Here is a 121896-nt window from a genome sequence, read left to right as displayed (position 1 = left end):
TCTCTCTCTCTCTGTTTCTCCTTCTCGCTCTCTCTCTGTTTCTCTTTCCCTCTCACTCTGTCTCTCCCTCCCTCTTTCTTTTTCTCTCTCTCTTTGTCTCTCTCTTTCTCCCTCTCTCACCCCCTCACCCTCTCTCTTTGTCTCTTTCTCCCTCTCTCACCCCCCTCACCCTCTCTCTCTCTCTGTCCATCGCTGGATTTATCCCTTCATCCCTGATCTCTCTTCATCCGCTCCAATCCTCATCTGTTCCTCACAGGAGAGAGAGTGTGTGAGAGAGAGATATAGAGAGAGAGACAGAGAGAGCAAGAGGGTGGAATATCCATTCTGTGTGTGACAGGAAAACTGAATTTAAAAAACTGAAAGTCTAGTAACAGAAGAGGGGTAAACATATGACAACCAAACGGAGGGACCCTGAAAAGTGAGAACAGGTTAAGAAACCCACTGGTGAACTTCCTGATTTGGTGAGTGGGCAGACATATTTTCTTTTACACCTCAATTGTTGTTTTTGTTTGTTTATAGTCTTTGATTGGATATGTGAATAGATGTGTAAGTGAAACACCCTGGTCACAGTAGTGCTGTATGGAGCTCTTGGTTGAAACAGATTTGTACATTTTTGTCATTTAGCAGACACTCTTATCCAGAGCGACTTACAGGAGCAATTTGGGTTAAGTGCCTTGCTCAAGGGCACATCGGCATATTATTTTAACCAATTTGGCTCGGGGATTAAAACCTGTGACCTTTTGGTTACTGGACCAATGCTCTTAACCTTTTACTGCAGTGGGCTAAATCCGGGTCACCCAGAGTGATTCTTGGTAGCCTTAAACAAATCTACTTTGAAACAAAAGCATACATCTCACACACACAAGGTTTTTAAAAAAATAAGACACCTGCACCATGTCAGATATAGAGTTGAAATGTATTACATTTAGAGTTTGCATCCCAATATTACGTCACAGAAGACTGAAACGTAGCAGCACTGTTTGACGTAGAAACACAGGATTGTCATCCGTTTTTTTTTTTACAACATAATCTTTATTAATGATGAAATGATGAAAAATATGAATAACATTCCACCCAGGAGGCCAAAGAGGGCGCTTTTGGTAATTGACTGTAGGAAAGGGCTACCCGCTAGGCTACCAGCTGCCTGCTGCCGCCAGATTAGTTTGTGGGAGTGTAGAAGTACTTTTAGTTCTGGATTGAGTGTGTCCTGATTTTCTCATATAATCAGAGTGAGTGGGGTCTGTGGGATAAGTATCCATTTCATTTGATAGCACTATGACGAGGGTGCCGTTTAATGGCGACAAAGAACAAACAGTTCATCAATACTGTAAAATCGATGAATTTTCTCTCTACAACATGGAAGTGAATTTAATTTAAGAAGTATGGAAGCATGGTCAATTCCTTTGAGATTACATGGAAAAAGAACATTAACTTGGATTGGATATATTTATTGAATGTTTTACATTTTTATCATAACAAGGATTTGCATATGATGTATATATTATAAGGCATGTAATATTACTATTGCACTACTAATGCCCTACTTTGCTTACAGATAATCTTAAAGGAAAACATTCATTGTATCTTCTAAGTGGATTTTTCCCATTGACAGACCGTTTACACATGCAGCTTAATTCTCATATTTTTTCCACTAATTGGTCTTGACCAATCACATCAGACCTTTTCACCTCAAATCTTTTTCAGGGCTGATGTGATTGGGCAAAATATCAATTAGTGGGAAAACAAAATCCGAATTGGGCTAACGCAGTCCATTTGAATGATCACATCATTTGTTTAAGTGTTTTTAAAAAAACACTCTCTGATACATCCATTTTGGAATACATTTGATTCTCTGCCAGTGGTATCACTAGTGTTGTGGGTGTCTAGCTGGCATAGGTGCTGAAATGTGGTACTTTGTGTTAGACCCTTTCATAGCACGGAAACACCGTTCAAGGCGTTGTCGTTCAAATCAAAACTGAAGTGTTTTGCTACAAATTGGAAACAGTTCTTCAGTCCCATTCTCAGAAAAGCCTGTTTTAGTGCTAAATTCTCACTAAGGGATGGCCACCGGTCACCGTTTTTCAATCTGCCTAATAGTATGTGACACAATACTAATGGCGTGTCAATAGTGAAAAGGTGAAACCTTTACAGCGAGAAAACAAGATCGACTTACACATCCCTACAGTCACTAGCTCTAGTTCATTCCCCATTTCATACAGAAATCACCTCTCTCACCCTATCCTAGATTTTAACCACCCCATTCTCTCCCTTCTCCCTCCCTCTTATCCACCACCACCAGTTTGCCCCTCCCTCTCTCATCTCTCTATCACGCCCCTCTCTCTCTCTCCACCTCTTATCCAGATGCAAAGAGCAGTCAGTAATCGGATGAGAGCAGATTTGATTCAAAAGGCTTCCTTTAAAATCTCAGCCACTAGGATTTAAACTCACTCTCTCCTGCGTCGCCTCTACACACAGCCCCACCCCCATTCTCTCTCTCTCTTTCTCCCACCCCCCCCCTCTCTCTGTGTTAATGCACTCCACTCTGCTACAACCTCTAGCAGGCATTTAATCACATGCAACAATGGCAGGCCAGGGTCTCAGGGACAGGATGGCAAAAGGGCAATAGCACAGTTGAAACACTTTTTTAAAAACGGTCCCGTTTTATTGGGTTAGTACTATTTATAAATGTAATTTTCTCAGGGAACCAAATCTATGGCCTAAATCAGATGAAGGCTAGATAAGGTGACCATTGTGGATACTACTCCCTTTAGGTGAGGGAGCAGGACACCTATGAGCGCAGCTAACCTCAGATGGATGCAATCGCCTTAGGGTTAATTGTTTTAGGCATTTCTATATTTAGATGTACGATTTACAGTGTTTTCATACATGCATGTACCCTACAGTCCTAGACAGATAGGAACAGCAAGGAACAACAGAAAGGGAATATCTTTCTCTCTCTCTGACTCACTGCCTCTCCTCTCTCCCTCTACCTTTCTCCTCAAACAAATGAGAGGCAAATTAATTTGGTAATGAGATTTGACAGAGACACTTTAGACAAATAGAGAGAGCGAGAGATTGAAGCAAAGAAACAGAAAGACATCAAAGCCAGGGATATAAGGCTATTCTTCTCCTGGTAGTTTTCAAGGTAAGATCGAGTACGATCCGAATAATTCAATCTGTCACAAATATTACAAAAACGTGTTATTAGATGTGTGGATGTTAGGTGAAATGTTATGTTATGTGATTATCATGTTTAGAGAGTTTTAAAGTAAGGGTTATCTTCTGATTTGATAGAGAATAGTCTGATACCATTGCCAGTTTAAAAGTTCCTTATTTGGTAATGTGACAGAGATACTTGAGAAAGTTGATTCCGACTTTTTGTCTTTACTGTATAGTGGGCCTAAACTTAGAATATTTTGGTCTGTGAGAAAACTACTCAGTCCTCATTGATTCAGTCGACATGATTAACTGCATCATTAGAGCGTTGTGAAGTGATATCAATGGAATCACAAAAACACAAGTGCTTTCCGGGCTGACGTAAGATTGGAAAGCTTTCAAAGTATATGGCACTAAAGTGTATTGAGATAGAAAAGGGGTGAGTAAATACGGTGTTCGCTTAGCTAGTATAAGCATGAGGAGAGATGTCAAACAAGAAAAGTGTCAGCATTAAGATGACACACCATACAGGTTTGAGTTTACAATCAGGGTGGGAAAGTGTGTTCATGTATATGCCGTATGTGTCATATTAACTAGTTCATGTAGTTGCACGCTTGTATGTGTGTGTGTGTGTGTGTGTGTGTGTGTGCATATGCATATCTGTGCAAGTGAGCTTGTTTGACTATGGGTGTGGGTTTGTGAGTTTATGGGTATTAGTGTGAGTGTATGGGTATTAGTGTGTGTGTGTGTGTGTGTGTGTGTGTGTGTGTGTGTGTGTGTGTGTGTGTGTGTGTGTGTGTGTGTGTGTGTGTATGTGTGTCTGTGTTTGTGAGGGTTTGCAAAGCAGTTGAGGGAGGTTTGAATTGCAAAACAGTAGCTAAACAACAAAGAAAGGGTAGACCTTGATCTAAAAAGCTGGTAACATGCATATATATATATATCATGTGTTGCTGTGTACAGGTACAAGACATTGACATTACAGTGAGAAGAATGGATAATTAACTGATCAAATACCATTTTCCATTTTTTTCCCCTCTCTTCCCCAGGATTACGTCTGCTCACCTGATTTCACTTCCTGTCTCCATCGGTGACAACGCCTACCAACCGTTGCCATGGGCGAAATGGAGGAGCTGAGAAAGGAGGCGGACAACCTCAAAGATCAGATCACTGTCAGTTATCAACCAATAATTAAGATCACATTATTGGTCAATTGCACACAGCATCCAACCAAATTTTGACTTCCGCTTTTAAGTCAACCCCTCCCAAAGACACACATATACAGTACATATACAGGTTTTGGAGAGTTCCGGGCGCTGCCACACTGGGCGCACGGGGAGCTGTTGTTGTGTGGGGGCTATGCTCCTTTCCCAAGAGCACCACGGCAGGCAATGGCATTTAGGATTTGATACCAGCAACCCTCTATTTGCCAGCTCACTTCCCGCCCATTTTCTTCCCGTCAGACCCAGGATTCGAACTGGCAGCCCTCCGGATGCTGAGTCTCCTTTCTAACCGCTAGGCAATAATCAATCACTTGTGTGAATAGAATGCCTCTGTGTTCCTTGGATCTCATATGCTAGTACTTTATTAAACTATTTGCATTTTGCTGAACATTTTACCAAGATCATCAACCATAAACTGAACAAGAATCATCATCCTATAGACCACCAAAGGCCACGTATAGACCACAAAAACCCTAATTAGAACTGGGCAAAAGAGATTTTACCTCAGGGCAGTGAAGTTACTCATAATATGTCTAGGTAATAGGAATGTGAAACTTTGTTTTTGTGCTTTAATTTCACCTTTTGTTGTTTTTCTAATTTCTACATGTTTTTAAAAAACATTTCTTAAGGACTCTTGGAAAACTTTCCCTTGGGCTAAAAGAGATTATAATACAATAATATAACATCCTAACTGTTCTGATTCTCCTTACGGTCCAGAGAGGAATCACTGTCCTTCTCCATATAGGTGTTCATAACACCACAGTCATATCTATGACAACCGCTATGACCATACATCCCCACCCCTGACCGCTCTGTTCGTCCAAAGGCAGGAGGAGAAGGTGTAAACAGCAGTTTTGTAAAATGCAATACGTTTTCTTCTGAGACCAGGTTGCAGCAGCAGCAGCACACCTTGAAAATTACAATCGTTATGACAGTGGTTTTAGCCATATTTAAGTGGACCATAGTTATTATAACCATAACTTAACCATACACAACCATCACTCTACAGGAGGCCCGAAAGGTAGTGCAGGACACCACCCTGCAGGAGGCGGTTGCTGGGACGACGCTGGTGGGGCGTGTCCAGCTGAAGACCAGGAAGACGCTGAGGGGTCACCTGGCCAAGATCTATGCCATGCACTGGGGCACTGACACCAAGTAAACACACATATACCCACACAAACAGGCACACAAACGTACACACAGGCATGCATACACACAAACTGGACCACTAGCTCAAAGTGGACAATGACCCTTCAAAGACTTCTAGCCTGCACTCTTTTCCTGAGGATTTCTTGTCGAGTCGTTCAAGTATTCATTTAAGTATTCATTCAATCGTTCAATAATTTATGTTAGCTCTATCATTAGCCATTATAGCAATATATATATTAATCTGCTCATCCGTTCATTCAAACATATTGCTGTGACAAATACTGCCATAGTTTAAAACAGGCGTCACGTGGTGCTCTGCGTTTATTGGTTAATTGGATTGGTGTGGCAATCCCATCCCTTGTTTTAATTGGATGAATTAGTGGAGCCAGGAAACACTAACTGACTGTCTGGCAACACTTTAAACCAACATTACCCCTGAATCAATTAATTATTGCTGATACTATAACTTGAATGTGCACTAACCAACATTTTACCCTTCATGTTGTTTTCTCTCCTTCTTACCTCTCCCTATATTCTCATTTCATCTTATCTCTTCTCTTTTCTCAGTTGTAGCAAGTTAGTAAGCTTATTAGCTTCTCCTGGGTTTACAATACTTGGGGTGTCCTACATTTAGTGGGTCTAAAAGACAGCTTTTACTAACTTAACCAGTGCTGGGCTTAGAGGTTTTGTTACAATGCCTCTCTCGGTCTTAACACAATACAATACAACTTTATTGTCCCTCAAAGGGGAACTTATTTGGCAACTGTGAACACTGAACAGACAAAATATTCACACACACTCCTCCATAGTGGCTAGACATAACTACATAGTACACTATATCATCATTCTCATCACCAGCATCATCATTTGTGCCGGGAAACACCTGGCAATAGGAAAAAGTGCAGTAGCATTAGTCAGTTACCATGTCATGGCTTTTTAGATCAGTCATAGTGAAGACGTGTTGCCATTGAGACAGAATAGTCTCTGTATCTATTATCGATCTGTCTGTCTATTTACCTTGAGCTGCTGGATCTTTTACTGTACGCTGTCTCTCTCTCCCGCTGTCTGTTTCTGTCTGTCTCTACTCCTGCCTTGTTCTCTCTACCAGGTTGTGTGTCAGTGCCTCTCAAGATGGAAAGCTGATAGTGTGGGACACCCTGACCACAAACAAGGTATGGCGGACTGCGGCTGGGTTTACAGTCTGGGGAGTTTCGGTCATGGGACATTGTTTTTGCTTGAATATGGCATGTAATGACAATATACTGTAATATCAACCATATCCTGTAATATCAACCATATACCGTAATATCAAGTGCTCACATTGACATATGTGCGTTCACACACACACACTGGTCCACGTGAGGAATCACTGTGCTTCTCCGCTCAGGTGAACGCCATCCCTCTGAAGTCCTCGTGGGTGATGACGTGTGCCTACGCGCCCTCAGGGAACATGGTGGCGTGTGGCGGTCTCGACAACATGTGCTCCATCTACAACCTCAAGGGCAAGGACGGCAACGTCAAGGTCATGCGTGAGCTGGCCGCACACACAGGTACCGCACTCATTAAGGCAGCATTACTGGCAACACGTTTAACGATGAGTCATTTCGATCAAACTCGACCTAAGAACATACGAGGTAGTATTTATATAGTCTATCCAATACAGCAATCTCTCATGCTTGTGTTTATCTGATGGTGTTCTCTCTTATTGCCCAGGTTACCTGTCCTGCTGTCGTTTCCTTAACGACAGTGAGATCATCACCAGCTCTGGCGACTGCACCTGGTAAGATCATAGAGATGGGAGTCTCTATGAGTCTTGTGTGCAATAAGGGGTTACAATGACTGACCAGAGATCAGTCCAATCTGTTAATGTTACCATATCATTCTAATTCTATGGCTTATACTGCACCCTTCATTTGATCTGCATAGTCTTATCTATTACTTAAACATTGTCCTAAACATTGGGGCGGCAGGTAGCCTAGTGGTTAGAGCGTTGGGCCAGTAACCAAAAGGTTGCTAGATTGAATCCTCGAGCTGACAAGGTAACATCTGAACAAGGCAGTTAACCCACTGTTCCTAGGCCGTCATTGTAAATAAGAATTTGTTCTTAACTGACTTGCCTGGTTAAATTATATTTTTAACCCTCTCTTCTTTGGCCATGTCCCTGCCGTCTTCTTTGCCCACCTCTATACCTATCCTCTCCTCCTATTCCGTCCAAACGTTATAGTATTCTATGGGACATTGAGACAGGGACAGAGAAGACCATCTTCGCGGGCCACTTGGGTGACTGCATGTCCCTGGCCGTGTCCCCCGACTTCAAGATGTTCATCTCGGGGGCGTGTGACTTCACGGCCAAACTGTGGGACATCAGGGAAGCCACCTGCAGACAGACGTTCAGTGGCCACGAGAGTGACATCAACGCCATCGGGGTGAGAAACCCCAGCATTTGTGTTTATTGATAGTTTAGTATTCTGATAGTCAGATGCATTGCACCCAGCAGTTCACGTGGAGAAAGACTTCCAAGTTGACAAATTTAAGGAATATAATTTTAACTTAAAAAATGAATTTGATGCAACCGTTTGCTCAAAGAGTTGATTTGTTTAATGAGGTGAACAAAAGCCTACACCCGCCCTGTAGCTCTCCAGACCACCAGAGAGACCACTACTTTGACCACGTCCTCTCCACTCTGTCCAGTTCTTCCCCAATGGTAATGCGGTTATAACGGGCTCAGACGATGCCACCTGTAAGCTGTATGACCTGCGGGCAGATCAGGAGCTCATCACCTACCAGGACTCGGGCATCATGTGTGGGGTGACCTCCCTCGCCGCGTCCCTCTCCGGCCGACTTCTCCTGGCCGGATACGATGATTTCAACGTCAACATCTGGGACATGCTTAAAGCCGAGAGAGTGGGTGAGTACGCAGGGGGAGAGAGAGAGGGTGACTGGAGGCAGAAAGAGAGGGAGACAGTGTGGGTAAGTAGAGGGGATGGTGAGAAGAGAAAGGAGAATGCGAGTGGGATGAAGGGAGAAAGAGGGAGAGAATGTGGATGCAATGTAGGCAAACAATATTTGCATCCATTCTATACTGATGTAATTGTCTTCATGGCTCAGGAGTGCTGGCTGGTCATGACAACAGGGTGAGCTGCATCGGAGTATCCTCGGACGGAATGGCATGCTGCACAGGATCCTGGGACAGCTTCCTGAAGATATGGAACTGAGCCAGTCCTCTAGAGAACAGAGAACGAAAGACTAAGAGGAGATAGAGGAAGGGTATCATGAAAAACTGGTAGATTGAAGAGGGGGGACTAGGAAGTCGTGGGTTAAAGGTTATTTTTTATTGTGCCAAGTCTTATTTCGATTTGAGAGGATTATGATGAGAAAGTCTCGTCCTACTTCTAACTCAAGTTTAGAGTTTGGCGGGTGGGGGACTTTCGTAGAAAAACATCAATGAATGACTGATTTGTCAAGGTTAAAAACTGAATTCTAGCATTATAGAAAATGCAGGAAAATATTAATGTCAAAAGAGCAGTTGCCAAAATGGAAACCGTAGAGACTTGGATGAAGGTTTTTTTTTTTTATTTTTTTTTAATAACCACTGATAGACTGTAGGTTTACAATAACTAGGTTGTTACATACTTTTATATTCGAGGAGAGTTTAAATGTTTTGTCAGAGGATGAATGTGTAAGCATTAAAGTTTGTGTCGAACAGATGTTTGGGTGTTGGTTAGAATTCCCTTGTTAGTTCCGTTTTTTTCCCCTTATATTTTTACGGTCACATTTGAATGCAGATTTCTACATTAGTGTGTGTCTGAAAGTTGATGCATGTACGTGTTTATTAGGATATGTTTACCATGAGTTGGGGTCTAACCTTTTGGCCTACTTCCCAATGGCTGGACAGATGGGATGATAGATCTTATGGTGGACTGACAAAAAAAAAAAAGGCAGCTGTACAAAAACCACAACATTTCACATTTGTCAGAGGACTGGAGGAAACTTGCCTGGTTGTGTATATCTAAGTGACGGTAACGGCTACACATGTGGTTTGTTTTACCACCTGTTGTGCAAGAGAAACATAACAGCGACTCTGTACAGCACAATATCTCAATGTGAAGTGGCTACGTCTTTCCAATGGCATCACACACAAGTGACAAGTTGGATAGCCTTTCTATACCATCAGAGCAGACTGTGCATATAGTAAATCATTCACTTAAATTTGTCAAGCCCTTTTCTTAAGGTGCTAAGTAAAGACATACCTTTCGACTAATAAACATGTACCTCCCCTTATAGGTGTATTTCAGTTAACACAAAAATAGATTTAAAGCAAATTTATTTACATAAAAGGACAGGATAGCAAATACAATGATACAGACACTTGAAATAAAGACAAATCATATCGATGGCACTTCCAAAAACAATGTACACATAATTTGTTAGCAGTTTGAAAAAGTCAGTTAAAAAGAGTCTGTACACTTTAAAAAGGCTCGTTATTAGACAGCTAGAAAAATGGCAAGATTCTATACACTGGCTAGTTAGTGTTTGTGAATGTTCCTCTGCAACATCCATCTATCGATTCTCCTTGTCCATGGCCACAGTCAGGACTCTCCGGTCCATCTGACCCAGCCTCTGTCTGTCTGGGGTGGACACCTTCAGCTTCATCTGATGGGCAGGGAAGGAAGAGAGAGACAGAACCTTTCAGTTAGACCAGAGGTTTAAAAACAGTTGATTGTTCATTTTCCCCTGACCCACCAAATAGAGCAATCCTGTTCCTTAGGCTTTAGTGTGCAGACATGAAAGAATGAGATGGCAAGAGTGAGATAGATGCAAGCACATATGCAGATAGTTCCCTGAGGGAAAAGTGTGTGTACATTAGGGCTGGCACAATTACCGTATAACAGACAGTTATGGATAACAGTCATGAAAATAAAATACATTTCTCTTCAAAAAACATTTGTATTATTTTGAAACGAATAGCTGACTGAAGACGGGACTGCCAGGCAGTTGAGTCAGTTTCCGAAGTAACATGGGCTCTTTACAACGTGATGAAACTGTTTCTCCTTGCTGAAACAAGCAAGGTCTTGTAGCACAGAGAATGGGCTTGCAACCTCTGACCCCGGCAATTTGACTGTTGAACCAATTGTTAAATACACAACGGCTGCCTGGTATTGTGATGCAATAATTTCCATAGCAATGTAGAATGATCATTCTAATTATGTTAACAGATGTCACCATTTAGTTGAATGTATTTTTTTTGTTATGTCAGTTGATTCAACAAATCACAGCACATATTGGTGGGTACACTCGCAATGGGGTTCCCACTAGTTGGGCCAGTGGCAAAGTCAAAATGGTTTAAAAAAAAACAACATTTTGCTATTTGGTCTTAAGGCCAGGAACCACAGGATTTTTGCTTCTATCTTTCAAATTATCTGATTGTGATATTTTGCAACTTCCATAAAATGTACAAAAATCTAAGTATACAAATAAAGTATCATTTTATCCCAACGCCGTCAACTACACCTACCATAAACATCGTTCTTGACAGCATGTTTCATGTAGAACTTCAACCACTATTTTTTTATTTATTCAAAAGCGTGTTGTTTTCTGGAGCACATTTGTTAGCTATTCCATACTATATCCTTTGTAGACGTAATTCTGAAAGATTAGTCATTTCCTGACATGCGATTGGTTACTGGCATCTAAAAAAGGCCCTTTCCAGCTACCGGATTGAAAATGTGCTGAGACATTTGAACTAAACAAAATCTCCTGCAAAGAATCAATGTAAAACGAGACAAAAATGAGAATCGGAAGATGATAACTACAGTATGTGAATAAAAATAGCCAATCTCAGTTAGCCAATGTTAGCCAATCTCAGTTAGCCAATGTTAGCCAATCTCAGTTAGCCAATGTTAGCCAATCTCAGTTAGCCAATGTTAGCCAATCTCAGTTAGCCAATCTCAGTTAGCCAATCTCAGTTAGCCAATCTCAGTTAGCCAATCTCAGTTAGCCAATCTCAGTTAGCCAATGTTAGCCAATCTCAGTTAGCCAATGTTAGCCAATCTCAGTTAGCCAATGTTAGCCAATCTCAGTTAGCCAATGTTAGCCAATCTCAGTTAGCCAATGTTAGCCAATCTCAGTTAGCCAATGCGAGAAAAGCAGTGAATGAAAGAAAATAATTCTGAGCCGCCGATCGAGGCAGTACAGGTAGAGGAGGTATCCCACAGCAGTGCGTTGAGATGAAGACAACTACTGTAGCAGCAGTCAACCAGACAGCCAACAGTGGCTTTTATTTCACGTCTCAAATAAACCAACGTGTACATTATTTGATTTGCCACAAGTGCCTAAACACTGGACTGAAAATCCAGACTTCAGTCATTATAAAATGTGATCTTGATGCATTTAGGAGTGTTTACGCTTCCTGAACAAATTGTGGCTTGACGGCACTTTGGTGACACTGGAGCAATCAGAGGAGTTGTGAGAGCTGATGCCGCTTCAATGTGTGCCAAGAGTAGGCACAGGGCCCATGACACAGTCAAGCGTCAGAAATAACTCAGAGGACCTTACATGTGGCAGGCATAGCTGATAAATTATCTGCACAGAAGTGATCTATGAATAAGAGTTTAATTAATGTGACAAATGGTCATATTTATGGAAAGCACATTTTAACTGCATTAGCATATCTTTATCAGCCATTTTCTTAAAATGACATGTTCCTGGTGCGCCAATTAATTTCTCTGTCTTAGACTTCTACAGAGGCTTTTTAATGTGTAACTATATACACAATAATATATTGTATTTATGTTTTCTTTCAGCTGGTAAAGTTTGTCTGATGAGTAAAGAAAGAAAATAATCCCTATTAACTGTGCAACTGTGTTGCCTAGCCTTAAGGTAAGCAGTGTGGGTAAGGTTTGGTTTCAAATAAAAGACCATTTTGAAAACCGCTTGCCCAGATAGTGACGATCTCACAACGGCCGCATCCAACCATTGTTGACTTGAATGGGGACTCCCACAATGGCCCTATTCAAATGATTATAACGATGACCAATAACCATCATCTGAAATTCCATGACTGTCACAGCCCTAGTGTACACCAGATATATACCTGTGTTGCTTGCTCCCGGGGGGAGTTGGTCTCCTTGAGCATCTGCAGAGGGGATCGGCCTTCAGCCACGAGTGCCTTGTCTGCCACACGGGAGAGGTGAGAGAGTTAAAAATAAAAAGGGGGTGGGGGGGTAACTGCTAAAAATGATCAACAAAGACACCCACGTACCTCTCTGCTTCTGTTTGACCGACTGCCCCTTGTTCTCATTGGCTGAATTCTTGTTTTCAACCTGGACGGAGAGTGGTGAAGAGGACGAGCCCCCCTTGCCTCCTCTACCTCTGGCCCTCACCCCTGTGGCCCCGAAGCCCTTCCCTAGCCACTGGGGCTTGAACACCACTTGACTGGGACTCTTTGTGTCGAAGGTGGGGCAGCGGATCCCAGTGGCCTGGGGCTGCTGCTGGCTCACTCTGGGGCCAGTGGTTGTGGATGGTACAACAGGCGACACTGTTACAGGCATCATTGGCTCCTGCACTGGTGTTGGGACCTCCACTTTAAGCATCTCTGTAGCAACCGTGACTTCAGTTAACTCTGTAACGGTGGGGATGGATGGTTCAGCCCTGGGAGTCAGAGGTTGTGCAGGGTCAGAGGTGACTGAGGGAAGGGCATACACGCGGTCAGGTTCCTCCTTGTGAAGGTCAGCAGCAGCATTTTCAGGGAGAGGAGATGCAGGGCTGTCGTAGTGCACCTCGGCGAAGGTCGGCGATGGGCCGACACCATCGTGGCAGGTGATCAAGCTCATACTCAGGCGCTTGTGTAGTGAAGACTCCTTGGCCTCTTCGGCTTCCTCCAGAGTCAAATCGGCTTCGACGTCTATCTGGGCTCCCCCCACGAGAACGAAGGGACTCTGGATGAGAAGCATATGACTAGCCACGCTCTGGGGAGAGGGCTGGATCATGTCACCTGAGACCTGTGATGGCTGAGGGGAGAGAAGGGGCTCGCTGGAGCCTAACTCTCCCTCTACCACTGCCTCTTCCTCCACATTGAAGTTGGGAAACCTGAAGGGCACAGGGGCAACTCTTTCTACAGAGTCACCGTGGAGGAACATGCTGAGGCGGTGGGCGAAGGAGCCAACTGTCACTGGAGAAGAAAAAAAATAAGTTTAAAATAACAACTTTGACAAAAATTCAATGCTACATCTAGTTTCAGGCAGGGGTAGCCTCTGCAGAGTCCAACAACATTCCGGTTTTCAAGGGAAATGGAAAGACTACCACTTTAGAGACATTAACAAGGCAGCATGCCTTACCCGCCCCTGGACCTAAAGGCATGCACATGCTTCTAATCCAAAACAGTTTTGACATATATTACGCCTCGAATGTTGTAAGTTTAGGTCTCCGGCAAGGGTTTTCAGCTGTTTGTACACACAAAAATTCCTGAGGCGAGCTGAAGTCCACACCCCTTCGTCAGCGATACGTCAACAGTAAGGATTCTTCAATTAAATTAAGTGTTTGTCATTCAAGAGAACTTGTTTTCATGCACATTTTTTACTTGAGAAATACTGCAAACATAATATTTAAAATTGTGTGACAAAGATCCTCTGCAAAAACTTAAAAATGTATTACAATTGAGTTCATAGATTCATTCTGACTATTGAGGAATTTATACTAGCTACGGTTTCCCAAAAGGGACAAACAGTACTTTCGCAGGCTAGTCATTCAAGCTAAGATTTATTTTTAAAGGGAGTGTATATATGCGAGGCACAGATGTTCACAGCCTTCCAGTGCTTGACTGGATAGCTTTGCCACTTGGTTAAGATACTTACCGCTCATGGAGTCCTTCATTGGGGTGCGGGTGACACCGACTGAGGGTAACCGAGGGTCGCTGGCTAGAATGGAGCATTCACTCTCCACAACTGGGACACAGGAGACAGTTCCACCCACCTGAAAGATGAATACATTATTGTTGTATGTTTGCATGCACAAAGCTGTCAAGGCAAAGGGTGGCTACTTTGAAGAATCTCAAATATATTGTTGGGGTTACTACATGATTCCATGCGTTTTTTCACAGTTGTCTTCACTATTATTCTACAATGTAGAATATAGTAAAAAATTAAGAATAATCCTGGAATGAGTAGGTTTGTCCAAACGTTTGACTGGGACAGACATTACATACACACATAGTACCAGATTAATCACATTTTACCATCTGGCAGTCCGATTTACGAATCTGGGTTTGGCGGATGCCAGGAGAACGCTACCGGCCCCAATGCAGAGTGCCAACTAGAGTTTGGTGAAGGACAAAAATGGTCCGAGGCTGTTTTCATGGTTCGGGCTAGGCCCCTTAGTTCCAACGAAGGGAAATCTTAACGCTACAGCATACAATGACATTCTAGACAATTCTGTGCTTCCAACTTTGTGGCAACAGTTTGAGAAAGGTCCATTCCTGTTAAACCCAGACCAGAAACGGGTTCCGGCACCATCTTTCGATTAGAGATCGGATCCGGAGGTACCTGCGCCGTCGCCCTCTGTTCAGTCTTCCACTCCAGTGGCTTCTACCTCGGTCTCAGATCAACGCTACCACCCTCAGACAGTGAGTCTGCCTGAGACCAGCCCATTCATCATCTACGATGGATACTACAGCTGGCTCGGGTCCATCGTGCCCCACTGCCGTTCGGTACCCGAGGGGGTTTAAGAAACCACTCGAGGAAAAAGAACAGCAAAACCTCCATAGCCATTGCACCAGCTGTCGTCACCGGCAGATCGATTGTAAGAAACATCTTGGTTCCCGCAGCAAAAACCTTGTACTGGTGCTCCAGGATAGCACAAGACATTTACAAGTCTGCTTCCTACCGATGCCGGGAGCTGAAGCTATCGTAATCCATGTGTGGGGTGAAACTACATCAGGAAGGCTAACTCGGAAATCCAGAAAATTGATTTTTTTATTTAAATAAACTTATTTCAGCACTGTAAGATAAAAATATATGCAGAGGTAGTCTGCCTGTTGGCAATGTCAGCAACCAATGCATGCTGGAGGAGCACATCTCCAAATGGAAATTTCAGCAACATGTGGTCTACTGCAGAAGAAAAAATATTTCTGACATCTGCATAGGTCTTCAGATCCAACTTGCCTTGGCCCCCCCAAGTTTAGTCTACAGTAGAGGAACGCTTGTCACCTGACAAGTATTGGCTTTTTAGACACGGTTCCTAAGCAACACTAAAAGCAAAATCATTTTGAAAACATAAAAACAAAAAGATCACGTCGACCCAGACTGGAAACTGGCTACACAAAGCTTAAGTAGGCTACCGCAAAGGGAATCTGAACGCTGTTCGTCGCTAGAAGAGCCCGGTGTTTCAGCCTACGTAAAAGGGACCCATTGTATTTCTTTGCAGCACATAAATAATTTTACATTTTCAAAATATTTTTTTATATTTTTTAAATCTAGCACAAAGGCATTTTAGAAGAATTGCCTATATAGCCAATACTGAACACGCAATTCATTCTTCATCGCGCAGACTTCTAAACTCCCGACTCCATTTAAATGCCAAGATATTTATATTTATTATACTTTTGTAATGTTTTTTGTACTTTCGTAATAATTAACAGTCTCAGGTTGGATGATCCTCGTAATGTGACGTAGAAAAATCACACAATAGCGACCCAATTATTTTTCATATTGGCATTTAATTTCTTTCACTAGCAAATGAGTGAACTGCTGGCACTTTATAGCCCTCTAACATTAGATTGAAACAATTAGGGTTTACCTTTCCACAACACAGAGTCGAAGGGATTTGTCTGTGCGTTTACGTACAGCTGACAGACGGTAAACTCAGCATCACAAACAGGAGGGGCAGACACGGGGTAGCTACATCGAATAATGATGTATTAATCTCCATGTCTGTTGACAAACTCCATACATATCTGTGCTGAAGGTCAATAAAACAGGATGTTAGATTTGCTCAGTGAACTTAGATTACAATATATAGAAAAAGAAACCCTACTCATTTCTGTGTACTTTAAAGTCAGATCTCGTACATGGACAGAGAATTGCGTAGTTGGTACGCAACAAGCGTACATGTTGGCAGGTCTGATTACCCCAGGGGTGTTGGCAGACAATGTAAGTAACTTAAAATGTCCCCGTAATTGCCCTGAATACCTCTTGATCGCAGTAATCATGTGCCTATGAACCACAGTTATACTGTTAGCACTGAGGTGGAATCCCATAGAAGGAAGTCCACTGTGTGCAGCTCCAATATAAATAACATGAGCAAGTCTACCTTCTGATAAGCTCCCCAGTAAATTATTAAAAACAACCAAGCATCCCATAAGTGCTAATAATAACAAATTAACATATTAAGCACAAGAAACAAGGTTCATGAAGTCAATAACTTGCCAACAGAGGAAGAGGACATCAATATTCTGACTATTTCTGAAAAACTCACTTGGATAATACAGCAGTAGCAATACATGGTTATGACATCTACCCAAAAAGACAAATGCCAATGGGGGCGATGTTGCGGCCTATATTCAGAACCACATTCCTGTAAAGCTTAGAGGATCTTCGGTTAAATACTGTTGAAGTAATATAGCCTCAGGTTCCTCTGCCTCACCTAAAGTCCATACTTGTGGGAAGCTGCTGTAGCCCAAGTGCTAAAAGTCAGTATCTGGATAACATGTGCAAAATGCATGATTGGATGGTTGAGGGACGAGGCAAAAGAAATGGAAAATAAGTCCCTGCTGTACAACCGATTGGCAAATGTACTACAAATTGAGAAATCATGTGACTAAAAAAAGAATATACTATGAAACAAAAATAGTATAAAGTGTTGGAGCACCAACATGAAATTTTGGGCAAAAAGGCACACATTGAATCAGGTGGCTTATTCATCAAAACCCACTGAAATTGACAACTCCATTAATGATTTTTTCATTGGCAAGATAAGCAAAGTTAGGCATGTCATGCCAGCAACAAACACTCACTACACATCTGACTAAATTACGAAAGACAAGCACTGTACTAAAGTGAGTGGGGAAGTGAAAATTGTCTATCAACAATGGCAAGCCACCAAGGTCTGACAACTTCAATGGAAAATTACTGAGGTTAATAGCTGATGATATAGCCATCCATTTTTTCTATATCTTCAATTTAAATCCTACTAGAAAGTGATTGCCCTCAGGCCTGGAGGGAAGAAAAAGTAATTCCCCTACCCAAGAATTGTAACCCCCTTTACTGGCTCAAATAGCTGAACAATCAGCTTGTTACCAACCCAGATTGGTAACAAGGACGTGTTATGGCTTTACACCCCCTGCTATATATTGTAGATAGAGTTACTTGTCTAACAGAACACTGAGTGTGTTGTTTAATTGAAGCCTCCCCAACATAATCAGGAATTCCCCAGGGCAGCTGTCTTGTCCCCCTTCACTAACGACATGCCACTGGCTTCAGACAATGCACCCATGTATGCAGAGGACTCAACACTATACACTTCAGCTACTGAAATGACTAACACTTAGTTTCAGAATGGAATAAGTTCTAAATACTTATCACAATTGGCTCAGAACAGGGCAGCATGGCCATCCCTTAAAAGTACATGGGGAGCTAACATTGATAAAATACATGTCAATCTTTCATTGTACAAAGTGGAGGACAGATTGACTTTATCACCACCTGTTTTTGTAAGAAGTGTTGACAAGCTGAATGCACCGAGCGGTCTGTTTAAACTACTAGCCCGGATACCCAAAGGTACAGACACACATACAAGCACGCACTCTACACACACGTACATTGCAATATTGTTGTATAGTGGCATTACACCATTTGTATTGTGGATATGTTGTGGTGTAATAATGTTATATGACGTACTGTTTTGTGTGTAATGTAAGTGCCTTAATGTGTTTGAAATCTAGGAAAAGTAGATGCTGCCTTGGCAGCAGCTAACAGGGATCCCTAACAAATACAAATGCCCACATGCACAAAGCAAGGTCCATAGAGAAGTGGTTTGTTGAGACCGGTGTGGAAGAACTTGACTGGCCTTCAGAGTCTTGAGCTCAACCCCATTGAAACCCTTTGGGATTAATTGGAATGCCAACTGTGAGCCAGGCTTAAATCGCCTAAGATCAGTGCCAGACCTCACTAGCTCTTGTGGCTGAATGGAAGAAAGTACCGCAGCAATATTCCAACAGCTAGTGAAAAGCCTTCCCAGAAGAGTGGAGGCTGTTAAAGCAGCACCAACACTATATTAATGCCCATGATTTTGGAATGAGAAAGTATCGTCACACTACATTGCCAAAAGTATCTCTGCCCTATCGTCTCTAGTAATCTTAGTGTTAAATCTAATAATGTTGGCACAGATGGGGGGGAAGAAAAAGTGTATTTGATGTACAATCAATTCAGGAAGTGAATCAGAATTCACTTTTATATAGAGCCCCACAGTGGTGGTGTCATAATACCCATAAAACCTAGGGGTAAAAATAAAAATTGGTTCCAATCGCTTTTCCACCTATATTTTCCTCCCCAATAGAGGATTTTAGAAGCTTACCCGAGTGACATTTTGAAAACAATGTAACTCTCGCATAAGGAAGTTTATCAATAGTCAGCTCTATTTACTCAGATTTTAAAATGCTAATTAGGATCAAAGTGGACATCATGCAAAACTACAAATCCCTACAAGCTGATACCTTTGCTAACAGGTATTGTAAATATAAAACTTGCACAACACACTTCACAGAATTGTCCCTTTAAAGAAATGTTGCCAATTTGTTCATTTGCTATTACATAACTAAATTAGTTAATCCAGAAATGATTTCCTTTGCCTAGATTCAGCACTTTTTTAAAACTAGGCGAGTCAGTTAAGACCAAACTCTTATTTTCAATGACGGCCTAGGAACCGTGAGGGGCAGAATGACAGATTTGTACCTTGTCAGCTCGGGGATTCGAACTTGCAACCTTGATTTACTAGCCCAACGCTCTAACCACTAGGCTATCCTGCAGCTACCCTATTACAGATAATCCAGGCATTTGCATTTCTTTATGGTAGTCAAATTAGTTTTTTGCAGGGGGGTAAAACCTTAAAGATGGTAAAACCTTTGGAACTATTTCCCTGGTTTTATGGGTATTACTGTGGGGCTATATTCATAAAGTACATTTACCCAGAATTAGACTTGGTGAAATGGTGCTGGCAGTTTATAGACAAAATATACAGCCAGAACAGACAGGAATTTACAGACACAGTAAACAGAACAATTACAAATGTTGGTAGTATTCTAATTGAATTCAAATGCATGATTTAAAAGTGAGTAAATAAACCATTTTCAAATGCTGGCCCTCGTCAGTTAACGTTACCTGAATGGGTGTGCGGTCAATGGCTACAGATGGAGACCGTGGGTCGACAAGCTGAGAGAGACGGTCGTGTTTGATCCGATGGCTGGGGTCATGTTTGGGCGTTGAGGCCACAGCAACCTTGCTCTCGCTGGATCCCATGAAGATAGATGGCTAATGTCCGGAGACAGAAGTTAGACAAAAGTTTACATTAAATAAATAAAGTTAAAGCGAGTGTTGTGCCATTCATTGTCTTCTATCTAGCTAACCATCTTAGCTAAAAACGCGTTCTTATTTTTTCAAGCCAGATATTAAAAAAAAAAATACAAATTTAGTCCATTTACAATTATTGTGGATAGGTTGGTAAAAAGTTAGATTGGGTCGGCAAACTTGCTCAATCTAACAAGTCACCTTAGCTAAACTAAAGCCTTCGGGTGGCTAAACTCAGTTAACAATGTTATATTAAAACTAGCTGCAAAACATGGTTCTTGCTCTTCGATTATTTATATGTGATTCACATGAATCTGCTAGGTAATAAAGTAGCTTTCAGCAAACAATGACTTACTTACCTTGCACGTTTCGCTAGAAGTGAGTGAGTGTCCTTCCACTTTTTCGCAGCAAAACATGAGGATTTAAATTGCGAAAATAATGTATTTAGCTATTTTCAAACCAGCCAATCAGTGAAGTTGGTACCTCCGCCTTCCCAACTGATTGCAACTACGATGTCTAAATTGGGCGTGGTTTGCTACTGAAAACAAATTTAAAACCTACAAACTCTGGCCTTGCATTACCGATTTGAACTTGAGCCTCTTGAATGTTGTGCAATGCAACATTATTTGAAAGCCTCATTCTTATCTCGTGAATGGAAATACGTCTGTGAAGGAGCATGTTTGGTTGTGCTATGCCCATGGAAAGAGCCCAGAGCAAAATACTGTTTATGTGCAAAACCTATAGATAAGTAAAGTTCAATGATGTATATAAACCCATAATGTTCTATACAAAGTAGTCCTTGCAGCAGATACTAGTAACTGAATTTACCATTTGCTGTTTTGTGTTGTGAAAGAAGCCATATCCTGGGTATTTTTGTTCTATTTGGGTCTACTCTACAGCAACTGGCCAAGAAAAATATTAATTTGGGAAATACTGTCAATAACCACGTTTCCACCCACAGTTTTTATGTGAGTAGAGTCATACCGAATACAAAATAGCAAGACAGCTGTGATGGAAACAGGAGTTTCGATACAATTATAAATGCATTTCCTGCTGACGGAATTTCATAGTTTGACATGATATGGTGGGATCTTGAAATGGTGGTGGAAACGCCTTTATGCGCAAATATTGATATAATAACCATAATATCGAGCCACACGATGATATGTTGTGTGGTCCTCCCACTATGACGAAGGAAAGCATGCAGTTTATTAGGCTACAGATGAAAAGGTATGATGAATATCACTGGGTGTTGAAACTGCACGGTGATCTTGATACTCCTTTCCAATAAATGTCGAGGGTCTTATTCTGGTGACATGAGCGATGCTTGACTGCGTTTGACAAACACAAATGCTCTCGCTGTTATCCATACTAATCTCATTATGTAGCCTATATTGCCTACTCGCACTGGATCTTCAAACTGTTGTCTGGAGTCCACATGCCAAGAGTAGGCACATTTGCTGCTTTTCCCAGAACTCCACATTGCTGACACAGAGGCTGCGTTTCAAACTCTCGGGCTCCGATTCAAACTCACAAAAGACACCCTCCTCCACTTACCCTCGCCTATACCCTTGGGGGAATCCCCGCGGCCATCTATGGTCCATAAGCAAGGGAAGTTGACAACGTAAACCCCACAACCCTTTTTGATCGAGTTTGCCAGTGTACAATTATGCTCACTTCGGGGCTGAAAGGCCCCATTATTTAATTCGCGATGATTGTACATCCGCTAAGAAAAGTACGGCCAAACTTAAAACCACCATTAATATGGTATTATTTAGAGTATTGCAATCTAAAACCTCAAGACCTCCTTGTTCTTGGGTATTACAGAGAATATCTTTCCGTGGATAGTGAGGCTCGTTCCTCCAAATAAAATGATAAAGAATCAAGTCAAGTGATAACGAGACATAAACCGATCTGGATAACCCTTCAGCTTTGGATAATAAAACATGACCATATAATTAAATAGCTCTCAGTAATCAGAGGTTCAATTTCTTCTTTGTTTTCTCTCTTTCAATTTCTTCTTTGTTTTCTAGGACTGTGTTTTACAGGAAGTATTTGGAATCCCAATTAAAGATAAGGTCATTTATCTTGGAATTGTTATATGCAAGGATGAAAAACAAAGGAGTGAATTAAACTCTAACCCCATTATTGAGAAAACAAAGAAGGCCATCTATCTAGATTATCATGTAATACTGTATTAAAATCTCCACCCCATATTATTTTGGCCAATGGAAATTTAGACATAATTTTCCTTATTTTCCTATCGATGTCTCTAAATAAAAGTTACTTGACTTGTTATTGGTAGCTTAAGTATTTACAACAATGAAATGAATGTGGTTGACATCCACCAATAGCCTAATCCACCTCCCTGTATTATCTGCTTCATGACTCAGTATATAACCCTTAAAATGTACTTTTAAAATAACTGCTAACCGATTGGAACCAAATGAAAGCCAAATATCATTCCCCCATTGACACTTCCAAAATGCAGTATCTGTGGAACAGGCATGAGTTTCTTAAATTAAATAAAAGTCTGCACTCTTACCCTTACAATACAAAAATATAGATTTCCTTTTCAAAATATTATGGATTCCCCTGGCATTAATAGAAAAAATAGAAATTGACATTTACTATCACAGTGACTATAAGAATCATTTTAAACTTGTATATGTTCACATGAACCGGGTTCTCACAAAATGAAACATTCTTACTAGGTGCAAATAAAACAGTCCTTTGCACCACGCAGGTGGCAGGCCTAAAGTATATTTTTATACAATTGCAAATAACATTGCACCATATAGATTGGTAAAACGAATCGCCATCAAGCTAATATTAAGTATCAGTGTGAATATACCTGCCATAAATAAAGAAGCTCACACAAATAATGCTCTTCTTTTCCCCAAGAAATACATGTTTTATCAGTTGCAAAGGGGAGCACCCCAAGGTTCAAACCTAGGCCCCACACTCTTCTCAATTTACATCAACAACATAGCTCACAGGCTGACTACACCGCTCACGTCTTGTGCGCGAGTGTTGCAAAATAAATGTAGAGATCTATATTATTCAATTATTGCACCCACACTGCTCGCTCGCGCGCGCGCGCGCCAACGAGTGTCTACGTTGCCAAGGGCTAAAATAGAAGTCAGCTCTATTTGTAACGCAGTTCGCGCTGCAAGTCTTGCCTCTTTATAGAAGCAGGTACCCACGTGCCATCTCCTCAATGGTTATACCCACGTGGGTGATTGAAAGATGAACGCAGACAGTGGCGGTAATGCACATAATTTATGAAAGTTGCCAATCGCAATATAAAGTCAAGAGAAGAAAAAGCCTGGAAGGAGGAGAGATGACTAGAAACGATTTGGTTGACCGTTTTATGTGTGGATTAATTGTCAGACTAGAGGACCTTGTGCATAAAATAACAACTCAATGTTTATATCCCAGGACAAATTAGCTAACAACAGCAAGCTAGCTAAATAGGACAAATTAGCTAGCAAGTGCAAGCTAGCTAGCTAAATTGCCATAAATGTTGAATGCTTTTCGACCTGTCCCCTCCAGGAGACTGTCAAATATGATGACACCACCACCCCAACAGGTGTTGCTGGGCAGCTTCCATGTGGTGTTCGTATTCTTCTCACTTTGCTTGGTGAGGTAGATTGCTGATATAACTTGATGACCCTTCACATACCTTACCATTTCATTGGCTCTCTTGTAGGGTGTATCCATTGTTTTCCATTGTTTTCAGTGAGAAGCAGATTCAATGCATGAGCAACACAGCCAATGGGTGTGCTGTGAGGGTAGATCTCCTCCACTTTAGACCAAGCAGCCTTCATGTTCGCAGCATTGTCTGTCACCAGTGCAAATACATTCTGTGGTCCGAGGTCATTGATGACTGCCTTCAGCTCATCTGCAATGTAGAGACCGGTGTGTCTCTTGTCCCTTGTGTCTGTGCTTTTGTAGAATACTGGTTGAAGGGTAGAGATGATGAAGTTAATTATTCCTTGCCTACGAACATTCAATCACCCATCAGAGATGATTGCAATACAGTCTGCTTTCTCTATGATTTGCTTGACCTTCACTTGAACTCTGTTGAACTTTGCATCCATCCAGCAAATGAGTAGATAAAGCATGTCTAGTTGGAGGGGTGTATGCTGGGCAAATAACATACAGAAATCTCTTCCAATACACATTGCCTGTGAGCATCAGAGGTGAACCAGTTGCATACACAGCTTGAGCAAGATATTCATCAGCATTTCTCTGACTGCGTTCCTCCACAGTCAAAAAAACCTCTAATTCCAGGAGGACTATGAGCTGTTGCCTTTGATAAGGTGTCCAATTCATCCTTTTCACCTTGAATAGAAGTAGAGGGATTTTGTCAGAGGTTGCTTGGGGTTTGTCAGAGGTTTCTGAGAGAACTTTATGCACTTGGCCAGATGCATAGTTGTTGCGTTCTTCACATATGATTTGGCACGGTATTTGCAAATGTGCACAGCTTTTCCTTCTACATTAGCTGCAGTGAAATGTCTCCACACGTGGCATTTTCCTGTAAAGATTAGAAAAATGAATGAAAAACAACCCAAATACAATTCCATGTACAGATAAATAGTTAAGCAGTTAGTTAAAACATTTATCTTACAAAGGAGTTGTTTAAAAATGAAAAAATGTATGGAAACAGGTGAATTAACTCTCCTCAGTTAGCAGGCTCAAGCAAGCTAAAACCCACATGGTAGCCAAAACTAACTAGCAGAAATTGTTAACAAGTTAGAAATGATTTAAACACACTTTGCTGAATGCTACTATTTACTAGTTAACAAAAAAGTATATATGTCATATAAAATGTATTCACCCCCCCAGTATTGTAATCAAAACTTACCAGAAAGCATGTAGTCCTTGGCTCAGACAGTGTAGAAGTGTGGGCTCAATAGCATCTCATTAGTGTGCGAGATCTTGAGAATCAGCTGTACATGTGATGGAAGAATGCACTGTACATGCAGAGGGTTGCAATTCCCATTGAATTGGGGATAGTTTAACCAAAATATGCCACAAGACATTTACATTTACATTTAAGTCATTTAGCAGACGCTCTTATCCAGAGCGACTTACAAATTGGTGCGTTCACCTTATGACATCCAAGACCTAGAATTGCCTTATGTGTATCCCACAAAAAAGGTTCAGTTATAAGCTAACTTTTTTGATGAATTTAAGCAAAATTCCTGGGCTTAATGTCCCCCATGGAAAATTTCCAGGAAAGTTCATGACCCTTTGCAACCTTAGTTCTAATTGTTTTTTTGGAGGGCCCACCAAGATTTACATGCTAAAATCATCACTGGGGATGCTCAAGGGCTAATGTGAACTCTGATAAAGGTTCTATAGTGTACTATACTTTAGGCCAATGACACACTAGAATTACCCAATGTGTCAAGTGAAAATGTGCAATGGCATAATATACCAAACATTAAGAACACCCCCTCCCCCCTTTTCTCTCAGAACAGCCTCAATTCCTTGGGGCATGGACTATACAAGGTGGCGAAAGCGTTCCACAGGAATGCTGGCCCATGTTGACTCCAATACTTCCCACAGTTGTGTGAAGTTGGCTGGATGTCATTTGGGGGGTGGACCATACTTCATACACACAGGAAACTGTTGAGCATGAAAAATACAGAAGTTTTGCAGTTCTTGACACAAACCGGTGCGCCTGGCTCCCCGTTATATACCATACCCAGTTCAAAGGTACTTAAATCTTTTGTCTTGCCCATTCACCTACTGAATGGCACACATACAAATTCCATGTCTCAAAATCCTTCTTTAACCAGTCTCTTCCACTTCATCTACACTGATTGGAAGTGGATTTAACAAGTGACATCAATAAGAGATCAGAGCATTCGTCTGGAATCACCTGGTCAGTCTATGTCATGGAATGAGCAGGTGTTTCTAATGTTCAGTACACTCAGTGTAGTACATGTAAAGACCTTAAATAGTATGTTTGGGCATATGCTGGATTTATTCCTGATCGATACGATGTGTAAAATGTCCATATTTTATTGTCCTGTTTTATCTCCTATATCCCTGGTGTATCTCTCTTACCTCCACAGCAGCATTAGCTTGCTGGAAATCTGAACCTACCCACAATTCCGCAAACCCCACTGAGATCTGACCAGGAAGGAAGGAAGAGGTAGCAATGACAGACGTGGACACCAAGTTGTCCATAACACAAAGTGGGACTAACAGATGTTGAGGTTGTGACTGTAAAGGAGGAGCAGAAAAAGGTGGGGAATAGGGATGAAAGAGGAAGACAAGAAATGCATGGGAAGAAGCAAAACACAGAACTACACCCATTCTCCCACTCCCTTTCTCCCCTACAAACTACACAGCTCTGGCGCAGGTCGTCTTTCCTACTTTTCTAAAAGGATTTGCTTTAATCTAAATGCAAGTTGAATCAGCGAAAACTATTTGCTTATGCATACTGTATATTCCTGGGGTTTGTACAAAGAAACAACATAAAAACATAAAGGGATTGGTGAGAGTTTTAATTTGGTACAAATGAATTGCGGTTGTTAATGGAAGGTGAAAGGCAAGTGTTCACGTTAGGGTCAAAGGGGGAAAAGTAGATGTCACAGTTAAAGGGAAACCATGAAAACTCCTATGACTACATACTCAAGGGTAAACACCAGGTCTGAGGTCTAATTCAAGAAGTGACTTGGAATTCAACTCATGATAATAAAAACAAAACACAAAAAACCCAGATTATATTTCCTCCCCTACCTAAATTGAAAAATGATTTGCCCCAACTGTTAAAAACATACTGTATGACTTCACTTGACAAGGGGAACTGGAAGTCTGATTCAAGAGAACAGCTATGATGATTTTCATTGGCAGATAGAAATCGTAGGCATACATTTGAACTTTTGTTTGATAATTGCCAATATTGGGCAATGCAACATACACTACATGACCAAAAGTATGTGGACACCTGCTCGTTGAACATGTCATTCCAAAATCATGGGCATTAATATGGAGTTGGCCCCCCTTTGCTGCTATAACAACCTCCACTCTTCTAGGAAGGCTTTCCACTAGATGTTGGAACATTGCTGCAGGGACTCCATTCGGCCACAAGAGCATTAGTGAAGTTGGGCACTGATGTTAGGCGATTAAGCCTGGCTGGCAGTCGGCATTCCAATTAGCCCAAAGGTGTTCGATGGGGTTGAGGTCAGGGCTCTGTGCAGGCCAGCTAAGTTATTCCACACTGATCTCAACAAACCATTACTGTATGGACCTCACTTTTTCCACAAGGGCATTGTCATGCTGAAACAGGAAAGGGCTTTCCCCAAACTGTTGCCACAAAGTTGGAAGCACATTGTATGCTGTAGCGTTAAGATTTCCTTTCACTAAGGGGCCTAGCCCAAAACCATGAAAAACAGCCTCAGACCATTGTTCCTTCGACACCAAACTTTACATTGGGCACTTTGCATTGAGGCAAGTAGCTTTTTCCTTGGCATCCATCAAACCCAGATTCGTCCAACTGACTGCCAGATGGTGAAGCATGATTCATCACTCCAGAGAACGCGTTTCCATTGCTCCAGAGTCCAATGGCGGGGAGTTTTACGCCACTCCAGCCGACGCTTGGCCTTGCACATAGTGATCTTAGGCTTGTGTGTGGCTGCTCAGCCATGGAAACCCATTTCATGAAGCTCCCGACGAAGTTATTTTGCTGACGTTGCTTCCAGAGGCAGTTTGGAACACGGTAGTGTGTTGCAACCAAGGAGAGAAGATTTTTACACAATAGGTGCGCTTCAGCGGTCCAGTTCTGAGCTTGTGTGGCCTACCACCTCCTGGCTGAGACATTGTTGCTCCTAGACATTTCCACTTCACAATAACAGCACTTACAGTTGACCGGGGCAGGTCTAGCAGGGCAGAAACTTGACAAACTGACTTGTTGGAAAGGTGGCATCCTATGACAGTGCCAAATTGAATGTCACTGAGCTCTTCAGTAAGGCTATTCTACTACCAATATTTGTATATGGAGATTGCATGGCTGTGTGCGCAAGTTTTTCACCCATCAGCAACGAGTGTGGCTTAAATAGCCAAATCCACTCATTTGAAAGGGTGTCCACATACTTTTGTATATGCAGTGTATTTGAAAGCCAAATACTTACCTTGTGAATACATATGTGAATGTACATGCACCGCCCAAACCCCCTTGTACTTACAAGTACTTGTCCACTTGTTGTATGCTACTTAACTATTCATAGAAAGAGCTGGATACGTGCAAAACAAAGTAGTCCCTGTAGGAGATACTCTTGGCTGAATTAACAAACTACATTGACCATTTGCTTTTTCGGGCTGTAAAAGCAGCCTAATCCTGGGTCATTTTTGGTCTGCAACTGGCCAAGGAAAATACAAATATGGGAAATTACTGCCCTTTCAAACATGAAAAGTAGACCTAATCAATGAGTCAGAGCTTTATTGCTGAATATCACATGAATAATCATTACAGTATGGTTAACTATTTTGAAAACAGTACAATAATTATAGTACAGACAATATGGCAAAAAAGCATTATTTTACAATTAAGCTAATTATTTTACAAGGGCATTTGTTTGAAGAAATAAGGGTTGAGGGAGGGAAGAAGTCCAAAGACACCTCTTTCAGTATACCATCCCCTTTACACTGATGTCATCCTCTGTCCAAAGCTGAGTCATTCATTATTGCACACTGTAGCAACAGAAAATGAAAACAAGCGCTTCTTGTCGGACAAATTCAGGTAGGTCCCTCCCCGTTCGCTTCCATTGGGTTCCTACTAGTGAATACGACTCTGGTGTGTACAACTCATGTCAGCAGTCTTTCATTTCTCTCAAGTACTTCATTGATTGATATGTCATTGATTGGACTGAGTAGGAGTATAATTCATTCTCCGATCTCTATAAAATATGGGGGTAGGGGGGGAACTAAAGACACTGTGGCCCTCAAGGACTGGCGTTCAGCACCCCTGCTCCAAAGCCAGATATCTATCTATTACTGTAATGATCTCTTTTTTAACCTTCAGCAATTGATTTCGGAACCAGTAAGCCAGCTTTACAACGTTTGAACTTCTTATTTTCAAGGGGGAATAAAACACGAAAAACAAAGGTCCTCCAAATAAACATGATCCTATCTTCTCTATACATTACAGGAACATTCATCTCAACTTGATATTTTGCTCGACCTTGTCCGTTTTATTCCCTCTGGAAAACCTAAGGTGCAAACTTTTCACTAGTATCCAATGGATCATAGGGCTGAATGAAACTAAGGGAGTCAAGTGGCTCCTCAGTTTCAACAGGCATGACGATGCCTCTGATTATGAGGGACACGACAAGAACATCCCTGCGCCAGTTGCTGAGGACAGAGGGGAACAAACCAGACATCTGTGAACTAGTCTGGGTGCCAGTCTGTTTCTGCTTTGTGCCAAACATGATAATGAAAAAAGTAGGAACCAACTGGCAACCAGGTGATGTCAGAGTGATCAGGGGAGGAAATAGTATGTATTCAATACACCTGGTGTACCCTGTGCATTCCCTTGGTTACTGAAAGACACATCAAATGTCCTTCTCACCTCTCCTCCCCTTCGTCCTACTCTCCCCTTGTCACAGTTCATCATCCCTCTCTTCCTGAAAGGATTGGATAGGTATCAGGGTTGGAGTCCGTTCCATTTCAATTCAGGAAGTAAACTGACCCCAACCCTGGTAGTTATAAGATGGCAGAAATGCTACGAAAGGAGCTACTTCCATGTTGTTTATACATATCCAATCATTTCAGGTTTATATGAAGTGCCTATAGGGTTAATGGGTTGTTTGTGGACAGGACATCTCTCTCTCTTCCTTTTCTCTCTCTACCTCTCCCAGACACCTTCCTCCCCTAAGTGTGCGCACACACACACTATCAACTCTCCTCCTGCCCCTCTCCCTCCCACACCTTCATTCCCCCCCCGCCTGACAGAAGTAGGAGAGCAGCGTGTCGAGGTCTCGCCGGTCGGCCGCCACATCTAGCGAGCTCTCTCCCATCATGTTTAAGGCCATGCGCAGGGTGGACCAGATGTTATCGGACATCATGGTGGCTGCGGTGCTCCCAGGGCCCCGGCTGGCACTGACCTTCTCGCCCTCCCCCGACGCCTGGCGCTGCAGGGACAGGGCTTCCAGGAAGTGCTCCACGGCCTCTCTGTAAACCAGGAAGAGAATAGGGGTCAAATTGAAATTGTTATTCTGGTGCATTCAATAGATTTTTAATAAGGCAAAAATAATTATATTGTGAACAAAGTCAATACATTATATAAAGTCAATTTCTACTCCTGGTATGACCTGAATCTACAACTTAACTTCGACGAACTTAAGAAAGTACAGTGTTTTAAGTGGTTTTGATCAAATATTTTTAAAAGAAAGTGTGATTTTTTAAAAACAAAACGGTGGCCACAAAATGGCCACAAAAGGCTCTCCATCTCACCTGTGGGCTCCTAGGTTGACACAGCTGATTCCCAGGTTGTACCGACTGCGGATGAAGCCTGGCTGCAGTTCAAGCGCCCTCCTATAGGCGGCAACAGCCTCCTCTGAGCGGCTTCCATTGGCCAGCGTGGCGCCCAGTTTATTCCACAGCAGATAGTCCTGAGAGAGAGGGAGACAGAGAGGTCATGAGCTCCTGAATTAGTGTTGGATACATTTGAAGTTTTTCCACATAGACTTATACAGAAAACTACCCTCTGCATTACCTAAACACCAAATTGAAAAATTCTAACTTACAACCTTGATTTTGGACAAAGTGACTTACTGCCAAGAATTATCCAGCAAACTTTCTAGCAAACCAACAATCAGCATAAGAAGCTCCAGAGAAACCTGAAAATACCACCCAACCTGCAACTGAGTGAGTAGATGTTCAGTCTGAAGCTACTTCTAAAGCCAAGAAGTAAAATACATTATAGCAATCTCTAGATATCTTACTATACAGACTCAGGACAGACGTCCCGGCTGCAACGGCATTTGCACACTGTGGTGTGAAATGAAAGGTGTGAAAGCCAACAATGACAGCAGACCATCACAGCTCCCCCCACCCCTGTGCAGAGGCCATCATAAAACAGTACCCCCCGGAAATTAAACATGAAACAGAAACAGTACAAACAGAAGCTCCTTAAGGACAATCCAGAGACACTATTTGCTGACTTACAAACCAGGGATCATACACCTCTTTTTCCTCACATTGCATGGCACAGTTACCCTTCTGTTAAGAAAGAGGGTACGAGCAAAGGGTGGAAACTAAGAATAATGGACAATGAAGACCCTGACACTGAAAAAGGTTATGTCAACCTGTACAGATCTGGAACAGTATTGGTGCACTATTGTTGCAGGGCAGCCTCAAACTGTTTTCAGCAGGACTTCTACAAGATCAAAGAGAGAGCACAGCATAAGAAGCTCATCCTTGGACCACGTCCCCACCCCATAGACGAGCAGCCCCAAGAGGAGTGTCCCATCCCCTAGACCTGAGAAAACCCAGGTCCCACACTGCTCCTGCATTGATCCGAGGGAGAAATGGACCAAGCTGGAGATAAAGCTGGCACAGCTCAAGGAGCTGTCCAGAACACTCGAGACAGCAAAGACCCAAACAACAGGCCAGCACAACAATACCCCCTCAACAAGACCCAGAAGGCTGAAGGAGGAGAGAGAGACAGCTGTCTGGATGAGGGAGAAGAGTCCACCTCAGACCCCCAGCACAGAAGGTAAAGACAAGAGTGAGAAAGAGAGAGAACATCCGTTAATTGAAACAAAAGGTGAGCCGAGTAAAGTTGTTCAAGAGGGGGCAGTTAGTGCCTGTGAAAAGGGAAGGGCAACACAGAAGCACAAGGAGGTAACTGCTAGCTACATGTGACTAGGGATGGGTAGTTTCAGAGAGAAAAAAAGTTTGAATAGGGAAAGAAAGTTAAAAAGGGGAGGGGGGGGGGTTAGACATACCGTTTGAAGAGGAGGAAAGTAATAGACCCTTTTGGAATACCTAAAAATGCATTTCCCGGTCTCCTTCCTTTAAGTATATGACAGTCTATGATTAAAACAATGAGGTATGGTCCACAGATCTAATTGAGTCTGAACAACCCTTTAACTGGAACAGAATATGATACAGAATAATATACTGTATATATATTTGAACTTTTGTTACTTTCTTTGCTTTCAGGCCCACAGGGAAAGGGTGGTACGGAGGGGTCTCTTGCAATCTTAGGGAGGGCTGGCGGGGATTTATCAGGAATGTAAGGGGTGACACGGGATGGATAGGTGGGAGGGGGACTGATAGGCAACTTCGGTTGCTGGATGGGAAGGGGTTAGAAACATGGTTTCTGGGTGGGGAGGGAGGATGTGGGAGGGTGGATGGGGACTGGGTTGTGTTATCTATGTATGCATTTCTTTTATCGTTTTTGTACCTGTGACCCACCGTCTCAAAATAAATAAAAAAAGGTTGATCACAATACTTTTTACAATGAGATGGACCCAATTGCTTTCAAGTAACCATTTAGCATACAGATCAGAAATTACTTCAAGGAAGCAAGCAAGGAAGGATGCATGTATTCGAACACATTTTTAAATTTATCAACTTTATGCTGTTTAAATCAAATTAAGCAAATTATAATCAAGTGTGTTTATTCTCCAAACACACATGAACCACAGATTGTGGATAACCTACTAGTGTACCTGTGGTGTGACAGAGAGGGCTGCTGTGAAGTGGATAACCTGCTAGTGTACCTGTGGTGTGAGAGAGGGCCGCGGTGAAGAGGAGAACCCGATAGCGTACCTGTGGTGTGACGGAGAGGGCTGCGGTGAAACAGTCCACGGCCTTGTCATACTCCCCGCTCAGATTGAAGAGGACTCCCAGGCCACACTGTAGCTGGGGGTCGACGCAGGCGGGTTCAGAGTTCGCCGCACTGAGGAACAGGGACTGCACCTCGGTAAACAAAGATCTGAGAGTGGGGGAGGAAGGCACAGGAGATGGGAAAAAGGAGGGAGATGATTTAACAATTGTGATATTTTAAGCCAACAGATAGAACCCATGTTTTCGTGACATACAGTGGGGCAAAAAAGTATTTAGTCAGCCACCAATTGTGCAAGTTCTCCCACTTAAAAAGATGAGAGAGGCCTGTAATTTTCATCATAGGTACACTTCAACTATGACAGGCAAAATGAGAAAAAAAATCCAGAAAATCACATTGTAGGATTTTTAATGAATTTATTTGCAAATTATGGTGGAAAATAAGTCTTTGGTCAATAACAAAAGTTTCTCAATACTTTGTTATATACCCTTTGTTGGCAATGACAGAGGTCAAATGTTTTCTGTAAGTCTTCATAAGGTTTTCACACACTGTTGCTGGTATTTTGGCCCATTCCTCCATGCAGATCTCCTCTAGAGCAGTGATGTTTTGGGGCTGTTGCTGGGCAACACGGACTTTCAACTCCCTCCAAAGATTTTCTATGGGGTTGAGATCTGGAGACTGGCTAGGCCACTCCAGGACCTTGAAATGCTTCTTACGAAGCCACTCCTTCGTTGCCCGGGCGGTGTGTTTGGGATCATTGTCATGCTGAAAGACCCAGCCACATTTCATCTTCAATGCCCTTGCTGATGGAAGGAGGTTTTCACTCAAAATCTCACAATACATGGCCCCATTCATTCTTTCCTTTACACGGATCAGTCGTCCTGGTCCCTTTGCAGAAAAACAGCCCCAAAGCATGATGTTTCCACCGCCATGCTTCACAGTAGGTATGGTGTTCTTTGGATGCAACTCAGCATTCTTTGTCCTCCAAACACGACGAGTTGAGTTTTTACCAAAAAGTCATATTTTGGTTTCATCTGACCATATGACATTCTCCCAATCTTCTTCTGGATCATCCAAATGCTCTCTAGCAAACTTCAGACCGGCCTGGACATGTACTGGCTTAAGCAGAGGGACACGTCTGGCACTGCAGGATTTGAGTCCCTGGCGGCGTAGTGTGTTACTGATGGTAGGCTTTGTTATTTTGGTCCTTGCTTGTTTGTAGGTGACCAAATACTAATTTTCCACCATAATTTGCAAAACATTATTAAAAATTATTAAAAATCGTACAATGTGATTTTCAGGATTTTCCCCCCTAATTTTGTCTGTCATAGTTGAAGTGTACCTATGATGAAAATTACAGGCCTCTCTCATATTTTTAAGTGGGAGAACTTGCACAATTGGTGGCTGACTAAATACTTTTTTGTCCCACTGTAAAACATGAGAAAATACAGAAGAACATCCTGTAATTCATATTGTGTTATATTGATTAGCAGTTATAAGTATATGCTGAATATACACACACACCACATTTGTACACAATGAAATAGGTCCACTCACTCGGGCAGCAGTGAGCCAAATCTCTCACTCTCTCTGGTCCCTCTGTCCTTCTCTCGCTCCCGTTCACTCTGCTCCAGGACTGGCCGGTATGCGGGGTTGTGCCTCAGCCAATCGCGAAGGGTCTCACAGGCCTGCCTGTGCAGCGATTCATTGGTGAAACTGACAGCCAGAGCCATCAGAGCGGTCAGGTTGTCCTTCTTCAACTCTATGCATCTAACGGCGATACAAAAAGAGGGAACAAGAGACAGAGAGAAAAAAAAGAGGGAGAGAGAAAGGTGAGTGAACCCGAGAAAATGTTGCGTCACAGGCATCATGTAACTTCGAGGACTTCCTATTTCGCACCCAAGTTCCTGCTTATCACAGCATCTTTGTATTCGAGCCACACATAAAACATGTATTCATAAATCAAATAAGTACATACTTCATGACATACTCTTATTGTCACAAAGGAGCTATGTCCCAAAAGGCACCCAAATTCTCTATATCAGGGGTGTAAAACATACAAGCCAATTCAATGCGGCTCAAGGGTGGTTAAATTATTATTTTATTTTTTAAAGTGTTGGTCCCATGTTTCATTTTATACTTTAACTTTTGATACTGAAGTACATATTAGCAATTACATTGATACTTGAGTATATTTAAAACCGAATACTTTTACTCAAGTAGAATTTTACTGGGTGACTCACTTTTACTTGTACTTTTCTATTAAGGTATCTTTACTTTTACTCAAGTATGACAATTGGGTACTTTTTCCACTACTGATCATTACACAGGTGCATGTGCTGGGGACAATAAAAGGCCACTCTAAAACGTGCAGTTTTGTCACACAACACCACAGATGTCTCAAGTTGAGGGAGCATGCAATTGGCATACTGACTGTAGGAATGTCCACCAGAGCTTTTGCCAGATAATTTAATGTTAATTTCTCAACCATGAGCTGCCTCCAATGTTGTTTTAGAGAATTTGGCAGTATGTCCAACCTGCCTCACAACCGCAGATCACGTGTAACCAATCCCAGCCCAGGACCTCCACATCCGGCTTCTTCACCTGTGGCATCTCTGAGACCAGACACCCGGACAACTGATGAAACAGAGTATTTTTTATCTGTAATAAAGCCCTTTTGTGGGGAAAACTAATTCTGATTGGCAGTGCCTGGCTCCCAAGTGGGTGGGCCTATGCACTCCCAGGCCCACGCCCCTGCACAGTCATGTGAAATCCATAGATTAGGGCCTAATGATTTTTTTCAATTGAATGATTTCCTTAAATGAACTGTAACTCAGTAAAACTGTTGAAATTGTTGCATGTTGCGTTTATATATTTGTTCAGTATATAATGGACCTACATTCATACAGTTTCCTCACTCTGTCCAGCTTGCTAACAATCACTGAAACAAAAGCTAGAATCAGGGAGCATAAAAAAACTCTAAACGATGAAGAGGAAATGTTTTTGCATATTTTGACAGCAAGGAAATAACACATTTTCAGTGTGGCCCTCCGGACCTTGTTGAAGACAGAATGCGCCCCCCAGGTCGACATGAGTTTGACACCCCTGCTCTATATAGTGCACTACTTCTGGCCAGAGCCCTATGGGTGCCCTATATAGGGAATAGGGTGCCACTTGGGACACACTAGGGACTTCTCTCCAGTCAGTGAGGCTGCTATTCCAACTCTTTACCTGCGGAGGGCACTGATGGCTGCAAACTCTTGTTCATTCTCTGCCTGACAGGTTCCCAGATATTGCCATGCCTAAAAAAAAGAAGCAGGAAAAGGTGTGAGAGTGCTTAGTTCTCTTTACCCACCTAATGCTAACAGGGTAGGAAAGAACCCCCTTAGTCACCAGCGCTTGTTAGCCAGAAATAATTTCACCTCGAGATATTATTAAATCAGAATTAATAATTACTGAGTGTCTTACCAGCTGGTTGTCTGGTTCTCTCTGTACGGCACTCTCAAACAGACGCACGGCCCCAGGGATGTCCCCTGCCTCCATCCTCTTCACCCCTTCAGCAAGGGGGTCCTGGTGGGACAGGTACGGGTTGTCCTCCTCAAACTGGTACCCCTGGAGGGGATGAGAGAGTGAGGGAGGGAAAGAGAAAGGGAGGAAGAAATAGAGAGAGAGTTAAATGAACAGCAATTTAGCAAACAAGACAAGGCAGTTTTTTTTAGCCTGGACAGGTAGGCATGCTGAACATATTCATTGTGATCTAGAAGGCTAAACTTATCCTTAACTAAAAACGAACCCTTATTTTTAACCAGGTAAGTTGGCGGAGAACACATTCTCATTTACAGCAACAACCTGGGGAAGAGTTAGAGGGGAGAGGAGGGGGATGAATGAGCCAGTTGGAAGCTGGGGTTGATTAGGTGGCCATGGACACCGGGGTTAACATAACTACTCTTTATTAAAAAATATATTTTTTACCCCTTTTTCGTGGTATCCAATTGGTAGTTACAGTCTTGTCTCATCGCTGCAACTCCCGTACGGACTCGGGAGAAGCGAAGGTCGAGAGCCTTGCGTCCTCAAAAACACAACCCAACCATGCCGAACTGCTTCTTGACACAATGCCCACTTCACCCGGAAGCCAGCCGCACCAATGTGTCAGAGGAAATACCATACACCTGGCGACCGTGTCAGCGTGCACTGCGCCCAGCCCACAACAGGAGTTGCTAGTGCGCGATGGGACAAGGACATCCCTGCTGGCCAAACCCTCCCCCAACCCATACGACACTAGGCCAATAGTGCGCAGCCCCATGGGTCTCCCAGTCGCGGCCGGCTGCGACAGAGCCTGGACTCAAACCCAGAATCTCTATTCGCACAGCTATCACTGCGATACAGTGCCTTAGACCAATGTGCCACTCTGGAGGCCAACATCCCTACTCTTATGATAAGTGCCATGGTATCTTTAGTGACCACAGAGAGTCAGGGCACCTGTTTAACGTCCCATCCAAAAGACCGCATCATACACTGGGCAATGTCCCCAATCACTGACCTGGGGCATTGGGATATTTTTTTTTAGACCAGAGTAAAGAGTGCCTCCTACTGGCCCTCCAACACCACTTCCACAGGTGGATAGGAAGCTATGTCAAGTACCTTGTCGTAGGAGCTACTGAGCATCTGGTCAAAATCGGAGAGCCAGGGGTGACTTTCTGCGTCTCTCTTGGCCATCTCCTCCCACTCCTGCTGCAGCTTCTCCCAGAAGTCCACGTCGCTCTGATACAGAGGAACAATCACAATGTCAAAGTCAGGGGTCAAATGATGGGGGTGCTGGGCATCATCATCATACCAGTTGCTGTGGGAATCCCCCTAACATTGGTCCCAAACCACTATTTTTAGGGGATGCCCAAGGGCCAATGTGAACTTTGATAAAGGTTCTAAAAACAGTGTACTTTAAGCAAATGATACATGGTAATTTTATTTAGTATTTATTTATTTATTTCACCTTTATTTAACCAGGTAGGCTAGTTGAGAACAAGTTATCATTTGCAACTGCGACCTGGCCAAGATAAAGCAAAGCAGTGTGACACAGACAACAACACAGAGTTACACATGGAGTAAACAATAAACTAGCCAATAACACAAAAAACAAGTCAATGACACAGAAAAAAGAAAGTCTATATACAGTGTGTGCAAAGGGCATGAGGAGGCCATAGGAGCGAATAATTACAATTAAATAGTAAGTAAATAAAATAAAAACAGTATGGGGATGAGGTAGGTAGATTGGGTGGGCTATTTGCAGATGGACTATGTACAGCTGCAGCGATCGTTAGCTGCTCAGATAGTTGATGTTTAAAGTTGGTGAGGGAAATAAAAGTATCCAACTTCAGAGATTCTTGCAATTCGTTCCAGTCACTGGCAGCAGAGAACTGGAAGGAAAGGCGGCCAAATGAGGTGTTGGCTTTGGGAATGATCAGTGAGATATACCTGCTGGAACGTGTGCTACGGGTGGGTGTTGTTATCGTGACCAGTGAACTGAGATAAGGCGGAGCTTTACCTAGCATAGACTTATAGATGACCTGGAGCCAGTGGGTCTGGTGACGAATATGTAGCGAGGGCCAGCCGACTAGAGCATACAGGTCGCAGTGGTGGGTGGTATAAGGTGATTTGGTAACAAAACGGATGGCACTGTGATAGACTGCATCCAGTTTGCTGAGTAGAGTGATGGAAGCTATTTTGTAGATGACATCGCCAGAGTCGAGGATCGGTAGGATAGTCAGTTTTACTAGGGTACGTTTGGCGGCGTGAGTGAAGGAGGCTTTGTTGCGAAATAGAAAGCAGATTCTAGATTTTATTTTGGATTGGAGATGTTTAATATGAGTCTGGAAGGAGAGTTTACAGTCTAGCCAGACACCTAGGTATTTATAGTTGCCCACATATTCTAGGTCGGAACCGTCCAGGGTCGTGATGCTAGTCAGGCGGGCGGGTGTGGGCAGCAAATAGTTGAAAAGCATGCATTTGGTTTTACTAGAGTTTAAGAGCAGTTGGAGGCCACGGAAGGAGTGTTGCATGACATTGAAGCTCGTTTGGAGGTTAATTAGCACAGTGTCCAAGGAAGGGCCAGAAGTATACAGAATGGTGTCATCTGCGTAGAGGTGGATCAGGGAATGCAGTCATTAGAAAAACCAAGGCTATTGAGTCTGCCGATAAGAATATGGTGATTGATAGAGTCGAAAGCCTTGGCCAGGTCGATGAAGACGGCTGCACAGTACTGTCTTTTATCGATGGTGGTTATGATATCGTTCAGTACCTTGAGCGTGGCTGAGGTGCACCCGTGACCGGCTCGGAAGCCGGATTGCACAGCGGAGAAGGTACGGTGGGATTTGAAATGGTCAGTGATATGTTTATTAACTTGGATTTCGAAGACTTTAGATAGGCAGGGCAGGATGGATATAAGTCTGAAACAGTTTGGGTCTAGGGTGTCACCCCCTTTGAAGAGGGGGATGACCGCGGCAGCTTTCCAATCTTTAGGGATCTAGGAAGATACGAAAGAGAGGTTGAACAGGCTGGTAATAGGGGTTGCAACAATGGTGGTGGATAGTTTTAGAAAGAGAGAGTCCAGATTGTCTAGCCCAGCTGATTTGTATGGGTCCAGGTTTTGCAGCTCTTTCAGAACATCTTCTGTCTGGATTTGGGTGAAGGAGAAGCTGGGGAGGCTTGGGCGAGTAGCTGCGGGGGAGGAGATGCTGTTGGCTTGGGTTGGAGTAGCCAGCCGTTGAGAAATGCTTATTGAAATCGATAATCATGGATTTATCAGTGGTGACCGTGTTACCTAGCCTCCATGCAGTGGGCAGCTGAGAGGAGGTGCTCTTGTTCTCCATGGACTTTACAGTGTCCCAAAACTTTTTGGAGTTAGAGCTACAGGATGTGAATTTTTGCTTGAAAAAGCTAGCCTTTGCTTTCCTGACTGACTGCGTGTATTGGTTCCTGACTTCCCTGAACAGTTGCATATCTTGGGGACTATTTGATGCTATTGCAGTCCGCCACAGGATGTTTTTGTGCTGGTCAAGGGCAGTCAGGTCTGGAGTGAACCAAGGGCTATATCAGTTCTTAGTTCTGCATTTTTTGAACGGGGCATGCTTATCTAAGATGGTGAGGAAATTACTTTTAAAGAATTACCTGATTTGTGAAGTGAAAATGTGCAATGGCATTATTAGTGCAATATAGTACATGGAAAGAGCTTAATATATACTGAACAAAAATATAAACGCAACATGTAGTGTTGGTTCCATGTTTCATGAGCTGAAATAAAAGATCCCAGAAACATTCCATATGCACAAAAAGCTTATTTCTTTCAAACGTTGTGCAAAAATGTGTTTACATCCCTGTTAGTGAGCATGTCTCCCTCCTTTGCCAAGAAAATCCATCCACCTGACAGGTGTGGCTTATCAAGAAGCTGATTAAACAGCACGATCATTACGCAGGTGCACCTTGTGCTGGGGACAATAAAAGGCCACTCTAAAATGTGCAGTTGTGTCACACAATACAACAGATGTCTCAAGTTGAGGGAGCGGGCAATTGGCATGCTGACTGCAGGAATGTCCACCAGAGCTGTTGCCAGATAATTGAATGTTAATTTCTCCATACCATAAGCCTTCTCTAACGTCATTTTAGAGAATTTGGCAGTGCGTCCAACCGGCCTCACAACCGTAGACCATGTGTACCCACGCCAGACTAGGACCTCCACATTCGGCGTCTTCACCTGCAGGATCGTCTGAGGGGGTGCTTTGGAGTATTTCTGTTTGTAACAGAAGCCCTTTTGTGGGGAAAAACTCATTTTTATTGGCTGGGTCTGGCTCCTAAGAGGGTGGGCCTATGCCCTCCCAGGCCCACACATAGCTGCACCCTTGCCCAGTTATGTGAATATTAGGCCATGGGCTGGAATTATTCTTGATAGATACAATTTGGAAGATGTTTAAAAATACTTATGGTCATTATTCTGTTATCTTTCCTATTGTATCGTATCTCTCTTACCTCCACAGCAGCTTTAGCTTGCTGGAAATCTGGACCTGCTGTGGCGAACTCATCTACCCATGATTCCGCTGACTCCACTGAGACCTGAACAGGAAGGAAGAGGTAGCAATGGTAGATGTGGACACCAAGTTGTCCATAACTCTTTAACAACATTTAAAGTGGGATGTTGACGTTGTGACAGTAAAGGAGAAGCAGAACAAGATGGGGAAGAGGGGTGAAAGAGGAAGACAAGATAAAGGAATGGGAAGAAGCAAAACAAATCAGAAAACCACACCCATTCTCCCACTCCCTTTCTCCCCTACAATCTATACACCACTAGTGCAGGTCGTCTTTACTACTTTTCTATAAGTAATTGCTATAATCTAAATGCAAGTTTAAATCTGCAAAAACAATGCATCGTCCTTGGGTTTATACAAAGTGCTAAGAAACTACGGGAAAACCTACATGGGGCACAACATTCTGCCACTAAAAACAGCCATCAAACTACCGTGAAAAAAGGCTGATGAAAAATATCATCAGCTCAACGCAACTTTCTTGACAGAAAGCCGGTTGCGGAGCCACTGGGCAGTGTTACCATGGCGTCAGGGGTCCTACCTGCCTGACGACAGAAGCCCATTGATGTGCCTGTTTAGCCTTAGCTTTGGCAAGCTTCTGATCCCACTCTTGGGTTGTCAAGGGTAAAGTCCCTCCCCCAGTCTCCTCCAGGAACTATGGCAACCAGGGAGCGGAGAACGGGGGGAGGCATGATTGTTTTGTCGCAGGTGTGAGGCATTGGGGGTGGATTTTTGTTTTGGGAGGGGTGAGGATGGAGGAGTTTTCATTTGGTACAAATGAAGTGGGGGTTATTAATCGAAGGAGGGGAAAGCCAAGAGTTCACAGCTGGGCCAAAGGGGGAAAAGTAGATGTCACAGTTAATGAGAACTCCTATGACTACATACTCAAGGGTAAACACCAGGGCTGGGGTCTTATTCAGGAAGTGACTTGGAATTCAATTCCTGATGAAAACAATACAAAAATGCCTATTATTATTTTTCAATCCCCTACCTTAATTGAGAAATGATTTGCCCCAACCCTGTTAACATACGACTTCACTTCACAAGGGGAACTGGAAGTCTGATTCAAGACTGGAACAGCTAAGAGGATTTTCATTGGCAGAAGTCTGCATATAGAAATTGCATGTATAGAAAGGACAATGCTCTCTTTTCCACAATAATTTATTTCTACATATACCTTTTCCAAATTATACATTGTACAGCCTAGTGCAAGGCTCACATACAGAAAAGTTCATGGCCATAACTTGGTTTTGTAGTTAGTAACATTTGCAGGGGTCTGCACCAAATACTGGGACGTGGGGGGGGTCATGAGGCACAAAATTACGAAGTTTGAGCCAAGATGGCTCCCTGTAGGTTGACAGTTGCACCCTTCCCCTTGTGTCTTCAATGGAAGTTGGCTCCTACCTGGTTGAGGTTGGAGGCCCAGTTCTGAGCCTCCTTGGCCTGAGCTCTATCTGTGTGCTGTTTGCCTGCTCTGTCCTCCACTGTGACACTGCCCTCGCCAATCTGCCTAATGAACCGCAGGAACTACAGTGCAACACAACAACAACAACATAACAATGACACAATATCCATTATGGCTATGGCTAATGGCGTATGGACCTAGACTGGTCATTAAATCAGTTTGTGCTTTAGCCAAATCCCAAATAATGACAGGGGAGTTGGATACCACACAAACAGTTCTGAAGACCAGGTTGTAAAGAGTCACTATGCTACTACGGTCCATCACTGTAAAATGCTTTCCCATGAAACATTTTGATGTCTAATTGACTACAAAGAAGTGTGTCTCACTGAACACTTCAAAAGAAACTACAAAGATCCTGTTATGTTATTACAAAGCTACATTACTTTGATGGACAAAGAATGAGGAAAGGGTATGGGGATAGATATGTAGACAAAAAAAGTATGAAACACACGTGACATGGAAACACAAACACACACACCTCAGTGTTCTGTAACTTGGGGTCATTGACCTTTGCGACCAGCTCATTGGCTGTTTGCTTCAGTTCGTCTCCTGGTAGGTACTCTTTCGTCCTATTGGATTGACAAACATTAACATCAAAGGGTTCATTTAAACAGATAACTGAGTCTCTAACAGTGATCCTTTTAAAGAACAAGTGGGTTAAAGAGACAATGTACATTTTACATAATCACTCTGTATCCTTGTAAATATATTGTAATTGAAATGCATTGTCTCTTTTCAAAAATCATTTCCAACAAGGATGGAATCAAAAGACGCTTTTGAATACCTAATTAAATGACTGCTACTTATTGGGTCAACGCATTACATACACAAACTAAAAGACTGTGTGTGGGATTAACTGGTTTTCTTTTTGTTTTCTTGACTTAGAGCTATGTTATGGCCAAAGTCTTTATAAAGTGAACGCAATAACAGAGTTCTGAAAGGACGACATCAAAGATTTTAAGACACACTTAACGGCTCAACATCACAATCTTCTCTGGAACGTTCTCAAAAGTTCACTGTATCCATCTACGTGTCCCTTGCTCTCCTGTTTTTCTCGGTCTCTCAATTATTACCATTCTTGCTCCCTCTCTCCCAGGTCTCCGAGCCATAGCTTCTCCTCTGACTGCTCCAGATACTCCTCTGCCCAACGCCCGGGATCTGAGAGAGAGAGAGAGAAGAGAGAAAGATACCGATTATTTCTCTACCTGCTAGAAGTCGTGGCCACAAAGTACATTCAAACAAATGGTTGGCAATTGTGCCTACCATTGACACTCAAAAAAATGTACCTGTGCCATCGGTGATGAACTCTCTGGTCCAATCAGCGTCAGCCGGGTCTCCAAGTCCCGCCTGCCCTGAAGAGGCGGTGGCGGCATCCACTCCCGACAGAAACTCAGACGTCCAATCACCAGACAGGGCCAACGCGGCTACACCCGGAGCTACGGACAGGACAGGAGGGAAAGGGTGTTGTTTTCTTCACACGTTGGTAAAAGAAAGTGTGTTTTTCAGTGCAAGTACTTGGATGGAAGGTACAGGAAAACGTAATAAAAAGCTGTCTTGAAGTGTCAACACATGTTCTAAAGCCTGCGGGTTAACAATATGAAAGTGCTGCGGGGCAGCTGGGCAGGCACACCGCAAATCTATAATGATGTTGCTTCTGCTGCGTTGGAGAGTATAATATGGTATTCTATTACTGCTGTGTGTGTACCTCTCTGTGGAGCCTGTCTGTAGCTCTGCTGATCGATCTGCTGCATTTCCTCCAGTAACTGGCCCATGTCAAAGCTGTGAGGGGGCCGTGGAGGCGCCTGCTGCATGAACTCATTCACCAACTGGAGGACACACATGCAGAACATCAAACGCAAGCCTATTTCAATGACGATTAACAAACCTCCCATGAACTAAACGCGTTTTCATATTCCTTTTTTAGAATATGCAGACAAAGCACAACAGTTTGAATCAATAGGAAGGTAATATGAGACTGACCTCTTCTTCTGTTGCAATTTCAATGGGTGTAGGGGGAATCTAGGAGAAAAAGAGGGATGAAAGTGATACCGTGAGATATATTTGTGAAAGCTATAGTACAACTAAGTTGTATGGTCCAAACAAACTATGATGAATGAACTCGTTCAAGTATGGGTATAGATGGTTCCAGGGCTCTAACGTGCGACAAAGTTTGTGCGCGAGACCAGGAGTTTTATTTTGGGAGCTCTACCCGACTAGGAAAGAAATCTCCAAGATAATAGTTGTGGCAATAAGGCACCGCTGTACTGTTGTTTCAGAGTGGCTAAGAGGGAAAAAAAGCGAGTGCAGATTCAATCATGTCACGGTTGCTCCGTTACGACAGCTTGTTCATAGCCCAACCAAGTCAAAAGATCTGACCCATATTACAGGCACTACATTTTTTATCTTCCTGTAGCGAATCGCCGGGACCACATTTTACATTCATAAACCATGTTGTGAGCCATTCGAAAACTACTCGTTAACCATTTGTTTACACTTTTTTCATTCATGTTACCTCATTGGCTAGCTAGCTAACAAACCGGTAACTTCACCAATATATCCAAATATTTGGGGGCACAGAAAGAAAGGAAATGGTATGGCTTCTTCAGGAGATCAATGATCATAGAAATCACAAACCTGACGTTTTTAAAGAGAAAGTGTACAATTTTAAATGTAAAGCATCTCAACATGTAAATAGTGCTTTTTCACAATGTAGAAGCCTAATATTCCGCAAATGACTTGGTCATTTCATTTGAACTTTTATAATAAACAATGTATTTTACTGTGTTACATATTACTTTATAGGTCACAACATGTGCTTAAAGTAGACAGAATTCATATGGACTTTTCTCAATAATTTTTGTCATGGTGCTCATAAATTTCATGTCAACTTCTTTTTTTAATTGGGCGCACCAATTTAAAAACTGGATGGGTCCCATTGTTGACCAGGAAAAATAACTATTTACATTTACATTTAAGTCATTTAGCAGACGCTCTTATCCAGAGCGACTTACAAATTGGTGCGTTCACCTTATGACATCCAGTGGAACAGCCACTTTACAATAGTGCATCTAAATCTTTTAAGGGGGGTGAGAAGGATTACTTTATCCTATCCTAGGTATTCCTTAAAGAGGTGGGGTTTCAGGTGTCTCCGGAAGGTGGTGATTGACTCCGCTGTACTGGCGTCGTGAGGGAGTTTCTATCAATGCAACATGGCCAATAACAAACTAAGAATATAAAAAACAGAACATGGATTACTGTGCATATTCCATAAATTCTTTATTCTAATTTCTACCGGTGATTACTCACAGTTGGCGTTGACCTGTGCCTCCAAGCACCTCCCTCCTGGGTCATGTGACCCGTCAACTTCATGAGGGGATTGGCTCCCCCGCACTCCCCCTCCACCAGCTCCTGCATCGCCATGGCAACACCGGGCAGCGGTGTATCCAATCAGACCACCTTAGAGCTGAAGAGAGGAAGAAGTGAATAAAAACATTGACTTATCGATTAGACGATGGATGGAATTATTTGTACATTTCAAACATTTAAAATCTAATTAACTCAGTTTGATAATATCACATTCAGGATCCTGCCTGGGTGCCAGACTCTTTCTGCATTCATTGAGGGCCTAACAAGACAACAAATGTGAGCTATTAAGCAGAGATAGACCGGCACCAACACATTTCATGGTCCCATGCAAGACAGCTCAGGATAAACCATTTGAATACAAAGACGGTGTACCAGTATCAAGAAAAACATAAGAAAAAAATGTGGATGTCCGCTCACTGTTGGGAAGTCATTTACCTTCCTACTACAGCTAGGCTATCCTTTTCTTCAGCTCCTGTGCTGTGTTTGGGTGGGCGTCATCACTCTCTTTTCAACCTTTTACATCAATCAAAGCAACACGGGAGAGCTGTTTGAGAGATATGGAGATCTATTTGAGGATGAGAGGGCTAGCCAGGCCAAATTGAAATCTCATCCCGAGTACCCAATGTCTCATAGTCCTCTCCTAATCTAACATGCTCTATCGGTTGGCTTTTAACACACACACACACGGCTCCACAACAGGACCGAGTGAGAATAGGCTAGAGCTTCACTTTCCCTCTTCCGACTGGCTTTCAGTCTTTAACTCACTCTTTAAATACACACCTGGCCCTTTAAGTGAACGAAAACATTAAAGGGTGACAACCAACAGTCAAAGAAACTCCCTCTACTGCAAAGCTGTAGTAATATTCCCCGATCCACAGTCCTCTCCCTCACAACAGTGTGTCAATGCAATCAAATGTCGGAAAGCGAGACGAACCTGCTGTTCACATAGCTGACCTACTATCTAGGCCAACAACAGACGTGCACAGATAGTGGCCTACTCAACTTCACTAAACCTCTCAGACAAATACAGTAATGACAATTTCTATAATGCAGTCAGCCCTGGAGCTGAGAAGTTAAGACATGCCCATTTCCACCATCTTACTACAATACAAAAAGTAACAGCACCACACACAACTGCAAGTAATCTTACCTAAAATAAGGGGAGACAACACTGTACCCAGTCCACAGGTGGTCCAGTAGCTATACTAGGGTTTAGATTTAAGGATTTTTTTCCGCTGACCCAAACAGATGCTGTACGATTAGGGACCTGTTAAGAGGATTATAGACAGATATTAATAAACACTGTCTGTCTGTCTCTCTCTCTCTCACACACACACACACACACACACACACACACACACACACACACACAATACCGTGGATAGAAGAGACAGTCTTAATGAATATGCATGGTCCCAAAACGAGTGAATGTGTCTGGGTTTAATTCAGTTAGTAGGTATTCCTAGTGAGGTGTCAATACTTTGCACTGTATGACAGCATGCTGTAGCTATATTGGCTCTACAGAAAAATATAGGTTGGCTTCTCAAGTTGAGACTGACAGCATGAAAATGTTATTTAGGTATGATGCTTTCTCAAGTTGAAAACACAAGGTTAGTATTGCAATGCTTTTACCTGAAAACCATCATTTGAGAATGCAAAGAGCACCATAAAACTAACCATTGCCATCATATAGGCAGTAGGTACTATATACTATACTAACTAGCTACTATACTGCACACATCCTACACCATGTCAATAGTTCATGCACAGAAGTTAAGGGTGAGTCATGTCCTAGACAATTTTAGATTTATATGGTCACATTACATAAATTAATGTCCTCCCAATTAGCACTTAAACATTGACTTTACACAATTATATGTACTGTATGCTAACTAGCTAGCTAGCTAACGTATCTAATGTGTAGTGGCTGTAGCTAGCTAATTATGGTTAGTTAGAGAGCGTTGAGCTTGCAAAATACATTCAGTAAAAGATTGAAAGTTAACTAGATACGTGGTTAGCTAGCTACCCGTTTGCCACAATGCATGTTGATGACCAAATGCTAGCAAGTTAGCTACAAAAATGTTGACAGACCATTATTCGATTGATAGCATAATGTTCTACTCACCACCACCTACTACTACTGACTGTAGACCTTCCTACTATCCTCTTAATTGTCTGCTTACAAGATAATAAATAGCTGGCAATTCAAGAATCCAGCGAAGCTACTGAGTGCGAAAGTAAATCTTTACCCGTGTTTATTAACGCGTGTCTCTTTATTTACGTCCTGCTCTTTCCCCCATGACCCACAAAAAACACACACAGACGCACAGTTAATCCTGCAAGTCGTATTCTCAAACAGCATCGACGTAGACGTTGAATGACAGACAATACGGAATGTGCGCAGAACGAGTTTATGCGTGTGTAAACGCTGCAAATCGATGTTGCCATTTATGCCTACGAATATTGTAACATTCTAAAAATGTTCGATGAAATTGCAATCTCTGGCTCCATTTGGTGAAACAATGTAACAATGACCTTGATTGACTGTGGGTGAAGAACGCAAAGGGACAGCAAGGTTTGCCATTTCATTGCGCAAGGTATGAATGAATTGCAAAGTCCAACAAATGTGTTCTGCTTTGTGGCAACATCATTTTCTGTCTCAAACAAAAAAAAAACTAATTCTCATTATCTCAGGAGAGGAACGAAAATATTATCTGGTTATTCCTGATATATGTAGGCTTATACCAAGGAATTTATGTATTCTCTCAAACCATCTGTTAGAGGAATTCAATTCCTATATGTTTATTACCCAATTCAATTAATACACTCAGCCCATTTCTAAGGATTTGTAAAATACTTATTTGCATAAAATGGGCTACCAGTCTCATAATCAAGCAATAGCGTTTATTCTCGAGAACTGAACATGATACAATTTACAACAGGTTATAAACTGAAAATGACGTCATAGTTTTTAAACTGTCCCGTCCCTCCTCCACTCTGATACAATGGCAGTATAGTTCACAAGCTTTCCTACATCGTTCCCACCGGTAAACGACCAGGCCAAGGTCTCCCTGTGTAGATAAGCATTCTAGCCAGTCTGACGATAAGTTCATTCGTTTCTACCAAGGAACAGTCTTTGTTCTAATTCTTGATTATAATTACACACATTATATTCAGTACTAGGATTAAAATAAAATTCATACATCTATACAGTAACATAATAGTATTCTGATTAGTCAGTCCTGATTGAAATGTATACATAATTAGTCATTATTGATCAAAACAAATCCCTTAACACCATCCAAAAAGTGCTCAGAAGATGGTGATAATGAAATATTTTCAAATTGATTATTTACTTAAAAAAAAAAACAGGCAGCATTTAGACGTCATCAGTGTTTTATTATGAACTTTGAAATGTTTTCAGACAGTTATCAATAACAATAATCTTCATAATCCATGTTATCAATAATTACAGTTAATGTCCCAATAGTAACCATAGTAATAATATAAGTAATTAATGAAATTTGTATTCCATTTTTAATATTACACTGAAAAACAACAGGCTTATCACTGCACATTGAAACACAGACAGACAGCAATAAACACAAAGGGAGGATGATAGAGGGAGGAGGTTACATTCAATAGACCAAAGAGATGATGGGGACTGGCATGAAAAGAAAACGATGAGGGGGAAGAGAGAGGAGATAAGGAAGAGAGAACGATTTGAGAATATTCTAACGGAGGTGTGAAAGAAGGAAGGAGTGAGAGTGAGAGGGGAGACAGAGTAGCTATTTATCACAATGTCCCCTCCATTTACTGTAATTCAGATATGAACAAGATTTTAAATTACAACAATTCAACACACAAATGAATACACTCCTCAAGCCAGGAATCATCATCCTTATTACTACTACTATTATTATTATTACTCTGTATTCTGATGGTGTAACCTTTAAAAAATATACAACAGCTGGTCAAATGATAAAACAATGTAATTGGTAATAAATCATATGTATATGCAGCTCCCTCTTTAAGAGTACAGACAGAGCAAGAGTTGACTGCAATAATAATAATAACAATAATTTTATGTACAGAAACTGTAATACAATCAAAACTGCCCGAGCTGAGCTGACATTCTGGATACAGCGGGTGTTGTGGTGTGTGTGTGTCGTTGTTGTAGTGAGGTTGTCACGAGAGCGGTGGGTGGTGAAAGTGCAATGGGCTGGGGGTCGCTCAGTCGAGTCACTGGGGTTGTGGTAAGGGTCAGAGGTTACTCTATGCCCGTATCGGCAGCCTGTTTGGTTGACTTGCCAAAAACATACAATGAAAGGGTTCTACCAACCAATACGATTTAACAATTAAAAGTCTACCCTGACAAAAGGAAAGTTCTGAAAATGTACACTTTTGCATGGACAATTTATATCTAATTTAGCACATCACGTACAGTATGTGAAGCACATCGTACATAGTATGTAAAAGTCTGTTAGAACCCTATAATTGTATGTTTTTGTATATTAGGGTTACTATAAATGTGGATCTGATCTGGAGTCAGATCTGGTGGGGAGAGGGTTCATGTTTTTGGAAGTTGAGGAATGTATAGAGAGAGAGAGAGAGAGAGAGAGAGAGAGAGAGAGAGAGAGAGAGAGAGAGTGCAGCAAAAAGACGACTAGATTAAATCTAGAGGTGTGTGGGATAGCGTCAGGATCAGGGCTTGTCTCTATGTGTGAGGGGCCGACACGAGGCTTTGTGTGAATCGATTGCTTCAATATTCATTTTGTGTGGTGGGCAAAGGTGTCTGGAGTGTGATATAGAGATAATAAAACATATACAGTCTTAACTTTACACCTAAGTTATGTAGCCTCGGTCCGGCCTGTGTCACACAGACTTCCAGGACAATGTCAATTCCCTCTGAGTTAGGAATTAGTGCACCACAAACAATTTTTGTTGGTTGTTTTGGTCAGGCGGTTAGAGTATACTGTATATATTGTGCCGTAGAACATTTACGTGGTAAAACATTGAATGCACTGTTATTGGCTATAGATCATTCATGGTGCTGTGATGTTGCGGTAATACAGTGTTTTGTTGTTGTTGTACGTTTACATTCCATAGACTAGAGGTGTCAGCAGTCTTCAATATTTAAACGCGTTGAGAAGAGTGTGTGAGTGGCGAGCCGTTTTGTGGTTTCCATAGAAATGTGTGCGTCCAGAGAGAGAGAGACGATTGGCTTAGTAGCGACGGGGGTTGCCGTCTCTGCCCTCTTTCTTGATGATGATTCGCTGGTCGTCGTTGGCGTTGTCAGGCGACTCCACCACTTCCTCGTCCTCCTCCCCCTCACCTTCAGTGTCAGCTGAGATGCCCATACGAGACTCATAGGACTGAGAGAGACAGAGGGAGAGAAAGAAGTGATCAAATAATCATTCAAATCGTCTTTACTCTTAAACCAAACTCAAAACTTCCACACTGAAATGAATAAATAAAAATCTATTCTATTCCGCAAAAACAGAGTTAGATCTTTACCTCCATGGGGTTGACGATGATGGTGAGAGCAGAGTCATCCCATTGGCCGCTGTCCTCCTTAGACCCTCCCCTGGTGCCCTCGCCACGGCGGTGGATGGAGCGGATTCGAAACACTCCCAGGATCACCATGACAACCAGGAAGCCCACGCACACCATGATGATGACTGTGGCTGCTCCTGGCACCACTGTCAGAGGAAAGTTTTATATGAACCTTTCAGCCACCATCCTGTCATTAATGTCAGTGACACTGACATCTTGTGGTGTAAATGAACCTGCGATTTTTTTGTATTTTGAATCTCTATTTTGAGAGTGGATAGGGGATTTCCCAATAGAAACAAAAGGGGATGGTATAGAGATACCTTCATCTCATCTATCTGTTTTTATGTGTCTTGATTTATCAATGAGCAAAACGCACGTACTCAGGAATATAGAGCATAGTTCTCCTGTAAAAAGTAAATCAAGCGAAAAAGGTTGCCATTAATACTGAAGTAAATGAAGTGTGTATAAACCTGAGTTGCGGTGGGGGTTAGGCAGGGTGTGTCCGCTCAGCTCCCCAGAGTGATGAGACGGGTGAAGGAACTGCTGCTGGGAGGCCAGGAGGTGAGACGGGTGGTACAGACTGTCCAGGGAATGCAGGAAGTTCACCTGAGAGCAAGGATGGATGAATATTTGTATGGACAGGCCGAGATGGAGTAAAAGAGAGGTAAAAAAGAAAAAGAAGCCTCATCACAGGACCTCTTACTAACTGAACTAATGTGGTGCTCTCTCTCTACCCGCTAAATGCTAGTTTAAAAACACTTAGCTAGTGCCCTGGTATTGTACACCCCCTTGAAGCTTATTTGCTAACCCATTTTGGGTTAATTACAGCCTCTATTGTCAGTTAGATTAGTTACCTCCAATGTGAGCTCGTTGCTGGTGTATCTGCCATTCATCTCGGAGCAGGACAGACGGAACCGCCTCTCAAAGCGGGCCGATCCTTTAGCCAGCCGGTAACGGACGGACCGAAGGACATCCTCATATACGGAGATGGACTCCGCTCCTAACACAGAGAGAGAGAGAGAAAGAAAGAGGTGGAGAGTAGGAAGTTTAGGGGCAGTTCAACACTGAGGAAACAGTAAGACAATAAGATAATGCTACAGTTTGTGAGCGTGAAACAGAGGTGCGATGCAATATGCAACATAGCCCAACTAAATGCTGAATGTCACTGTGGGCAGTAAATGAAGCGCTTCAGCACACAGACTATCCCTCTGGTGCAGTTTTCCCAAACTTCTGTTTTTGAGAGATTTTCTTAGTTTTTTTGTTGGAATTAAAAACCTACTCCAGCCTCACTAGCATGGAATTTATCAAAAGGTGCATTTCTGTAGCTGCTGCAGGGTTCCTCATTACATGTCACAAGTGGGGGGGGTGGGGGGGGCTTTCCTTTTTAGTCCTCTATTGCACCCATCAGACCAGCTCCTTGAGCGGTACCTGTGATGGCGATGTAAGCAGTGGTGTTGATTATCTCCAGACCCCTCTCTCTCAGGGCATCCATGTCCACCAGGAGCTCCTCCCTCTCTGGGTTTAGCTCCTCCCCAGGGGCTGGACCTCACAGCCGTCCAGAGTGTGGGCCACGGCGTCTGACATCAGAGCTGGGGGTCCAGGGGTAAGAGAGATGAATGGAGGAGAGAATGAGGCGAGAGAGGGAGAGCAAAGGATGGAAAGAGGGGAAAGGCAGAGTGAAAAGCAGAGTAAAAAGGATGGGAGAGCGACAGGAAGCAGACAGTTGAAAGGAACAATTTTGTGGAGACAGAATGAAGTACAGTTGAAGTCAGAGGTTTAAATACACCTTAGCAAAATACATTTAAAAACTCAAGTTTTTCACAATTCCTGACATTTAATCAGAGTACAAATTCCCTGTCTAAGGTCAGTTAGGATCACCACTTTATTTTAAGAAGGTGAAATGTCAGAGTATTAGTAGAGAGAATTATTTATTTAAGCTTTTATTTCTTTCATCACATTCCCAGTCGGTCAGAAGTTTACATTCACTCAATTAGTATTTGGTAGCATTACCTTAAAATTGTTTAACTTGGGTCAAACATTTTGAGTAGTCTTCCACAAGCTTCCCACAATAAATTGGGTGAATTTTGGCCCATTCCTCCTGACAGAGCTGGTGTAACTGAGTCAGGTTTGTGGGCCTCCTTGCTCGCACACGCTTTTTCAGTTCTGCCCACAAATTTTCTATAGGATTGAGGTCAGGGCTTTGTGATGGCCACTCCAATACCTTGACTTTGTTGTCCTTAAGCCATTTTGCCACAACGTTGGAAGTATGCTTGGGGTCATTGTCCATTTGGAAGACCCATTTGCGACCAAGCTTAAACTTCCTGACTGATGTCTTGAGATGTTGCTTCAATATATCCACATAATTTTCCTACCTCATGATGCCATCTATTTTGTGAAGTGCACCAGTCCCTCCTGCAGCAAAGCACCCCCACAACATGATGCTGCCACCCCCGTGCTTCACGGTTGGGATGGTTTTCTTTGGCTTGCAAGCCTCCCCCTTTTTCCTCCAAACATAACGATGGTCATTATGACCAAACAGTTCTATTTTGTTTCATCAGACATTTCTCCAAAAAGTACAAACGTTGTCCCCATGTGCAGTTGCAAACCGTAGTCTGGCTTTTTTGGAGTAGTGGTTTCTTCCTTGCTGAGTGGCTTTTCAGGTTATGGATATGTACACTTTTGTACCTGCATCTTCACAAGGTACTTTGCTGTTGTTCTGGGATTGATTTGCACTTTTCGCACCAAAGTACGTTCATCTCTAGGAGACAGAACGCTTCTCCTTCCTGAGCGGTATGAAGGCTGCATGGTCCCATTGTGTTTATACTTTCCTATTATTGTTTGTACAGATGAACATGGTACCTTCAGGCGTTTGGAAATTGCTCCCAAGGATGAACCAGACTTGTGGAGGTCTACAATTATTTTTCCTGAGGCCTTGATTGATTTCTTTTGATTTTCCCATGATGTCAAGCAAAGAGGCAGTGAGTTTGAAGGTAGGCCTTGAAATACATCCACAGGTACACCTCCAATTGACTCAAATGATGTCAATTAGCCTATCAGAAGTTTCTAAAGCCATGACATAATTTTCTGGAATTTTCCAAGCTGTTTAAAGGCAGTCATCTTAGTGTATGTAAACTTCTGACCCACTGGAATTGTGATACAGTGAATTAATTATAAGTGAAATAATCTGTCTGTAAACAATTGTTGGAACAATTACTTGGGTCATGCAAAGTAGATGTCCTAACCGACTTGCCAAAACTATAGTTTGTTCACAAGAAATGTGTGGAGTGGTTGAAAAACAAGTTTTAATGACTCCAACCTAAATGTATGTAAACTTCCGACTTCAACTGTACATAATAGATTAGGTAGTGAGCCACAGATAAAGCATTGGCAGAGATTATTTTCTCTTTTGCTACACAACTTTATCAACTATGTCCTGACCTGAACAGACCCCATGCAGGAAGAGGCTCTTGTCCATAACCATCATCATAACAGATACACTCATAACGGATGACAAACATAACCATCATCATCCTCATAACGGATGACAAACACAGATGTGGTGTGCTTCCTCTCCAATTATACAGCCATTGCACACATACATAGGATTCTCACTTGGAGATGCACAAGGCACATCTAATAATAGTACTGGGTTTGTGTGGTCCTAATTAGTCTTCAAGCACACAATCATTGGGGAAAGTTGATGGGTGGACGGGGGTTGGGTCAGTGACGAATATATGTATAGATGGACTAGCTGAGGATGTGCACGATTCAATGGGGCTGAAGTCCGTGAGTGGTTGTGATTCTGGACGGCCAGATATCTACCAACAATGACAAGAAACTGCCTTGTGTGGAATCGTGACTCTTGTTCTTGATGTCTTGTTTTGAGTGATTTCATGTCTATGCTAATACGGCAAAAATCTGCTAGCTAGCTAACCAACAACTGTAACGACATATTTGAGAGACAACAAGTGCTCATTGGGCACTTGTATTCAATTATGTATTCAATAAACACTGGAGACGGAATATATAATTTACATGTTGTCAACAATCTAAGTCAACCCAGTCTGCGCGTGCGTCGGTTTTGTTGCCAAACAAACAACCCAACTATAGGACTGGGAACATACTTTCTCAGGGGTAGGAAACATGCACCCCAATTCAAAATCTGATTTAGAAGAAAGACAGATCTTACTTCACATTCTTTGTCCGCCGACATATAATTAAGTAGCACTGCTAGTAAATGGAAATGGAGGCAGGTGTATGGAATATAAGTGACTTATAAGTTTGAGATCCAGGCCTCAGCCCTGTATGACAATTAAAAACAGGCTGAGATCAGGGGTAGAATCTAAGTCAAATATGCACAGTTTGATTGATGATTTAATGTGTTCCGACACACTGATCACACAAAGACCAGACAATGGTCCATATGTAATCAGTCATGCTCACATGGTTATTTTTTAGAAGCATCAATCCGTGTACAGTAGGTTTCCTTCCTACATAAAATGCTGGCAAAATGCTCTCAAAATGATTAGATTGATGTGATTGGAATGCACTAGTCTCTACCCCCGCATTGTAGTATTCATGGAGGGCTCTTTGCTGGCTCACCTCCTCCCTCCATGCCCTGAGCGGCTGTGTTAACAGCATGAGACAGGGAGCACACGATCCTCAGCTCTGGGAAGAGGGGTACACCACGGGGGCCCTCGAATTCAGGCGCGGGGCGGGCCAGGTGGGGGCCGACCCCAGACAGGGAGATCTGAGGGGCGTCAGGCTGAAGGACCACCAGGTAGCCCTCCAACTGCCTGAGCGTAAGACAACTCTCCTCATTGAAACACCTAGAGGGAAGAGAGGATAGAGAGAGAGAGAATGGGGGGGTCAAATAGGGCACCAGTTATTTCTCTATAAGTAAACAGTTTTAGGACTTGATGATTAGGCAAATCAGGTGTGTTAATGTTGGTCTAGGACAAAAGCCTGCACACCCTGTGGATTTTCAGGATTGAAAAACCCTTGACTATAATGATATTGTATGCATTGTATGATACTAATTAGTAGCTGATACTAATTGTGCCACTTTTCAGAAGCACTTTGAAATTGTGTTATTATTTGGCGATTCAGTACTTGATTTATGATTCAAGTGGCGCTTTGAGTTGTTTAGCGTGTGAGTGTTGGAACTATCTAGCTCTCGTAATACTGTCTCTCTCGCTCTCTTTCAGTGAGCAGCTGCTATATCTGACTCTCCACAAGGGCCTGCTGTTCAGCCATCTGGAAGAACTGCTGACCTCAAATTAGTCTTATCTTTAAAAACTATTAAAAAACATGCCCTCCAACTACTAACTGATAAATCGGACTGAAGAACACACTAGAAAAGCAAATAACCTCCTGACCTGGAATCAGACTAATCTTAAAAACACAAACAAAGAAACAGATCTCAAAACGAGCGTAAAAACATAACATCACTGTTGTCCCTTAAATCCGGGTCATCCCAAAACACTACGATAAGCGCAGCCACTTCAAAAAAAAACTCTACATGGTTAGATAATGAGGACTTCCTGTTGTTGCATCACTTCCTGCGATGGGTCAGATGGAACAGATGCTAAAGTACATAGATAGGTAAGACCAACGTGCACTTCAAAGTACATAAATATTTAAATCAACAAAGTGGATAAAAAAGGACCCGTGTAGGCCTATGCGGTGCATTAACCCAAAAATAAAACATATTTTTCTGGTCATCCATGAACTTAATATAATGTGCGATACACTGTGGCATAAAAAAAAGTATATGCTTCAACCGTGCTTCCTCTTACCCAAGGCTAGATGACCTAGTTGAGCAAAAGCCGGGATTCCTATATCGGCTGCAAATCAAGCTCCACTCCTTGCACAGGGATGCTATCATTCAACATAACAGTATATCCTTGTGCTCTGATACTTTTGCAGAGTAAAAGTTTCACATGCACAAGAACAGTAAAATGCCTTTCTTGCTAACTCAAAACCCAAAATGCAATAATCAATAACAATGTCTTACTAGAAAAAAACACAAGAAATAAGAATTGGAAACATGAAACACACAATAAAGTAAGTACTGTCTGTAAGTAAGTATACTATATACAGGAAATATTTTAAAAGTAAGATCCAATACCATATCTATATGTGTAGGGAAACTGCAGTGATGGTATATACAGCTGTAGTCGGAAGTTTACATACACCTCAGCCAAATACATTTAAACTCAGTTTTTCACAATTCCTGACATTTAATCCAGGTACAAATTCTATGACTTAGGTCAGTTAGGATCACCACTTTATTTTAAGTGTGAAATGTCGGAATAATTGTAGAGAGAATTATTTATTTCAGCTTTTATTTCTTTCATCACATTCCCAGTGGGTCAGAAGTTACCATACACTCAATTAGTATTTGGTAGCATTGCCTTTAAATTGCTTAACTTGGGTCAAACGTTTCGAGTAGTCTTCCACAAGCTTGCCACAATAAGTTGGGTGAATTTTGGCCCATTCCTCCTGACAGAGCTGAGTCAGGTTTGTAGGCCTCCTTGCTCGCAGACACTTTTTCAGTTCTGCCCACAAATGTTCTATAGGATTGATGTCAGGGCTTTTTGATGGTCACTACAATACCTTTACTTTGTTGTCCTTAAGCCATTTTGCCACAACGTTGGAAGTATGCTTGGGGTCATTGTCCATTTGGAAGACCCATTTGCAACCAAGCTTAAACTTCCTGACTGATGTCTTGAGATGTTGCTTCAATATATCCACATAATTTTCCTACCTCATGATGCCATCTATTTTGTGAAGTGCACCAGTCCCTCCTGCAGCAAAGCACCCCCACAACATGATGCTGCCACCCCCGTGCTTCACGGTTGGGATGGTGTTCTTTGGCTTGCAAGCCTCCCCCTTTTTCCTCCAAACATAACGATGGTCATTATGGCCAAACAGTTCTATTTTTGTTTCATCAGACCAGAGGACATTTCTCCAAAAAATACAATCTTTGCCCCCATGTGCAGTTGCAAACCGTAGTCTGGCTTTTTTATGGCGGTTTTGGAGCAGTGGCTTCTTCCTTGCTGAGCAGCCTTTCAAGTTATGTTGATATAGGACTCATTTTACTATAGATATATACTTTTGTACCCGTTTCCTCCAGCATCTTCACAAGGTCCTTTGCGGTTGTTCTGGGATTGATTGGCACTTTTCGCACCAAAGTACGTTCATCTCTAGGAAACAGAACGCATCTCCTTCCTGAGCGGTATGACGGCTGTGTGGTCCCATGGTGTTTATACTTGCCTACTATTGTTTGTACAGATGAACGTGGTACCTTCAGGTGTTTGGAAATTGCTCCCAAGGATGAACTAGACTTGTGGAGGTCTACAATTATTTTTCCTGAGGCCTTGGTTGATTTCTTTTGATGTTCCCATGATGTCAAGCAAAGAAGCACTGAATTTGAAGGTAGGCCTTGAAATACATCCACAGGTATACCTCCAATTGACTCAAATGATGTCAATTAGCCTATCAGAAGTTTCTAAAGCCATGACATCATTTTCTGGAATTTTCCAAGCTGTTTAAAGGCACAGTCAACTTAGTGTATGTAAACTTCTGGCCCACTGGAATTGTGATACAGTGAAATATAATTGAAATAATCTGTCTGTAAACAATTGTTGTAAAAATGACTTGTGTCATGTGTGTGTGTGTGTGTGTGTGTGTGTGTGTGTGTGTGTGTGTGTGTGTGTGTGTGTGTGTTGGAGTGTCAGTGAGCGTGTGTAGAGTCTTGTGAGTGTACAGAGAGACAGTGCAAAAAAAGGCTCAACTCAGATAGTCCGTGTTGCCATTTTGTTAGCTATTGGGGATAGAAGCTGTTCAGGAGCCTGTTGGTGTCAGACTTGATACACCGGTACTGTTGCCGTGCGGAAGCAGAGAGAACAGTCTAAGGCTTGGGTGGCATGAGTCTTCAACAATTTTCTCTGCCTTCCTTTCAAACGGCCTGATATAGAGATCCTGGATGGCAAGGTGCTCGGCTCCAGTGATACACTGGGGTTTGAGGGCCCATGCCAAACCTAGTGACTTGGACACACAGGAATTTGAAGCTCTCAACCCGCTCCACTGCAGCCCTGTCGATGTGGAAGGGTCCACAATCAGCTCCTTGGTCTTACTGACGTTGAGGGAGAGGTTGTTGTCTCGGCACACAATGTTAGGCCACTGACCTCCTCCCTGTAGGCTTTCTCATCGTAGTCGATGATCAGGCCTACCACCGTTATGTTGTTAGCAAACTTGATAATGGTGTTTGAGTTGTGCATGGCCATGCAGTCGTGGGTGAAGAGGGAGTACAGGAGGGGACTAAGCACGCACCCCTGAGGGGCCCCTGTGTTGAGGGTCAGTGTGGCGGAGGTGATGTTGCCTACCCTCACCACCTGGGGTCGGCCCGTCAGGAAGTCCAGGATCCAGTTGCAGAAGGAGGGGTTCAGTCCCAGGGTCCTAAGATTGGTTTCGAGCTTGGAGGGGGAAACGGTGTTGAATGCTGAGCTGTAGTCAATGAGCAGCATTCTCACGTAGGCATTCCTCTTAGGTGGGTCAGAGCAGTGTGGATTGAAAATGAGATTGCGTCGTCTTCGGATCTGTTGGGGTGGTATGCAAATTGGAGTGTCTGGGATGATGTTCATGTGTGCCATAACCAGCCTTTCAAAGCCCTTCACGATTACAGATGTGAGTGCTACAGGGTGGTAGACATTGTGGCTTAAAGCCTCAGAGTTTCTTGGGAACAGGGATGATGGTGATCATCTTAAAACATGTGGGGATTACAGACTGGGACAAGGAGAGGTTAAAAATGACAGTGGATATGCCTGCCATTTGTTCTGTGCCTGGTCTGAGAACACGCTGTGGAACTGTCCAGCCCCGCCGCCTTATGAGTGTTGACCTGATTAAAGACCTTACTCACTTCGGCCTCGGAGAGCGAGATCACTTAGTCCTCTCTGTGTGTGTGTTGGTGTGTGTGTGTGTGCGTACATGCAAGCATGTACCTGAGAGAGGTGGTCAGTTTGAGTGGCCTGACTCCAGGGGTGGCGAAGCGGAGAGAGTTCCTGTAGGTGACCTGTTGCACGGCCCTGTTGAAGCTCTCAATGTCATCACCCTCCAGAACCAGCACAGACTGACTTGGGTTCACATGCACCTAAAAAGGTCAAAGGTCAAGAGTTCATGCCCCAAGGTCGCACACCCCTCATAGTCACACACATAGTTAATTCTGGCTATGTATTCACTTGGGTTCACATGCACCTAAAAAGGTCAAAGGTCAAGAGTTCATGCCCTGAGGTCGCACACCCCTCATAGTCACACACATAGTTAATTCTGGCTATGTATTCTCTTTATATATATATATATAAAAACATAAAGATATAAACTGATAGAGACATACCCCAAGCGACTTACAGCTGTAATCGCAGCAAAAGGTGGCGCTACAAAGTATTAACTTAAGGGGGCTGAATAATTTTGCACGCCCAATTTTTCAGTTTTTGATTTGTTAAAAAAGTTTGAAATATCCAATAAATGTCGTTCCACTTCATGATTGTGTCCCACTTGTTGTTGATTCTTCACCAAAAAATACAGTTTTATATCTTTATGTTTGAAGCCTGAAATGTGGCAAAAGGTCGCAAAGTTCAAGGGGGCCGAATACTTTCGCAAGGCACTGTATATATAAAATAAAATAAATTCATCAGTACCACCTTTTTGGGACTTCAGTTTTGATTGACTGTATGTTGCATGTGCACAGAAAAATATTATGCAGTAGACTCCATATCTATCAGGGGGAAATGAACCCTTTTGAACACAACAATCTGAGTAGGACATATAGCAGAGGTTAAAAAAACGTTGGGTGCCATGACCTATCAAACCCTGTAGATGAAGAAAAAAATAATTCTAGTCGTCAAAGCCCACTCTAAGCCTTAGCCAAGTGAGGCAGTGATCAATAGGACTCTTCTACAGTAGGGCGAGGTTACCTTCATGCCTGAGCCCAAGGTCTCCAGGTCCCCAAAGTCCAGCCCCTCTCTGCAGGCGTACAGACACTCCACCACACTGTGGGGCTCCACACTCCCTGGACGCACCGTCACCCCTGACAACAGGCCACGGTAACCCCCCACATACTTCCCTAAGAACCAGAAACAAAATGAACACAGTCAACACAGACAAAAAAGATGAACACCCACACACATATATGCGCATGCACGGATACACGCACAACACACACACACACACACACACACTTGTAAAAACAAATGAAGTCACCTGTGTCTTTCCCTTCAGGGATGGTGTTGTTAAGGATGTCCTTCTGTTTATCTTCTGTCTCTGTGGGGAGAAGAAAGGTTAAAGGCAGTTGTTTTTATATAAAATAATTTATGGGTAACATTTAGATATAGATTTCCATTAAAATGAGGAAAAAATGTTTTTCTCAAGAATTTTGGTAGGACTGTCTGGGAGTGGTCTGAGTGGGGAGGGGAAAACTGAAAACCAGCTGTTGGCAGAGAGGTTTGGAACTCTTTATTATTGGTCTATTAACCAATTTACCCCATGCAAACCTTCTGATTAGAAGGTCCTGTGTAGATTGTATTTTCAACCAGCAACTATCAGGAAATAAACACTGATAAAAAAAAAACATGTTTACAGTGTTAGTTTCATCAGCTATTGTAAAATATTATTAATACAACAGGTGGGTCCAATCCTGAATGCTGATTGGTTAAAACCGCATTCCAGCCGGTGTCTATTCCAAAACTTACCACCAGCTAAATCTATGATGTTAAAATGCCTATTTACTCTGTTCCATCTGACTACGCAATCCACTGTCTCATCAGCCCAGCCAAGCAATTTATAAACTTGATCTCCACTATAAAAAGCACCTAGACATGATCTAACATTTATTTTAAGATAACATTTAGTTTTCAACAGAGGAGATTTGTATAAACCTGTCTCTCCGACATTTGCAACATTGTTTCAATATTCAAATTGGTTCTCCAGCTGTCCCCTAGTAATGAACGTGTCGGGAGTCTGGATGAGACATACAGGCAGGCAGCTTTTCTCAGCCAGTCGAAATCATGAATCAACTGGCACCATTTTTATGGATATATACAAAGAAATGTCAATTGGAAAAAAGTACAAAGTGAAGTGCAGCTAGTTTGCTGTCTTTCCAGATTCAGTTTGAAGTGATCGTGTTCGCTGTGTTGTTGGCTAGCTCCTCTGAACAAGTGCCCTGACGAGTGAGCACATTTTCTATACCAGGTGAAATAGCGCCTCATTAGTTAATTTCTATGGATGTATGTAAATAAATGCCACTAGAAAAAAGCTTAAACAAATGCAAATGCAGCTACTTTGCTGTTATTCTGGCTGCACTTTTTGACGTGACTAAGTTAGCCGTAGTTGGCTAGCTAGCAAGCAAGGGATAAGAACGTTGCCAGCCAGTATGGCAATCGAACATTTAGAACAAACGTACATAGATACAGAACAAAAAGACAATGACTGGGTCGCGTTCCTAGCAACCGAACCGATAGAACGAACGACCAGCTGGCTTGGGTAGCAATCCTAGATTTGTGTTGGGACTATATATTGTGGAAGGATGAAATAGTATGAATATTTAATAAAAATACGTCAATAATTATTTGAATATGTTGGTATACCCGTTGTATAAAAGTGATAATGCCCCCGAAGCCGGTGTTTGGAGGAATATATAACACCCGTGCCAATATATCCTCCAAACACTGTCTTCTGGGGTATTATCACTTAAATAAAGCACAGGAAAACAGAATTTTGACTGCACTGGCAGAGAAGGGGTAGAGGATGACAGAAAGAAGTGAGAAAGACAGAGGTGTAAGAGGAGAAATAAAAGTATAGTAAGAGCAAGAGAGGAGTGGAAAAAGAAAATGAGAGAGAAGAGTGAAAAGATACAGAATAAGATAGAAAATAAACGTGCAAATCTGACAAAGGTGTGTCATACCCTTCATTATCTCCCAGCAGCTGACTGCCACACAGGCAAGTAGCCATTAATGTGTGTGTGACTGTATTTCCAGTTCTAATTGGCAGACAGTGTGTCCCATTTTAGCGATTAGCGCTGGTGTAACTGGCAGGCTAACCGTCTGGCCTGCCTGTTGTTCTGTTAGCCTAAATAATTGATAAGTCAGTGATATTAATAGAGTATGGAGAGGCAGTCAGAGCATCTCACACAAATATAATTAGGTGAATGAGGAGGGAAACGCCATGTTTTTCTGTGTCAGATGACGTATGTGTATGTACAATGCCTTGCAGAAGTATTCAGACCCCTTGGATTTTGTCACATTTAATTGTGCTACAAAGTGAGATTTAAAATGAATTGTAATTTTTCGTCTACAATCTACACAAAATAACCTAATGTGAAAGAGGAAGAAATGTATTTATATTTTTTTTAGATATGCATTTTTTTAAATTGAACTAAAATAGAGTTGTTGCATAAGTATTCAGACCCTTAGCTGAATTAGTTAAAGGAGTAAAACGTGGCTTAACAAATCACATAATGCGCTACATGGACTGTGAAATAATAGGGTTTGACATGATTTCTGAATGACTAACCCTTCCTCTGTCCCACATACATACGTACGTACGTACGTACCTACCTACCTACCTACCTACCTACATACATGCATACAGTTGAAGTTGGAAGTTTACATCCACCTCAGCCAAATACATTTCAACTCAGTTTTTTCACAATTCCTGACATTTAATCCAGGTACAAATTCCCTGTTTTAGGTCAGTTAGGATCACCACTTCATTTTAAGAATGTGAAATGTCAGAATAATAGTAGAGAGAATTATTTATTTCATCTTTTAGTTCTCACATCTCATTCCCTGTGGGTCAGAAGTTTACATACACTCAATTAGTATTTGGTAGCATTGCCTTTAAATTGTTTAACTTGGGTCAAACGTTTTGGGTAGCCTTCCACAAGCTTCCCACAATAGTTGGGTGAATGTCCAGAGGACATTACTCCAAAAGCACAATCTTTGTCCCCATGTGCAGTTCCAAACCGTAGTCTGGCTTTTTTATGGCGGTTTTGGAGCAGTGGCTTCTTCCTTGCTGAGCGGTCTTTCAGGTTCTGTCGATATAGGACTCGTTTTACTGTAGATATAGATACTTTTGTAACCATTTCCTCTAGCATCTTCACAAGGTCCTTTGCTGTTGTTCTGGGATTGATTTGCACTTTTTGCACCAAAGTACGTTCATCTCTAGGAGACAGGTGTTTGGAAATTGGACTTGTGGAGGTCTACAATTTTTTTTCTGAGGTCTTGGTTGATTTCTTTTGATTTTCCCATGATGTCAAGCAAAGAGGCACTTAATTTGGAAGGTAGGCCTTGAAATACATCCACAGGTACACCTCCAATTGACTCAAATGATGTCAATTAGCCTATCAGAATATTCTAAAGCTATGACGACATTTTCTGGAATTGTCCAAGCTGTTTAAAGGCACAGTCAACTTTGTGTATGTAAACTTCTGACCAACTGGAATTGTGATACAGTGAATTATAAGTGAAATAATCTGTCTGTAAATAATTGTGGAAAAATGACTTGTGTCATGCACAAAGTAGATGTCCTAACCGACTTGCCAAAACTATGGTTTGTTAACAAGAAATTTGTGGAGTGGTTGAAAAATGAGTTTTAATGACTCCAACCTAAATGTATGTAAACGTCCGACTTCAACTGTACATCTGTATGGTCCCTCAGCCAAGTATTGACTTTCAAACACAGATTCAACTACAAAGACCAGGGAGCTTTCAAAAGCCTCAAAGAATGGCAGTGATTGGTATCAAATATTGTATATCTCTTTAAGCATGGTCAAGTTAATAATTATGCTATGGTTTATACACCGATTATACCAAACATTAGGAACTCAGGGAGCTGAATACTTATGCAACAACTATATATTTAAAATATTTTAGAATTTTTCTTCCTCTTTAACATTACAATATTTTGTGTAGACTGTTGACATAATAATTACAAACATTTGAATTCCACTTTGTAGCACAATACAAGGGGTCTGAATACTTTTCTGCAAGGCACTGTATAAGTGTGTGTGTGTGTGTGTGTGTGTGTGTTTTGTGCGTTGCTTTCATTGGTGTGCTGGAACATTTGGTTCTATGAACTGATTCATTAGCAGAAGAATGTAAACTGTGACAACTCTCAAAAATATATTTTTGGGGCAGGCGTTGCTCTTTTGTAATCTTGTAACCTATTCTAGAAATGTATTGCCAGATAAATATATTCCATTGTCTATTGTGGTATGTTATTGTCATATTTTCCTTGCCATGTTCTCATCAACTACCACTCATTAGCAACACTTTACATAGCCATCATTCCAGGGTATCTATATGTGTATGTAATTAAAAGTCACATTTCTAATTAATTCTTGTTAACTAGCTTGTTATATAAAAATATGTTATTAGTTATTCAACTGGTAGTTACACTAGTATAGGACCTCTGCAATGTAAAGTGTGACCCACTTAGGCATCCTTCATTTGCTGACAGGGGTTCTATGCAGTAAAGTTGATCCGCTCTACGTGGTGTAAAGTTTAACCACAGAGTTTCTAAACCCAGAGGCTTAACATCGCAACACTTCTGGTAACTCTTGTGAAACAGACCAGGCCGGGGTTGGGGAAGTCAAAACTGATTCCTTAGTTGTTTATTTTCTCGGAATCTAAAGGCACAACCTAGTTTCGAGCCAATATCTTAAGTAGATGAACATCTTATTACTCCAACCTTGTTAAAGTGACAAACTGAAACTTTAGAATTTTTGTGAAAAACAATTTAATATCGAAGGAGTGCCTTTCATTTGCGCAGTTCGGCGCCAGACGACTGTTAGACACCATATTGTGTTTCTACGCATGAGCTTAGCTAGCCAATGTCGCCATGACATCGCCTATAAGTGTGATTGGGGATTTCTATTGGAGAAGCAGTTTTAGCCTGTCTTTGGTTTAACCAATCGTTACCCCAGCAGGCGCCAATGACCAGTCGCTGTCGTGGGGCAGGGTTGGGTATGACTCCGTTGTCGTGGATGAGGGCGGGGTCGAAGGTGACTCCATCCACATACAGTGTCACAGAGGGGAACTGGACACTGAGGGACAGGTGATGCCACTCGCTGTCACACACCTAGAGAGGAAAGAAGGACATGGAGACACGATGGGTCAGAGGTCAAGAAACAGCTGAACACAGCAGAAACAACAGGAGAATAAACAAAAAAATCTACTAGATGTGCTACATGAACTTATCCCATATAATATCAGAATGTTTCTAAATGTTTTATCCCTTTTGTTTCTACTGAACACTACACCCATGACACCAGACTGAGCACTGTAACAATTCTTGTCGCAGAAGAGAGACAGATAAAGAAGTAAAGAGAGACAGAGGGATTTGCCAAATGTTATCTGTATCAGCTTGGCCCCTATAATCCTACCCATTTTAAGTGGTCTGCGACCAGTAACCTGAGCAAAAACCACTTAGTCCCCCCTCCAACCTCCTCCCAAAACCGCACAACCACAGCATCCCCTTATCCCCTCTGCCCCTGCCTCTCATCCAAATCCTATTCTTCCCAATCCCCCTGCTTCTTGTCCATATCTACAAACTCCCCCAAGGAACATATCCTAGCCTAGCGGTTAGAGCATTGCGACAGTAACCAAAAGGTTGCTTGTTTGAGTCCCCAAGCCGGCAAGGTGGAAAAATATGCCGTTCTGCCCTTGAGCAAAGTGGTTAACCCCCACAACAACTGCTCCCCGGGTGTCGATGATGTCGATTAAGGTAGCGCCCCGCACCGCTCTGATTCAGAGGTGTAGGGTTAAACGCGGAAGACACATTTTTGGTTGAATGCATTCAGTTGCGCAACTGACTAGGTCTTCCCTTTCCCTTGTAGCTAGCGAGTCTGCCTTGGGATCAGGCTGTAACCCTACTTAATGCAGTCGTCTTAAAAATAAATCAATACAATTGCAACTGGCAGTAAGTGAGCATTGGCCTTTTTGAATGGCTCTTTCACTCATAGCACTCCAACTAGCAACTGTTCCACCCTCATCCAGCAGCATTCCCATAGTACCTGCTCCAGTTTCCAGAGGAATTTCACGGGCCGCGCAGCGGAGACGTCGGGCCAGTAGAAAAGAGAGAGACGGCAGCCGTGAACGGAGAGAGAGTAGTGGGAGAAGGAGTCGTCTGAGGAACAGAGAGAGGAGACTGGCAGTCAGTAGACAGAAAACAGCATTTGAGACCAAACTTGCAGAAGGAATAGGAGACACAAGCAGTGCATCTCACAACAAAAGGATTTTCATATTTCCTCGCCATAGACTTCATAGAATTAGACTGAAGCAGAGCCATATAGATACAGTATACATAGCCGTGGGAAGTAGGACACACCTACTCATTCCAGGGGTTTTCTTTATTTTTACTCTTTTCTACATTGTAGAATAATAGTGAAGACATCAAAACTATGAAATAACACATATGGAATCATGTAGTAACCAAAAAAGTGATTATTCAAAGAAGCCACCCTTTGCCATGATGACAGCTTTGCATTCTCTCAACCAGCTTCATGAGGTAGACACCTGGAATGCATTTCAATTAACAGGGGTGGCTTGTTAAAAGTTCATTTCCTTCTTAATGCGTTTGAGCCAATCAGTTTTGTTCTGACAAGGTAGGGGTGGTATACAGAAGATCGCCCTATTTGGTAAAAGACCTAGTCCATATTATGGCAAGAACAGCTCAAATAAGGAAAGAGAAACGACAGGCCATTATTACTTTAAGACATGAAGGTCAGTCAATTCTGAAACTTTCAAGAACTTTTCAAGTTTCTTCAAGTGCAGTCGCAAAAAACCATAAAGCGCTATGATGAAACTGGCTCTCGTGAGGACCGCCACAGGAAAGGAAGACCCAGAGTTACCTCTGCTGCAGAGGATAAGTTCATTACAGTTACCAGCCTCAGAAACTGCAGCCCAAATAAATACTTCAGAGTTCAAGCAACAGACACATCTCATAGGAGACTGCGTGAATCAGGCTTTCATGGTTGAATTGCTGCAAAGAAACCACTATTAAAGGACACCAATAAGAAGAAGAGGAATATGAATTAGACCGGTGGAAATCTGCTTGGGCCAAGAAACACGAGCAATGGACATTAGACTGGTGGAAATCTGTCCTTTGTTCTGATGAGTCCAAATGTTTGATTTTTGGTTCCAACTGCCGTGTCTTTGTGAGAGGCAGAGTAGGTGAACGAATGATCTCTGCATGTGTGGTTCCCACTGTGAAGCATGGAGGAGGAGGTGTGATGGTGCTATGCTGGTGATACTGTCTGTGATGTATTTAGAATTCAAGGCATGCTTAACCAGCATGACTACCACAGCATAATGCAGCGATAACCCATCCCATCTGGTTTGGGCTTATTTGGGATTATCATTCGTTTTTCAACATGACAATAACCCAAAACACACTTTCAGGCTGTGAAAGGGCTAATTGACCAAGGAGAGTGATGGAGTGCTGCATCAGATGACCTGGCCTCCACAATCACCTGACCTTAACCCAATTGAGATGGTTTGGGATGAGTTGGACCGCAGAGTGAAGGAAATTGAAGGAACTTCTGGAAATTCTCCTTTCAGGTCTCTCACTGTTGCCGCTTGCTGTGGACCTCCCTCTGCCCCCAGCTGTGCCCTCGATACCATGTGTGGGTTGATTGCCCCCCATCTATCTTCTGAGCTCGTGCTGCTGGGTGACCTAGACTGGGACATGCTTAACACCCCGGCCATCCTTCAGACTGGGCTTGATGCCCTCAATTTCACACGGATTGTCGATGAGCCTACCAGGTACAACCCTCATAGATGTCATCCTAACTAATTCGCCCTCCAAATGCACCTCTGCTTTTTTCAATCAAGATCTCGGCGATCACTGCCTCATTGCCTGCATCCGTAATGGGTCTGCGACCAAACGACCGCCCCTCATCACTGAAACACTTCTGCGAGCAGGCCTTTCTAATCGACCTGGCCGGGGTATCCTGGAATGACATTGACCTCATCCCGTCAGTAGATGATGCCTGGCTATTCTTTAAAAGTGCCTTCCTCGCCATCTTAAATAAGCATGCCCCTCTCAAAAATGTAGAACTAGGAATAGATATAGTCCTTGGTTCACTCCAGACCCGTCTGCCCTTGACCAGCACAAAAACATCCTGTGACGTTCTGCATTGGCATCGAATAGCCCCCGTGAAATGCAACTTTTCAGGGAAATTAGGAACAAATATACAGGCAGTTAGAAAAGCGAAAGGCAAGCTTTTTCAAACAGAAATGTTCATCCTGTAGTACGAACTCAAAAAAGTTCTGGGACACTGTAAAGTCCATGGAGAATAAGAGCACCTCCTCCCAGCTGCCCACTGCTCTGAGGCTAGGAAACACTGTCACCACCGATAAATCCACTATAATTGAGAATTTCAATGGGCATTTCTCTACGGCTGGCCATGCTTTCCACATGGCTGCCCCTACCCCGGTCAACTGCCCGGCACCCTCCACAGCAACCCGCTAATGCCCCCACCATTTCTCCTTTACCCAAATCCAGATAGCTGATGTTCTGAAAGAGCTACAGAATCTGGATCCCTACAAATCAGCCAGGCTAGACAATCTGGACCCTCTCTTTCTAAAATTATCTGCCGAAATCGTTGCAACCCCTATTACTGGCCTGTTCGGCCTCTCTTTGTGTCGTCTGAGATTCCCAAAGATTGGAAAGCTGGGGGTGACAATCTGGACCCAAGCTGCTGCAGACCTGTGTCTGTACTACCCTGTCTTTCTAGGGTCTTCGAGGGCCAAGTTAACGAGCAGATTGTTGACCATTTCGGGTCCCACCATGCCTTCTCCGCTGTGCGGTCTGGTTTCGGAGCTGGTCGTGGGTGCACCTCAGCCACGCTCAAGGTTCTGAACGGCATCGTGGCCACCATCGGTGGGAGACATTACTGTGCAGCCGTATTCATCGACCTGGCCAAGGCTTTCGACTATGTCAATCACAACATTCTTATTGGCAGACTCGACAGTCTTGGTTTCTCAAATGATTGCCTCGCCTGGTTTACCGGCTACTTCTCTGGTGGGGTTAGGTGTGTCAGATCGGGGGGCCTGTTGTCCGGACCTCTGGCAGTCTCTGTGGGTGTGCCACAGGGTTCATTTCTCAGGCCGACTCTCTTTTCTGTGTGCATCAGTGGTGTTTCTCTTGCTGCTGGTGATTCTCTGGTCCACCTCTGCGCAGACGACTCCATTCTGTATGCTTCTGGCCCCTCCTTGGACACTGTGTTAACTAACCTCCGGACGAGGTTCGATGCCATGCAGCTCTCCTTCCGTGGCCTCCAACTGCTCTTGAACGCAGGTGAAACTGGATGCATGCTATTCAATCGATCACTGCCCGCACCTGCTCGCCCGTCTAGCATCGCTACTCTGGACGGCTCTGACTTAGAATACGTGGACAACTACGAATGTAGTGTCTGGTTGGACTGTGTCTGGTTGGACTGTGGGCTCTCCTTCCAGACTCACATTAAGCATCTCCAATCCAAAATTGAATCTGGAGTCGACTTCCTATATCGCAACGGGGTGTCCTTCACCCATGCTTCCAAGCATGCCCTCGTGGGACTGACCATCCTACCGATCCTCGACTTTGGTGATGTCATCTGTAAAATGTCCTCCAGCACTCTGCTCAACAGACTGGATGCGGTCTATCACAGTGCCATCCGTTTTGTCACCGGGGCCCCATGCACTACCCACCATTTCGACCTATGCGCTCTCGTTGGTTGGCCCTCGCTTCATACTCGTCGCCAAGCCCACTGGCTACAGGTTATCTACAAGTCTCTGTTAGGTAAAGCCCCGCCTTGTATCGGCTCACTGGTCACCATGGCAGCGCCCACTCGTGGCGCGCGCTCCGGCGGGTGTATCTCGCTGGTCGCCCCCCAGGTCCAATTCCTCCTTTGGTCGTCTTTCCTTCCACTTCTCTGCTGCCCATTACTGGAGCGAATTGCAGACATCTCTAAAGGTGGAGACTTACATCTCCCTCACTGGCTTTGGGCACCAGCTGTCAGAGCAGCTTACGGGTCGCTGCACCTGTACATACAGTGCCTTGCGAAAGTATTCGGCCCCCTTGAACTTTGCGACCTTTTGCCACATTTCAGGCTTCAAACATAAAGATATAAAACTGTATTTTTTTGTGAAGAATCAACAACAAGTGGGACACAATCATGAAGTGGAACGACATTTATTGGATATTTCAAACTTTTTTAACAAATCAAAAACTGAAAAATTGGGCGTGCAAAATTATTCAGCCCCCTTAAGTTAATACTTTGTAGCGCCACCTTTTGCTGCGATTACAGCTGTAAGTCGCTTGGGGTATGTCTCTATCAGTTTTGCACATCGAGAGACTGAATTTTTTTCCCATTCCTCCTTGCAAAACAGCTCGAGCTCAGTGAGGTTGGATGGAGAGCATTTGTGAACAGCAGTTTTCAGTTCTTTCCACAGATTCTCGATTGGATTCAGGTCTGGACTTTGACTTGGCCATTCTAACACCTGGATATGTTTATTTTTTAACCATTCCATTGTAGATTTTGCTTTATATTTTGGATCATTGTCTTGTTGGAAGACAAATCTCCGTCCCAGTCTCAGGTCTTTTGCAGACTCCATCAGGTTTTCTTCCAGAATGGTCCTGTATTTGGCTCCATCCATCTTCCCATCAATTTTAACCATCTTCCCTGTCCCTGCTGAAGAAAAGCAGGCCCAAACCATGATGCTGCCACCACCATGTTTGACAGTGGGGATGGTGTGTTCAGGGTGATGAGCTGTGTTGCTTTTACGCCAAACATAACGTTTTGCATTGTTGCCAAAAAGTTCAATTTTGGTTTCATCTGACCAGAGCACCTTCTTCCACATGTTTGGTGTGTCTCCCAGGTGGCTTGTGGCAAACTTTAAACGACACTTTTTATGGATATCTTTAAGAAATGGCTTTCTTCTTGCCACTCTTCCATAAAGGCCAGATTTGTGCAATATACGACTGATTGTTGTCCTATGGACAGAGTCTCCCACCTCAGCTGTAGATCTCTGCAGTTCATCCAGAGTGATCATGGGCCTCTTGGCTGCATCTCTGATCAGTCTTCTCCTTGTATGAGCTGAAAGTTTAGAGGGACGGCCAGGTCTTGGTAGATTTGCAGTGGTCTGATATTCCTTCCATTTCAATATTATCGCTTGCACAGTGCTCCTTGGGATGTTTAAAGCTTGGGAAATCTTTTTGTATCCAAATCCGGCTTTAAACTTCTTCACAACAGTATCTCGGACCTGCCTGGTGTGTTCCTTGTTCTTCATGATGCTCTCTGCGCTTTTAACGGACCTCTGAGACTATCACAGTGCAGGTGCATTTATACGGAGACTTGATTACACACAGGTGGATTGTATTTATCATCATTAGTCATTTAGGTCAACATTGGATCATTCAGAGATCCTCACTGAACTTCTGGAGAGAGTTTGCTGCACTGAAAGTAAAGGGGCTGAATAATTTTGCACGCCCAATTTTTCAGTTTTTGATTTGTTTAAAAAGTTTGAAATATCCAATAAATGTCATTCCACTTCATGATTGTGTCCCACTTGTTGTTGATTCTTCACAAAAAAATAGTTTTATATCTTTATGTTTGAAGCCTGAAATGTGGCAAAAGGTCGCAAAGTTCAAGGGGGCCGAATACTTTCGCAAGGCACTGTAGCCCATCTGTAAACAGCCCGTCTATCTTCCTTACCTCATCCCCATACTGGTATTTGTTTGTTTGTTTGTTTTGCTCCTTTGCACCCCAGTATCTCTACCTGCACATTCATCTTCTGCCAATCTACCATTCCAGTGTTTAATTGCTGTGTTGTAATTACTTCACCACCATGGCCTATTTATTTCCTTAACTTACCTCATTTGCACTCACTGTATATAGACTTTTTGTTTTCTTTTGTTCTACTGTATTATTGACTGTATATTTTGTTTATTCCATGTGTAACTCTGTGTTGTTGTATGTGTCAAATTGCTACGCTTTATCTTGGCCAGGTCGCAGTTGCAAATGAGAACTTGTTCTCAACTAGGCTACCTGGTTAAATAAAGGTGAAAAAAAATACATATAAAAAAATCAGCCAACAAGTGGTCAGCATTGGTGGGGACTCCTTCAAGACGGTTGGAAAAGCATTCCTCATGAATCTGGTTGAGAGAATGCCAAGAGTGTGCAAAGCTGTCATCAAGGCAAAGGGTGGCTACTTTGAAGAATCTCAAATATATGTTGATTTGTTTAACAATTTTGGGGGGCTACTACATGATTCCATATGTGTTATTTCATAGTTTTGATGTCTTCACTACTATTCTACAATGTAGAAAATAGTAAAAAATAAAGAAAACCCCTTGAATGAGTAGGTGTGTCCAAACTTCTGACTGGTACATAGCGGTGGAAAAAGTACCCAATTGTCATACTTGAGTAAAAGTAAAGATACCTTAATAGAAAATGACTAAAGTAAAAGTGAGTCACCCAGTAAAATACTACTTGAGTAAATGTCTTAAAGTATTTGCTTTTAAATATACTTAAGTATCAAAATGAAATATAATTGCAAATATATACTTAAGTATCAAAAGTAAAAGTATAAATCATTTCAAATTGCTTATATTAACCAAACGGCACAATTTGAGTGTTTTTGTTTTTTTACGGATAGCCAGGGGCGCACGCCAACACTCAGACATAATTTGCAAACGAAGCATGTGTTTAGTCAGTCCGCCAGATCAGCGGCAGTAGGAATGAGCAGAGATGTTCTCTTGATAAGTGTGTGAATTGGGCCATTTTCCTGCCCTGCTAAGCATTAAAAATGTAATGAATACTTTTGGGTGTCAGGTAAAATGTATGGAGTAAAAATACATTATTTTCTTTAGGAATGTAGTGAAGTAAAAGTACAAGTAGTAAAAAATATAAATTAAAACAAAAAGCAAAAAACTACTTAAGTAGTGCTTTCAAGTATTTTTACTTTAACTGACAGTTGTGACTGACCATTTGACTGACCATTCTTGACGGTACTGCAGACGATAGTCTCCTCCTCCCTGCGGTTTCCTCTGGCCTGATTAGTCGGAGGCTGGGTGTTGATCCCACCCCTTCGCATCCACAGCTGGAGGGTGAAATGGTCTCCGGATACGGCCGCGGCAACGGAGTCGGGTACCACAGCAACATGGGTGGAGCCATTGAAGGAGAACACCAGGGACGAATCAGAAGAAGGGAGGGTGGGCAAGGCTGAGGTCCAATTGGCTGCTGGGGATGGGGGCGGGAGTAAATCCACTTCACCTCTCACAGCACCTGGTGAGACAGGAGTGAAATCACGAATGACATACTGTACAACCCTAGACTTGGTAACGGCCTTAGAAGCATTAACTCTTTTGGGACTGTCTGTGGTTAATGTGCTTGTTTCAGGTTGGGAGTTCAAAACCGCTTTTGACTCACTCCAATGTTGCTGCATTACTCTGCTTACTTACTCTAAACACGTTAATGCCTTAACGAGCTGACTTTTGGACTCATTAAATGTAAGCTTGGCTCTCTGGATTGTATTTTTGAATTGTTATCACAGAATGTCAATTCTGAGTTTGTCCTGATGGGTGATCTGAATCAGGACTGGTTAACATCTAGCTCTGATCAACTCAAAATTCTATGCAATACTTATAATCTCACTCAGATTATCAACAGTGTAACTAGGTTGAATATAAAATATCCTCTGAAATTTGACCGTAACCAATACTCCTCATCGTTTGAATGCTTCTGGTATATTTGCAAATGACATAAGTGATCAATGTGCTATTAGCCTGTGTGAGAGATGTTAAAATCCCTAAGAAATCTCCATGTGTCATTACGAAAAGAAACTGGAAGTGGTTTGATATTCAAGGTTTTTTACATGATGTAGCATTGAATGGAATAGAATGGAATTAATCCCTGATGTTGAACTAGAATTTCTTACTTCCACAATGCATTCCAGGATGTATGCAATAGGCATGCCCCTTTAACAAAATCAGGACTAAGGGCAGAGAGAACCCTTGGTTTGCTAAGGAATTTACTAGATCATAAGGGAATGAAATGCTATGTGGGCTAAAGCAAGAGGGACTGGTTTGGCAGATGATTGGATGGCGTTTAAATGTCTTAGAGATATGGGTGTGGCTATGATCCATAAATTGAAAGCAGACCACTACCTGAAATCTACTTCACATATTTTAAATGATCCATCCAAATTTTGGCAAGTAAGGTTTGGAGTGCAAAAAAGATACACAGCTTCCCAAACAATTGTTGGTAGACACACAGATTGTAACAGAGAACCTCCATTCTGAAAGCCTTGAATCAGCATTTTTTTTCTTCAGATGCAGGCAGTTTATTTGAAAAGGTCAAAGGTATAATTGAGCCCCCTAAAAATGTACCTTACACCCCTGTGTACTCCTTCACTGGGTTCTCATTTTCATCCTTCTCTGTTTAAGAGGTGTGTAAAGCCCTGAAAGAAATTGATGGAAAAAAATCCCCTGGCCCTGATGAACTAGACCCCCCCCCCTTCCTTCACCTAGCTGCAGACATCATTGCTCCCCTTAACTTGTATTTTTAACCTCACGCTTGATGTTAAGGAAATCCCCAAGTTATGGAAATCTGCTTTTGTACTGCCTCTCCTGAAAGGTGGATATCCTTCGCTACTTGACAACTATTGACCCATATCAAAATTGTCTGTACCATCAAAGGTACTGGAGTCCTTAGTTAGTAGGCAGCTAAAGGCCTACTTCCAAGAAAACAACATCATAAATGGAATGCAATCAGGTTTTAGGTCTGGCCACAGCACTGTTTCGGCAACATTGAAGATTTTAAATGACATCCACTGTGCTCTTGATAAGAAGTAACATTGTGTGTCTGTCTTTATTGATTTGTCGAAGGCTTTTGACACTGTGGACCATGCTGTGTTAGTGCAAAGGTTAAAATGTTGTGGGATTACTGGTCATGCTCTAGATTGGTTTATAAATTACCTATCAAATCGTACACAATGTGTAATGGTGGATAGTTGTAAATCTGAGTCCATAGAGGTGTGCTCAGGTGTTCCGCAAGGTTCTATTTTGGGCCCACTGTTGTTCATTTTGTATATCAACAACATTGGGGATTTTATAGGAAACAGTGGATGTTAATTTTTATGCAGATGATAATATTCTTTATTCAAGTGGTAGTAGTTTATTTTTAGCTTTTGAAAATGCCCAAAGAGGATTTAACATCATACAATAGAATCTATATGATTTAAAGCTGGTTCTAAATTCGGGTAAAACAAAATGCATGGTATTTTCAAATGCCAGGCATGTTACTAATCATGTAATTTCTACATTGGCTGGACATACTATAGAGCAAGTTAAAGTGTACAGACATTTGGGTGTGTGGGTTGATGATAAGCTGAGCTTCACAGTGCATGTAAAGAACTTGAGAAGGTTTTTATTACCGACATAAGGCTTGTTTTTCTTTGGAGGGCAGGAAGGAGCTGGTACGATGTACATTACTGGCGGTTTTAGATTTTAGTGATGTTATACAGTTGAAGTCAGAAGTTTACATACAATTAGGTTGGAGTCATTAAAACTTGTTTTAGAACCACCGGACAAATTTCTTGTTAACAAACTATAGTTTTGGCAAGTTTGTCAGTATGTCTATTTTGTGACAAGTAATTTTTCCAACAATTGTTTACAGACAGATTATTTCACTTATAATTCACTTAATTACAATTCCAGTGGTTCAGAAGTTTAGAGTGCCTTTAAACAGCTTGGAAAATTCCAGAAAATGATGTCATGGCTTTAGAAGCTTCTGATAAGCTAATTGACATAATTTGAGTCAATTGGAGGTGTACCTGTGGATGTATTTCAATGCCTACCTTCAAACTCAGAACCTCTTTGCTTGACATCATGGGAAAATCAAAAGAAATCAGCCAAGACCTCATAAAAAAATTGTAGACCTCCACAAGTCTGGTTCATCCTTGGGAGCAATTTGCAAACACCTGTCTCCTAGAGATGAACGTACTTTGGTTCAAAAAGTGCAAATCAATCCCAGAACAACAGCAAAGGACCTTGTGAAGATGCTGGAGGAAACAGGTGCAAAAGTATATATCCACAGTAAAAAACAAGTCCTATATCGACATAACCTGAAAGGCCGCTCAGTAAGGAAGAAGCCACTGCTCCAAAACCGCCATAAAAAAGCCAGATTACGGTTTACAACTGCACATGGGGGGGGACAAAGATCATACTTTTTGGAGAAATGTCCTCTGGTCTGATGAAACAAAAATAGAACTGTTTGGCCGTAATGACCATCGTTATGTTTGGAGGAAAAAGGGTGAGGCTTGCAAACAATACCGTCCCGTGAAGCACGGGGGTGACAGCATCATGTTGTGGGGGTGCTTTGCTGCAGGAGGGACCGTGCACTTCACAAAATGGATGGCATCACGAGGAAGGAAAATTATGTGGATATATTGAAGCAACATCTCAAAACATCAGTCAGGAAGTTAAAGCTTGCTCGCAAGTGGGTCTTCCAAATGGACAATGACCCCATGCATACTTCCAAAGTTGTGGCAAAATGGCTTAAGGACAACAAAGTCAAGGTATTGGAGTGGCCATCACAAAGCCCTGACCTCAAGCCTATAGAAAATTTGTGGGCAGAGCTGAAAAAGCGTGTGCGAGCAAGGAGGCCCAGCTCTGTCAGGAGCTGAAAATTCACCCAACTTATTGTGGGAAGCTTGTGGAAGACTACCCGAAACATTTGACCCAGGTTAAACAATTTAAAGGCAACGCTACCAAATACTAATTGAGTTTATGTAAACTTCTGACCCACTGGGAATGTGATGAAATAAATAAAAGCTGAAATAAATCATTCTCTCTACTATTATTCTAACATTTCACATTCTTAAAATAAAGTGGTGATCCTAACTGACCTAAAACAGGGCATTTTTACTCGGATTAAATGCCAGCAATTGTGAAAAACTGAGTTTAAATGTATTTGGCTAAGGTGTATGTAAACTTCCGACTTAGACTGTATATATGCAGGCCTCAACCACTACCCTGAGAGAACTTGATTCAGTGTATCATGCAGCCCTCAGGTTCATTACAAATCAGCTGTTGGCTGGTAGTCATTGACCTTGCGTAGGCTTAAACACTGGTATACACTGATTTATAAGGCCATATTGGGTAAAATGCCAATTTATCTCTTTTCTTTTTTAGTCAGGTCGGTAAATAAATATCAATTACAGTCTCATTCTCATTTGCTTCTAACAGTACCAAAAATTAGAACAGGTCATGGTAGAAATAGTTTTAGTTACATAGCTCCGTGGTCTTGGAATTCCCTCCTAAACATTAAAAAATTTGATGATCTAGGTTCGTTGGTGGAGTTTAAACACTTGATCGATGTATATATTATAGAAGAGTGTAATTGTCTTTAGGACAGCTGTTTTTAGTTAAGACTTCCGTGTTTTTAACGTAAAATGTAATTGTTGTACTGTATGTGTGTTTATAGTTTTGTTTAATGTTGTGTTAGTGTATGTAAGTTGTTTTGTCTGAAACGTTGTTCCCCCTGCTGCTATTGGAGTAAGTCTCTCTTGGAAAAGAGATGTTCTTAATGAGAAAAACCTGTATAAATAAAAGGTAAAATAAAAAAATATATAAAATAAAAAGCTGATATTGTGAGCTCAATGAATATCAGGGCCTGTACACTCCTGAAATGCATATATGATTCCAAGAACACAGGATGAGATGTTACTATCCTTTGTGCAAGCACTTCCAAGAGTTCACTGCATTACTTCATTTAATTTATGCACACACCACAAAGGCAAGGTCTTTTTATGCTTTTGTGGCAAATAGGGCTAAAACCTATGTGGCTTGAGCATGTTCCATTTCAATCTTCGGATAGTCACAAATTATTATCCCAAAGATTGAATCCATCATGAATAGCCCAGACTCAAGCAGCACTCACCACAGAGTCTGCGCACTGATCGGTCTGAGTAGCTGTCCCTGTCACAGCCCTTCCCAATATGGCCAGTCTGCAGCTCTACGGTGGCCTGGATGTTCCACACAGTCTCTTCGCAGGTCTCCAGGTGCAAACTGGGGAACAGGGGAATGCTGCCTGACCCGGGGGTATACTCCACCCGCTTCGACCAACCTGAAAACCAACAAAGAAAATAAACCCATCAAAATACAGTGCATTCAGAAAGTATTCAGGCCCCTTGACCTTTTCCACATTTTGAGTAAGGCAGCTCCAAAATGCAGGTGTTTCAGACGAGCTCAGTGCATTCTCTGGTGGTGGTGCAGCCAGCGGAAAAGTACAGAGCATAGGGGTTGGTAATGTTTTCTAGTTGCGCCGTGATTGGCTCAGGGTTCTGTCACTCATGGGGACACTACGTCACCACAAAATCTATGGCAGAGCTTGACAATTCAAGCCGTTTGGGTGCTGCTAATAGATTTACATTAGAAGTGTCCATCCAAGAAGGCACAAGGTCATTGGCCACAGATGTCAAATCCTGTTATATCTACCGTAGCTTTGATTGGACTGATCATGTTAACATCATACTTTCAAAATCTTAGCTAGCAAGCTAGACAAGCAGTCATCGTCCTGAATCAAGTCGACAATCTACAGGCAAATTCTTTTCAATCCTTGTCATATGAAGAGAAATTATGCTCATCTGTCATTGGAAGTAAACATAACTTGGAAATTGCAAATTCAACAATGAGTGGTTTGGAAGGAATCAGTGGCTAACTGCAAGCGTTGCAAAGCAATCACTAGCCTGCTATTCAGTGGAAAGGGTGTGTGGTCCAAGTCTGGGTTTAATGGTCTCTTTTCCAAGCTTAAAAGGATAAACATTCACATGCAACACCATGGGCCAGAAAAGGTTGAATACATTGGCCATGCTGTCAATCAAAACATCTGAAAACTCTGACATATTCAGTGAGTTCAAGACAACTGGGATCTCTTGAAAAAAACTAGCTCCGACTGGGAAAATACGTTTTGAACGATCAATCAATTCAGAATTTGCAAGTCGGGAATTCGGGCCTTTTTCTAGAGCTCGGACCTGAAAATCACTGACGTCATGATTCGGCCTTCTTTTTCCCCCAGAGTTTCCAGTTGTCTTGAAAGCACCATAAATCCAGAGAATGCCAGACTTTGATGACAGAATTTGCCAACCAGAAGGACTGCTGCGCCACCTTCCTGTTCAAGTGAGCACAGAAGGCCAGCATCCTGGAGTTACCTTTTCAATGTTGATGTTGAGACTGGTGTTTTGCGGGTACTATTTAATGAAGCTGCCAGTTGAGGACTTGTGAGTCGTCTGTTTCTCAAACTAGACACTCTAATGTACTTGTCCTCTTGCTCATTTGTGCACCGGGGTCCTCTTTCTATTCTGGTTAGAGCCAGTTTGCGCTGTTCTGTGAAGGGAGTAGTACACAGTGTTGTACGAGATCTTCAGTTTCTTGGCAATTTCTCGCATGGAATAGCCTTCATTTCTCAGAACAAGAATAGACTGACAAGTTTCAGAAGAAAGGTCTTTGTTTCTGGCCATTTTGAGCCTGTAATCAAACTCGCAAATGCTGATGCTCCAGATACTCAACTAGTCTAAAGGCCAGTTTTATTGCTTCTTTAATCAGAATAACAGTTTTCAGCTATGCTAACATAATTGCAAAAGGGTTTTCTAATGATAAATTAGCTTTATAAAATGATAAACTTGGATTAGCTAACACAACGTGCCTTTGGAACACGAGTGATGGTTGCTGATAATGGGCCTCTGTACGCCTATGTAGATATTCCATTAAAAATCATCAGTTTCCAGCTACAATAGTCATTTACAACATTAACAATGTCTACACTGTATTTCTGATCAATTTGATGTTATATGTTTAATGGACAGAAAAATGTGCTTTTCTTTCAAAAACATTTCTAAGTGACACCAATCTTTTGAACGGTAGTGTATGCCCCGTTCATTTAAACAATTTTGGGGGAGTTTGCCACACCAAGATTTACATGCTAAAATCGCCACTGCTAAGAAGACTCCAGGCTGTAATTGCTTCCAAAGGTGCTTCAATAAAGTACTGAGTAAAGGGTCTGAATACTTAAACGTAACTGTGATATTTCAGTTTATCATTTTTTTGAAAACTGTTTTTGCTATGTCATTATGGGGTATTGGGTGTAGATTGATGAGGGGAAAAAACGATTTAATCCATTTTAGAATAAGGGTGTAACGTAACAACGTGGGAAAAGTTAAGGGGTCTGAATTCTTTCCGAAAGCACTGTACAGAAATGATGTGTTAAGTCATTCATGTTATGATAATTATGCTCTAAAGGCAAAGGTAAGTTGTGTCCCTCGACCATTCACACCAATTGAGATATCACGTAGCATTATCATCTTTCGTAATCACCATTTTCTCAATTGAAGTCTGCAAAATACAAACCATCAACGTCCATTCTATATGCTACAGTATCATTTCAGACACTAATGTAGTCCCAAATTACACCCTATTCTCTATATACTGTAGTGCATTACTTTTGACCACGGGCCAAACGGTTCTGTCCAAAAGTAGTGCACTATATAGGGAATAGGTCCATTCCACACTACCACTGAGGAGGTAGATGAAGAAGTCATGAATAATGAGGGGAGTGATGGGTTTAGTGTATTGATTACCGATCCAGCCGGGTTTGCAGGACGGTTTGACCGTGACGACGACCTGGGCGTCGGCCTGAGCACGGTTCTTGCCACAGTCAAACGCTGTCACCCAGAAGGTGTGGACACGCTGGCGCTTCGAATCCAATGGCTCTGTGTTCTTAATGTTACCTAGGAGATGGGAGGAGAGGGAAGGAGAGAGAGTTATGTACAGTACAATACAAACAGTCATTCACTCACTTACTCAAAAGCACAGCATGAAAAATACGCACTTTTGTACACACACTCTCAGACACACCAAAACTGTTCAGTGGAGTATATTCAAATAGAAAAGGCAACGACAGGGGAGGGAGAGAGAAGAGAAAACGATATGAATGAATAAAGACAGTTTCTTCTCACAGTATATCTAGAGTCGAAGAGAGAATGTCACAAAGATATGGTTGGCAGAACCTGCACGACAGGCGCCAGACAATGAGAGACAGGGGAGAAAGAAAGACGGGGCAAAAGGGAGGGATGAAAGAGAAAGAGAGAGCGAGAGAGAAGGGGGGAGAGAGTGAGAGAGACCGTGACAATACTAGGGGCATATAAACCGCCAGGGCTGAGACAAAAAGTCTCTGTGCTTCATCTCGGCCCAGCAGCCTGACCCATATATTAAAGGAACTTCTCATCCCCTGGAACCTCCTCCCCAGTCACTGCCAATTGTGCAAAGTCACGGTAAAAACCTGACTCCTGAGAAAATCTGCCTCCCCCTATGCCGTTGTCATATTACAAAATGCCCGCTATCGATCTCCCACCAGTAGCCCGTCAATGGGAGTCTTGCAGACTGAAATCAAAGGCTTCTCCTCAGAGGAAGCATGCCTACAAGATCAACAGAAACACTAGACTAAGGCCTAACCCCCGGAACCGATTGTCCTCTGGACTCTGTTCAAAGAAACCTACCCTAGCAGTGTTGATGCGGTAGCTTTGCTTACACAACTACTACCTACGCACATGAATGTTCTTCTGAAAGCTAGGACTATCTACCTGTGAAGGCGGGAGTCAACCGGGGTTTCTTACAGCAAAGACACGCTGCAAATCTATTCATTGCAGTACAAAAGGAATGCTATAGCATATAAACTGCAATGTGGGTGAGCAAGATACTTGGACATGGCTTAGATCATTCTCTAGCAATGTACATAGCAACAAGACCAGCTGGAGACAGCCGAAACAGAACAGGGAAATGAACTCGTATTTTTACAGATTGGTAGTCATCACCATGCTAACTGTTGTTTTCATTGGGGACAAGATGTCAACTCACACATTATATTCACTTTTATAGTATATGAATCAAATAAAGACATTTTAAAGACCAGAGCCATATATTTAGATAAACATTTTCTAAATGGCTCTGGTAAAGACGAGGCAGACCCTCATTTATTTGTGGAAAACTAATGTAAAGCCCAGCTCAATTGTCATAGCTGTAGGTCTCACCATCGTTATCGATGACAAAGGGAACACTGGGGGTGATGATGTCGTAGAAGCAGATCTGGCTGTACTGTGGAGAGCAGTCTGCGTCGAGGGCCTCGACGCGCACGATGCGGTCGAACAGACGGCCTTCTGGGACGGAGGCCTCATAGCGACGCTCCACGAACACTGGGGAGAACTCGTTTACGTCATTCACACGTACATGCACCGTAGCCCTGAAAGAGAGAGAGAAAGAGAAATAGGAGAAAAGTAAAGAGCATGATAAAGATGAAGGAAGAGAGGTCAATACATACATAACTGCATTGTAATATAGTAATGTATTGATCAAGCACAGCATTGACAAATTACCCAAGGGTTAATCATTCTCCAAACTACCAAAACCAGCATAACCTCTGACAACAACCCTATCCATTAAACCTATTTGTCCTTCAGGGTAATGTAGTGTATCTCACTTGTGGGACTTCTTGCTGTTGGCTCCATCGGGGCCCTCTCCACAGTCATAGGCCTGGATGGTGAAGCTGTGCTCCCGCTGGCTCTCACAGTCCAGGGGCTCTTTAGAGCGGACCAGGCCCTCCCCTGTCGAGCGGTCCAGAACCACCGCCTCAAACTGTACCGAACTGGATCCCGTGGGCCCATTGTGCACCCGGAAGCCACAGATCTCACCTGGAGGAGAGAGAGAGGGGGAAGGAGAGAGAAAGGGAGGGCCCAACTCCTTTTAGTGACAATTTAACTTCTAGTGACTCTCTGTGCATCTCAAGGACCCAGTAGGCTTACATTTTGATGATTTACATTGACGGATTTACTCAAATAGAGTCTTCAATGGCTAAGAAAATAACAAATGAAATTCAGTGATCTATTTCAATGAACCCCATGTGATGTTACATGATCCAATCAATCACTTTATTGTCCCAGTTGGGAAATGTGTACCATAATGATTTCTGTGAGCACAGGGCATATAATGTTCCCAATGAATACAAATAATTGAATTTCCCTTGGCTGTGGAGGACCAGTGTAGCACCCAGGAATAGATTTACACATTGACTATTGACTATTGGGGCGGCCCTAAAAATAGAGGACTGGACAGACATGATTATTTTCCATGTTAATATTTGTCATGCTTATGGGAGTGCCCAGCAAAATCCTTTGGGTAGCGCTTTATTTACCTGGAATTTACTGAACTTTCTGGCACAAATGATGGCGCTTCATTGGTTATTATTGTGTAATTACCATTCGACTCTGTCCATTCTAATTGTAGGGCGGCATAACATAAGAAACATGTCTAACAATTTCCCCTCTACAAAATGCTTACTCACTGTAGGGGTATTGTGGGACTCGGTTTTCAATAGCCCAGTGAGATAGTGAACTAACCGTGACCATTGTAATCAATAGCAAATATGTTCCAAATGGTAACATGTTTTGTGTTTATACTCGGTGTTGATTAGTAAACACCCCGGTAATATTTGTCCCGTAAAATACATTGCTACCATACTTTCAATGCTAATATTTTATAATGCTTATTGTTATATGGGGAGTCCTGATTTGTTAGAGGACTGCCAAGTGCCCCCTGATCATTCTAACCATGCCTGTACTGTACCTGCATAGTGCAGTGGAGCGTCTTTATCCAGGGCGAACAGTGGTGGGTTGAGAAGAACGGTGTTGTCGTTCTCCATGACGATACCCTGGTACTCCGTCTCGATCCATGGCTTGTGCTTATTGGCTGAACGGCAACACAGGAGACAAAAGGAGGCTTGGGTTAAACGGAGCAATCAGAAGGGGGGAAAAACATAGGTATTTGTAACACCCCTTTACATGGGAGGACGTGTGTGTGTGTGTGTGTGTGTGTGTGTGTATGTGTGTCCGCAGATACACATACAGACAAATAAAGACACACACACACACAGAAATGCACACACTCAAACCCCACCCCCTAACACACCCGTCAAGTGTCACTCCACACCTTGCGTCAGTTGGCAACATAATTACACCTAGGCCGATTTCACCTTATCACACAGGGAGAGGTATATTGCACATATCAATCAGAACAGCCCAAGCAGCCTGCCCACAGGCACACTTCACTCACTGGCAAACATGGACGTCCAAATTAAACAGGGAAAGTTTGCTGTGAATCCACCCTCTAATTGTCAATTAATATTTAATTTCTCTCCAGAATGTTCACCCATATCAATCAAAGGCTGAGCTAACAAGCTGGAACGGTGACGATTTTACACTCAAATAATCAAAGACCAAAACAAAAGCCTGGGGGCTTTTATTTTAGACATGTCTCCCTCACTAGACCCTGAAATTATGATGTTAGACTCAGACAGCAATGACAGAGCCACAGGACATGTTGTGTAGCAACCGCTCTGCCGTTTCAACATTAAAAACACTCTGGCAAATTATAACAATTAAAATGGCAGTCTGGTCTGAATCAACGTGAGATAAGAGTTCTACAGAGGAGTGGCTTCTGTCTGGCCACTCTACCGTAAAGGCCTGATTGGTGGAGGGCTGCAGGGACGGTTGTCGTTCTGGAAGGTTCTCCCATCTCCACAGAGTAACTCTGGAGCTCTGTCAAAGTGACCACCGGGTTCTTGATGACCTCCCTAACCAAGGCCCTTCTCCCCCGATTGCTCAGTTTGGCCGGGCAGCCAGCTCTAGGAAGAGTCTTGGTGTTTCCAAACGTCTTCTATTCAAGAATGATGGAGGCCACTGTGTTCTTGGGGACCTACAATGCTTGACACAATCCTGTCTCTGAGCTCCAAGGACAATTCCTTCAACCTCATGGCTTGGTTTTTACTCTGACATGCAGAGTCAACTGTGTGACCTTGTATAGACAGGTGTGTGTCTTTCCAAATCATGTCTAATCAATTGAATTAACCACAAGTTGACTCCACTCAAGTTGTAAAAACATCTCAAGGATGATCAATGGAAACAGAATGCACCTGAGCTCAATTTCGAGTCTCATAGCAAAGGGTCTGAAACAGGTATTTCTGTTTTTTATTTTTAATAAATTAGCAAAAATGTCTAAAAACCTGTTTTCGCTTTGTCATTATGAGGTATCGTGAGTAGATTGATGAGAAAAAAATATTAAATAAATTTTTGAATAAGGCCGTAACGTATCAAAATGTGGAAAAAGTCAAAGGGTCTGATTAATTTCCGAATGCACTGTAGATATCCTACTGGGCATAGACATCAGCTCACAGTCTAGTTTTTATGTACATTTGGTTAAGTTGTCAACTAACATTAATTCAATGTGAAATAAACCAAACATTTCACCATATCATTGGATTTAGGTAAAAAATTTGATTTAAAAAAGGGGAAATTCCCTTACGTTGATTACTTTTTCCCTAATCCAATCAGTTTTGCCACCTTTTTTGTTGTTGAAATGACATGGAAACAACGTTGATTCATCCAGTTTTTTCCCCAGTGGGATGTATGTTTGGTTGTTGAGTCAATTAGACCATGCCCATTTTAAGCTTATCTTTCTAAAAATGAAAACGTTTTTTTCTGAATATTCAGCCAAGTTAACACCTTCATCTTGCTTTGTAGTATACCCCTTTGGTCGTGTGACCAGACTGGTGAGTCATGCCCAGGCTAGTGAGTGATGCCCAGGCTAGTATTCACCATCCTCAATGGTTAATCTGATACGAACACCACCTGTCCTCAAGCTTCTGCTCTGTCCCTCTTTTTGTCATTTATCTCTAACCCTCTCTCCCTGCCTGTCTCTCTTTCCCATCCCCTCCTTCCCTATTTCTCTCTCTCTGCAATACAGCATTAAATCTGAACATCAGGGCCATGGATTACACCCAGGATTACAGATTGAGAGACATCTCTTTCTGGCACTCTTCCTCTCTCTGTCACTTTCTCTCTCTCTCCACACAACATCCCCTCGTTCTCTGCCCTTCTCTCACACACTTCTACCGCTCTCACTCTTTTATTTCACGCCGTCACTTGATTCCACATGCCATCTCTCTCTCTTCCTCTCCCCACCCACCCTTCCTAACTATCTGTCGGTTCCTCTATCACACACGCGGTGTCTCTGTGTCCCTTCCCTTGGAGCGACTCCTTTTTGCTCCCCTTCTCTCCTCTCCACTTGTGTCTTCCTGTCTTTCAGCGTCACTCCCTTCTCTCAAATTGTGTCTTCCTGTCTTTCAGCGTCACTCCCTTCTCTCCACTTGTGTCTTCCTGTCTTTCAGCGTCACTCCCTTCTCTCCACTTGTGTCTTCCTGTCTTTCAACGTCACACCCTTCCTCCTCTCCTCCCTCGCCCTCTCTGACGTTCCTCGCCCCACTCGGACCATTCCAGTTTCACTTCAAGTCTCCAGCATGATAATCATTGGAACAACGTTGGTAAATCAAGAGCCATGGCTATCCGCGGGGATCTATCTGAGAGAAGAAGATTGATCCTCCTTTGAAAGTCATGCTATCAATTACACAAGGAATCACATACACATATAGCATCATCACCACATTGATCAAAATACAGGCTCCATGAAGGACAACACTCTATAATGGTGATGTGTATGCAATCATAAATTACAGACATATCATTTAATATATTATGACTTGGAGCACAGTGAGTGGGTATATGATTGAATTCCCTCTAGAGTTCAGGGGACAGCGACAAAAGGGCCCTGGCCTTGAGCGTGACTACAGGTATGTGTGCTCCCATGGCAATAGAAAGAAAAAAAACGTATTTCAGCGGTACAATTAAACAGTCAAAAGGAAAGGAAACTGACCTTTGTTGCCATTGGCAACTGAAGTCAAGCAAAGGAGGAGGAAGGAGAGAAAACTCATTCTGTCCATCTGAGGGAGGAAAGGAAAGGTAGAAGGGAGGAGGGAAGAGGAATACAGTACATGCATTAAACCAGGGGTGTCAAACTCATTCTATGGAGGGCCGAGTGTGCTGGTTTTTGGTTCCTCCTTTCAATTTGTGTCCAATTAAGACCTACACCACCAGGTGATGCGAGTTCCTAACTAATCGGTGACCTTAATTAATCAACTAAGTACAAGGGAGGAGTGAAAACCTGCAGACACTCGGCCAGCCTCAGAATGAGCTTGACACATTCAACCGATCAGCACTGGAAGATGGACTGAGGTGTAGAGAACATAGACAGGACAGGACAGACAAACACACATCAGTAAATATACTAATATATTAAGCCAACGGAATCTTCCGGCGCTATACTTTCACCTCATACAGAATACAGAGGAATAATGCATAATAAAAGCACAGTAAAACGACAGCACATGGGCCCAGGTCATGGTAGAGTTGAAGTGAACTGTAATAAATAGCCTAGTAGTGTCCAGTTATGCTGCATTCATTTTGAGATGGTAAATTACACAGTGATGTTATAGGTTATACAGGCCAATATGCTGCCTATGCACACACACCTACTCACTTGCCTGTGTGGGTGGGTTAAGGGTTTGGTGTCCGTGCCAGTTAATTGACAACAGTATTCAAAATGATTCCATGGGGTATTTGAGCCGTTATTGGCATCACGATACCACACAGTCTACCATTCACTGCCATGCGTAAAATCGAAGCCTGTCTAGGCCTATGCCTATATATTAAATCAAAACAAAAAACTTGAACGAGACTGTGTAGAGGGCCGTACAATATATATTCTGCTCAAAATGAATAGGTAGCACAGGTTGTTCCAAGGCTACACAGAGGTGATGCAGACATGCGACAATAACTAATCGATTGTATAGCCCATATTGATGGATAGGTGCATCAATTGGCACCATACGCAAGCAGATCTATATTTGGACCCTTAAAAATATTGTTTTAGACATAGATGCTGGTTACAATCAAAAACAGAAGAAAGCCGCTGTCAATTTCACATTACCGTGCTGAGTGTGAGGTGTTGTGGTACCCAACGCTACCCTCGTAGCATCCGCGCCTCTGCAGCTCAGCTATCCTCCTCCGACGCAAAAATATCTAAAGCGCAGGTAACGGAATTTCATATACAGATCTATTGAATATGCTCAAATGTGCACGCTTCAGTTTGATGCAAGACTGATACGAACGGATAGTATCTCAATGCCGATGTCCTTGTTTTCGGCAGACGTCGCATGAAGGGGCAAAAACGATGGGAATGTAACGCTGACGTCCCCTCCCTCTCGGTGTTTCTTAACCCGCCCACACTGCGTCCTCTCCCTCTCAGCTCCAATTCTCCCTGCCAAATTGCGTTCTCTCTGTTTATTGAATTCTCTGAGTGTCTGGGACAACGCGTGATATTACTCATTTTGGCGCAACATAATTATTTTTGTCTGACAAAGCTGGGGGCACGCTTTCTTATAACAGTCACTACCTTTCCCCGCCCTGACTGCAAAATGACGTCATAGCACCCCGTCTACCAGACAGCGTGTACACAAGTGGTGGAAAAAGTACCCAATTGTCAGAGTAAAAGTAGATACCTTAATAGAAAGTCACTCAAGTTAAAGTCACCCAGTAAAATACTGGAGTAAGTCGAAAAGTATTTGGTTCTAAATATAAGTATCAAAAGTAAATGCACTGCTAAAAATATACTTAAGTATCAAAAGAACAAATAATACAAAATTCCCTAATATAAAGCAAACCAGACACCATTTTCTTGTTTTTAAAAATGTAGACAGCCAGGGGTACACACTAACACTCAGACAATGTACAGTGTGTTTAGTGAGTCTGCCAAATCAGATGCAATAGGGATTCCCATGTGTGTTCTCTTGATAAGTGTGTAAATTGGACCGTTTTCCTGTGCTGCTAAGCACTCAACATGTAATGAGTACTTTTGGGTGTCAGGGAAAATGTATGGAGAAAAAAGTACATTAATTTCTTTAGGAATGTAGTGAAGTAAAAGTAGTCAAATATAAATAGTAAAGTACATACACCCCCAAAAAGTAAAAATACTTTAAAGTACTACACACACACACACAACTGACACACAGACCTCTTTGATTTTTAAAATCCAGCATTTTAATGAACATTACAAAAAGTTTATTTAAAATTATTTTTTTTCCATTTCTCTTTTCCTTTGTACATTTGGTAGCAATAAGGCAAAAAAAGTAGTCTCTGGAATAACAATTAATTCACATCAATTAATTATTTCCACAAGTATAAATATGATTAAAATGTGGGTTGTTGCTACAGTGAGTCACTGCTCTCCCAATGTGTCTCTGCATTGGAAAAGGATTGTGGTAGAAGTTGCCTCTTAACACAGACGTAGGAACAGAGTATCTGACAGGTCAAACATTCTAGATCTGACCTTGCGCCAGTGGTTAGGGAGATTTTTTTGACCAAGTCTTAAGAAAGATAGAGGACGGTGCTAGATCTCACTGGAGACCACGGGTGATGCTGTTGACATTGGTATGGTAATGTCACTCAATGTAAAAGTGGTGGTTTTGGTTACCTGTTGTTTTAGTTGTGAGTTTGTTTTCCAGTTTGTTCAGAGACAGCCAGGAAGGGTGTGTGGTGGCAATGGAGTGATAGGAGGATGGTGAATGGCAGACAAAGCCACGAGGAGAGGGGAGAGGAGGAAAGCATTGAATCCCTTCATGGAATCTTATCCAAATCTACAAAATGGTCTATCATAAAACCCTCCTAAAATAGCTATAAAATCCAGTCTCATCACGAAATAACGGAAACAAAATCTGAATTGAAACCAGAATAAAACGTAAAAACATTCGTTGATAATACAAGGCCATTCTTGAGTCACATGTTAGTGTGTACAGTGTTTTACAGTGCTTCTTGTGAGTGTTGGCCAACGGATCAATGAAAACACTCCTCAAAAATATATAATTCCAGTCAGAGCAGCAATCCTTGGTTTTTTTTGTTCTCCCAACAAAATGCATGTTAAAATAAAATCTGAAAGTGCCAAATACATTTCTGTTGTGCCTGAACCATAGCCATGTCTGTGCAGGTTTTTTCTACACCGAGTAGAGAATACATTAAGAATACCTGCTCTTTCCATGACAGACTGACAAGGTGAATCAGGCGAAGCTCAGATCCCTTATTTATGTCACTTGTTAAATTCACTTCAAAATCAGTGTAGATAAAGGGGAGGAGACAGAACAAAGAATGATTTTTAAGCCTTGAGACAATTGAGACATGGATTGTGTATGTGTGCCATTCAGACATTGAATGGGCAAGACAAAATATTCAAGTGCCTTTGAACGGGGTATGGTAGTAGGTGCCAGGCGCACCGGCTTGTGAAGAACTGCAACGCTGCTGGGTTTTTCCACACGCAACAGTTTCGCGTGTATCAAGAATGGTCCACCACCCAAAGGACATCCAGTCAACTTGACACAACTGTGGGAAGCACTGGAGTCAACATGGGCCAGCATCCCTGTGGAACGCTTTCAACACCTTGTAGAGTCCATGCCCGACGAATTGAGGCTGTGTGTGGGGTGGGGGGCAACTCAATATTAGGATGTTTTGTATACTCCGTCTATATGGACTTGAGGGGAGGGTTGAAACAGGGAGATCATAAAAACAGAGCAGTCTACGGACCCAGAGCCCGTGAGTGGCGAGTGCAATATTCTGTGTATACAAGACGTCAGTCTCAAGTTCTCTAAAATCAAGAAAACACCCCGCGATTGGCTCACAATTGTGGCACAAAAGGTTATTTCCTGTACCCTCATCTCCCTGGTCTCAAAAAACGTGCGTCCTTTCCAAATCACAAAAATAAATAGAAAACAAACGTGTACACACAAATAATATTAAAGGCTTTAAAATATTTTCTGATCTGCTCCTAGTTAAAAGTCACAGTTCCCTTCAGTCACATCCTGGGTGGAGATTCAGCCAGAGACCTGAGAGAGAGAGAAGAGAGGTGAGAGATTAATTGAGGTGACTTTCCCCCCTTACAAAAAGCACTTTGAGCATGTGGTGGAAAAGACCAATAGAAATCCAATCCGTCATCCTAAATATGATCATATATCCACAAGTAACATAAGCTACAACGACATTTCTACCTCTGTTTCTGTCTATTCATAAAGATGTTGTGAAGATCCCTCTATATGCATTAGGAGAACTTTGTAAGCCTAAACCTCTAACAAATTGGAAAAATTGGCAGCATTTGCTTTGGATCAGAATCTTTCCCATTCATTTTAGATCTGCATATTTTGAATTCATACCAATTATGAAGTATGAAAACATCTGTCAAAAGTCAATTTTGGGGTGAACTATGCCTTTAAGTTGAATTCATTATCTGGAAACTACCCTTTGCCAATATGAAGACCGTAATGAATAATCGAAACTTAGGGAATGTTTTGACAAGGATGTAAAGTAAACTAGGGCTGGGACGAAAATCGTATAAAATCGAGAATTATGAATAATAGTTTAAATACATTTCTTTTAGGACTTTCAACTTCATTTTAAGTAGATTGTTTACCCAATAGCATTTTTTCATTTTTACATGGAGGGTAAAGTTGGTAATGTCTCAACGAGGGCAGAAATCATTGTACGGGCAGTACAGCACTGTTGAGAGGGGACGCTTCATTTCCTAAAGTTCCAAGTAGTCAAAATCATACATTTCTGAGATGTATACCACACAGCTTTGGTGACACCTACATTAGATATGTCGCATTATGAAACATTACAAGCTCAGTTTTTTTTCTCTCAGATAAAAAATATATAATTGTCAGTTTTAGGGCTAGTTCACCCAAGTTACAAAATGGCATATTGGTTTCCTTATCCTGTAAGCAGTCTTTGGACAAGGTATGAAAGCAACCAATGCTTTCGTTTTGTTTACCTGGCCACGGTTTCAAATGCTTTTCATCTATAAGTAACTTACATTTTTTTTATATGTTATGTCGATTTGGACCTTAATTGCAAAAAATGCTAATACAGCTACCATTGAATGTGTGCCACAAATGCTAAAACGTTAGCATTTGATATAAGAGGCCAGGTAAACAAAACCAAAGCATGGATTTATGTCATACCTTGTCCATAGACAGCTTACAAGGTAAGGAAACCAATGTAATTTTGTACTATCCCTTTAATCATTATCCAAAATTCCATAAATCGCCACAGCCTTACTGTAAACACAGAAAAGTATACAGAAGCTTGCATTACCTAACATAGTTCTAGTCCTCCTTTTTCTCGCTTCGTTCTTTTCTAGGTACCAGAACCTTGCGGAGATATGGGATGACTAGATACAATGTGAAGAAGAATATGTGGCCACAGAAATAAATGGATGAATAGACCTGCAAAACAGAAAGACAAACCGAGCACATTAAATCCTCATCCAGACATCCATTTCCCCAACCCAAGTCAAGAGTTTAAACATATGCCAGACAACTGCATTTAGCACACAATAATCTGAGTTCTAACATGTTTGTGGCATTACAAACTGCCAGCTACCTTTAGCCACTTTAAATAAAGTAAATAAAGAGTCGGAACATTTATAATGTGTTACGATGTGCTTATGATAACATTCCGAAGGCTTATTACGCTTTTCTAAGCTGTTTATTACCCTGAGCCACTTGTCGTAGGTGAAGAGGCAGAAGGGCACCAAAGGATAGCCCATGAAGAGCCAGTGGATGAACTGCTGGACCAGGTAGATGAGGGGGTAGAGAGGACTGTTGGCCAGGCGGGTCAGCAGGGGACTGTCCCTCACCAGCGCTTGGGCCTGAGACAAATAGGGATCCGCATACAGCATAAAGATATAGTTATATGGACACGGACGCACACACAGTAATCCAGTAACGCATACAGGGCAGAGAGTTTGAGAATCCTCCAATAGCTTAAATGGAGATCTTGACCCTTTGTTGTAGACCTGCTTGAAAATAGATTAGCACCGACAGGTTCTCCTCTTGAGGATTAAAATTCACAGGTCCAGAGTTTGGAAAACATCACAAAGAGAAAGATGAAATGACAAGCACACGGTTTACATGCTCCCAATGTTTGACGCAACTATGTTGACTACTGAGGGTCAGGTCGCCCTCGCAAAATAGGTTTCTTAACCTTACCTGCTTAAATGTAAAAAAGGTTAAATAAATACGGTACATTCCCACCGTGGTCAAGACATTGACGTGCACAACATTGAAAGCATCCAAAATAAGTGAGGCGGCATTTTCCTGGCTCCTCAGGATTCTCTCTCAATCTCTGGTGCTTGTTTCCATAGAAATATAATTACTAGAACAGCCATTCCTAATCAAGTCACTGTTCTGTGATAGGTGGACATATTGAGTGTACCCATAGGAGTAAAGCAGGAAGTTCAGTATTCAAGTAGTGCTTTATTAGAATTCTTTCCAATATTTACTCATACCTGTCTCTCCACATTTACGATGATGAACTCCATGGAGAAGCAGAGGAGGTATCCGGAGTGCGTGCCATGCCAGATGGCCAGGAATGCGAGCGCGGTCACCTGAGACAGGAGCTTATTGCCCAGGAACTTCAACCGCTTAAACACGTGCCTGGAGGAATGTTACAAACCACCAAATATTGTTAGATATACCAGTACAATTTTTTTATTTAACCTTTATTTATACAGCTTAGTCTCAGTAAGATACAATCTATTTTGAAAGGGACCTTTAGCAACTTTAGTTTCAGTCAGGTACTAACCTAGCCATGCATAGTTTTAAATCAGGCACTAAGGTCCTTGCTATTTTGACCCTATTCCCTCCTCTCTTCTCCAGACCATTTCCGGAGACCTTCTCCCTTACCTCACCTCGCTCATCAACTCATCCCTAACCGCTGGCTACGTCCCTTCTGTCTTCAAGAGAGCGAGAGTTGCACCCCTTCTGAAAAAACCTACACTCGATCCCTCCGATGTCAACAACTACAGACCAGTATCCCTTCTTTCTTTTCTCTCCAAAACTCTTGAACGTGCCGTCCTTGGCCAGCTCTCCCGCTATCTCTCTCAGAATGACCTTCTTGATCCAAATCAGTCAGGTTTCAAGACTAGTCATTCAACTGAGACTGCTCTTCTCTGTATCACGGAGGCCCTCCGCACTGCTAAAGCTAACTCTCTCTCCTCTGCTCTCATCCTTCTAGACCTATCGGCTGCCTTCAATACTGTGAACCATCAGATCCTCCTCTCCACCCTCTCCGAGTTGGGCATCTCCGGCGAGGCCCACGCTTGGATTGCGTCCTACCTGACAGGTCGCTCCTACCAGGTGGCGTGGCGAGAATCTGTCTCCTCACCACGCGCTCTCACCACTGGCGTCCCCCAGGGCTCTGTTCTAGGCCCTCTCCTATTCTCGCTATACACCAAGTCACTTGGCTCTGTCATAACCTCACATGGTCTCTCCTATCATTGCTATGCAGACGACACACAATTAATCTTCTCCTTTCCCCCTTCTGATGACCAGGTGGCGAATCGCATCTCTGCATGTCTGGCAGACATATCAGTGTGGATGACGGATCACCACCTCAAGCTGAACCTCGGCAAGACGGAGCTGCTCTTCCTCCCGGGAAGGACTGCCCATTCCATGATCTCGCCATCACGGTTGACAACTCCATTGTGTCCTCCTCCCAGAGCGCTAAGAACCTTGGCGTGATCCTGGACAACACCCTGTCGTTCTCAACTAACATCAAGGCGGTGGCCCGTTCTTGTAGGTTCATGCTCTACAACATCCGCAGAGTACGACCCTGCCTCACACAGGAAGCAGCGCAGGTCCTAATCCAGGCACTTGTCATCTCCCGTCTGGATTACTGCAACTCGCTGTTGGCTGGGCTCCCTGCCTGTGCCATTAAACCCCTACAACTCATCCAGAACGCCGCAGCCCGTCTGGTGTTCAACCTTCCCAAGTTCTCTCACGTCACCCCCCTCCTCCGCTCTCTCCACCGGCTTCCAGTTGAAGCTCGCATCCGCTACAAGACCATGGTGCTTGCCTACGGAGCTGTGAGGGGAACGGCACCTCAGTACCTCCAGGCTCTGATCAGGCCCTACACCCAAACAAGGGCACTGCGTTCATCCACCTCTGGCCTGCTCGCCTCCCTACCACTGAGGAAGTACAGTTCCCGCTCAGCCCAGTCAAAACTGTTCGCTGCTCTGGCCCCCCAATGGTGGAACAAACTCCCTCATGACGCCAGGACAGCGGAGTCAATCACCACCTTCCGGAGACACCTGAAACCCCACCTCTTTCAGGAATACCTAGGATAGGATAAAGTAATCCTTCTCACCCCCTCAAAAGATTTAGATGCACTATTGTAAAGTGGCTGTTCCACTGGATGTCTTAAGGTGAACGCACCAATTTGTAAGTCGCTCTGGATAAGAGCGTCTGCTAAATGACTTAAATGTAAATGTTAAATGTCTATCCAAGATCCCTGGGACATCCTTACCCAATTAAGGTGGAATTTAAAATGGTTACAGTACAGATCCCAGAAAGAACTAACCTGGCCATAAATAGTTTGAGTTTTAGTCAGGCACTAACCTGGCCACCCAGGCGTTGGTGTTTATGTTGAAGGAGGCGATGGTGCCTGTGAAAAGGGGTGTGGTCTCAAACGTCCACACCTTCATATTTGCACAGGCGTCCCATTGGTGTTCGCCATTCTGACCCAGCCCATTATAGCCGAGCCCAGAGAGTATACAGACGCCCTCCTGAGTCACACACAAAAAAAAGCCTTTTACAAACACTTAAATAACTTCTTCCTGAAAAACCTAAATATAGGGTACCACTGATATACTGGGCTCCCAGACCAGTTTCTTCTCACCTGATCTGACGTAGGTGTGCCCCAGTGGAACTATTCTGTGTGACAATGACAGGTGTGTCTGTAAAGGTTTCATTTCCAGGCTGCACCCGCTTCCAAATGAGACGTTTTACATACCAAGTGCTGCTACTCACCGCTATGACCCAGCAGCTCACATATTTGTACAGGATGACTTTGGCCCAAAGGAGGATGAAGACACAGCGGTACCAGAACGGCTGCGCCTGGAGAGACACGCATTTTGACTAAGGACGGTGACATTTGTCAAACAGAACGGATGGAAATGTGGCTTTGGCTTCAAATCAGTGATGGTAAAAACGTCAGGAATGCTGGTGCAAAAGCAAGGCTTTCTTACGTCGTACTCATCTGTTAGGTAATAGCTATCTGGGTAGTGCGGACTAAATATTGCGTAGATCACCAGGCAGAGGAGGCCGAGGGAGAACCGCTTCATAGCAGGTATAACACTGAGAAAAATAAAAAGATTGTTAAATAAACCCATGTATCCATCCCCTTCCTCTCTCTGCGCGCACGCGCGCCCCCCCCTCCACCCTTCCCTCCATCCATTCCTCTACCTGTTAGGTGGCTGTCCGGGGCAGTCGGTGAGCTCCCCTTTGACTAGCCTCTGGTAGCTGCGCAGTGTGAACTGGGGTCCCACCAGAAAGCCTCCGTAGAAGTAGGAGAAGCCGATAACCTCCAGCAGAGAGGGAACATTGGCCAGGGCTGACCTCTTCTGCTCCTCATTCAACTTGGACTGGTGGGGTGGAGCGAGAGGGAGGAGAGTGAAAATAGTGGTTGGGAGCCAGGGAGAGGGAGAAAGGGGAGGGTCAAGAGTAAAAGGGGAAAGGTTGGGTAAAAGACAAGGGAGAACAGAGAAAGGGAAAGCAAAGAGGGGAAAAGGGTAGAAGGAATGTGAAAGAAAGGTCAGGAAATAGAGAAGCATTTTTAACACAAAGTCACTGGCTGAGAGAGAACAAGCTCCCTGCATATCCAGTTACCCAGGGTTCTTATTGAAAGCTGCTAACGGTTGGACCGCAAACTCAATTTAACCAAATAGGACTACTTAACAGGCATTTAACTAGGGGGCATAAAACTGCTGAGTTTCCAAGTGCAAACCCGTGGCATGTTTCCAAAACACTACAAAAGACAATAGTCCAACAGTCAACAGTCAGCAACAACAACCACCCAAGGTATTTGGACTAAATATACAGAAACATTGTGCAACAAATGACAGAGACGAGGGTGATGATATTTGTAGACATACAACAGGACCTCATGCCTGCCTTTCGTGGGGCTTTTTGGCGAGGCAAAACGAGACACAGTACAGTAACCAGACTACGGGGGCGTCCCAAATCGCACGCTATTCCCTACATAGTGCTCTACTGTCGTCCAGAGCCCTATAGGCGGTGGTCGGAAGTTGTGCCATTTAGGAGGCCCCCTACATAAACAAACAGAACAGGTGAGCAGCAAATGTAAGAGTAGTGTAACAGAGTAATGAATGATGACCACTAGACATTTGCCTGTTTGTAAATAGACAACTTCCTCAATGCAAACACACACTACCTCAACTCATCTGACTGGATGTGTGGACAAAGTCTCACTCAAACTGCCACACACGCACACAGGAGAACTTGGAAAAGGTTGAAGCACAAACAGACAAGTACACGGAGAGCAAAATAACAAATAGAAGAGAAAAAAAAACAGATTTGACCAATAATCAAATGGCAATAGAGAGATCAATCAACTCACTGGTTCCTGGCCACCGTCATAGTAATCAAATGACAAACCTGAAATCAAAGAGAATGCAATTGGCATCAGTCACTATGTTACGAAAGCTGCTAGGATTGCCACGATCATTGGAGTTAATACTTTGACTGTAGATGTTCCTCAGCTGCAGAGATGTAAAAGCCATGACGGAGTTTAGTAGGATTGTTAGTACACTACGCAAAATATGAGCCATGTTATCTCTGAGGCTAATGAACAACTACTACAACACAAGTTGTCAATAAGAAAAGAAAAAGGATATGGGACAAACAATCAATCAGCAACGGGTGTTACACAAAATAAGTGGGAAACAAAAAGAGAGGTTGTACAGAGCAGTGAAGAGAGGGTGTCCGTGGTGAGGTGACCATACCGATAAGTTTCAGTGCAAGGACACATTGGGGCATGGTCCATTTGATATCGTATTCTTCTGTAGCTGTGTAGTAGTAGCCTGACAGCAGGTATGCCTACAGAGAGAGAAGGGACAATTGTTTTGATCAAGTCTCACACTTAAAAAAGGAGGGAGGGAGGGAGAGAGCATTACGTCATAAAGTGGCAGTGCTCGACCGTGCTTCAGTACTCCAGTGAAAGCAAAAAGGACAGAGGATATCCTAACATGAACAGCAGAAATTACACAGACAGTGCAGCTCTTCAACTACTGTAGCAAGGGAGGGGCAACAAGAAAGAGAGAGCGAGAGAAGCTGCCTCTACCACCTGACCCTGCATCACAACAGAACACAGGAAGAGATTGAGAGAAAAGGAGAACAAATAAAGAGCGAGAAAGATTGAGAGAAATCTCACCATTTGAAAAATAAAGCTGGACAGGACAGTTGTTATCGTCCTTCCCATAAGCCTCATCATCAGGAACTGGACAAGGACGCATAATGCAGAGTGATAGAGCTGTGTGCCTGAAAGAGACAGAAAGGTGGAATGATAGTGGGACAGAGGGAGGAAGGGAAAGGGGCAGAAACATGGATTTTAGCACAGAGAGAGAGAAAAAGAAGAAGAAAGAGTGCATTCTTGCAAGTTGAAGATGAGCAAGTCACAGGTTGTGAAGAGGATTTTTTATTAATTTATTTAAATGATAGATTCCAAAGACAGGGAAAGTGCAACAGACCTGCTGTAAAAATCCAAGTGCAGCAGAGAACAAGGGGGAAAAAGGTTGTGTTATTAATCCCCTACCATTATGTAAACTTCAAACCACCCATCCCGCTCTAGACTCCCTCAGTCAGTCAAACTCTTTACTTCTTCACAATTACTCATGACTTGGTGGAAACTGGTTAGGTTAGCTATAGCGTACAAATTGAACAATAGACCTTGAGCTAATCCAGGCGTGTCAAACATACGGCCCCTGGGGAGTTGAGCAAAATACACACATATATTTCTGGGGGAATTAGCTCAAGGTTGCAAAGGGTCAGAAACTTTTCCAGAAATTTTACATGGGAAGTTAAGCCCAGGAAATCTGTGCATTTTGCTTAAATTCGTCAAAAAAAGTTAGCTTATTAACAGTGAAGCTTTTTTGTGAGACACACAAGGCAATTCTAGGCATATTTTGGTTAAACTATCCTCAATTCAATGGAATTGCAACCATCTGCATGCACAGTGCATTCTTCCATCACATGTACAGCTGATTCTCAAGATCTCTCAAACTAATGACATGCTATTGAGCCCACACTACTACACTGTCTACACTACTATATGCTTTCTGGTAAGTTTTGATTACAATACCGGGAGGGGTGAATATATTTTGACATACAGTTGAAGTCCGAAGTTTACATAAACTAGTTTTATTGACTCCAACCAAAGTGTTTCAACCACTCCACAAATTTCTTGTTAACAAACTATAGTTTTGGCAAGTCGTTTAGGACATCTACTTTGTGCATAACAAGTCATTTTTATAACAATTGTTTACAGACAGATTTTACTTAATCACAATTCCAATGGGTCAGAAGTCTACATACACTAAGTTGACTATGCCTTTAAAACTGCTTGGACAATTCCAGAATATGATGTCATGGCTTTAGAAGCTTCTGATTTAATTTACATCATTTCAGTCAATTGGAAGTGTACCTGTGGATGCATTTCAAGGCCTACCTTCAAACTCAGTGCCTCTTTGCTTGACATCATGAGAAAATAAAAAATAAAGAGACCTCCACAAGTCTGGTTCATCCTTGGGAGCAATTTCCAAACGCCTAAAAAAAAGGTACCACGTTCATCTGTACAAACAATAGTACGCAAGTATAAACACCATGGGACCACGCAGCCGGCATACCACTCAGGAATAAGACGCGTCTCCTAGAGATGAATGTAATTTGGTGCGGAAAGTGCAAATCAATCCCAGAACAACAGCAAAGGACCTTGTGAAGATGCTGGAGGAAACAGGTACAAAAGTATCTATACCACAGTAAAACGAGTCCTATAATCGACATAACCTGAAAGGCCGCTCAGCAAAGAAGAGGCCACTGCTCCAAAAATCGCCATAAAAATCCAGACTACGGTTTGCAACTGCACATGGGGACAAAGATCGTACTTTGAGAAATGTCCTCTGGTCTGAAGAAACAAAAATAGAACTGTTTGGCCATAATGACCATCGTTATGTTTGGAGGAAAAAGGGGGAGGCTTGCAAGCCAAAGAACACCATCCCAACCATGAAGCACGGGGGTGGCAGCATCATGTGGGGGTGCTTTGCTGCAGGAGGGACTGGTGCACTTCACAAAATAGATGGCATCATGAGGAAATTATGTGGACATATTGAAGCAACATCAGTCAGGAAGTTAAAGCTTGGTCGCAAATGGGTCTTCCAAATGGACAATGACCCCAAGCATACTTCCAACGTTGTGGCAAAATGGCTTAAGGACAACAAAGTCAAAGTATTGGAGTGGCCATCACAAAGCCCTGACCTCAATCCTATAGAAAATTTGTGGGCAGAACTGAAAAAGCGTGTGAGCAAGGAGGCCTACAAACCTAACTCAGTTACACCAGCTCTGCCAGGAGGAATGGGACAAAATGCATCCAACTTATTGTGGAAGACTACCCAAAACATTTGACCCAAGTTAAATAATTTAAAAAGGCAATACACTCAATTAGTATTTGATAGCATGTAAACTTCTGACCCACTGGGAATGTGATGAAAGAAAGAAAAAAAATCCAGAATCATCTGGCCAAGTGCATAAAGTTCAGCAACCCCTGACAAAAGTCCCTCTACTTCTATTCGAGGTGAAAATTATGAACCAGACACCTTATCGATAGCAACAGCTCATGGTCTTCCTGGAATCAAAAGTTTTTTTTTTTTTACTCAGTGGAGGAACATAGTCAAAGAAATGCTGATGAATATCTTGCTCCAGCTGTGTATGCACCTGTTTCACCTCTGATGCTGACAGGTATTGGAAGAGATTTCTGAATGTTCTTCGCCCAGCATAAACCCCCAACCAGACGTGCTTTATCTACTCATTGACTGGATGCAGAGTTCAAGTGAAGGTCAAGCAAATCAGAGAAAGCAGACTGTATTGCAATCATCTCTGAATGGTGGTTGAATGTTCATGGGCAAGGAATAATTAACTACATCACCGCCACCCCTCAACCAGTATTCTACAAGAGCACAGACACACCGGTCTCTACATTGCAGAAGGGCTGAAGGCAGTCATTAAGTTATAGCAGCAATCTACCTCACCAAGCAGTGAGAAGAATAAGAATACCACATTGAAGCTGCCCAGCAACACCCATTGGGGTGGTGTTGTCATCATGTTTGGCAGTCTCCTGGAGGGGAAGGAGTCGCTCCAAGAAATGGCCCTATCACAGTATGCTGATATGGATAGCCCCATCAAGAGGATCCTCCTGGATGATGTATTTTGGGAGAGAGTGGTAAGCAGCCTGAAACCTATAGTAGTAGCCATTGCATAGATTGAGGGAGACAATGCCATCCTGTCTGATGTTCAGACTCTGCTTGCAGATTTAAGAGAAGAAATCCGTACTGCCCTGTCCACTTCACTGTTGCTCCAAGCAGAGGGAACTGCAGTTCTGAAATACATAAAAAAGCGTGAAGACTTCTACCTGAAGCCCATACACACCACAGTGTACATCTAGGACCCCAAGTATGCTGGCAAGAGCATCCTGTCTGGTGCAGAGTTCAACAAGGCCTATGGTGTCATCACTACCGTGTCTCGCCACCTTGGCCTGGATGAGGGCAAGGTTCTTGGCAGTCTGGCAATGTACAGCCGTGGCCAAAAGTTGAGAATGACAAATATTAATTTCCACAAAGTCTGCCGCCTCAGTTTGTATGATGGCAATTTTCATATACTCCAGAATGTTATGAAGAGTGATCAGATGAATTGCAAAGTCCCTCTCTTTGCCATGCAAATGAACTGAATTCCCCAAAAACATTTCCACTGCATTTTAACCCTGCCACAAAAGGAACAGCTGACATGTCAGTGATTCTCTCGTTAACACAGGTGTGAGTGTTGACGACGACAAGGCTGGAGATCACTCCGTCATGCTGATTAGGTTCAAATAACAGACTGGAAGCTTCAAAAGGAGGGTGGTGCTTGGAATCATTGTTCTTCCTCTGTCAACCATGCTTACCTGCAAGGAAACACGTGCCGTCATCATTGCTCACAGGCAAGGATATTGTTGCCAGTAAGATTGCACCTAAATCAACCATTTATTGGATCATCAGGAACTTCAATGAAAGCGGTTCAACTTTTGTGAAGGCTTCAGGGCCACAGGACCGTCTCCTAAAGTTGATTCAGCTGCAGGATCGGGACAACACCAGTACAGGGCTTGCTCAGGAATGGCAGCAGGCAGGTGTGAGTGCATCTGCACGCACAGTGAGGCGAAGACTTTCGGAGGATGGCCTGGTGTCAAGCAGGGCAGCAAAGAAGCCACTTCTCTCCAGGAAAAACATCAGGGACAGACTGATATTCTGCAAAAGGTACAGGGATTGGACTGCTGAGGACTGGGGTAAAGTAATTTTCTCTGATGAAACTCTTTTCCGATTGTTTGGGGCATCCGGAAAAAAGCTTGTCCGGAGAAGACGAGGTGAGCTCTACCATCAGTCCTGTGTCATGCCAACAGTAAAGCATCCTGAGACCATTCATGTGCGAGGTTGCTTCTCAGCCAAGGGAGTGGGCTCACTCACAATTTTGCCTAAGAACACAGCCATGAATAAAGAATGATACCAACACATCCTCCGAGAGAAACTTCTCCCAACCATCCAAGAACAGTTTGGTGGCGAACAATGCCTTTTCCAGCATGATGGAGCTCCTTGCCATAAGGCAAAAGTGATAACTAAGTGGCTCGGGGAACAAAACATCGATGTCTTGTGTCCATTGCCAGGAAACTCCCAGACATTAATCCCATTGAGAACTTGTGGTCATCCTTAAGAGACGGGTGGACAAACAAAACCCCACAAATTCTGACAAACTCCAAGCATTGATCATGCAAGAATGGGCTGCCATCAGTCAGGATGTGGCCCAGAAGTTAATTGACAGCATGCCAGGGCAGATTGCAGAGGTCTTGAAAAAGAAGGGTTGGCACTGCAAATATTGACTCTTTGCATCAACTTAATGTAATTGTCAATAAAAGCCTTTGACGCTTGTAATTATAATTCAGTATTCCATAGTAACATATGACAAAAATATCTAGACACTGAAGCAGCAAACTTTGTGGAAATTAATGTGTCATTCTCAACTTTTGGCCACGACTGTACACTTCCAAGCAAGGGCTTTGGGATGGAGATGCAATATGGCAGTAGTGCCAACATATGTCATCAGCCACCTGGTGGAAGGGACTTTGTGGATCTGAGGCTCTCTCCCCTGTTGCCTCCATCCTCCAAATCCCACCAACATCACCCACCTCAGAGCGCAACCGGTCCTTGTTTGGGAACACACACAAAGCACACAACAGGCTTACCAATACAAGGGTTGATAAATTGTTGGCCATCCGGGCAAATGCAAGGCTTTTTTAGCCTGACAATGAGCCATCCTCAACAAGGTTGGAAAGTAACAGTGAAGATGAGGCCTCAAAGACTGATGTTCAAGAGGTGGACATTGAGGAGGTCCGGGGAGAAGACATGGAAGCCTGAGAGGAAGACAACCAAAGCTTTAGTTTCTAGACTATCATTTTACAGATGTATGTTAAATGTTTTTGGGAGCTGCGATGGATCATTGGGGATCATTCAATATTCCCTTGTGTTGTTCAGTGAAATTATCCCACTTGAAGAGCCAACTCATTTAAAGTTAAATTCGTAACTAAATTGTTTTTTTACATTTCTATTGGAAGGATTTAATCATTTACAATTATGTCTACTTATGATAAGGTAAAAGGTTTGTTTGTCTCCATATATTGTAAATATATCCAATGCAAAAAACATCTACATTTAAAATTGTATTAATATTCATTTGCATACATTTCTGTTCATTCCCATGGAAAGTCCACCATTGAATATTCCCCAAAATATGCAACCAAAAGCTCAACCAAATCAAAACTGTGTAGAAATTATAAAGGACTTACATTTATAGTCTCTTCACTTTGTCCAGCTTTCTAACAATCAGTGAAACGATTGTCAGGGAGCATGAAATACTCCAAAAACTATGGATAGAGGACTGTATTTTGGTCATTTTGACGGTGAGGAAATATAACAAATTGTGTGTGCAGCCCGCCGGACCTCGGTGAAGACTGAATCAGGCTCGCGGGTCAAAATGAGTTTGACATCCCTGAAATATAAAGATCCCACCCTTAAGATACTGTCCTGTTCTAGGCCCTGTTCCCTTGCAGCGTTACACACTAGGGGTTTTTCTTAGTATGGCATGGAAGGCCCTGAAGCAATAATCAAAGCTACAAAACACCAACTTGTTTCAAATTAAATATATAGAGACCACATTTATTTGGGGTGGGAATCAGAGTTGGGGAGGGGGGGGATGCTTCTACATAGGGTCACAAAAATATTTTTATAAATTCCCTGGTTTTCCCCAGAAATCCCAGTTGGAGAGTAGCCAGAATCAGGAAGGAACCAGGATTTCTGGAAGAGCAGGGAATTTATTGAAAGTTTCCAGATTTTTCCAATCCTACTCCCACAGCCGCAAAGTAATGGTGAGGCAAACTGTTTTCAGAAATGAGCCACTTTACCCTGTCAATATCCTCCCCCACTCTGGAGTTAACACCAAGAAAATAGGTCCACATCACAACTCCGCAACAGTTTCCCTGCCAACATCACCACCATAAGGAAATCATTACCCATTCCCCACACCCCACTACTCATTCACCTGGCTGAACTTACATAAGACTCCTGAACAGCTAATCAAATGGCTACCAAGACTATTTGCATGGATCCCCACACTGCTGCTACTCTATTATCTATGCATTGCCACTTTAATAACTCTACCTACATGTACATAATTACCTCGATACCAGTGCCCCCCCCGCCACACACACACACACACACACACACACACACACACACACACACACACACGACACATTGTGCCGGTACCCCCTGTATATATCCCTGCTATTGTTATTTACTGCTGCTCTTTAATTATTTGTTAATCTTATCTCTTAATTATTTAGGGATTGTCTTAAACTACATTGTTGGTTAAGGGCTTGTAAGTAAGCATGTCACTGTAAGGCCTGTTGTATTCGGCGCATATGACAAATACAATTTGATTGTTTTCTCAACAACCCACCTGCTCTCCCACCTCCCAGTCACCTGAAGTTCTGATGTTCCAATATTGTTAAAAGTTATTGATGACACTATTTAGCCATTTCATGTAGCACTGCTCAAAAACAAGCTCCTGGTCATAGCAAACTTCTTAATCATTTTAACGTATTACAAATGTATAAGCATGAGCTGAAATACCTACCAACTTCCACCTTCATTCATTTCCTCTCTCCATCCCCCAAACCACTTCCCCACCTCCTTTCTCTGCCTCCCTCCTTTCTCTGCCTCCCTCCTTTCTCTGCCTCCCTCCTTTCTCTGCCTCCCTCCTTTCTCTGCCTCCCTCCTCCATTTGCCTCCCTCCTCCATTTGCCTCCCTCCTCCATTTGCCTCCCTCCTCCATTTGCCTCCCTCCTCCATTTGCCTCCCTCCTCCATTTGCCTCCCTCCTCCATTTGCCTCCCTCCGTCCCTTTGCGTCTCACCAAAGTTGAAAGCTGCCAGAGACAGTCCGGAGATGGCGTGGTATAAGTGAATGACAGTGGGTGGCTGGTGGAAGAAGAATTGCCGGTACAGCAGGGCACAGGGGTACCCTGAAGGAACGACAGAAAGAGAGAAAGGAGGAGACAGTTAACATGTGAATCAACACGAGTGAATCATTCTAGACAAGAGCCCTTAGTGCTGACAGCAAAATGATGACCTTGTAGTTCAGTGCTACAACCTCAAGATAAAACAGAGACGTTTATCAGTGCACACCCAGGGATGCAATTGGTCTGGGGCCCGCCGGGGCCGAGGTTCTGTACCTTATACACAATTCATACCACAAGATCTAATGAACTTTTGATTTGATTTTTTATAAATGGTTTTGTACCGTGTCTCCCACCCAACGTAGTCAATGCATACGAGACTCTGCACGCACTTTTGACTGCTCGCACAGGCTGCGCAACTATATAAAATTGCTGCCCACACACCCCCAAAAAATGTTTAACACGGAAAAATGCCTCTGCCGAGACGCACTCTGAAGATGCTGCTGTCCACATGTACTTTTCCTCAGCCAACACCACGAGTAGCCGAACACCAAAATCAGACAACCCCATAGTTGAATATGGCACGCTTTTTCAGTTCTGCCCACAAATTTTCTATAGGATTGAGGTCATGGCTTTGCGATGGCCACTCCAATACCTTTACTTTGTTGTCCTTAAGCCATTTTGCCACAACTTTGGAAGTATGCTTGGGGTCATTGTCCATTTGGAAGACCCATTTGCTTCCTGACTGATGTCTAAAGATGCTGCAGCAAAGCACCCCCACAACATGCTGCCACCCCCGTGCTTCACGGTTGGGACGGTGTTCTTTGGCTTGCAAGCTTCCCCCTTTTTCCTCCAAACATAACGATGGTCATTATGGCCAAACAGTTCTATTTTTGTTTCTTCAGACCAGAGGACATTTCTCCAAAAAGTACAATGTCCCCATGTGCAGTTGCAAACCGTAGTCTGGCTTTTTTTTAATGGTGACTTTTGGATTAGTGGCTTCTTCCTTGCTGAGCGGCCTTTCAGGTTATGTGGATATAGGACTCGTTTTACTGTGGATATAGATACTTTTGTACCGTTTCCTCCAGCATCTTCACAAGGTCCTTCGCTGTTGTTCTGGGATTGATTTGCACTTTTCGCACCAAATTACGTTCATCTCTAGGAGACAGAACTCGTCTCCTTCCTGAGCGGTATGACGGCTGCGTGGTCCCATGGTGTTTATACTTGCGTACTATTGTTTGTACAGATGAACGTGGTACCTTTTAAGGCGTTTGGAAATTGCTCCCAAGGATGAACCAGGCACTGAGTTTGAAGGTAGGCCTTGAAATACATCCACAGGTACACATACAATTGACGCAAATGATGTCAATTAGCTTATCGGAAGCTTCTAAAGCTATGACATCATATTCTGGAATTTTCCAAGCTGTTTTAAAGGCATAGTCAACTTAGTGTATGTAGACTTCTGACCCATTGGAATTGTGATTAAGTAAAATAATCTGTCTAAACAATTGTTGGAAAAATGACTTGTCATGCACAAAGAAGATCTCCTAACAGACTTGCCAAAACTATAGTTTGTTAACAAGAAATTTGTGGAGTGTTTGAAAAACGGGTTTTAATGACTCAAACCTAAGTGTATGAAAACTTCCAACTTCAACTGTACCTGTAAATTACTGTAAATTCTAAATAAACAGGTTTAACAATACATTTCTGTAAAATGTACTGTAATGGAATACTGCTAAACATAACATTATTTTGAATTTACGGTAACATAGTGTACAGTGCATTTTGGGACATTCAAGTCATCAATATGATGCTAACTAGCAACAAGATCATTTTTAGAGTTTGCAATGTAGCTAATTCTTAGCCCAATGGGGTAAATGCAGATGTAGTAAACCCCATTCGTCAACCCATTTATTAGCCACCATGATGCATCAGTTGGGCTACAGCCAGGTGATAGTCTAATGCTTTTAGCTAAATAGTGCAAATTATATTTTAGATGGTGTTAGCATAATTTTATTCCATTTATATTGTAGTGGAATGTCTTTAAAAAGTCACCAGAACTGACCTTCTCAGTCATTCTACAGAAATGTTCAATGTCCATCTGTGACCTTTGTTATTTATTTTTTTAAGCTGTGGTGGAAATCTGGAAACACTGACCAATCATTGTTGTTTTGGATCCCTGGACACTTCAAATTAATTGAGAGCTTCAGCTCAATTTGTATGCCTAAAGCTGAGTGACTTTTCATGTTTGAATATGACAAGTCATGCCACTGGAATGTCATTATCTGAGCATTACACAGAAATCACATGCTATTTGGCTGTGAAGAAATGGGGTTAACAACTGCCAATGACAGCAGTTTGCTAACTAAGAGCCTGTAGTTTTGCAGTCATATGTGCTTTTGGTGCATATTGTTTAGGTTAGTGCATTATAGAAAAAAAGAGAAGAAAAAAAAAAACACTCCCAATTGAACCACTCTGCACACACTCCCACACTCACAGTTTTCTGGTGTGTGTGTTTATGTGTGAGTAACTGACAACGGTAGACATTGGCAGTAGAATTAACAGCTGGTAATCACATTTAATTTACTTCCATAAAGTATAGAGGTGGGGAGGTCTTGCAATCTGATACCTTCAGTGTGTCACAATCACAATGACTGGTAAAGGTAGTATAGTAGTTTATATAAATTCTAAACATTTACAAGATTGTAAACATGGGGCCTACTGTGTAAACATGGGGCCTACTGTGTAAACATGGGGCCTACTGTGATACAACATGAGCCAAAGGCAAGAGATCTACAATTATAGGCTACAGCAAGAATAAACAATATCAGGGTATCAGAAGCTGAAAAGCAACAGCAATTAATTTAAGACAATGATACTGAAATAATGCACTATTTGTTAGTCAATCCCTGCAAATGTGACTTCAGAAGAAAATAATGTTCAGAGATGACAAAGACACCCAGCTACCTGGTATACACCGACCATGTAAAGTAAACCTGTCCGTACTGTATGTTACAACCGCTTGTAGTGACCTCTTCTACCATAATCGCTAGCTAACGTTAGCTAAAATATGAAATAATGTGTTTTCTGGGAATCAGCAGAGCAGAGAATGCGCTCTGCTTAGTCTTGTGCCCGCTCAACCTTGCAGCCCGCCTGGTCAGCTTGCCAAAACAAGGCTAACTAAGTGCATTTAGCTATTGTATTATCGTTCGGCTTGCCAGCGGGTCTACTCGCTGGCTAACGTTAGTCTGGCTAGTCACTGCAGCTGAGCAAGAGACATCAACGTTACCTGGTTTAGCAGTGTGTGTTGCTGCACTGTTTTAAAGGTGTAAATCAATATTATATTGGCACATGGTTATGTCAGAGAATCTACTGAAAGATGTCAGAGATGACTGAATTGAACTCACCGACTAAAACGGACAGAATCAGGCGAACCGCAGGTTCTGGAGAACCTAAAGATTCCGACAATTTCTCCATCAAGGGAGCCGCCATCTTTCGTGTGGGCGGAAGTGGCTCTGGTGATTCCGTAGATGTGTACCTTGGCGAGCGTTCCACTCTCTCCTTTATATGCCCTTGTCGATTTAGCGCTCTCCACCCCTTTCCCCTCTCTTTCTTTAATGTTCATTCTTCGCCTTTCTCACCACATCGACTTTCAATCTCGTTTGCCCCCAAATTTCGCAACATCTGATCAATCTACTGCAACCTCTCTCACTTAAGTAAAATAATATACAGCCTACTGGTGTTGTAATATAGTGCATGTTGATCTTAAATTGTTACGAAAATAATACAACTTTTTTTAGTGGGCAAAAATACATTAGGTTGTATCTACACACTTCCATCAATACAGTAGACAAGGTTTTCCTCCATCCACTGCCTAATATCATATTACATTCTGTTGTCAGTGCTGATCAACAGTGGTGTAAAATCCCCCCCCTGTGGCATTAGTTGGGAATTACGTGTTTGCCGAGGTAAGCATGCACCACCAGGTTTGTTTTCCCTAATGATTAAAGGCCCACTCTTTAGGTTTGTTTTCCCCAATGGTTTTAAAGGCCCACTCTTTAATTCGAAAAACAACAAAACGTTATCCCGCCACGTGGTTTTATATACGGCACCTCAGTACCTCCAGGCTCTGATCAGGCCCTACACCCAAACAAGGGCACTGCGTTCATCCACCTCTGGCCTGCTCGCCTCCCTACCACTGAGGAAGTACAGTTCCCGCTCAGCCCAGTCAAAACTGTTCGCTGCTCTGGCCCCCAATGGTGGAACAAACTCCCTCACGACGCCAGGACAGCGGAGTCAATCACCACCTTCCGGAGACACCTGAAACCCCACCTCTTTAAGGAATACCTAGGATAGGATAAAGTAATCCTTCTCACCCCCCTTAAAAGATTTAGATGCACTATTGTAAAGTGGCTGTTCCACTGGATGTCTTAAGGTGAACGCACCAATTTGTAAGTCGCTCTGGATAAGAGCGTCTGCTAAATGACTTAAATGTAAATGTAAATGTAAGAAGACTCCAGGCTGTAATTGCTTCCAAAGGTGCTTCAATAAAGTACTGAGTAAAGGGTCTGAATACTTAAACTGTGATATTTCAGTTTATCATTTTTTTGACAAACTTTTACAAAATGAAAGTAGGCCTATTGTATTGTTGTATATATCATACAGTGACGACCTTAACCCGATACCTAGCCACTTACTCAAGAGGGCAGGTGTTGGGTTGACAGTCGGTTTAAACCCCGGTCTGGACTACATTCTTACTTTGCTACACTGGTGTCAGAAGTGGGATGCCCCCCAGTTGTGGTCATCGAGAGCAAATCCCAAGGATGCCGGTGTGATCAATTTACTGGGAGTAATGAGCAAGGACGCGCATTCTGAAGAAAGGGGGCGAATTTAACCCAATAATAGCAATCTCGTCAAGGGGTTCTGATCTCTTGGCCTAACTAATAGCTAAAGTATTGGATTGACATCACTGAGTGTTCAAACCTACATCAGGATTACTACCCCATGATTTTAAAAATTGTATTTAAACTTCATTTAACTAGGCAAGTCAGTTAATAAGAACAAATTATTATTTACAATGGCCTAACCATCCAAACCCCACCCATCCAAACCCCACCCCTAACGACACCGGAGAAATTATGCCCGCCCTATGGGACTCCTGATCACGGCCAGTTGTGATTACAACCCTGGATCGAAACCGGGTCTGTAGTGACGCATCTAGCATGGCGATGCAGTGTCTTAGACAACTGCACCACTCAGGATTTCATAACATACAGTGAATGATTGATTCCAAATTATAAACCTGGTGGATCGAGCCCTGAATGCTGATTGGCTGACAGCCTTGGCACGGTATATCAGACTAATACCAGGGGTATGACAACATTGAGTTGTACTACTCTAATTACGTTGGTAACCAGTTTCTAATAGCAATAAGGCACCTCTGAGGTTTGTTGTGTATGGCCACTTTCCCACAACCCCTCTGGTCTTATTGCGTAAATCTACACTCGTTCAATCTGTAACAGAAGAAACAAATGTTTCATTTACTTTCTACAGAGTTCGGGGGCTTCTTCAATTGAAGACACCTACTTGACAAATACTAAAAGAGCAAATTTTCCATAATCTTTTGAAGGTCACAAGCGCTCTTGTAAATTTACAGTGAGTGTTTGTGTCAGAGTTAGCTCCTATCAGGCGTACAAAAAAATATATTTCAGTTATTAACATATTATGTGACAAATATTTTGTAATGTTACTCAAGATGGCTTGCTTTGTTGTTTTAAAAAAAGTTATTTTAAGTCAGATTGCGGGAAATATAAGGCGAAATGCATTTTGGGTATGCAAAGTAAAAGATAGAATGCTAGCCAATCAAAGCGCTGAATTCTCTAATTTTTCTTGCGTGCGAATGGATTCGTTCGATTTAGCAGGCCCCGCTCGCCGTCTGATCGGAATGGCCATTTTATTTGAGATAGCCGGACATTTTTTCAGTGGGTGCTCTGTGGGAATGTTCGACATGTTTTCAATGTATTTCATCCCCATGTACTGAAACATGAATATTATTTTCACGCTTAAAACAAAGATAGCCTAATTTGAAGAACATCCATTTTTTTTGTTGAAAATGTTGCCTGTACTCTTTATTCTACTGAAATAAAAGGCTAACATTGTACATAAGGAAACGCTATTCTGGGCGTGTCTCTGTAAACCAATAGAACAAACTGAGAGGTTGGGTTACGTGGCCCATGATGATAAATACAGTGATTTGCGCCGGGTTCGTTGCTCTTCTCCCCGAAGTAGGTCCGCCTGATAAGAATCCAGCTCAGTTCTAAGGCCGAGAAACAACCTTATACTGCAAATATGCCCAGAAAATTCTTCGTTGGTGGTAACTGGAAGATGAATGGCGACAAGGCAAGCCTTGGCGAACTCATCAAAACCCTGAACTCTGCCAAGCTCGACCCCAACACCGGTGCGTGGTTCTGTGTGGCTTCTGTCCTTTTAATGTCTGACTCGTGTAGTAGGATTAGAGTTGATATTTGAAACGGTGTAACTTGTCGCATTGGGTTCCTGGTGTAGCCTATCCAGTTGCAATGACAGTCGCACCGCACACTTGCATTGTGAAATTAGACTTTTGTAAGGTAAATTGTTTTAGCTCTCCATCAAGAGAAGGGGGGAAAAAGCGTGAAACAAAGGTTAGGGAAGGTCATTTTTTTGGTATCAGTGCACGAATCAATGGGTGGCAAACCAAGCTATACTCCGGTAAGGTCCCATTTCATTGCCATTTTCACAATGGTTTTAAATTATAGGATACCCTGACACTAATGTTTACATAATTATGATGCGATCTATGCGATGGTGACAATTTGTGGAGAATACAGAATACAATGCAGAATACATAGGCATATGCCTATTTTGGTACTGAAGCCCCCTATAATCATTTGTAACCGGATAACTCCATTGTGTCAAGGGATTTTTAACCAGTATTTTAAACTGAACTAGGATAGAAGAACATGACTTGCTAAATGGATTTTTGTTGACAGTGGGCGTACGTTCGGAACAGCACGTAGCCACAACAGTCTGTCTGGCGCAAGCGAGGGGCGGAATGTCTGTTTTGTTCTTTGATGCATTATAATGATCCATCCGATCGCGAGCCCTGTTTTAATATAACTACCAGGAGGACCAAGGGTGGATATCATTGCACCATCACAATACTGTAATTTAGAAATGCATATTCTACCGTTAGACCCGAATTCATTTATGCGCAACATACTAATTGTGTTAACCAATAAAGTAGAGTTCCCCACTCCGCCAGAGAGAATGGCGGAAACGCCAACATCGCGCATTTCCAAACTGCCAGAGGCGTATGCCCTGATCCCATGTTTGCATTTGAACACACAGGTTCAAGAACAAGCTACAAGTACTTAGTCAGGTTTTGTGTCGTTTTTGTAGGATACATGGGCGTTATCTGGGGCGGCAGGGTTAGAGCGTTGGACTAGTAACCGGAAGGTTGCTAGTTCAAATCCCCGAGCTGACAAGGTACAAATCTGTCGTTCTGCCCCTGAACAGACAGTTAACCCACTGTTCCCAAGCCGTCATTGAAAATAAGAATATGTTCTTAACTGACTTGCCTGGTTAAATAAAGGTAAAATAAAAATAAATATCTGCTGCGCCTCGGAGTGCGCCGAAGGACAAGTTATGTCCGTGTAGTAACCTACATCTGTCTACAGCCTCGGACTTTACCCCACAAAAGAGCCACCCCTCACAACTCTAGCTAATCTATACGGTACAAATTTACTGACGCGTGAAACCGGACGCTGCATGGGCCAGCAGACGACTGAAGCTCGCCTATTGCTTTTCCCACGTCTCTTTCTAGAAATGTAAAGTCAATGGTAAGTCACTTCTTCCCTAGGCTATTTTTATGAACCTGCAGAGTATTAAAAAAAAAAAGTATCCTGTGGTTGACCTTTAAATTTAAGGTCCAGTTCGACCCCAGCAGAATTTTACCACATGAGCGACCTTTGTGAGCTGAGTTCTAGTGACCTTTTGGAGGTTGAACTAGGACCTTTTTGCAGTGGGGGACTGACTCTTGGCAGGGATAAATGACCTTTGCAGAGGGAATAGTGACTGGGTGGGTTTAATATAGACACACTTAACCCCAAGATATAGTTACAGTGCTAATGTCAGTGTCTGGCCTACTGTACCCCACAACACTGGGGATATCCCACTTGTACAGTGTGTACTAATGCGGCAGACTCTGGTATTGGACTGTATAACCAACACGGGCTCAAATAGGCCTAATCATTCTGATCGATAGGCCTTGTTTTGTTCACTTAAGTGAATAGTAGAGTGAGCCACTACATGGAGTTGTCACCACTCGAAGGAACGGATACTAGATGTCACCGACAATCGCTGTGTGCACTTCCTATTTCAGTTTCTAAAAAATATTAGTTTCATGGGCGTCGATGTAAGCATCAAGGAACAAATCTTAACTTCCGCTTAGAATTTTCACTTAGTCTCACACATTGACATCATTGCATGACTAAGTGAAAAAAATCAACTGAAGTGGAATTTAGGATTTCACCTCTAAGAATATTAACTGGTCGGTCTGTTATTCCAACCCAGAGAATAGTGGTCAGTGCATGACCGTGTTGGTTCTCTCTCTCTCTGCTTGCAGAGGTGGTCTGCGGCGCCCCGTCAATCTACCTTGATTTCGCCAGGGCCAAGCTGGACCCTAAGATCGGAGTGGCCGCTCAGAACTGCTACAAGGTCAAGGGGGGTGCCTTCACTGGGGAGATCAGGTAATGGACATGCCCTGTAACTGCGGATGCTAGTGTCTTCAGGACACTATTGCTTTACTGAACCAACCCTGCAGGCGGACTGTACTTTGTGTGCTAATCTCTTTTACTCACACGCTCTTTCTTTTTCCGTTCTCTCACTTCCTTTATGGCCCCTCTCTCTCCTTCTCAGCCCTGCGATGATCAAGGACGTTGGCGTGCACTGGGTGATCCTGGGCCACTCTGAGAGGCGCTGGGTCTTTGGAGAGACTGATGAGGTAAATAGCTTATTTGGTCGAGTGCTGGTGTTTATGAATGTGTAGTCTCGGGAGGAGGCAGTAGACTATCACAAGAACAGGGCCGTGACACAGTATTGGATTAAGTCTCTCAACAGTGAATTGACCTTGAAAATGACTAAATTTGAGGAGCAGTGACAAATCTATGTCATCATTTTAATCTCCATTTTACACTCAAGGTGTTCAAGTAGAGGAAATGTGAAAAATATTAAAATAAATGAACAACCTGTCTGATCGGAGAACTGTTTGTGTCCTGACAGCTTATTGGTCAGAAGTGCGCCCACGCCCTGGAGAATGGACTGGGTGTCATTGCCTGCATCGGTGAGAAGCTGGACGAGAGGGAAGCTGGCATCACAGAGAAGGTCATCAACGCACAGACGAAGCACTTCGCAGGTATTGTCACTGAAATCACTGATTCATAATGAGTGTGTTACACAAAAGCACAGATTCTGCTCAGGTGTACACATATATTATCAGAGCCTGTAATCCGCGTGTTAGAGTGCTGATCTAGCATCAGTTTTGCATTTTACATATTTGAAAATGGGCCCTGAACTTTACAATGCACAGAGTTAAACATGTCAAGAACCATGACAATAATATATAACAGTCGTATAACCTGCAAAGGCCTCTTTGTATCTGGAAAGTAGGCAATAAATTCCAAGTACTGTATATACCCTGTATTACTTTGTAGCGAATCTAACATTGTTGAATGTAGTAATACTACTGCTGTGTGAATACATCCTATTGTATTGGTACTTTCAGTGTGATTTAATTAGTTTTCCTTTTCGTTAACAACTTGGTTACATCCAGCGTGTCCATGATGCCACTGTGTCCATTTTGAGTTCTCCTTTTTGATTCATGTGAATGCAGTACTGTATTCATTATGTCAATTCTGTTTGCAGACAACATTAAGGACTGGTCCAAGGTTGTTCTGGCCTATGAGCCCGTGTGGGCCATCGGCACCGGCAAGACCGCATCCCCCGCCCAGGTAAGCGTTTCTTCTATTGTCATCCATTACTATTGTATGACCGCAATGGAAAGAACCTGGGACGGATGGGGACGTGTGACTAAAAGCCTGAATGTCTTTATACTGCATATATTCAGTCTGGACTAGAGCAGAAGGTGTTGTCCATTTGAGATTCATCACTAAATCGAAGGCTAAAGTCAGAGCTTACTGGACTTTGGAACCCATATTTATGGTTTTATTTCAATCTCTTTTTTTCCTTATCTTTTCTTATCTTTGTCTCTCAGGCCCAGGACGTTCATGACAAACTGAGACAGTGGGTCAAGGCCCATGTGTCTGAGGCAGTAGCCAACTCTGTCAGGATAATCTATGGAGGTGAGACCAAACTCCTATGCTTCACGTTTAAACACACTTGCGCTGTTTAACGCCACAACCACAAACGGGGATTAATAGGTTTTGTCATTGCATAGCTAATCTAATTCAAGTCAGGGGCATGCAGTGGTAGGAGCATACAGTGGTCTCTTCACCCCCACGCTGTCCTTCATCACTCCATTCCTCACTCATATCTGTCTGTTCTTTCTCCTCAGGTTCTGTGACAGGTGGCACTTGCAAGGAGCTGGGAGGCATGAAGGATGTGGATGGCTTCCTGGTTGGCGGCGCTGCACTCAAGCCAGAGTTCGTTGACATCATCAACGCCAAGCAATAAAAACCCTGAAGTGGTCAGACCATATTTGTCCATATTTGAGGCCAACTCCATTCAGACGAAACCTGAGCCATTATCCTCAAAACTCGGCAATTAGAACCCCCTTCCCTTAGCCTTTTAAAAAAATTCTATATATTTGTGATGTCTTTACCTCTTTCTTTTTTTTTGGTTTAATGTTTCAAAGAAAAGGAACAGTTTGACACGCATACTATACAGCAGTGAAAGGTGTTAGTTCCACTGAGTGTTTTTTGTACTAGCCTCCACTACTGTTTTTTTAAAGGGACTGTGCTTGACCACACCATCCTGGATGGAACAACAACCCATGCCTTTACTTGAAAGTTTACAAACTTTTATGTATACAGTGTCAAAACTAGCAATCAGATTCACTTGTCTTTGTACTATAGATGACTCTTTGTGTAATTTATGTTTTGGGTCTTATCCCTTCCCATAGAACACATGATCCGCTCTCTCATTGGCTACTCGGTGAAGAGGGAGGCATCCATTACATGTCCACCATGTTTTGTTAGGGGGGGGGGGCTGACTGTTGTTGTAATAAAAGGTTTAGAGACTAGTTGTGTCCTGTTTTTATTGTGCTATTGACACACGGCACATCATCTTCCACAGCATGATCTTGAATACTAGCAGGCTGCATTCCTACCTTTGTGTAAAGCCAGTCAGACTACAGTCTCTGGGGGTGGTACTTTGGTAATGTGATTGCAAATTCCTGAGAGTTCATGTAGATAATGGTGCAATTCATATCATGCCCACTAGGCCATGCCCAATCGCCAACATTCTCAAACAAAATGGATTATTTCTCTTCTGCAGCATTCTTCGACAGTGGAGATGTTTCAAAAGGTCAAGCGCTATCCTCTTTTCCTATGTGGCTTCTTCTCTCCTTACCTTGAACTGTGAAGCTATAAAGTCACAGGGTAAGGGGGAAAAAAAGCAAAGAATAGGAACACAGCCGTCTTCAGCATTCCCTACACAATGCATGTTTGCTGAACTCCTTATGACAATCTCACCATGTACAAATCTGGCAACGGAGGCATGAATGAATCTACTTAATAAATATTGATGATTTGATTAGTGGGAAGGAAGGATAGCAGACAGAACAGCATAGGAGGCTGCTGAGGGGAGGCTCATAATAATGGCTGCAATAGAGCAAATGGAATGGCGTCAAACACTTACAAACCACGTGTTTGATGTATTTGATACCATCCCACCCCAGTCATTACCGAGAGCCCCTTCTCCCAAATGAAGGTGCCACCAACCTCCTGTCCTTCACAACAGATATGCTCAACAGTTCTGCGCTGCTCCATGAAGAGCAAGGAGTATGAATGCCCTGACTTCTGCAGAGGCTGTATTACCGTAAATGTTGCATGTTGCACATGTTGCCTGGATTGACGCATGCTGTAATGCAATTTGTATGATGAAATGAGACGTTTGCTTTGCGTTGAACCCAGCCATGCATGCGGTACTACAAAGTGATAGGGACACGTATCTGACTCAATGCCTGCCTGATGAGTGCCTCGCATTGTTACACATAAAAATATATAATGGATTTTTTTGCCACCGCTATATGCAATGCGTGTAATTGGAAACTCACCAACTAATGTAGCTATTGATAGCTATGGTAAAAGGACCATTTTGCTGAGATGATGGCCAATTGATTGCCACATAACATATGAGGTGTAGGCAAAGCATGACCAACGATTTAGTTGCTGCAGGGTGAGTGTGGAATTATACCTAGTGTGGCTGCTGTGGTTGCAGCTCTAGTTCATATTACTTGAGAAAAGAGAAGTGAAATTTGGAAAAGGGTTGGTCCAAATTATAGTAATTTTTTGAACAGAAGTTTAAAACATGCACACACAGGAGGAAATCAAAATCCAAAACCACACCATAAAAAAAACATCTCTGTATATTTTTTTTATAAAATAGTATGGTATTATACAACACATACAGAACTCACATTTGATTAATTCAGTCTGAGCAGCACATCTGTCCAGTGAGGAAAAAATGAGGAGCAGAGCTTTCTGTGGTGGGAAATGTAGGAGTTGGTAATGTTCTCTAGTTGAACCGTAATTGGCTCAGTGTTCTGTCACTCATGGGGACACTACATCACTGCACAATCTACGGGAGAGCTAAAAAATTCAAGTCCATTGGGTGCTGCCATAGAGTTACATTAGAAGGTCATTGGCCATAGATAAAATGACGTCAAATCACGTTATATCTACAATAGCTTTGATTGGACTGATCATGTCAACTTCATACTTTCAACATTTTTGCTAGCAATCTAGCAGTTATCATCATGAATCAAGTCAACTATCTAATGGCAAATCCTTTTCATATGAAGACAAATGATAGATAAAACATATCGGTGCTCATTGGCCATTGGACATAGACATTACACAGCAAATTGTAAATCACAAATTCAACAATGAGTGGTTTGGAAGTTCAAGAGAACTGGGAATTCGGAAAAAAGCGAGATCCGATTGGGAAAATACATTTTGAACGGTGATTCAACTCGTAATTCCGTGTCGGGAACTCAGGCCTCTTTCTAGAGCTCCGACCTGAAGATCACTAACATCATGATGCAACTTTGTTTTTTTCAGAGTTCCCCGTTGTCTTGAAAGCACCATAAATCCAGAGAATGCCAGACTTTGATGACAAAATTTTCCCATTTAGGACACAGCCACGCCACCTTCCTGTTCAAATGAGCACAACACAATAAGGAGAGTCCAGAAATGTCCTGTATGCTGCTGCATAAATGATGCAATATGCCAGGGAGATAGTATTACTTTCATAGCTACAGTATACATAAGTGTATGTTGTGTAGTAAGCTGTTAGTAGCCCATGTGCCTCACCGTAATAATTTGGTCCCTTTTACCCCCATAATTTAGCATACTGTTCTGACTTGGTGGTGCACATGTAGCCTATAGCCTGTTTTAGAGAAATGTCATCATTGAATATTGTAAGAGCTTTCATTGTCTGTTTATATGCCCCCTTTATTTATCCTACGGTTCTGACTTGGTGTACAGGGAGAATACTGTAAGAATGGCCCATGTTCTGAATTCTGTCGCTGTACATTTCAAAAGTGCTGAACAAATAGTTATATTGATTGTGTCAGTCCTAGCTCGCTCATGAATGTTTTAATCTAAATTACGCATTGCCTCTTATCCACTCGTCGTCCCCTTATGCCATAGTTACATCTCAATTGTCAGTAGAAACCACATTTGTTTAAGCAAGTCAGCCATATCAGCTATGTTTTTTTTTAAAGGCGGTAAATGAGGCTGAATGAACTGTTTCGCAGTGGAAGGTAATTGGGACCGCTTTATGTAGGCCCTAACAGTTTGTGGGCACCGTTTGTCACCGTTATAGTCCAATTAATGTATTGTTTAGTGTTGTGTATTGGCTTTGCTGGCATGAATCTAAACCATTTTTTTGAGTTTGCTCCATCAAGATTTCCAGTTGAAGTCGGAAGTTTACATACACCTTAGCCAAATACATTTAAACTCAGTTTTTCACAATTCCTGACATTTAATCATAGTTAAAAGTCCCTGTCTTAGGTCAGTTAGGATCACCACTTTATTTTAAGAATGTGAAATGTCAGAATAATAGTAGAGAGAATTATTTATTTCAGTGTTTCTTTCTTTCATCACATTCCCAGTGGGTCAGAAGTTTACCCACTCTCAATTAGTATTTGGTAGCATTGCCTTTAAAATGTTTAACCTGGGTCAAACTTTTCGGGTAGCTTTCCACAAGCTTCCCACAATAATTTGGGTGAATTTTGGCTCGCACACACTTTTTCAGTTCTGCCCACAAATGTTCCCCTTTTTACTCCAAACATAGCGATGGTCATTATGGCCAAACAGTTATTTTTTTGTTTCATCAGACCAGAGGACATTTCTCCAAAAAGTATGATATTTGTCCTCATGTGCAGTTGCAAACCGTAGTCTGGCTTTTTTTATGGCGGTTTTGGAGCAGTGGCTTCTTCCTTGCTGAGCGGTCTTTCAGGTTATGTCGATAAAGGACTCGTTTTACTGTGGATATATATACTTTTGTATCTGTTTCCTCCAGCATCTTCACAGGGTCCTTTGATGTTGTACTGGGATTGATTTGCACTTTTCGCACC

General features: G+C 42.6%; 6 protein-coding genes and 1 non-coding gene across 12 annotated transcripts; 2 read left to right on the top strand and 5 right to left on the bottom strand.

Annotated features, from left to right (window-relative positions):
• Positions 1–241: 241 nt before the first annotated feature.
• LOC115141346 (guanine nucleotide-binding protein G(I)/G(S)/G(T) subunit beta-3-like) lies at positions 242–9231 on the top strand. 2 transcript variants are annotated; one of them, XM_029680121.2, is made up of 9 exons: positions 242–461; positions 4203–4325; positions 5386–5531; positions 6634–6697; positions 6913–7075; positions 7239–7305; positions 7750–7951; positions 8217–8433; positions 8634–9231. In XM_029680121.2, the coding sequence occupies exons 2-9, from the start codon at positions 4269–4271 to the stop codon at positions 8738–8740; spliced, it is 1023 nt and encodes a 340-aa protein (XP_029535981.1). In that variant the 5' UTR covers positions 242–461; positions 4203–4268; the 3' UTR covers positions 8741–9231. The 2 variants fall into 2 exon arrangements, with proteins under 2 accessions (XP_029535981.1, XP_064856206.1); XM_065000134.1 differs by lacking the exon at positions 242–461 and adding an exon at positions 3070–3145.
• A 601-nt stretch (positions 9232–9832) lies between these two features.
• On the bottom strand, positions 9833–20545 carry LOC115141343 (cell division cycle-associated protein 3). Its single transcript, XM_029680113.2, has 6 exons — positions 20440–20545; positions 19895–20044; positions 14378–14495; positions 12787–13695; positions 12619–12698; positions 9833–10178 (listed from the first exon to the last, which is right to left on the bottom strand). Exons 1-6 carry the CDS (start codon positions 20494–20496, stop codon positions 10086–10088), a joined length of 1407 nt encoding a protein of 468 aa, XP_029535973.2. The 5' UTR covers positions 20497–20545; the 3' UTR covers positions 9833–10085.
• A 7976-nt stretch (positions 20546–28521) lies between these two features.
• LOC115141340 (peroxisomal targeting signal 1 receptor-like) lies at positions 28522–48318 on the bottom strand. Of its 5 annotated transcripts, none has more exons than XM_029680102.2 (18): positions 47920–48318; positions 46945–47061; positions 45735–45891; positions 44409–44447; positions 44134–44254; positions 43715–43864; positions 43502–43586; positions 42907–42997; positions 42368–42490; positions 41505–41618; positions 40911–40994; positions 37533–37652; positions 36360–36503; positions 36123–36193; positions 34449–34661; positions 32876–33041; positions 30551–30708; positions 28522–30268 (listed from the first exon to the last, which is right to left on the bottom strand). In XM_029680102.2, exons 3-18 carry the CDS (start codon positions 45846–45848, stop codon positions 30028–30030), a joined length of 2034 nt encoding a protein of 677 aa, XP_029535962.1. In that variant the 5' UTR covers positions 45849–45891; positions 46945–47061; positions 47920–48318; the 3' UTR covers positions 28522–30027. The 5 variants fall into 5 exon arrangements, with proteins under 5 accessions (XP_029535962.1, XP_029535963.1, XP_029535966.1 ...); XM_029680103.2 differs by having other exon boundaries at positions 48044–48318; XM_029680106.2 differs by lacking the exon at positions 41505–41618 and having other exon boundaries at positions 47920–48317.
• A 365-nt stretch (positions 48319–48683) lies between these two features.
• Positions 48684–89663, bottom strand: LOC115142252 (calsyntenin-3-like). The gene is given in 20 exon segments (XM_065000133.1): positions 48684–51169; positions 51312–51496; positions 51821–51956; positions 52205–52350; positions 52779–52889; positions 52892–52939; positions 55953–56179; positions 60356–60504; positions 61328–61476; positions 61614–61673; positions 66329–66488; positions 67423–67535; positions 74392–74679; positions 79336–79521; positions 82031–82180; positions 83480–83688; positions 83926–84136; positions 85068–85190; positions 88209–88275; positions 89322–89663. Coding segments are annotated over 19 exon segments (2868 nt in total). The 5' UTR covers positions 89322–89663; the 3' UTR covers positions 48684–51019.
• A 744-nt stretch (positions 89664–90407) lies between these two features.
• LOC115141326 (lysophospholipid acyltransferase 5-like) lies at positions 90408–110595 on the bottom strand. Its single transcript, XM_029680069.2, has 13 exons — positions 110447–110595; positions 106998–107105; positions 99665–99771; positions 99237–99330; positions 98852–98889; positions 97678–97856; positions 97461–97569; positions 97243–97329; positions 96832–96998; positions 94722–94869; positions 93927–94082; positions 93527–93657; positions 90408–92262 (listed from the first exon to the last, which is right to left on the bottom strand). Exons 1-12 carry the CDS (start codon positions 110529–110531, stop codon positions 93538–93540), a joined length of 1398 nt encoding a protein of 465 aa, XP_029535929.1. The 5' UTR covers positions 110532–110595; the 3' UTR covers positions 90408–92262; positions 93527–93537.
• Positions 110596–112597: 2002 nt separating this feature from the next.
• Positions 112598–112653, bottom strand: LOC115142280 (U7 small nuclear RNA). The gene has a single exon (XR_003865486.1). It is a non-coding gene; the product is annotated as a U7 small nuclear RNA (small nuclear RNA).
• Positions 112654–113304: 651 nt separating this feature from the next.
• LOC115141324 (triosephosphate isomerase B-like) lies at positions 113305–118335 on the top strand. The gene is made up of 7 exons (XM_029680067.2): positions 113305–113496; positions 115702–115825; positions 115995–116079; positions 116358–116490; positions 117000–117085; positions 117349–117436; positions 117649–118335. Exons 1-7 carry the CDS (start codon positions 113388–113390, stop codon positions 117765–117767), a joined length of 744 nt encoding a protein of 247 aa, XP_029535927.1. The 5' UTR covers positions 113305–113387; the 3' UTR covers positions 117768–118335.
• Positions 118336–121896: the final 3561 nt, after the last annotated feature.

The sequence above is a fragment of the Oncorhynchus nerka genome, linkage group LG14 (assembly GCF_034236695.1).
Source record: "Oncorhynchus nerka isolate Pitt River linkage group LG14, Oner_Uvic_2.0, whole genome shotgun sequence".
Lineage (NCBI taxonomy): Eukaryota > Metazoa > Chordata > Actinopteri > Salmoniformes > Salmonidae > Oncorhynchus > Oncorhynchus nerka.
The sequence above is the reverse complement of the archived record's forward strand: the minus strand, read 5'-3'. Positions and strand labels throughout refer to the sequence as shown.

Bases quoted from the DNA above. Each gene is read 5' to 3' on its own strand.
- LOC115141343 (XM_029680113.2), bottom strand. From the start codon at position 20,496: ATGTTTTGCTGCGAAAAAGTGGAAGGACACTCACTCACTTCTAGCGAA. The intron at 12,699-12,786 runs GTACGTGGGTGT...CCCGTGTGGCAG, and splicing joins GGTCAAACAGAAGCAGAGAG to ACAAGGCACTCGTGGCTGAA. The intron at 10,179-12,618 runs GTATATATCTGG...CCTGCCCATCAG, and splicing joins CCCGGGAGCAAGCAACACAG to ATGAAGCTGAAGGTGTCCAC.
- LOC115141324 (XM_029680067.2), top strand. From the start codon at position 113,388: ATGCCCAGAAAATTCTTCGTTGGTGGTAACTGGAAGATGAATGGCGAC. The intron at 113,497-115,701 runs GTGCGTGGTTCT...CTCTGCTTGCAG, and splicing joins CAAGCTCGACCCCAACACCG to AGGTGGTCTGCGGCGCCCCG. The intron at 117,437-117,648 runs GTGAGACCAAAC...CTTTCTCCTCAG, and splicing joins TGTCAGGATAATCTATGGAG to GTTCTGTGACAGGTGGCACT.
- LOC115141346 (XM_029680121.2), top strand. From the start codon at position 4,269: ATGGGCGAAATGGAGGAGCTGAGAAAGGAGGCGGACAACCTCAAAGAT. The intron at 7,306-7,749 runs GTAAGATCATAG...CAAACGTTATAG, and splicing joins AGCTCTGGCGACTGCACCTG to TATTCTATGGGACATTGAGA. The intron at 8,434-8,633 runs GTGAGTACGCAG...TTCATGGCTCAG, and splicing joins GCTTAAAGCCGAGAGAGTGG to GAGTGCTGGCTGGTCATGAC.
- LOC115141326 (XM_029680069.2), bottom strand. From the start codon at position 110,531: ATGGCGGCTCCCTTGATGGAGAAATTGTCGGAATCTTTAGGTTCTCCA. The intron at 96,999-97,242 runs GTGAGTAGCAGC...TGTGTGACTCAG, and splicing joins TGAGCTGCTGGGTCATAGCG to GAGGGCGTCTGTATACTCTC. The intron at 94,870-96,831 runs GTTAGTGCCTGA...ACATTCCTCCAG, and splicing joins ACCAACGCCTGGGTGGCCAG to GCACGTGTTTAAGCGGTTGA.
- LOC115141340 (XM_029680102.2), bottom strand. From the start codon at position 45,848: ATGGCGATGCAGGAGCTGGTGGAGGGGGAGTGCGGGGGAGCCAATCCC. The intron at 43,587-43,714 runs GTACATTTTTTT...TCTCTCTCTCAG, and splicing joins GTTCATCACCGATGGCACAG to ATCCCGGGCGTTGGGCAGAG. The intron at 42,998-43,501 runs GTAATAATTGAG...TCAATCCAATAG, and splicing joins GGAGAGAGGGAGCAAGAATG to GACGAAAGAGTACCTACCAG.